This window comes from Ranitomeya imitator, chromosome 6, assembly GCF_032444005.1.
Source record: "Ranitomeya imitator isolate aRanImi1 chromosome 6, aRanImi1.pri, whole genome shotgun sequence".
In the NCBI taxonomy this organism is placed as follows: domain Eukaryota; kingdom Metazoa; phylum Chordata; class Amphibia; order Anura; family Dendrobatidae; genus Ranitomeya; species Ranitomeya imitator.
The window spans coordinates 27,989,221-28,111,225 of record NC_091287.1 but is presented as its reverse complement, the minus strand read 5'-3'; the positions used below and the strand labels follow the sequence as shown (position 1 = coordinate 28,111,225).

Below are 122,005 nucleotides of genomic sequence, written 5' to 3'. Positions count from 1 at the left end.
GATAGATAGATAGATAGATAGATAGATAGATAGATAGATAATAGATAGATAGATAATAGATAAATGATAGATAATAGATAGATAGATAATAGATAGATAATAGATAAATAGATAGATAATAGATAGATAGATAATAGATAGATAGATAATAGATAGATAATAGATAAATAATAGATAATAGATAGATAATAGATAGATAGATAATAGATAGATAATAGAGAGATAGATGATAGATAATAGATAGATAATAGATATATAGATAATAGATAGATAGATAGATAGATAATAGATAGATAGATAATAGATAGATAGATAATAGATAGATAATAGATAAATGATAGATAATAGATAGATAATAGAGAGATAGATGATAGATAATAGATAGATAATAGATATATAGATAATAGATAGATAGATAGATAATAGATAGATAATAGATATATAGATAATAGATAGATAATAGATAGATAGATAATAGATAGATAGATAATAGATAAATGATAGATAATAGATAGATAATAGAGAGATAGATGATAGATAATAGATAGATAATAGATATATAGATGAGAGATAGATAGATAATAGATAAATGATAGATAATAGATAGATAATAGATAGATAGATAATAGATAGATAATAGAGAGATAGATGATAGATAATAGATAGATAATAGATGAGAGATAGATAGATAGATAGATAGATAGATAGATAGATGAGAGATAGATGATAAATAGACAGATAGATAGATAACAGAGAGATGATAGATAATAAATAGATAATATCCAGCTCCTTATACGATACATTTATGCCCGATTTTGCCTAGATCTGGTCGCACTGACCATGCACAGGGCATTGTGTGGACACTTTTGGGATGGGGGTCATGCAGTGCTCCCATGTATACTGAGTTCTCCATCCATTGTGTCCCGGCAGCTGCAGTCCTGAATCCTCTTCTCCATTCTGTTATAATTTGCCTTAATTCTCAATTTTCGGTGCCCCCATCTCTGCAATTTGTATATGAATAACAGAATAATTTCCATCTTTTGTTTCCCTTTTTTCCTGTTCCTGTATCTAAATAAAGATGGCTTTTTAGTATTAAAAGTGGGAGAAAATTACAGGTAATTATCTTTGACGGTAAAAACGCTGTAATCAGCGGGCTACATGAAAAATTACTCTAATTATGGCTGCATTTAAGAGAATGGAGAGAGCGAGAGAAAAAAACCCCTGTTCTTGTGGATAAAACGTTAAATTGTCCCCAATGTGCGTTTCACAGTGGATGGGGACTGCAGCTGGAGGCTTTGTTCAGCCATGATCCTGGGGAGATGGAGACCCAGAGATGCACAGTGGGAAGGGGGGAAAGAAAAGCCACCACTTTACTATAATGTAACAATGCAAGACCTAGAAAATGACAAGACTGATCGGTCCTGCGCCATTCTGGGGACTGGGACTTCCAGCAGCAGCAGCAGCAGCAGCACTCACACAATGCAGCCCCCTGTATACGGGTAAGTAAGCTTTCCTTTGTGCTTAATTATAGTGACTGTCCTTTTCTTGCACTGCTGCCTGTAGCTGTCATTATATCGAACTCTCTATTGACTCTTGGTAAATGGCTCGGTGGTTTCAAGGTTCACAATTTGAAGGATGCCCAGGTCTGCGCCATTAATTCTCCCAGCATGTGGCTCCTTGCTACAATGACGAAAACTGCTTGTATTGACAATGCAGTTTACATTTCGAGGGAGAGAAAGATGAGAAAAAAAAGCAAGTGCTCACTACAAATACCAGCATAGGGTGCAATAGCGTGCGCCACATTGCGCATGACTGTGCGCCTTTGCTGTCATCCATGCGCATGGGGGTTATGTGAGCAGTCGCTGTGCATTGGGCAGAATGCACAACACAAAGCAACCAACACCTATAGTAAAGGTCACTAAGTGCTAATGGGAGCAACTAGTGCAACGCTCCATGCACTGCGCATGCGTGAGGGCAATTCTTGTCACCCCTCCCCCCACTCTGATATTGGAGAATCCTCCCAGTCCAATCACTGGTTGCCTATTTCTAATCTACTCATAGTGCAGAATAACCCTCATTATTGATCTTAGTAGATACTGCAGTATAAAAAAGTACAACACACTGCACCAATGCTGTAATAATTGATGTTGGAAAAATTGCTCCAAACTGGATATATTGCGCGTGAGTGCGCCCCACTCCAGCCCAGTGAATGCTCACTTGTATTTTTCCTTATTTAAAAAAAAAAACTACTAGAACCAGCAATTCTACAGGAAGCAAAATTAAGCAGGAAGCAAGTTTCACTTATAAGAATACATTTCTACATTGTATCACTGGTTGAGTGTAAAATTGCTCCAAACTGGATAAATTGCACATGAGTGCTCCCTACTCCAGCCCAACTTGCATTTTTCCGAACTAAAAAAAAACTACTAGAACCAGCAATTCTACAGGAAGTAAAATTAAGCAGGAAGCAAGTTTCCCTTATAAGAATACATTTCTACATTGAATCAATGGTTGAGTGTAAAATTGCTCCAAACTGGATAAATTGCGCATGAGTGTGCCCCACTCCAGCCCAATGAATGCTCACTTGTATTTTTCATTATTAGAAAAAGAACTACTAGAACCAGCAATTCTACAGGAAGTAACATTAAGCAGGAAGCAAGTTTCACTTATAAGAATACATTTCTACATTGTATCAATGGTTGACTGTAAAATTGCTCCAAACTGGATAAATTGCACATGAGTGTTCCCTACTCCAGCCCAATGAATGCTCACTTGTATTTCATATTATATTAATGAACGTCAACAACCATCAATACTAAAAAAAAGATATAGACTGCACTTATAAGAAAAATACTTTTCTATACCATCCCAATGATTTAGTGCAAATTTCTAAAAACTGGATAAATAGATAGTGCACGCTACTTCAGCCCAACTAATGCTCACTTTCATATTAGATTATTTCAAAGAACTACTACAACCAGCAATTATAACGAAAGAAAAATAATAAGCAGCCAATATGCTGCACCTATAACAATACATTTCTATAGTGTATCAATTGTTGAGTATAAAACTGCTTCAAACTGGATAAATTGCGCCTGAGTGCAGCTGCTCCAGCCCCAAACTACTTCTCACATGCATTGCACCTTATTTCAACGAACAGCAACAACCAAAGGGAAACTGCACCAATAGGAAAAAAATACATTTCTATAATTACCAATGACACAGTATAAAATTGCTCAAAGCATGATAAATTGGGCATGAGTGCGCCACTCCTGCCCAAATAATGCTCCCTTGCTTTTTACATTATTGCAAAGAACCATTACAACCATCAATTCTAAAGAAAGTAAAATGAAGCAGGTAACATATTGCACCTATAAGAATACAGTTCTATGATATATCAATAGTTGAGTGTAAAATATCTCAAAATTGGATAAATTGTGCATGAGAGGAGAGCACACTACTCCAGCCCAACAAATGCTCACTTGCATCTTAGATTATATTAAAGGACTACCACAACCAAAAGTTCTAAACAAAGTAAAATGAAGCAGGTAACATATTGCACCTATAACAATACAGTTCTATAAGATATCAATAGTTGAGTGTAAAATTGCTCAAAAGTGGATAAATTGCGCATGAGTGCACACTACTCCAGCCCAACTAATGCTCATGTGTATCATACATTTTTTTTTTAATGAACAACCACCAGAAAATATCCATAGGGATAGATGAGGCCGACAACATTCTGCACCTGGAAAAGAAGAATTTGATATTGTGCACCAATGGTTGAGTGCAAAGTGGCTCCAAACGAGATCATTTGCTCATGATTTTGCTCTATTCCTGCTTTCCTTTTGCACGGTACAATCTGTTCAAGAACAACAATGACCAGCAAACCTGCTCTACAATTATATACGAACTCAGCGCCTAGGGGGGTCTCTATATACAAATTCTTACAGCAGACCCTCTCCAGAATGATCCAGCATTGCATACAAACCCAAAGAGAGAGAATATAGAGCAACCTGCACCCATAACAAAGTAGCAGCTACATGTACCATCATATGGCTTCATTTTTTTCTGGCCGAAAACTGCCCATTTTGTGCCTGTGCGACATTTATGCGGAAATACTAATATGTTACTTATGACTATGAAGAGAGAAAAATAGCGAGTCATACGACTCGGACTGGACTGTGCCAATATATCCTCAGATTTAGCGCACATCCCTGCGCCTTTTCCCTGAGTCGCACATCCCTGCGCCTTTTCCCTGAGTCGCACATCCCTGCGCCTTTTCCCTGAGTCGCACATCTCTGCGCCTTTTCCCTGAGTCGCACATCCCTGCGCCTTTTCCCTGAGTCGCACATCCCTGCGCCTTTTCCCTGAGTCGCACATCCCTGCGCCTTTTCCCTGAGTCGCACATCCCTGCGCCTTTTCCCTGAGTCGCACATCCCTGCGCCTTTTCCCTGAGTCGCACATCCCTGCGCCTTTTCCCTGAGTCGCACATCCCTGCGCCTTTTTCCCCGAGTCGCACATCCCTGCGCCTTTTCCCTGAGTCGCACATCCCTGCGCCTTTTCCCTGAGTCGCACATCCCTGCGCCTTTTTCCCCGAGTCGCACATCCCTGCGCCTTTTCCCTGAGTCGCACATCCCTGCGCCTTTTCCCTGAGTCGCACATCCCTGCGCCTTTTCCCTGAGTCAATAAAGCAGCAGACAAGAGGCTCACAAGGATTCAGGAATGGATGTTGTTTCTTTTTTTTTTTTCTTTTCTTCTCCATTTATGAAAGACAATGACATATAAAGTATATACAACTAAAATTCAACAATATATACATACATTTCATCGTTATAAATGTCCCTGTAATTAACGAAGGAGTCCTGCCACTAGGCCTAGAACCTGCGCCATTTCACAGTCTACATAGAAAACAGTGGTTTGTCGCCTGCTGAAATGTCTCTGTGCCCACTCCTCCCCGTGCCGAGGAGGATGGCTGGAGGGGGCTGGCTGCTTGTGCGATGCGGCCCTGGCCTGCCAGTCCTAGGAAGAGTTTACATCCCTTTAAGTCCTGGGGAATTTTCCCCCCAAATAATTGGAGGATGTGTGGACTCCAGGATGAAGGTCTTCAAGTCTTGTGTGTCTGAGGTTTCTCATCAGTGGACTTTCCTCCCACAAGGTCTCCCAGATCCTCTCATTGAGCAAAACGAGAACAAAAAATAACCCCCCAAAAAATCTGGGAATCTCCTCCACAAGAGTTGATCCATTTGTCGCAAGGTTGGGAATGTCACATCATCTGCGACCTCTGCATTGTGTCCTGGTGTGGGGAGGAATACCAGTGGGAATACCCGGGCATGTAGCTGTTTGTGGCCATGTTCACACCTTTAGCAGAGCCCGAAACGTCCCAGACAGGGGGGATGGACGGGGACCGGGGGGAGAGGGCGGCGGACACGGGGATGGCCTCGCTCTCCAGGGGGTTGCCGCCTTGCTTCAGGAGCTTCTTGTACTTGGAGCGCTTGTTCTGGAACCAGATCTTCACCTGAAGCCACAAAAAACGAGAGAAGTATAAGGGCAAATGGTGGAGAGAGGACAGGTACAACTGTGTGACCACAGGAAATCATAATAATAATAATAATATAAAATATACATTTTAATAATATCTCCCCACAATGACAATTTAAGTTCGACTAGCTATTATTACACGATTTGTATTAATATTAGTATATTCTACTATTACAATAATATATTTGTTGTAATATTTGGCTCATAAAAATAAATGTATAAGAAATAAATAGAATAGAATAAATAAAGGCATTTTACTGTATGAGACTCGTAGTCCTGATATCAAAATGAACAATGGTCTATTATATATATAGTTATCAATTTAACTATCTCAAATATCTATCTATTATCTATCTATCTATCTATCTATCATCTATCTATCTATTATCTATCTATCTATCTATCTATCTATCTATCTATCTATCTATCTATCTATCTATCTATCTATCATCTATCTATCTATTATCTATCTATCTATCTATCTATCTATCTATCTATCATCTATCTATCTATCTATCTATTATCTATCTATCTATCTATCTATCTATCATCTATTATCTATCTATTATCTATCTATTATCTATCTATCTTCTATCTATCTATCTATCATCTATCTATCTATCTATCCATTATCTATCTATTATCTATCTATCTATTATCTATCTATCTATCTATCTATCTATCATCTATCTATCTATCTATTATCTATCTATCTATCTATCTATCTATCTATCTATCTATCTATCTATCTATCTATTATCTATCATCTATCTATTATCCATCTATTATCTATCTATGTATCTATCTATTATCTATTATCCATCATCTATCTATTATCTATCAATTATCTATCTATTACCAATCTATTATCTATCTATCTATCTAATATCTATCTATTTATCTATCTATTATCTATTTATCCATCCATCTATGTATATATCCCATATTTATCAACTATCAGGAGTCAATCTATCTATCCAATCTATCTGCTATATATTATCTATCTATTTTTTCAATTTTATCTGTGTATGTTGTAGGATAACACAAGAACATGACATCGCTATTCCTATGAAGTCATCTGGATGCCTTATGTTAACTCTGGATACACAAAAGACACAGTTGATAGTCTGAACTCTGCTACATCTTTAGCGCCTTCTGTAACAATGTGTGATATAAGGTATAATGTAGCTGCAGATGATTCCCTGACTGTCAGGAATGAGAAGGCTAACAGCATCTGATATTGTAAAGTGTATGAGGTCTAGTTATTAGCATCCTCTCATTTGTAGTCCACATTGTTTTTGTGGCAGCTCATTGTGCAAATGTTTTTATAATGATCAAAGCTCTTTGTAAATGATTGGTCTCCACAATCCAAAATCTGCTTTATAGCAAAGGAGCTGCAGAGCAGGAGCAGAGATCTAGTGTACTGCATCCATTATCTATTATCTACCTATTATCTATCTATTATCTATCTATCTATCTATCTATCTATCTATCTATCTATCTATCTATCTATCTATTATCTATCTATTATTTGTCTATCTATCTATCTATCTATCTATCTATCTATCTATCTGTCTGTCTGTTTATCTCCTATTCATAATCTTTCATTTTTTCCTTTCAACCTACCCCCCCAAAAAAAATTAGGCTTATGATAACGATGATGATGATGATGATTGTTACCTGTGTCTGTGTTAGGCCCAAAACAGCAGCCAGCTCTGCCCTCTCTGGAAGTGCCAGGTATTGTGTTTGCTGGAATCGATGATTTAGAGCCTGAAGCTGAACACTGGAGTATATTGTCCGAGGTTTCCTTATCTTTTTTCCTTTGCCATTAAACCTGATTTCCCCATTTTCAATGACTGTTGTTTTCTGTTGATCAACTAGACGATGAATAATAACATATAACATATATTATATTAATAGGCTATAGTGGAAATTAATATAATTCTGATTACAGTGATAATGTTAAATAATTAACAATGCATGTGTATATATATATATATATATATATATATATAAACACCGTACATTATATATATATATATATATATATATATATATATATATATATATATATATATATATATATATATACAATGTACGATGTTCATAAATAATCGAATTTTGGATTAATACTACCACTAATAATAACAACATAGCACTAATGTACAACATACACAAGAAATGCTCCAACAGCTGCCACTACTGCTATTTTATATGGGATGCAATCACACTAATACACTGTATCATGATAACATTAAGATAATACAGCATGATGCATATATATATATATATATATATATATATATATATATATATATATACTACATACGTATGTATATATACATGGATGGCAATTACAATATAATAATATTAAATACTAATAAATTATTAACAATTATAATTGACAATGGAACATGTCACATACTCATCATCATGATAATCACATCTACCATAAATCAGGATCAGCACTGGCAACACAAAAATAACAAAAATACATAGAAAATCCCAACGCAGATAAGGATCATTGCCTCGAGATATGATGTTTGGTGCAATTTATACAGTGGAACCACAAGTACCAGCACACAGGACACTCCCACGCCCGTGTTGCCAGCTCCCTCTTTATCTTGGCACTGTTATTTATTTATTTTGTTGTTGTCTTATATCAGATTCTCTTAAATCTGTGCAGCCAACAGAGTTTTTACACGGATAATTGACTTTATGTCACCAATTTACTGCCCACAGAGGGGGAACAATCCCTGATTCCACTTGGTTCTTTTCAGGCATACAATCACTTCACAAAATGGAGGTGCCAGGCCTGAGCACCCCGAATATATATATATATATATCCCCCCAAAAAGAAAGCAGCATATCCAAAATGGTGAAAAAGTAGGGATCCTCTATTCACCAACACCAGCTACGGTTCAGCTCTCTATGGAGCCTTTCTTCAGCAGTGCTGCTATTTTTCTGGATTATATGTATATATTTCTATCACATTAGATAAGCCAGTCCTGTGCACAATATGGTGGACAAGGGGAGTAAATAGTTTAATTGATACAATACGTGTTAATATAATATATAACATAATTAATAAAATACGTATGAATGTAATACAGAAAGAAACAGCAAAAAATGAAGAAAATAACAAAAACACACAGTATTATTTATTATATAAATATATATGGGCATATAGAAGCATGAATACATAACTGTAAATGATAATAAAATACATCTGTTGAGACTATAAGTGCTGATACTGTATATATTGTAATGCAGCGTTGTAAAGTAACTGGCATATTTATTTATCTATCTATCTATCTATCTATCTATCATATATCTAATAGTTAATCTGTAAACAGAGATAGATAATAGATAGCTAGATAAATAGATAATAGTTAATAGATGTCAGATAATAGATTAGAGATAATAGATAGATAATAGATAGATAGATAGACGATAGATAACAGATAATTGATACATAATGGATGATAGATAATAGATGATAAATAGATAATAGATGATAGATACTGTAGATAAATAGATAGATAATAGATAGAAAGATAAAAGATAGATAATAGATAGATAGATATATAATAGATGATAGATAACAGATAATAGATATATAATAGATAGATGATAGGTAACAGATCATAGATACATAATAGATGATAGATAATAGATAGATGATAGATAATAGATGATAAATAGATAATAGATGATAGATAGATAGATGGATAGATAGATAGATAGATACATGGATAGATAGATAGATAATAGATAGATAATTATTACCCATGGATATATGTATGTATGGTGCAGAGCACAGATATGACTGGCGGCCAGTCTTTAGTTTCTGTAATGCTGCGGATGTCAGATCGCCAGTGGCGATAAATAACATCAGTCCATTAGAGATGACATTACAGCACACAATGCCGGAGAGGCCCTTTCTCCTCCAAGATTCAGGGATGAGCCATAAATCATCATTCTACATTTGTCACTTATTCTCTGTAGTCTAAGCGCTGATATCCTGTGCGGCGCTAATATTGACGGCCATAATATCCGCAGAGAATCCGCAGAATATCCGCAGAGAATCCGCAGAATATCCGCAGAGCGCTCCTCGGCCAGGTGTCAATTCCAGATCACTGATACAAATTAACTCATAAATATTTACTATAAAAGCAAAAAAAAAAAGCATAAATAAAAGCTGCAGAAGAAACCACCGCATCCGGGGAATATATGCACAGGAGGAGATGTAATAACACAGAATATTCACAGACAAGGAGCGAGGACAATGGCAGCAGATCTGCGCCTGTGTGCGGGATGGGGATCTACCAGATGATGTATATATATATATATATATATATATATATATGTATTATACACATGGATCACACGCTGGCACGGAGGGTTCAGGGTGATTTACAATATATGTGCCAGCTATGAGTTGTGCCAAGCATTGTAATTTATTAATGAATTAATGAGCAATCTTGGCGGGTAGTGAGAGGGCATGGAGAATGGCGCAGGAATGATGCATTGTGCCAAGAGGTGCTTGGCATGGAGGAATGTGGCGCATTGTGGTAGCATTCATGAGCGGTGCATGGTGGCATGGCTGGTGTGTGATGTTGCACAGTTGCATGGTGGCATGGCTGGTGTGTGATGTTGCATGGTGGCATGGCTGATGTGTGAGATGCATGGTGGCATGGCTGGTGTGTGATGTTGCATGGTGGCATGGCTGGTGTGTGAGATGCATGGTGGCATGGCTGGTGTGTGATGTTGCATGGTGGCATGGCTGGTGTGTGATGTTGCACAGATGCATGGTGGCATGGTTGGTGTATGATGTTACATGGTGGCATGGCTGGTGTGTGATGTTGCACAGATGCATGGTGGCATGGCTAGTGTGTGATGTTGCATGGTGGCATGGCTGGTGTGTGATGTTGCACAGATGCATGGTGGCATGGTTGGTGTATGATGTTACATGGTGGCATGGTTGGTGTGTGATGTTGTATGGCTGGTGTGTGATGTTGCACAGATGCATGGTGGCATGGTTGGTGTGTGATGGTGCATGGCACAGCTGTTTCTCGCTGGTGCAGGTGGCAGGGTGCCTGGCATGCGGGGTGGCTGGCTGGAGGGGGCTGGCTTCTGGCCTCACCTGGTTCCTCGCTGCGGTTCTGGGTGGCGGTGCTGCTGGAGTTGCTGCTGCTGTTGTTGTAGGACTGCAGGTAGGGGCTGTGCTGGCCCATGTACGGGTAGGCTGCTGCCGCCGCCGCCGCCAGGGAGCGGTTGTACTGCGAGTTGCCGCCCGGGTAGGACGAGCTGTCGTGCTGGTGGTGGTGGTGGTGGTGCGGGTGGGCGCCGGAGTGCAGGCAGTGCAGGGGGTAGTGGCCGGCAGCCATGCCCGGGGAGCTCTGCTGGGAGTGGGCGCTCTGCTGCTGACCGAACTCCATAAAGGCAGACTTGGAGGAGTCCTGAGCTTCCAAGCCTTCAGCCATCGTAGTCATGGTCATCATCAAACTTTGTGATTGAAGGCAACCTACCCCCTCCCACCCAGAGAGGCCACCTACCCTATACTTAGTGCAATCCCCCTTCCTGCAGCACTGACAGCCGGGCCTGCGGGATGGAGGATGGGAGGATGGAGGAGCAGAGTCGTGCGGCAGCTTCTCCCCGGGCTGATGATGATGATGATGTTATCCCCCCCTATTTCCCATTGTTTGGGGTGTGCGGCGGGTGCGCGGATTTAAGGTGGATTCTGCTAAAGTTCAGCTGCTGCTTTTACACTTACACAAGTAGAATGGTTGTCTCCAAAGGGCAGCGCCTCCCGATTGGTCAGTCAACCCCTGACGTCACAATCCCTCTGCTCCTACTGGCTTTTTTTTGTGCCTGAGCCTGAGCCTGAGCCTGAGCCCACCTCACCGAGCCTGAGCCCACCTTACCGAGCCTGAGCCCACCCTACCGAGCCTGAGCCCACCTCACCGAGCCTGAGCCCACCTTACCGAGCCTGAGCCCACCCTACCGAGCCTGAGCCCACCTCACCGAGCCTGAGCCCACCTCACCGAGCCTGAGCCCACCTTACCGAGCCTGAGCCCACCTTACCGAGCCTGAGCCCACCTCACCGAGCCTGAGCCCACCTTACCGAGCCTGAGCCCACCCTACCGAGCCTGAGCCCACCTTACCGAGCCTGAGCCCACCTCACCGAGCCTGAGCCCACCCTACCGAGCCTGAGCCCACCTTACCGAGCCTGAGCCCACCTCACCGAGCCTGGGCCCACCCAACCGAGCCTGAGCCCACCCTACCGAGCCTGAGCCCACCTCACCGAGCCTGAGCCCACCTTACCGAGCCTGAGCCCACCTTACCGAGCCTGAGCCCACCTCACCGAGCCTGAGCCCACCCAACCGAGCCTGAGCCCACCCTACCGAGCCTGAGCCCACCTCACCGAGCCTGAGCCCACCTCACCGAGCCTGGGCCCACCTCACCGAACCTGAGCCCACCTCACCGAGCCTGAGCCCACCTCACCGAGCCTGAGCCCACCTTACCGAGCCTGAGCCCACCTTACCGAGCCTGAGCCCACCTTACCGAGCCTGAGCCCACCTTACCGAGCCTGAGCCCACCTCACCGAGCCTGAGCCCACCTTACCGAGCCTGAGCCCACCTCACCGAGCCTGAGCCCACCTTACCGAGCCTGAGCCCACCTTACCGAGCCTGAGCCCACCTTACCGAGCCTGAGCCCACCTTACCGAGCCTGAGCCCACCTCACCGAGCCTGAGCCCACCTTACCGAGCCTGAGCCCACCCCACCGAGCCTGAGCCCACCTTACCGAGCCTGAGCCCACCTTACCGAGCCTGAGCCCACCTCACCGAGCCTGAGCCCACCTTACCGAGCCTGAGCTCACCTTACCGAGCCTGAGCCCACCTTACCGAGCCTGAGCCCACCTCACCGAGCCTGAGCCCACCTTACCGAGCCTGAGCCCACCTCACCGAGCCTGAGCCCACCTCACCGAGCCTGAGCCCACCTTACCGAGCCTGAGCCCACCTTACCGAGCCTGAGCCCACCTCACCGAGCCTGAGCCCACCTTACCGAGCCTGAGCCCACCTTACCGAGCCTGAGCCCACCTTACCGAGCCTGAGCCCACCTCACCGAGCCTGAGCCCACCTCACCGAGCCTGAGCCCACCTTACCGAGCCTGAGTCCACCTTACCGAGCCTGAGACCACCTTACCGAGCCTGAGACCACCTTACCGAGCCTGAGCCCACCTCACCGAGCCTGAGCCCACCTTACCGAGCCTGAGCCCACCTTATCGAGCCTGAGCCCACCTCACCGAGCCTGAGCCCACCTTACCGAGCCTGAGACCACCTTACCGAGCCTGAGCCCACCTCACCGAGCCTGAGCCCACCTTACCGAGCCTGAGCCCACCTTACCGAGCCTGAGCCCACCTCACCGAGCCTGAGCCCACCTTACCGAGCCTGAGCTCACCTTACCGAGCCTGAGCCCACCTTACCGAGCCTGAGCCCACCTTACCGAGCCTGAGCCCACCTTACCGAGCCTGAGCCCACCTCACCGAGCCTGAGCCCACCTTACCGAGCCTGAGCCCACCTTACCGAGCCTGAGCCCACCTCACCGAGCCTGAGCCCACCTAACCGAGCCTGAGCCCACCTTACCGAGCCTGAGCCCACCTTACTGAGCCTGAGCCCACCTTACCGAGCCTGAGCCCACCTCACCGAGCCTGAGCCCACCTCACCGAGCCTGAGCCCACCTTACCGAGCCTGAGCCCACCTTACCGAGCCTGAGCCCACCTTACTGAGCCTGAGCCCACCTTACCGAGCCTGAGCCCACCTCACCGAGCCTGAGCCCACCTCACCGAGCCTGAACCCACCTTACCGAGCCTGAGCCCACCTTACCGAGCCTGAGCCCACCTCACCGAGCCTGAGCCCACCTTACCGAGCCTGAGCCCACCTTACCGAGCCTGTGCCCACCTTACCGAGCCTGAGCCCACCTTACGGAGCCTGAGCCCACCTTACCGAGCCTGAGCCCACCTCACCGAGCCTGAGCCCACCTCACCGAGCCTGAGCCCACCTTACCGAGCCTGAGCCCACCTTACCGAGCCTGAGCCCACCTTACCGAGCCTGAGCCCACCTCACCGAGCCTGAGCCCACCTCACCGAGCCTGAGCCCACCTCACCGAGCCTGAGCCCACCTTACCGAGCCTGAGCCCACCTCACCGAGCCTGAGCCCACCTCACCGAGCCTGAGCCCACCTTACCGAGCCTGAGCCCACCTTACCGAGCCTGAGCCCACCTCACCGAGCCTGAGCCCACCTTACCGAGCCTGAGCCCACCTTACTGAGCCTGAGCCCACCTTACCGAGCCTGAGCCCACTTTACTGAGCCTCGGCTCCCCTCACACATCCTGCAGGAGGGTTGCACAGCACCGAGTCACACACAGGCAGGGAGCGTGCATACTGTACAGCACCGAGTCATATACTGGAGGGAGCGTGCATACTGTACAGCACCGAGTCATATACTGGGGGGAGCGTGCATACTGTACAGCACCGAGTCATATACTGGGGGGAGCGTGCATACTGTACAGCACCGAGTCATATACTGGGGGGAGCGTGCATACTGTACAGCACCGAGTCATAAACTGGGGGGAGCGTGCATACTGTACAGCACCGAGTCATATACTGGGGGGAGCGTGCATACTGTACAGCACCGAGTCATATACTGAGGGGGAGCGTGCATACTGTACAGCATCGAGTCATATACTGGGGGGAGCGTGCATACTGTACAGCACCGAGTCATATACTGAGGGGGAGCGTGCGTACTGTACAGCACCGAGTCATATACTGGGGGGAGCGTGCATACTGCACAGCACCGAGTCACACACAGGCAGGGAGCGTGCATACTGTACAGCACCGAGTCATATACTGGGGGGAGCGTGCATACTGTACAGCACCGAGTCATAAACTGGGGGGAGCGTGCATACTGTACAGCACCGAGTCATATACTGGGGGGAGCGTGCATACTGTACAGCACCGAGTCATATACTGGGGGGAGCGTGCATACTGTAGAGCACCGAGTCATAAACTGGGGGGAGCGTGCATACTGTACAGCACCGAGTCATAAACTGGGGGGAGCGTGCATACTGTACAGCACCGAGTCATAAACTGGGGGGAGCGTGCATACTGTACAGCACCGAGTCATATACTGGGGGGAGCGTGCATACTGTACAGCACCGAGTCATATACTGAGGGGGAGCGTGCATACTGTACAGCACCGAGTCATAAACTGGGGGGAGCGTGCATACTGTACAGCATCGAGTCATATACTGGAGGGAGCGTGCATACTGTACAGCATCGAGTCATATACTGGGGGGAGCGTGCGTACTGTACAGCACCGAGTCATATACTGGGGGGGAGCGTGCATACTGTACAGCACCGAGTCATATACTGGAGGGAGCGTGCATACTGTACAGCATCGAGTCATATACTGGGGGGAGCGTGCGTACTGTACAGCACCGAGTCATATACTGGAGGGAGCGTGCATACTGTACAGCACCGAGTCATAAACTGGGGGGAGCGTGCATACTGTACAGCATCGAGTCATATACTGGGGGGAGCGTGCATACTGTACAGCACCGAGTCATATACTGGGGGGAGCGTGCATACTGTACAGCACCGAGTCATATACTGGGGGGAGCGTGCATACTGTACAGCACCGAGTCATATACTGGGGGGAGCGTGCATACTGTACAGCACCGAGTCATAAACTGGGGGGAGCGTGCATACTGTACAGCACCGAGTCATAAACTGGGGGGAGCGTGCATACTGTACAGCACCGAGTCATAAACTGGGGGGAGCGTGCATACTGTACAGCACCGAGTCATACACTGGGGGGGAGCGTGCGTACTGTACAGCACCGAGTCATATACTGGGGGGAGCGTGCATACTGTACAGCACCGAGTCATATACTGGGGGGAGCGTGCATACTGTACAGCACCGAGTCATATACTGGCTGCAGCATCTTCCTATATAGGGATAGGGGGACGTATACTTTTTGCATTTTGCAGAGACAAGCGTACAGCACTGAGTCACAAATAGCAGCCTCTATATAGGAGGAGGGGGCACATACTTATCAGGGGAAGGCGCTATCTATTATCTATCTATTTATCTATTATTATCTATCTATCTATCTATCTATTATCTATCTATTATCTATCTATCTATCTATTATCTATCTATCTATTATCTATCTATATATCTATTATCTATCTATCTATCTATCTATTATCTATCTATTTATCTATATATCTAGTATCTAACTATCTATCTTTCTATCTAGGTCTTATTTCAATTTTATATCTACCTGAAAGAATCTAAAAATTAACTATTAAATTAATAGGTGACAGAAGTATCTAAAGAGAAATATGATGTATGTATATATGTTTTTTTTATAAACGCTGACTGCTCCATCTTCTTATATCATGATGGGGGCACATATATACTGTACTGTACATTGTGGGGGAATATATACTGCAGTCTCCAGTCTACATACATCCCAGAGTCACCTACATATATTTCAGATTACGGTGGAAGTAATTTCCATTGCATTGTGGTCCAAAGCAGCCATAGCACATCCCTCTATCTATCCATCTATTATCTCTCTCTATCTACCTATTATCTATCTATCTATCTATCTATCTATCTATCTAATCTATTATCTATCTATCTATCTATTATCTATCTATCTATCTATCTATCTATTATCTATCTATCTATCTGTCTATCTATCTATCTATCTATCTATCTATCTATTATCTACCTATTATCTATCTATCTATCTATTATCTATCTATTATCTACCTATCTATTATCTATCTATCTATCTATCTATCTATTATCTATCTATTATCTATCTATCTATTATCTATCTATCTATCTATCTATCTATCTATCTATCTATTATCTACCTATTATCTATCTATCTATCTATCTATCTATTATCTATCCATTATCTACCTATCTATCATCTATCATCTATCTATCTATCTATTATCTATTTATCATCTATCTGTCTATTATCTATTTCTTTCATCATCATCACCATCATCATCATCATCATCATCATACTTAACCCTTTGTCTACTGCCTCCCTGACTCCTTTGTAAAGTTCTCTGCTGCATTCACCCTGGAGCACCTTACAATGATGCAGCTGACCATTAACCCATTGTTTCCAGCTTTGGTAGCTTTTTTTTATCCATGTTCCTCTTTCGTTGCAGTCTTTCATGCTTTGGGCGTGAAGGATTTTGCGCCGTTTTATCCCTTTGATAACTGTTTACACCGCTCCCAGGTTATTAATGCATCTGCATCTCTCGATTATCCATATTTGATGTGCCTCTTGTCTTTTCACAATTGCACGCTCCCTCTTATTAACAATCAGCCATCAGAGACGTTTGCAGTTATTTTTTTTAAATCATTTTGCAAATGTATTCACCCCCATGCATTATTTTGGGGCATTTAATGGCTTGGATCCGATATTGATCTAGATCACAGGGTGGAGAGACCAGGATGGAGGGGGGCAGTGATCTCTCCCTTAAAGGGACAGTTCTGCACTCAGGAGCTGCAATCCACGCTCAGAAATGTCATCAAATCTATGCAAATTGAACATGTGGTTAGTGGTTTTGGCAGATCCTGATTACTGTAAAAAAAAGGGAAAGCAGATCCTGAATCCTCCATGAAGGTCTCTGGGCCTTGTAATTCCAGCACATTTTATGTAATTGTCAGCATTGTTAATGATAAAAATAGAATATGTCGCACAGGTATGTTGTTTTTTTTTTATGGGGGGGGGGGGGGGTGGTAATGGCGCAATTAGAGCTGTAATCAGCGATACAGGGAGATCTGCGGTGATTAACTGCGCTGCTTTCTTCACATGGCTGCTAGAAAATTGAGAACAATTTGCTGCGTGTAATGATTATGGACTGGGTTTATTTTGGGAGGTGGAATAAAAAGTGGATATAGCATAAATTATCCTCTAATTATACACCAGTGTCGCCTCAATTATCCTCTTATCACAAGCCTTGTCTCACTGCTGCAGTTTGTTTCACTTTTTTTTTATATAAAGAGAGAACTCCATACCTTATTATTATTAATCCATTTATTATTTGCAAGAGGATTTATAGGGAACATCCAGCTGCTTAGTTCTCTTTCTGCTCCAAAGATGGACTGAACAAAGACAGCAACAAACTTCCAGCAGCAGCACCAGCACCAGCAGCACCAGTACCAGCAGCACCAGCAACAGCTTCAGCACCAGGAACACAGCAGCACCAGCAGCACCAGCAGCACCAGCAGCACTCTGCTCCATGGGATTTGTTTGGTGTATATTTTCCATAATTTCATCCTGGTTTGGTCTGTTGGATCACGTATAGAAAGGTAGGCACTTGAGTTCACATAATTTGTAAAGCGCTGCGGAATATGTTGGCGCTATATAAATAAAATTATTATTATTATTATTATACGTTTTATCTGCATAGGTCTATCTGTTATCTATATATTATATATTATCTATCGATCTATTATCTATCTATTTATCTATCTAATCAATCTATTATCTATCTAGCATCTATTATCTATCTATTTATCTATCTAATCAATCTATTATCTATCTAATCAATCTATTATCTATCTATCTATCATCTATCTATCTATCTATCTATCTATCTATCTATCTATCTATCTATCTATCTATTATCTAACTATCTATCTTTCTATCTAGGTCTTATTTCAATTTTATATCTACCTGCAAGAATCTAAAAATTAACTATCAAATTAATAGGTGACAGAAGTATCTAAAGAGAAATATGATGTATACATATATAGTATGTAAAGAGACTGATCATATAAAGAAAACATGGATTGTTACATTGTATATGAATATAAATGTGCTGCAAATATGGAGATATTGAGGTTAAAATAATATAGATAAAGAAAGGGGATAGAGATAATAAATCACAAAATGTATTGTAAATGTATAGAGTGATTATTGAGATGGATAGATAGATAGATAGATAGATAGATAGATAGATAGATAGATAGATGGATGGATGGATGGATGGATGGATGGATGGATGGATGGATGGATGGATAGATAGATAGATAGATAGATAGATAGATAGATAGATAGATAGATAGATAGATAGATAGATAGATAGATAGATAGATATGAAATAGATTGCCATAATAGATAAGTAGACCATGATAATATAGAAACATAAATGACTAGGGAGAAAGAAAGAGAAGTAAAATGAGATAGATAGATAGATAGATAGATAGATAGATAGATAGATAGATAGATAGATAAATAAAAAAAGGAATATCAGTGCATCACCAGCACAAAGGAAAAAGGGGTGCAAAGCCCAAATTTCAGAAAGGACAGATGGATGAAATCACTTCTGTAATAAAATAGTGTGACCTCTCCGTAGGATCAGCACTGATCATCCTATTTCCAGCCCAGATTTCCTTTCTCCCATATAACATGTTTTGGCCATCCCATCTTCCTTGGAATAATCACCTTCCCAAAAGACCATTTCCCTTTTAAATGTAATTTCAGAAGGTCTCAGCGCATTTTTTATATTTCTGTTCAATTTGTTGGTGAGTGGTTCTTTCAATTTATCATCAGAAATATCTAGAAGTAAATGACAATGTGTATACAAAGATATAAACAGATGCATCTGGGACATATGGATAGATACATAAATAGATGGCTAGATAGATCATAGGTAGATAATAAATATATATACAATATACTGCTAATTGTCTATGAAGAAAGAAATAGATAATAGATTACAATTAATACAAAAGAGAAATTGTACAGAGAAAGAAATACGATAAATATGGTAGAGATAGGTGGATAAGTCATCGGATTCTGTCCTCTAGATAAGGAGAGCCATTATTATATCTTGGTTTCTTGCTTCATCCTCTCTTCGCTATTTCCTTCTCTCTCTGTTATCAGACCTATTACAGATGAACGATCTTCTTCCTATTATTGATACATCAGTATTTTCTCCTCTGTTGTTGTTTGTTGCATTTCTATGATACATCGGAGCTGTGCTTGCTGTATAGGAAGGAATCTGTAACAATGTGACATCTTTGGGTTACAGACGTCTCCTGTACAGAATTGTCGCCGGATAAGTGCACACATAGCGGATAATGACGCGGTACCGCAGCCTGTGGCCGGGTCAGGTCACAGGATCCTCTGCCGGCCACAGGCTCCATTTACCCTGCAGGGTTTTCCTTAAATTTGCATTTGCATCAGTCATCGCTACAGGTGTAAATAGCTACATAGCATCAATGCTAAGAAAGTGATTTATCGCAAGGAGGGAGATCCTCGTATAATCCTGGGGGCTGTAATATTATAATATTACAGGGGTCATCATGCTTATAACATGTCAGGCAGGATATGGGAGGATTATAGATACGTTGTATATACAGGAGAGCAGATCTATGCATCCAGAACAGAAGGCTGGGAAGTATCTCTATGTGGCAGCTATACACTCAGCTAATAGCTCTGTAGCTTCATTTGTTTTCTATAGTATAAACAAGATATAGTAAAAGGGATACATTATCTTTATATATCTATTATCTATCTATATATTATCTATCTATCATTTATCCATTATCTATTTATCTGTCATCTATCTTCCTACCTCTATGTATTCATCCCATATTTATCTATCAAAACATCTATATATCCATCTATATATGTCTAATAGATTAGATTCCATTATATCTCTTGATATATATATATAATTTAAAACAGTAAATAGCTTACAATGATATATATATACATCAGTGATATCATCAAATAATAAGGAGGTAGATGTTATTACATACTACACATCTATCTATCATCTATCTATCTATCTATCTATCTATCTATCTATCTATCTATCTATCTATTATCTATCTGTCTAGTATCTATTATCTATATTATCTATCTGTCTATCTATCTATCGATCTATCTATTATCTATCTATCATCTATTATCTATCTATTTATCTATCTTTCTATCTTTCTATCTATCTATCTATTTATTATCTATTATCTATGTATCTATTATCTATCTGTCTATTATCTATCTATCTATTTATTATCTATTATCTATGTATCTATGTATCTATTATCTATCTGTCTATTATCTATCTATCTATCTATCTTTCTATCTATCTATTATCTATCTATCTATCTATCTATCTATCTATCTTTCTATCTATTTATTATCTATGTATCTATTATCTATCTATCTATCTATTTATTATCTATTATCTATGTATCTATTATCTATCTGTCTATTATCTTTCTATCTATCTATCTATCTATCTATCTATCTATCTATCTATCTATCTATCTATCTATTTATTATCTATTATCTATGTATCTATTATCTATCTGTCTATCTATCTATCTATCTTTCTATCTATCTATTATCTATCTATCTATCTATCTATCTATCTATCTATCTATTATCTATCTATCTATCTATCTATCTATCTATCTATCTATCTATCTTTCTATCTATTATCTATCTATCTATCTATCTATCTATTATCTATTATCTATGTATCTATGTATCTATTATCTATCTGTCTATTATCTATTATCTATTATCTATCTTTCTATCTATTTCTCATGGCAAAGGATAACGTTGCCTCCCCGTCCCGCTCTGCCCCGTGTGCACACTGCGGCGGTAATGCGGGGGATGCGCTCTCGGCGCTGATTGGCTGCAGTTAATGACTCTGTCTTGACTGAATGAAGAGCAGTTTTGTTGTAAATATTTATTGTTTGTCTCTTTGTCTGTATTTTGTCTTCTTAAGATCTCCCAGAGGTGCAGGGACCACACCTAGACCCCTGTACAGCCCCGATACCTGCAGCCTGGGATTACTCTTTGGTGGCTGCAGAATGGAGCGCGGGGCTGGTGGCTGCGTCCTATGGCCGGAGGGTCAGGGCCCCCACCCCAGCCTCTTCCCTCCCGGGGTAATTACTGCTCATCCCCGGGAGCTGACGGGTGACCATGAATAGGACCCATTGTCCGGGGCTTGTCTGGTGTTTTTCCCCCGCTGTGAGGGTGGATTCCTTAGGAGTGGACCCTCCATAGACTATTATCATTCAGGAGCGCTTGGGGCATAAGCTGATGAGGCAGGTGGGGGGCTGTGGGGTCAGATAACCTGAGGACAGGGAGCAGCATAATACTGAGGACCTCATAGCTAATATCTATCTATTATCCATCCATCCATCCATCCATCCATCTATCCATCCATCCATCCATCTATATATCTATCTATAATCTATTATCTATCTATCTATCTATCTATCTATCTATCTATCTATCTATCTATCTATCATCTATTATCCATCCATCCATCCATCCATCCATCTATCCATCCATCCATCCATCCATTAATATTGTTATTTCTTTATATTACAGGCCACATAATAACACATATTAGGCCATCTTCACATTTTCAGTATTTGGTCAGTATTTTAATTTACATCAGTATTTGTAAGCTAAAACCAGGAATGGGTGATAATACAGAAGTGGTGCATATGTTTCTATTATACTTTTCCTGTGATTGTTCCACTCCCTGTTTTGGATTACAGGTACTGATGTAAAATACTGACCCAATACTGATCGTGTGACCGCAGCCTTAGGTTTTCTGCCCGTTCCTCTATGCCTGTGTCCGCTATATCCCGGTGCCGGCTGTTTGTGCTGCTGGGGCCTTGGAGGACGATGTTTCTGTTCCATCAGCATCTTGTGTGACCTGTGTCCATGGCTGATACCTGTCGGCATTGTGCCCCCCGTCCCCTCCGCTCTGTAGCCCTGGGGCAGTGCAGGGTGTGGGGGGACGGTGATTTGGGGCCTGACTCAGCGTGTGTCTGGGGCACCTCGTACACACATGCTCCCTGCACCAGAAGGGGTTATTTTGGGAAATCTCAGCATCCAGAAGGAAAACGGGGCAAAATGTAGGAGCAGCCCCCCACAGCCCTGCGCCCCTCTAGTAGCCTCTACCATAGAAGACATGTTATTTCTTTTGATTTGTGAGTCTCCGCATTATTACACAGGTCCTCCTCCTCCCTCTTCCCTGTTGGTGAAGGCCTTCTACTTTCACACATCAGGTTTTTTGCATCAGGCACAATCCGGCGAATGTTGGAAAAACCGGATCCGGCGCAGATTGTGAAAAACTGATGCGAGGGATCCATTTTTTCAACGGATTCGGCTAGCATATCTAGATTATTGGATAAAAAAAATTTAGGTGCATGCTTAGTTTAAAAAACGGAAACCAGCGCCGGAATCGGTCATTTTCTGGATCCGGCACCTTCCGGCTCCCATAGGCTTCCATTCTAGCAAACAGCCGGAAGCGCCAGATCTGGCGCTTCCGGCTTTTTTGCCAGAGACAAAAAACGTTGCTATGGACGTTTTTTCCAGAAACCGGAAACAACAGATTTGACGGATCCGGCGAAAACCGGACGAAACGCAGTGTCATCCGGCGCATTCCGGCACTAATGCAAGTCTATGGGAAAAAAATTGGATCCGGCGGCAACATTCGCCGGATCCGGTTTTTGGAAATTTAGCCGGATTTAGCCTGACAGCAAAAACCAGATGTGTGAAAGTAGCCTTAATGTTTCCTGGGGTTCAGCTGCAGACAGGACCCCCAGCCCCCGCGCTACCCAGGCGCTACCCAGGGAATTGCTCTCATTTCTTTGTGTCTCAGTGTAACAGCGGAAAGTCCAGTGAGGGTCCGAGAAGTCAGATCCCACTAATACCTGCAGCCCCCCTCACCTCTCCCTCCCCACTCTCCCCATTTATTTCCCCCTCCACCTCTCTCTTTCCCCCTCTCTCACTCACTCTATCTCCCCACCCCTTCTCAATATAATTCCCCCCTCCATCTTCTCCTTCTCCATCTTTCTCTCTCTACCCCCACCTCTCGCTCTCCGACTCTCTCCCCACCTCTTTCCCTCTCTCTCCCTTTCTCTACTCTTTCTCCCCCTCTATCTCCACCCTCTCTCCCCCTTTCTCTACTGTTTTCCCTTCTATACTCTCTCTACTCTCCCCCTTCCTTTCTCTCTCTCACTCTCTCTACCCCATCTCATCCTCCCTCTCTCTATCCTCTCACCCTCTATCTCACTCTCTTGATCCCTCTGTCTCTCTACCCTCTCCTCTCCCGCTCTCTCCACCTTCTCTCTCTCTACTCTCCTTCTCTCACTCTCTCTACACCTCCCATCTCTCTCTCTATCCCTCTCCCACTCTCTGTACCCCTCTATCTCTCTACCCTCTCTGCCTCTATCTACTCTTTCTCCCCCTCTGTCTCACTCTCCACCGTCTCTCTCCCTTTCTCTACTGTTTTCCCCTCTCCTCACTCTTTCTCTCTTTCTACTATTCCCTCTCTCCACCCTCTCTTAACTCTCCCCTTCCCCTTCTCTCTCTCACTCTCTCTACCCTCTCTATCTCCTCCTCCCTCTCCCTACCCTCTCTCCCCTCTCTCACTCTCTCTACCCCTCTCTATCTCCTCCCTCTACCCTCTCTCCCCTTTCTCTCACTCTCTCTACCCCTCAATCTCTTTACCCTCTACCCCTCTCTCTCCCTCTCTCTCCCTCTCTATCCTCTCCACTCCCCCTCTCTCTCTCTACTGTCCCTATCTCTCTCAATCTATCTACGCCTCCCATCTCTCTCTAACCCTCTCCCACTCTCTCTACCCCTCTTTCTTTATCTACCCCTTTCTCTCTGTCTACTTCCTCCCCTCCCTCTTTCTTTCTCTTATTCTCACCCCTCCCCCTCTGTCTCTCTATCCCTCTCTCTACCCTTTTCTCCTCCCCCTATCGCTCTCACTCTTTTGCTCTCCCACTGTCTACTTTCTCCCCGTCTCTTTCTATTACTCTCTCTCCACCCTCCCCCACTCTTGACCCTTTCCCCCTCCCCCACTCTCTTGCTCACACTCTCTCTCCCTCTGTCTACTTTCTCCCCTCTCTATTTCTCTCTCTACCCTTCCTCTCTCTCTACCCTTTCCCCCTCCCCCACTCTCTTGCTCACACTCTCTCTCCCACTGTCTACTTTCTCCCCTCTCTATTTCTCTACCCCTCTCTGCCCCAGTGGTGTCATGCACATAGGCACAGTCAAAAAAAGGCTTTAAATGTCCAAAGATTTGGTTGTCCCATAAGTAGAACTTCTCTCTGCTTATTGACCTCCTCATCCACTTGGGTCCTGGTTTACAGAACTGTGTGGGACAGGGTTCCCCTACTCAGGGGCCGTCTCTTAATCTAACCTTAGGATATCTATAACCATTAATCCCGCAGCGCTTTACAGTCATCATCCCTGTCCCCATTGGGGCTCACAATCTAATTTCCTATCAGAATGTTTTTGGAGGAAATCCACGCAAACACGGGGAGAACATACAGACTCCTAGCTGCTGTTGTCCTTGGTGGGGTTTAAACCCAGGACCCCAGCGCTCTAAGGCTATAGTACTAACCACTGAGCCACTGTATGGTGCTGCTAACCACTGATCCACCGTGCGGTGCTAACCACTGATCCACTGTACGGTGCTAACCACTGATCCACCGTGCGGTGCTAACCACTGATCCACCGTGCGGTGCTAACCACTGATCCACTGTACGGTGCTAACCACTGATCCACCGTGCGGTGCTAACCACTGATCCACTGTACGGTGCTAACCACTGATCCACCATACAGTGCTAACCACTGATCCACCGTGCGGTGCTAACCAGTGATCCACTGTACGGTGCTAACCACTGATCCACCGTGCGGTGCTAACCAGTGATCCACTGTACGGTGCTAACCACTGATCCACCATGCGGTGCTAACCACTGATCCACCATGCGGTGCTAACCACTGATCCACCATACAGTGCTAACTACTGATCCACTGTACGGTGCTAACCACTGATCCACCATACAGTGCTAACCACTGATCCACCATACAGTGCTAACCACTGATCCACCGTGCGGTGCTAACCAGTGATCCACTGTACGGTGCTAACCACTGATCCACCGTGCGGTGCTAACCAGTGATCCACTGTACGGTGCTAACCACTGATCCACCATGCGGTGCTAACCACTGATCCACCATGCGGTGCTAACCACTGATCCACCATACAGTGCTAACCACTGATCCACCGTGCGGTGCTAACCACTGATCCACCGTGCGGTGCTAACCACTGATCCACCGTGCGGTGCTAACCACTGATCCACCGTGCGGTGCTAACCAGTGATCCACTGTACGGTGCTAACCACTGATCCACCATGCGGTGCTAACCACTGATCCACTGTACGGTGCTAACCACTGATCCACCATACAGTGCTAACCACTGATCCACCGTGCGGTGCTAACCACTGATCCACCGTGCGGTGCTAACCACTGATCCACCGTGCGGTGCTAACCACTGATCCACCGTGCGGTGCTAACCACTGAGCCACCGTGCGGTGCTAACCACTGAGCCACCGTGCGGTGCTAACCACTGAGCCACCGTGCGGTGCTAACCACTGATCCACCGTGCGGTGCTAACCACTGAGCCACCGTGCGGTGCTAACCACTGAGCCACCGTGCGGTGCTAACCACTGATCCACCGTGCTGCTATCATTTTATTTAAGGCCTATGTGGATATCTGTCAACTTTATTCACTTAATTCTAATCCCCCCGTATGTGGAAAATGGGGCTACGATGATGGTATCACCATGAGCTCTGCCAAATGACAAACTCAGCTCTGCTACATCTGTTTTTTTTTGTATCTATTATATTATATTTATGATATTTATGTCATCAACATCTATTTCGGCTGCTGGACTACAAGTCCCAGCATGTCTCCCCTGCTTCCTTCTACCTCTCCTCTCCAATATAGGAGCCTGGAGAGCTGTAATTACCAGCGACGGATCATATCACCCTGTTATTAGTCCGTCTGTGGAACATGAGTAAGGGTGTAGTGCGGAGTTTGTTAGCGACGGTGCACAGGACACGGCACCTATACCTGGTGCATGGCCACGTAACAGACAGGCAGGCGTCAGTGGCCCCGCACGGGTCTATTGTGGGCGCAGCACATGATAGGGGGAACGCCATGATTAGAGACGCCGACGGTAACCGAAGGTTCTGCACAATGGAGAAATGTGTCGTCAACTGACATAGTCCAATGGCGGAATCATGGCCGGTAATGCAGGAGAGTGTGCGGGCGGAGGAGGGGATCACACGTTACCCATTGTCATTACTTTCGCCATTTAGTATAAAAAAAAAGAGAAAAAAAATAATAAAAATGGAAAAGTAAAAAAAAAAGTCAACATTTATTGAAAATAAATAAATAAATATTTTTTTTTTCCCCCCATTTTTGTTGTGTCCCACCATACATGAATGAGGTTTAGGTTAAAAAAAAAATTGGAGCAGGAAAAAAAATTACAAAAATGTATACATTGTAACAAACCTGAATTTCAATTTCACAATCATTGAGCCTGACGTGGGCTGGATGGTAGTTTTTTTTTTTCTTGTTAAAATTTTGGCATTATTGGAATATTTTTAAGTTATCCCCCCCCCCCAACTGAGAAATGGCCATTATTAAAAAAAAAAAAAAAAAAAAAAAAAAGGCTTTCTCCATATTTAAAGTGGTGGAACTGGAGGATTATAGCAAAATCACCAACAAACCCCCAACTATCAATAGTGCTGATCTACCCATAGGGGCCGAAGGGGCTTTAGGGGCCCATCTAGGCTCTGGGGGCCCATGTGTGACTGTGGCCCCTGCCCCCATTATAGCTGTGCCCCAGCCAGTTTCCTCTTCATATACAGGTCCTTCTCAAAAAATTAGCATATAGTGTTAAATTTCATTATTTACCATAATGTAATGATTACAATTAAACTTTCATATATTATAGATTCATTATCCACCAACTGAAATTTGTCAGGTCTTTTATTGTTTTAATACTGATGATTTTGGCATACAACTCCTGATAACCCAAAAAACCTGTCTCAATAAATTAGCATATTTCACCCATCCAATCAAATAAAAGTGTTTTTTAATAACAAACAAAAAAACCATCAAATAATAATGTTCAGTTATGCACTCAATACTTGGTCGGGAATCCTTTGGCAGAAATGACTGCTTCAATGCGGCGTGGCATGGAGGCAATCAGCCTGTGACACTGCTGAGATGTTTTGGAGGCCCAGGATGCTTCAATAGCGGCCTTAAGCTCATCCAGAGTGTTGGGTCTTGCATCTCTCAACTTTCTCTTCACAATATCCCACAGATTCTCTATGGGGTTCAGGTCAGGAGAGTTGGCAGGCCAATTGAGCACAGTAATACCATGGTCAGTAAACCATTTACCAGTGGTTTTGGTACTGTGAGCAGGTGCCAGGTCGTGCTGAAAAATGAAATCTTCATCTCCATAAAGCATTTCAGCCGATGGAAGCATGAAGTGCTCCAAAATCTCCTGATAGCTAGCTGCATTGACCCTGCCCTTGATGAAACACAGTGGACCAACACCAGCAGCTGACATGGCACCCCACACCATCACTGACTGTGGGTACTTGACACTGGACTTCAGGCATTTTGGCATTTCCTTCTCCCCAGTCTTCCTCCAGACTCTGGCACCTTGATTTCCGAATGACATGCAAAATTTGCTTTCATCAGAAAAAAGTACTTGGGACCACTTAGCAACAGTCCAGTGCTGCTTCTCTGTAGCCCAGGTCAGGCGCCTCTGCCGCTGTTTATGGTTCAAAAGTGGCTTTACCTGGGGAATGCGGCACCTGTAGCCCATTTCCTGCACACGCCTGTGCACGGTGGCTCTGGATGTTTCCACACCAGACTCAGTCCACTGCTTCCTCAGGTTCCCCAAGGTCTGGAATCGGTCCTTCTCCACAATCTTCCTCAGGGTCCGGTCTCCTCTTCTCGTTGTACAGCGTTTTCTGCCACATTGTTTCCTTCCAACAGACTTACCATTGAGGTGCCTTGATACAGCACTCTGGGAACAGCCTATTTGTTGAGAAATTTCTTTCTGGGTCTTACCCTCTTGCTTGAGGGTGTCAATGATGGCCTTCTTGACATCTGTCAGGTCGCTAGTCTTACCCATGATGGGGGTTTTGAGTAATGAACCAGGCAGGGTGTTTATAAAAGCCTCAGGTATCTTTTGCATGTGTTTAGAGTTAATTAGTTGATTCAGAAGATTAGGGTAATAGGTCGTTTAGAGAACCTTTTCTTGATATGCTAATTTATTGAGACAGGTTATTTGGGTTATCAGGAGTTGTATGCCAAAATCATCAGTATTAAAACAATAAAAGACCCGACAAATTTCAGTTGGTGGATAATGAATCTATAATATATGAAAGTTTAATTGTAATCATTACATTATGGTAAATAATGAAATTTAACACTATATGCTAATTTTTTGAGAAGGACCTGTATACCTTCAACAAATATATATATATTTTTTTTAGAAATGTGATGATTGCTTTAGTTTTTGGTATTTCCAAACAAAAAGCTCAAAACCCCCCAAACCCATCGCTTTACACTGGGATTAGAGACTGAGCACAGAACCCGCAATGAAGATTTTATATAGTCTCGTGATGGTGATACAAAGTGACACCAAGAGAAAAAATACTAAGAAAATTCCTCATCAAAAGACATTTTTTTTTTTTTTACTCGTGACCCCCAGAGTCTGACAGACGCCTTAATTGCAGTAAATGCAGGCGATGCCCCTTCTCTTGTTATTTATTCCGGGTTTATTTTTAGCTCCTTCAGATTTCCTCAAGTTTCCTTGGAGCAATTATTTGCTTTACCTTTAGGCTCCATATTTTTAGCAACCGCTATGCAAAACCAGAAACTGCCCCCGGACTGAGGCGGAGAGACGAGCACGGGGGGCAACGCTTCATTGAGACTTGTAAACTCTTCTTTCTCTTTCTTTCTTTCTTTCTTTCTTTCTTTCTTTCTTTCTTTCTTTCTTTCTTTCTTTCTTTCTTTCTTTCTTTCTTTCTTTCTTTCTTTCTTTCTTTCTTTCTTTCTTTCTTTCTTTCTTTCTTTCTTTCTTTCTTTCTTTCTTTCTTTCTTTCTTTCTTTCTTCCCCTTTACATTTTTCACTCTTTGTTTCATTGCAGCCATTTGGTAAATTCAAAAAAGTTCATTTTTTCTCATTAATGTACACTGCACCCCGTCTTAACTGAAAAAAAAAAACAGAAATGTAGAATTTTTTGCAAATTTATTAAAAAAGTAAAACTGAAATATCCCATGGTCATAAGTCTTCAGACCCTTTGCTCAGTATTGGGTAGAAGCACCTTTTGATCTAGTACAGCCATGAGTCTTCTTGGGAAAGATGCAACAAGTTTTTCACCCCTGGATTTGGGGATCCTCGACCATTCTTCCCTGCAGATCCTCTCCAGTTCCGTCAGGTTGGATGGTGAACGTTGGTGGACGCCATTTTCAGGTCTCTCCAGAGATGCTCAGTTGGGTTTAGGTCAGGGCTCTGGCTGGGCCGGTCAGGAATGGTCACAGAGTTGTTCTGAAGCCGCTCCTTTGTTATTTTAGCTGTGTGCTTAGGGTCATTGTGTTGCTGGAAGGTGAACCTCTGGCCAAGTCTGAGGTCCAGAGCACTCTGGAAGAGGTCTTCATCTAGGATATCTCTGCACTTGGCCGCATTCATGTTTCCTTCAATGACAACCAGTCATCCTGTCCCTACAACTGAAAAACACCCCATAGCATAATGCTGCCACCACCATGTTTCACTGTTGGGATTGTATTGGGCAGGTGATGAGCAGTGTCTGGTTTTCTCCACACATACCGCTTAGAATTATCACCAAAAAGGTCTATCATCGTCTCATCAGACCAGAGAATCTTATTTCCCATAGTCTAGGACTCCTTCATGTGTTTTTTTTAGCAAACTCTATGTGGGCTTTCATATGTCTTGCACTGAGGAGAGGCTTCCGTCAGGCCACTCTGACATAAAGGCCCGACTGGTGGAGGCTGCAGTGATAGTTGACTTTGTGGAACTTTCTCCCTTCTCCATCTCTGGGCTCAGCCACAGTGATCTTGGGGTTCTTCTTTACCTCTCTCACCAAGGCTCTTCTCCCACGATTGCTCAGTTTGGCTGCCTGGCAAGGACTAGGAAGACTTCTGGTGGTCCCAAACTTCTTCTATTTAAGGATTATGGAGACCACTGTGCTCTTATGAACCTTGAGTACTGCAGAAATTCTGTTCTAACCTTGGCCAGATCTGTGCCTTGCCACAATTCTGTCTCTGAGCTCCTTGGCCAGTTCCTTTGACCTCATGACTCTCATTTGGTCTGACATGCACTGTGAGCTGTGAGGTCTTATATAGACAGGTGTGCGCCTTTCCAAATCAAGTCCTATCAGTTTAATTAAACACAGCTGGACTCCAATGAAGGAGTAGAACTAAGTCGCCCGCCAGGACCATGGAGTACTCGGTACCGGGTCCGGTACTTAAAGGGATGTGTCATGGCAGCGGCGACCCGGTCCGTTTCCCTGGGTGCCCACGTTAAGGGAAAAGTCTTTCAAGGGGTTTTGAATAAAGTTTATGTTTGTGAAGCCACCTGTGGTTCTTGGTCAGTGATGACCATCGCTGCTAAAAGGGGTCCTCTGTGGTGATGTTATGGCAGCTAAGATGGTATGGCTTCCCACAGGTGAAGCTGGGTCCCCAGGGCTCCCGGTGTATGGATGAAGATGCTGGGTAGTGTAGTAAGAAGAGGAAGACACAGGTTTGCAGTCTCTTTACCTGGTTTACTGATGAATTCAGGCAGCCACTGTCCGGGGCACCAGATCACAGGAACAGGTAGCGTCCGGACGGCTTGGAAGCGAGTTGGGAGTCCCATTTACCAGGTGGAGTTCGAAGCCTTCCCTCTAGCGCTGTGGTGTAGTTCCTTGCTGCCCTAGGCTTCTGTCAAGGTCCTCACTGTTCTCTCTGTCCTCTTTGTAGGTAGGACACTAACCCGTGTGACAGGTGTCTCGAGCCATTTTATAGGGTCTCTGTCACGACCCGGGCTTTATGCGCCACTGTGTCTCCAGGTGTCCGGGCGGACAGGTGACTTGTAATCCAGCTGTCCTGTCGGTTTCTGCTGTGAGCCGTGGAGTCCCTCACAGCCTCGGCCTTCCGGCTACCGGTGTCTGCGCCCTGTAGGGAGGTAGCCCAGTCGCAGCTGGCCTCCACAGTTCTCACTCTCCTGTGCGTCACTGCTCCTACTGGCTCTCTACAAATTGTTCGGCTTTCTCCTTCTCTCTTTCTTTCTAGGAGCTGCAGCATTTTCTCATGGCTGCACGGCCCCTCTGCTTCCTTCTCCTCTGTCTCTGACAGGAACTCACTGCCCTCACTTTCCCTCCAGATCAGAATATATATATAGGGGAGCCACTCACAAGCTGGACCAGAGCTCCCCCTTCTGGTGCGGAGTGTGAGGAAAGCAATGCCGCTGTAACGTCCAGGAACCTGGGGTGTCCCAGAACCATCTCAGTGAGGATCACAAGGAAATGGGCAGCATCTGACTTAAATATGAGTGTCTGAGAAAAGGGGCTGAAGGCTTATGACCATGTGATATTTCAGTTTGTCTTTTGTAATAAATTTGCAAAAATTTCAACATTTCTGTTTTTTTCAGTCAAGATGGGGTGCAGAGTGTATATTAATGAGAAAAAAAAAAGAACTTTCTTGAATTTACCAAATGGCTGCAATGAAACAAAGAGTGAAAAATTTAAAGGGGTCTGAATATTTTCCGTACCCACTGTATGTTCTATGTGGGACTCATTGCAGGGTCATTATGGCTGGACAATAGTATTTGTTGTAGAAATGTTGTCACAGAATTAAAACATTGGACGCTTCTAAGATTTGTTCATGGTTGTGCATAAGGGACGATGACTGGATGCACGTTACTGGTCAGGGCGACATATTAAATGCAAATTTCTGGTATATTGGGGCGACGTTTCATATACAAATTACTGGTATATTGGGGCGATATATGGATATAAATTATTGGTATATTGGGGTGATATCTGGATATAAATTATTGGTATATTGGGGTGATATCTGGATATAAATTATTGGTATATTGGGGCCATATATGGATATAAATTATTGGAATATTGGGGCGATATCTGGATACAAATTATTGGTATATTGGGGCGATATATGGATATAAATTATTGGTATATTGGGGCGATATCTGGATATAAATTATTGGTATATTGGGGTGATATCTGGATATAAATTATTGGTATATTGGGGCCATATATGGATATAAATTATTGGTATATTGGGGCGATATTTGGATATAAATTATTGGTATATTGGGGCGATATCTGGATTAAACTTATTGGTATATTGGGGTGATATCTGGATATAAATTATTGGTATATTGGGGCGATATATGGATATAAATTATTGGTATATTGGGGCGATATCTGGATATAAATTATTGGTATATTGGGGTGATATTTGGATATAAATTATTGGTATATTGGGGTGATATATGGATATAAATTATTGGTATATTGGGGTGATATCTGGATATAAATTATTGGTATATTGGGGTGATATCTGGATATAAATTATTGGTATATTGGGGCGATATTTGGATATAAATTATTGGTATATTGGGGTGACATATGGATATAAATTATTGGTATATTGGGGCGATATTTGGATATAAATTATTGGTATATTGGGGTGATATCTGGATATAAATTATTGGTATATTGGGGCGATATATGGATATAAATTATTGGTATATTGGGGCGATATATGGATATAAATTATTGGTATATTGGGGTGATATCTGGATATAAATTATTGGTATATTGGGGCGATATTTGGATATAAATTATTGGTATATTGGGGCGATATCTGGATATAAATTATTGGTATATTGGGGTGATATCTGGATATAAATTATTGGTATATTGGGGCGATATCTGGATATAAATTATTGGTCTATTGGGGCGATATCTGGATATAAATTATTGGTCTATTGGGGCGATATCTGGATATAAATTATTGGTATATTGGGGTGATATATGGATATAAATTATTGGTCTATTGGGGCGATATTTGGATATAAATTATTGGTATATTGGGGCGATATCTGGCTATAAATTATTGGTATATTGGGGCGATATTTGGATATCAATTATTGGTATATTGGGGCGATATCTGGATATAAATTATTGGTATATTGGGGCGATATTTGGATATAAATTATTGGTATATTGGGGTGATATATGGATATAAATTATTGGTATATTGGGGTGATATTTGGATATAAATTATTGGTATATTGGGGTGACATATGGATATAAATTATTGGTATATTGGGGCGATATCTGGATATAAATTATTGGTATATTGGGGTGATATTTGGATATAAATTATTGGTATATTGGGGTGACATATGGATATAAATTATTGGTATATTGGGGCGATATCTGGATATAAATTATTGGTCTATTGGGGCGATATCTGGATATAAATTATTGGTCTATTGGGGTGATATATGGATATAAATTATTGGTATATTGGGGTGATATTTGGATATAAATTATTGGTATATTGGGGTGATATATGGATATAAATTATTGGTATATTGGGGTGATATTTGGATATAAATTATTGGTATATTGGGGCGATATCTGGATATAAATTATTGGTATATTGGGGCGATATCTGGATATAAATTATTGGTATATTGGGGTGATATTTGGATATAAATTATTGGTATATTGGGGTGACATATGGATATAAATTATTGGTATATTGGGGCGATATCTGGATATAAATTATTGGTCTATTGGGGCGATATCTGGATATAAATTATTGGTCTATTGGGGCGATATCTGGATATAAATTATTGGTATATTGGGGTGATATATGGATATAAATTATTGGTCTATTGGGGCGATATTTGGATATAAATTATTGGTATTTTGGGGCGATATTTGGATATAAATTATTGGTATATTGGGGCGATATTTGGATATAAATTATTGGTATATTGGGGTGATATATGGATATAAATTATTGGTATATTGGGGTGATATCTGGATATAAATTATTGGTATATTGGGGCGATATCTGGATATAAATTATTGGTCTATTGGGGCGATATTTGGATATAAATTATTGGTCTATTGGGGTGATATATGGATATAAATTATTGGTATATTGGGGTGATATCTGGATATAAATTATTGGTATATTGGGGCGATATCTGGCTATAAATTATTGGTATATTGGGGCGATATTTGGATATAAATTATTGGTATATTGGGGCGATATCTGGATATAAATTATTGGTATATTGGGGCGATATTTGGATATAAATTATTGGTATATTGGGGTGATATATGGATATAAATTATTGGTATATTGGGGTGATATCTGGATATAAATTATTGGTATATTGGGGCGATATCTGGATATAAATTATTGGTCTATTGGGGCGATATTTGGATATAAATTATTGGTATATTGGGGCGATATCTGGATATAAATTATTGGTATATTGGGGTGATATATGGATATAAATTATTGGTCTATTGGGGCGATATCTGGATATAAATTATTGGTATATTGGGGCGATATCTGGCTATAAATTATTGGTATATTGGGGTGATATATGGATATAAATTATTGGTCTATTGGGGCGATATTTGGATATAAATTATTGGTATATTGGGGCGATATCTGGCTATAAATTATTGGTATATTGGGGCGATATTTGGATATAAATTATTGGTATATTGGGGCGATATCTGGATATAAATTATTGGTATATTGGGGCGATATTTGGATATAAATTATTGGTATATTGGGGTGATATATGGATATAAATTATTGGTATATTGGGGTGATATCTGGATATAAATTATTGGTATATTGGGGCGATATCTGGATATAAATTATTGGTCTATTGGGGCGATATTTGGATATAAATTATTGGTATATTGGGGTGATATATGGATATAAATTATTGGTATATTGGGGTGATATCTGGATATAAATTATTGGTCTATTGGGGCGATATTTGGATATAAATTATTGGTATATTGGGGTGATATATGGATATAAATTATTGGTATATTGGGGTGATATCTGGATATAAATTATTGGTATATTGGGGTGATATCTGGATATAAATTATTGGTCTATTGGGGCGATATTTGGATATAAATTATTGGTATATTGGGGCCATATCTGGATATAAATTATTGGTATATTGGGGCGATATATGGATATAAATTATTGGTATATTGGGGCGATATATGGATATAAATTATTGGTATATTGGGGCGATATATGGAAATAAATTATTGGTATATTAGGGCGATATATGGATATAAATTATTGGTATATTGGGGCCATATCTGGATATAAATTATTGGTATATTGGGGCGATATATGGATATAAATTATTGGTATATTGGGGCGATATATGGATATAAATTATTGGTATATTGGGGTGATATCTGGATATAAATTATTGGTCTATTGGGGCGATATATGGATATAAATTATTGGTATATTGGGGCGATATATGGATATAAATTATTGGTATATTGGGGCGATATATGGATATAAATTATTGGTATATTGGGGCCATATCTGGATATAAATTATTGGAATATTGGGGCGATATCTGGATATAAATTATTGGTCTATTGGGGCGATATCTGGATATAAATTATTGGTATATTGGGGCGATATATGGATATAAATTATTGGTATATTGGGGCGATATCTGGATATAAATTATTGGTATATTGGGGCGATATATGGATATAAATTATTTGGTATATTGGGGCGATATCTGGATATAAATTATTGGTATATTGGAGGGATATTTGGATATAAATTATTGGTCTATTGGGGTGATATTTGGATATAAATTATTGGTATATTGGGGCGATATCTGGATATAAATTATTGGTATATTGGGGTGATATCTGGATATAAATTATTGGTATATTGGGGCGATATATGGATATAAATTATTGGTCTATTGGGGCGATATCTGGATATAAATTATTGGTATATTGGGGCGATATATGGATTTAAGTTATTGGTCTATTGGGGCGACATATGGATATAAATTATTGGTATATTGGGGTGATATCTGGATATAAATTATTGGTATATTGGGGCGATATATGGATATAAATTATTGGTCTATTGGGGCGATATCTGGATATAAATTATTGGTATATTGGGGCGATATCTGGATATAAATTATTGGTATATTGGGGCGATATCTGGATATAAATTATTGGTCTATTGGGGCGATATTTGGATATAAATTATTGGTATATTGGGGCGATATCTGGATATAAATTATTGGTATATTGGGGCGATATCTGGATATAAATTATTGGTCTATTGGGGCGATATTTGGATATAAATTATTGGTATATTGGGGCGATATCTGGATATAAATTATTGGTATATTGCGGCGATATCTGGATATAAATTATTGGTATATTGGGGCGATATATGGATATAAATTATTGGTCTATTGGGGCGATATCTGGATATAAATTATTGGTATATTGGGGCGATATCTGGATATAAATTATTGGTATATTGGGGCGATATATGGATATAAATTATTGGTCTATTGGGGCGATATATGGATATAAATTATTGGTATATTGGGGCGATATATGGATATAAATTATTGGTCTATTGGGGTGATATCTGGATATAAATTATTGGTATATTGGGGCGATATTTGGATATAAATTATTTGGTATATTGGGGCGATATATGGATATAAATTATTGGTATATTGGGGTGATATCTGGATACAAATTATTGGTATATTGGAGGGATATTTGGATATAAATTATTGGTATATTGGGGCGATATATGGATATAAATTATTGGTCTATTGGGGCGATATATGGATATAAATTATTGGTATATTGGGGAGATATATGAATTTAAGTTATTGGTATATTGAGGCGATATATGGCTATAAATTATTGGTATATTGAGGCGATATATGGATATAAATTATTGGTATATTGGGGCGATATCTGGATATAAATTATTGGTATATTGGGGCGATATATGGATATAAATTATTGGTATATTGGGGCGATATCTGGATACAAATTATTGGTATATTGGGGCGATATCTGGATATAAATTATTGGTATATTGGGGCGATATCTGGATATAAATTATTGGTATATTGGGGCGATATCTGGATATAAATTATTGGTATATTGGGGCGATATATGGATATAAATTATTGGTATATTGGGGCGATATCTGGATATAAATTATTGGTATATTGGGGCGATATCTGGATACAAATTATTGGTATATTGGGGTGATATCTGGATATAAATTATTGGTCTATTGGGGCGATATTTGGATATAAATTATTGGTATATTGGGGCGATATCTGGATATAAATTATTGGTATATTGCGGCGATATCTGGATATAAATTATTGGTATATTGGGGCGATATATGGATATAAATTATTGGTCTATTGGGGCGATATTTGGATATAAATTATTGGTATATTGGGGCGATATCTGGATATAAATTATTGGTATATTGGGGCGATATCTGGATATAAATTATTGGTCTATTGGGGCGATATTTGGATATAAATTATTGGTATATTGGGGCGATATCTGGATATAAATTATTGGTATATTGCGGCGATATCTGGATATAAATTATTGGTATATTGGGGCGATATATGGATATAAATTATTGGTCTATTGGGGCGATATCTGGATATAAATTATTGGTATATTGGGGCGATATCTGGATATAAATTATTGGTATATTGGGGCGATATATGGATATAAATTATTGGTCTATTGGGGCGATATATGGATATAAATTATTGGTATATTGGGGCGATATCTGGATATAAATTATTGGTATATTGGGGTGATATCTGGATATAAATTATTGGTCTATTGGGGCGATATTTGGATATAAATTATTGGTATATTGGGGCGATATCTGGATATAAATTATTGGTATATTGGGGCGATATCTGGATATAAATTATTGGTATATTGGGGTGATATCTGGATATAAATTATTGGTATATTGGGGCGATATTTGGATATAAATTATTTGGTATATTGGGGCGATATCTGGATATAAATTATTGGTATATTGGGGTGATATCTGGATATAAATTATTGGTCTATTGGGGCGATATTTGGATATAAATTATTGGTATATTGGGGCGATATCTGGATATAAATTATTGGTATATTGGGGTGATATCTGGATATAAATTATTGGTATATTGGGGCGATATATGGATATAAATTATTGGTATATTGGGGTGATATCTGGATACAAATTATTGGTATATTGGGGTGATATATGGATATAAATTATTGGTATATTGGGGTGATATATGGATATAAATTATTGGTATATTGGGGCGATATCTGGATATAAATTATTGGTATATTGGGGCGATATCTGGATATAAATTATTGGTCTATTGGGGCGATATTTGGATATAAATTATTGGTATATTGGGGCGATATCTGGATATAAATTATTGGTATATTGCGGCGATATCTGGATATAAATTATTGGTATATTGGGGCGATATATGGATATAAATTATTGGTCTATTGGGGCGATATCTGGATATAAATTATTGGTATATTGGGGCGATATCTGGATATAAATTATTGGTATATTGGGGCGATATATGGATATAAATTATTGGTCTATTGGGGTGATATCTGGATATAAATTATTGGTATATTGGGGCGATATTTGGATATAAATTATTTGGTATATTGGGGCGATATATGGATATAAATTATTGGTATATTGGGGTGATATCTGGATACAAATTATTGGTATATTGGAGGGATATTTGGATATAAATTATTGGTATATTGGGGCGATATATGGATATAAATTATTGGTCTATTGGGGCGATATATGGATATAAATTATTGGTATATTGGGGAGATATATGAATTTAAGTTATTGGTATATTGAGGCGATATATGGCTATAAATTATTGGTATATTGAGGCGATATATGGATATAAATTAATGGTATATTGGGGCGATATCTGGATATAAATTATTGGTATATTGGGGCGATATATGGATATAAATTATTGGTATATTGGGGCGATATCTGGATACAAATTATTGGTATATTGGGGCGATATCTGGATATAAATTATTGGTATATTGGGGCGATATCTGGATATAAATTATTGGTATATTGGGGCGATATCTGGATATAAATTATTGGTATATTGGGGCGATATATGGATATAAATTATTGGTATATTGGGGCGATATCTGGATACAAATTATTGGTATATTGGGGCGATATCTGGATATAAATTATTGGTATATTGGGGCGATATCTGGATATAAATTATTGGTATATTGGGGCGATATATGGATATAAATTATTGGTATATTGGGGCGATATCTGGATACAAATTATTGGTATATTGGGGCGATATCTGGATATAAATTATTGGTATATTGGGGCGATATCTGGATATAAATTATTGGTATATTGGGGCGATATCTGGATATAAATTATTGGTATATTGGGGCGATATATGGATATAAATTATTGGTATATTGGGGCGATATCTGGATATAAATTATTGGTATATTGGGGCGATATCTGGATATAAATTATTGGTATATTGGGGCGATATCTGGATATAAATTATTGGTATATTGGGGCGATATCTGGATATAAATTATTGGTATATTGGGGCGATATATGGATATAAATTATTGGTATATTGGGGCGATATCTGGATACAAATTATTGGTATATTGGGGCGATATCTGGATATAAATTATTGGTATATTGGGGCGATATCTGGATATAAATTATTGGTATATTGGGGCGATATCTGGATATAAATTATTGGTATATTGGGGCGATATATGGATATAAATTATTGGTATATTGGGGCGATATCTGGATATAAATTATTGGTATATTGGGGCGATATCTGGATACAAATTATTGGTATATTGGAGGGATATTTGGATACAAATTATTGGTATATTGGGGAGATATCTGGATATAAATTATTGGTATATTGGGGCGATATCTGGATATAAATGACTGGTATATTGGGGCGATATATGGATATAAATTATTGGTATATTGGGGCGATATATGGATATAAATTATTGGTATATTGGGGTGATATATGGATATAAATTATTGGGATATTGGGGCGACATATGGATATAAATTATTGGTATATTGGGGCGATATCTGGATATAAATGACTGGTATATTGGGGCGATATATGGATATAAATTATTGGTATATTGGGGCAATATTTGGATATAAATTATTGGTATATTGGAGCGATATATGGATTTAAGTTATTGGTATATTGGGGCGATGTCTGGACATAAATGACTGGTATATTGGGGTGACACCTATACATTGTGCTCTTCCAACATCTTAGTAGCGCCACCTTCGCAGTCAGTGCAGCAGTTTCGGTTGCGCCCCATCCCCCTCGATGTTCCCAGCACAGGTGCAGTCAGGTGGAAGCGACACTATAATAAGACGATTCATTTACCTGTAAACAGCGGTGGAAACAGCAGAAAATGGGCGCAATTTACCGCTCTACCCGGGGCAGTGTCATGTAATAGGGCAGATGGGATCTGGAGAGAGGATCATTGATAGTATTATGTCCAGCTGCTGGAATAGTGATGTTCCACCTCTCAGGGGACGGCAGGACATGCTGGTACTTGTAGTTGACTGGACACGGCACACAGTATATTCCAATGTTCTTGGTGTGGAGGGGGCATAGTAGCTTCTGCATCTGGACATTAGTGGGGGGTTGTGGATATATCAGTTATATAAAGTGCAGCGTATATGATACTGTATGGAGTTATACACTATATATTATATACTGTGCTGCTATACGACATCATTATCCTATATTATTATATGGTGTCTGCTTTATCCAATGACAATATATATATGTATATATATATATATATGTATCACTATAAACAATACTATATTATAACAATTCTACTTAACATATTATATGTATATATATATATATATATTTGCATTTTACATATATATATATATATATATATAAACCTATCCCTATACACACATATACTATATATATTTATCTTACTACCTTATAAAGTCTATTAAATCTGCTAAGAAATAATACACAATACTATTGTAATTCATGCTATTAAATCCCATTTATAGCTTGCTATGGAATTTTCTATTACATCATTTGTCATTTTCTACAATTATGTGGAACACTTTACCAAGTAGTGATATGAAGATATATTACATATCCATACATATATATCTAACAGTATGGATGTATATTTTGATAACTGGTACTATATGTAGGTGACATAACTTTGTATAATATCCTGTATTTTATTCTACTATATATTCTATTCCTTGTTATACTATTCTGTGCAGGACGTTATTATATCTATAATACTAATCTACATTACACCTGTTATTATACCATATACCGGACTACTCTATATTATACCTACTATATATTGCTATATTATAATATATATATATATATATATATATATATATATATTGCTCTCCAGACTGGGCTGGATTCACACGTGACACATTTTTCCACCATTCTGCCACAAACTCTGCATGTGTTATGTGCTGATATCTAAGTAGATACGGATGTGGACTTTATAGTGACTTTTACACCTATTGAATATTATACTGTTTCATGCAATTATAAGATACTTTCCATATATCACACTTACACTGCACTGTATTATATACTTCACTATTCGCATATTATTATTATATTAGGCAATATCACACATATTACACTACATCATTTTTATTTTTTATTATTTTATATATTTGCTCTCTTATATAGCGCCATCATATTCCGCAGCACTTTACAGACTTCATCATCCCTGTCCCCATTGGGGCTCACAATCTGTATTCCCGATCACTATGTCTCTGGAGTAGTAGAGCAGACTGAGATAATACCATGTCACATTGCGCTATAACACCAGACTATATGGCTATCACACTTATTACCTGTATTATATAACGCCAACTTACCCTTAGACTATACGTACCATTCTGTATTATACCTATCACACTATAGGATATTACACCATCATCTACAATATCAGCCATATTACATGATAAGATACTAGATTCCACTTATTACACTACAGTGCACTATCATACATGTATACCTTTATTCTACCTATTATATTATACTATCTCATGTCTTTTTTTCAGCCATATGACTCCTATCGTATCACATTACACTATAACACTAAACTATACCTGTTATTCTTTATTATAGTATAAATTTATATTATATCATACTATATTGCATTTATTATAATACGTGATATTATATCTATGGTACTATCCTATATTCATTATTCTTTATTATACCGTATATCTTACATTTATGCGACAGTGTAATTATATAATACTATCTTACCCTTTTTATTAAATTTATTATACTATATCTATGGTACATTTACTTATCTATCGCACTTTATTATATTTATTATATCATACTATACTGTATAATACTATATAACCCTCTGTATTATACCTTTTTATGACATTTATTATGGTATATCTATTGTACCTTTCTTTAAATATTATACCTATTATATTATACTATATCATACTAATACTATACCATCTTACCCTCCTTATTATACCTATTACACTCTATGATATTACACCTCTATATCACATTTATTATGTTATATTATATCTATGGTACTTTTCTTTATCTATTGTACTTTATTACACCTATTACATTATACTATATTATACTATACTATATAATACCATATAATACTATCTTACCCTCTTTGTTACATTTATTATGGCATATCTATGATACTTTTCTTTATTATACCTATTATACTATACTATGTAATATCATCTTACCCTCCTTATTGTACCTCTAACACTATATGATATTACACCTCTATATCACATTTATTATGTTATATTACATCTATTGTACTCTTCTGTATCTCTTACACTTTATTATACCTATTATATCATACTCATTATACTATATCACACTATATTACACTTATACGACAGCGTACTATAATACCGTACTATACCTATCATTCTTTATAATATCTATCACACTATATCACTTCATACAATATCTTTTATATTACACTATAGCAGTCTATGATAATACAATATTACACTCACCTATACCTGTTGTACTTTATTATACCTATTATATTATACTATATCATTCTTACACTATATTACATAATACCATATTAGGCTATGTTAACACATTGCGTTTTTGCTGTATTTTGTTTTTTTTTTTTTCAGATTTTTTAATACAAAGTTTTAGCTGCGCTTCAATGAGTCAATGAGATTTCCGAGATCTCGCGCACACAGCTTGTTTTTCTTTTCCTGACTGGTTTGTCATACGAGCTTGGTCTTTACAAAATGCAGCATGTCGCTTGTTTCAGCGGTTTTTTTTCAGCGTTTTTCACCCACTGAAAGCAACGGGTAGTGCAAAAACGCTGCAAAAAAAAAAATGCTGCTAACCCTAACCCTAAGCAACTACACAGTGACAACAAAGCAAAAAAAAGCTGCAAAAAATGAAGCAAAAATACAGCAAAAACAAAGCAAAAAACGCTGCAAAAATGAAGCTATAACACAGCAAAAACTAAGCAAAAAAAGCAGCAAAAACTAAGCAAAAAACGCTGCAAAAATGAAGCTAAAACACAGCAAAAACTAAGCAAAAAAAGCAGCAAAAACTAAGCAAAAAACGCTGCAAAAATGAAGCTAAAACACAGCAAAATCTAAGCAAAAAAAGCAGCAAAAACTAAGCAAAGCATGTTTTTTTGTAAGCAGCTTAAATGCAAAGTGTGAACATAGCCTTACCCTAATATTTTAGCATAATTCAATAATATTATCTTATCCTTATACTGCAGCATATAACAATACTACCTATTATTCTGTATTATACACCATATGATATTATACCTCTATATTACATTTATTATGTTATTTTATATCTGTGGTCCCATGCTATATCCGTTGTACTTTCTTACACCTACTATATTAGATATGATGCATATTATATAACACTGTGCTATAATACCGCACTACACTTGTTATTCTTTATTACACCTATTATATTAGACAGTATGTTATACTATATTGTTCTATAATACTACATCACACTTGTTATTCTTTATTAGGCCTATTAGACTGTATAATATCGCACCGTATTGCACATTGTATGAGCCTATAATACGATATTACTGTTATTATACAGCACTGTGATACAAGTATATTCCTACACTCCACGTGCACTTTATTATCCTTTTTGTGCTATATTTTACACGGTTATAATGTATCTTCGCTGATCTCTCTCATTTCTGGGATGATTTATTGCATTTTGCAGATTTTTTTTTTTCAGATTCATGATATCATTTCCAATGACCATACAGTAATAATAGTAAGCGTTTTTTTTTTTTTCTCCTGGCCATTCCTATACGACTGGAATTAGAGTTTGGCTCGGGCCTGACCCTAGAGATGATTCCCGTCGATAATTTCATTACTCCAGTCCTTGTAACAACACGGCCAATTATTTGTCTTGCAAATCGTGAAAAAATAAAATAAAATAAAATATGGTTCTCAGCGATCTTCGGAGCTTTATTAATTACACGCGGTTAATTAGTTGACTGTTTCCTATTATTTCCTCCAGCCTTTAACTCTTCGTTTACCCCAGAGGATGGAAGAAGCGGAAGGGAGGAGGGGGGGAGGGTAATTATTATAAGGAGCCACCTTGTAGATCTAAGCTGTGGGGAGGTGGGGGACACAAGGAGTCTGGTTTATGTCAGAGGGAAAAGTTGGAGCCTGGTTCTTGTCAAGCGTCCCGATGATTGTAATTATTAATTGGCTGCACCCAGTGTTTGAAAATACTAATGTGAGATCATTAATCTTCTATGGTGAGCTGGAATGTGAGGTGGATACAACGAATCATATATATCGATGGAAAACACACGCACAATGACGCAACGTCCCGGGATGGATGCACCGATGGCCGTCCTCCCATCCCCAGTGCCCCAAACTGTCCTGTCTCCATATAATAAGTACAATGTTCGTGACTATGGACGGGGACATGTAGGATCAGGAGCGTCACAGAAGCCCCCCGTCTATACCCCCCGTGGGGCAGGTTTACCAGGACCTCCATGGACCCTATCAATGGACGCTTCGGTTTGCCGGTGGTGGCACAGGTGGCGTCTACATAAATAAAAGTGGCAAAATATTATTATGTCATTACGTTGTAGGGAAGGGAAGAGGGAATTCACTTTTGACCTGATTTGTTGACACACATGCGAACATAATATATACCTATATGTATACATGTAGACAAATATACAGACATATCGACACATGCGCACAGAGAGAGATGAACACATACAAACATGCAAATACATAAAAACACATATACACAGAAATATATATAACACATACATATAGTGTACACATACAGCATATACAAAGACAGATACATATATATATATATATATATATATATACACTAGATGGAGGCCAATGCTATCTCATCCGGAGGGCAGATGCGGGGGGCGGCGTGTTCGTGACGGTGTTCCGCTGCGTACGGCATATACAGTGTGTGTGTGTGGTGCGTACGGTGTATACAGTGTGTGTTTGTGAGAGTGTGTGTAGTGTGTATGGCATATACAGTGTGTGTGTGGTGTGTACGGCGTATGCAGTGTGTGTGTGGTGTGTACGGCGTATACAGTGTGTGTGTGTGGTGCATATGGCGTATACAGTGTGCGTGTGTTGCGTATGGCGTATACAGTGTGCGTGTGTGGTGCGTACGGCGTATACAGTGTGCGTGTGTGGTGCGTACGGCGTATACAGTGTGCGTGTGGTGCGACGGTGTTCCGCTGGTGATACCGCGCAAGAGTATGGTACCACCAGCCATTTCCATATTGAGACACCCATCACTCGGGTGTTCCAATATGGAGGTCGGTGAACTTCCGCCGCTTGGAATTCTGGGATCCGGACACATCTGGACGGAACAGGATGTGAAGACATTACAAGGTCAGTATATATTAAGATATGAACATGTAAACATATACAGAGACAAATAAACATACAGTATATACAATCATGCAAACACGTCTAAACACATACACACTATATACACACACATTCAAATATAGTGTAAGTATACAACATATACAAATAAATATACATATATATATAAATACAGGCAAACATATACAGAGAAAAATAAACATACAGTACATACAAACACAAAACTATATACAGTATATATGTATATATATATACATACATACATACACATATACATACAGTATATATTGTAAATATACAGCATATGCAAAAGTGAATACATATATATATACTGTATATACATATGTACTGTACATATGGACACATAAACATATATGGAGACATATAAACATACAGTACATGCAAACATACAAATATATCTAAACACAAACATATACAGTATATATACATATACACACATACGTATGGCATACATTGTAAATGTACAGCATAAGCAAAAATATATATATACATATGTACTATATAATTGTCTAAGGGTCACTTCCGTCTGTCTGTCCTTCTGTCTGTCCTTCTTTCTGTCATGGATATTCATTGGTCGAGGCCTCTGTCGGTCATGGAATCGAAGTCGCTGATTGGTCGCGCCAGCTGCCTGTCATGGCTGCCGCGACCAATCAGCGACGGCCATAGTCTGGAAGAAAATGGCCGCTCCTTCCTCCCTGCAGTCAGTGCCTGGCGCCCGCTCCATACTCCCCTCCACTCACCGCTCACACAGGGTTACTGGCAGCGTTGACCGCGGTGTAACGCACTCGGTTAACGCTGCTATTAACCCTGTGTGACCAACTTTTTATTACTCATGCTGCCTATGCAGCATGAATAGTAAAAAGATCTAATGTTAAAAATAAGAAAAAAAATATAGTTACATGCTCACCCTCCGTTAGCCCCCGGATCAAAGCGGTTACCGATGCTCCTCGCGACGCCCCGGTGACCGCTCCATGCATTGCGGTCTCGCGAGATGATGACGTGCGGTCTCGCGAGACCGCTACATCATCATCTCGCGAGACTGCAATGCACTTTTCAGACCGGAGCGCGCGAGGAGCATCGGTAACCGCTTCGATCTGGGTTCGGAGGGTGAGTATGTAACTATTTTTTATTTTAATTCTTTTTTTTAAACAGGGATATGGTGCCCACATTGCTATAGACTGCGTGGGCTGTGTTATATACTGCGTGGCTGTGCAATATACCACATGACTGGGCAATATACTATGTGGGCTGTGCAATATATTACGTGGGCTGTGCAATATACTACGTGGGCTGCGCAATATACTACTTGTGCGTTAAACTAGAAGAAGAGGGGACGGGAAGAAAAACATTAGACTCGAACAAAGACGACCCAGGAAAACATACTCAGAAGGGAGGTAAGAACATTTCTAAAACAATCCACAGTGAGGAGATTGGAACAAAACAAAATCCTCTAAACTGCATGCTCGCAAACGCCAGAAGCCTGACAAACAAGATGGAAGAACTAGAAGCAGAAATATCTACAGGTAACTTTGACATAGTGGGAATAACCGAGACATGGTTAGATGAAAGCTATGACTGGGCAGTTAACTTACAGGGTTACAGTCTGTTTAGAAAGGATCGTAAAAATCGGAGAGGAGGAGGGGTTTGTCTCTATGTAAAGTCTTGTCTAAAGTCCACTTTAAGGGAGGATATTAGCGAAGGGAATGAGGATGTCGAGTCCATATGGGTTGAAATTCATGGAGGGAAAAATGGTAACAAAATTCTCATTGGGGTCTGTTACAAACCCCCAAATATAACAGAAAGCATGGAAAGTCTACTTCTAAAGCAGATAGATGAAGCTGCAACCCATAATGAGGTCCTGGTTAGGGGGGACTTTAACTACCCGGATATTAACTGGGAAACAGAAACCTGTGAAACCCATAAAGGCAACAGGTTTCTGCTAATAACCAAGAAAAATTATCTTTCACAATTGGTGCAGAATCCAACCAGAGGAGCAGCACTTTTAGACCTAATACTATCTAATAGACCTGACAGAATAACAAATCTGCAGGTGGTCGGGCATTTAGGAAATAGCGACCACAATATTGTACAGTTTCACCTGTCTTTCACTAGGGGGACTTGTCAGGGAGTCACAAAAACACTGAACTTTAGGAAGGCAAAGTTTGAACAGCTTAGAGATGCCCTTAATCTGGTAGACTGGGACAATATCCTCAGAAATGAGAATACAGATAATAAATGGGAAATGTTTAAGAACATCCTAAATAGGCAGTGTAAGCGGTTTATACCTTGTGGGAATAAAAGGACTAGAAATAGGAAAAACCCAATGTGGCTAAACAAAGAAGTAAGACAGGCAATTAACAGTAAAAAGAAAGCATTTGCACTACTAAAGCAGGATGGCACCATTGAAGCTCTAAAAAACTATAGGGAGAAAAATACTTTATCTAAAAAACTAATTAAAGCTGCCAAAAAGGAAACAGAGAAGCACATTGCTAAGGAGAGTAAAACTAATCCCAAACTGTTCTTCAACTATATCAATAGTAAAAGAATAAAAACTAAAAATGTAGGCCCCTTAAAAAATAGTGAGGAAAGAATGGTTGTAGATGACGAGGAAAAAGCTAACATATTAAACACCTTCTTCTCCACGGTATTCACGGTGGAAAATGAAATGCTAGGTGAAATCCCAAGAAACAATGAAAACCCTATATTAAGGGTCACCAATCTAACCCAAGAAGAGGTGCGAAACCGGCTAAATAAGATTAAAATAGATAAATCTCCAGGTCCGGATGGCATACACCCACGAGTACTAAGAGAACTAAGTAATGTAATAGATAAACCATTATTTCTTATTTTTAGGGACTCTATAGCGACAGGGTCTGTTCCGCAGGACTGGCGCATAGCAAATATGGTGCCAATATTCAAAAAGGGCTCTAAAAGTGAACCTGGAAATTATAGGCCAGTAAGTCTAACCTCTATTGTTGGTAAAATATTTGAAGGGTTTCTGAGGGATGTTATTCTGGATTATCTCAATGAGAATAACTGTTTAACTCCATATCAGCATGGGTTTATGAGAAATCGCTCCTGTCAAACCAATCTAATCAGTTTTTATGAAGAGGAAAGCTATAGGCTGGACCACGGTGAGTCATTGGACGTGGTATATCTCGATTTTTCCAAAGCGTTTGATACCGTGCCGCACAAGAGGTTGGTACACAAAATGAGAATGCTTGGTCTGGGGGAAAATGTGTGTAAATGGGTTAGTAACTGGCTTAGTGATAGAAAGCAGAGGGTGGTTATAAATGGTATAGTCTCTAACTGGGTCGCTGTGACCAGTGGGGTACCGCAGGGGTCAGTATTGGGACCTGTTCTCTTCAACATATTCATTAATGATCTGGTAGAAGGTTTACACAGTAAAATATCGATATTTGCAGATGATACAAAACTATGTAAAGCAGTTAATACAAGAGAAGATAGTATTCTGCTACAGATGGATCTGGATAAGTTGGAAACTTGGGCTGAAAGGTGGCAGATGAGGTTTAACAATGATAAATATAAGGTTATACACATGGGAAGAAGGAATCAATATCACCATTACACACTGAACGGGAAACCACTGGGTAAATCTGACAGGGAGAAGGACTTGGGGATCCTAGTTAATGATAAACTTACCTGGAGCAGCCAGTGCCAGGCAGCAGCTGCCAAGGCAAACAGGATCATGGGGTGCATTAAAAGAGGTCTGGATACACATGATGAGAGCATTATACTGCCTCTGTACAAATCCCTAGTTAGACCGCACATGGAGTACTGTGTCCAGTTTTGGGCACCGGTGCTCAGGAAGGATATAATGGAACTAGAGAGAGTACAAAGGAGGGCAACAAAATTAATAAAGGGGATGGGAGAACTACAATACCCAGATAGATTAGCGAAATTAGGATTATTTAGTCTAGAAAAAAGACGACTGAGGGGCGATCTAATAACCATGTATAAGTATATAAGGGGACAATACAAATATCTCGCTGAGGATCTGTTTATACCAAGGAAGGTGACGGGCACAAGGGGGCATTCTTTGCGTCTGGAGGAGAGAAGGTTTTTCCACCAACATAGAAGAGGATTCTTTACTGTTAGGGCAGTGAGAATCTGGAATTGCTTGCCTGAGGAGGTGGTGATGGCGAACTCAGTCGAGGGGTTCAAGAGAGGCCTGGATGTCTTCCTGGAGCAGAACAATATTGTATCATACAATTATTAGGTTCTGTAGAAGGACGTAGATCTGGGTATTTATTATGATGGAATATAGGCTGAACTGGATGGACAAATGTCTTTTTTCGGCCTTACTAACTATGTTACTATGTTACTATGTGCGGCGCAATATACTACGTGGACTGTGCAAAATACTACGTGGGCTGTGCAATATACTGCGTGGGCTGCGCAATATACAACATGGGCTGCGCAATATAGAACATGGGCTGCGCAATATACTACTTGGGCTGCGCAATATACTACTTGGGCTGCACAATATACAACGTGGGCTGGGCAATATACTACGTGGGCTGCGCAATATACAACGTGTATTGCGTGGGCTGCGCAATGTACTGCGTGGGCTGTGCTATACACTACGCATACATATTCTAGAATACCCGATGCATTAGAATCGGGCTACCATCTAGTGTACACATAAACATATACAGAGCCATATAAACATACAGTACATACAAAGATAAATACTTATAAAACATACATGTACACATACATACATATAAATAAATAGCATATATACAAAGATAAATGCTTATATATATGGTCTGGGATCACATGAAGAGACAGAAGGATCCACACAAGTCTCAAGCACAGAAGATCAGGAGTCAGGTCTCCAAGATGTTTGGAACAACCTCCTGCTCAGTTCCTTCAAAACCTGTATGCAAGTGGTAAGTGTAGCTAGAACAAGTAATGAAGGCAAAGATTAATGATTTTATTTATTCACTTTGTATTTTCTTAATTGATAAAAATAAACTAGTGTATAAACACATCTTCAACTCATATATCCATATCCATGTATACAGCACACACTAACATATACAGTACATATATATACACATACCGTATATACTCGAGTATAAGCCGAGATTTTCAGCCCAAATTTTTGGGCTGAAAGTGCCCCTCTCGGCTTATACTCGAGTCACGGTCGGCGGGTGAGGGGAAGAGGGCGCTGAGGCATACTTACCTGCTTCCGGGGCTCCTGGCGCTGTCCCTGCCGTCCCACGGTCTTCGGTGCCGCAGCTCTTCCCCTGTTCAGCGGTCACGTGGGACCGCTTATTAAAGTAATGAATATGGACTCCACTCCCATAGGGGTGGAGCCGCATATTCATTTCTCTAATGAGCGGTAACGGTGACCGCTGATAGAGGAAGAGGCTGCGGCACCCGAAGACCAGCTGTCCGGGGGAAGGAGCGGGACGCCGGGACCAGGTAAGTATTACATATTCACCTGTCCACGTTCCACACGCCGGGCGCCGCTCTGTCTTCACGTCCTCTTGCTCTGACTGTGCAGGTCAGAGGGCGCGATGACGTATAGTGTGATCAGTCAGTGCGGAGAGACACCGAGACGGGACGCTGAGGAGCTGCAAGCAGCAAGAGGTGAGTATGGCATTTTTTTTTAAATTGCAGCAGCAGCAATGGCACAGCTTTATATGGAGCAGCTATGGGGCAATAATGAACAGTATGGAGCATCTATTTTTATTTTTGAAATTCACTGGTAGCTGCTGCATTTCCTACCCTAGGCTTATACTCGAGTCAATAAGTTTTCCCAGTTTTTTGTGGCAAAATTAGGGGGGGTCGGCTTATACTCGAGTATATACGGTATATAATATTATACAGGTCTGTGTGCAGTGTGTTCTGGGGTTCTCTTATGATTTCCTATAGATGCAGGTTGGTCACAGTCATCTATCATCTATTATCTATCTATCTATTATCTACTATCTATTATCTATCTATCTATCTATCTATCTATCTATCTATCATCTATCTATTATCTATCTATCTATCTATCTATCTATCATCTATCTATCTATCTCTCTATCTATTATCTATCTATCTATATATCTATCTATTATCTATCTATTATCTATCTATCTATCTATCTATCTATCATCTATCTATTATCTATCTATCTATTATCTATCTATCTATATATCTATCTATTATCTATCTATCTATCTATCTATCTATCTATCTATCTATCTATCTATCTATCTATCTATCATCTATCTATTATCTATCTATCTATATATCTATCTATTATCTATCTATCTATTATCTATCTATCTATCTATCTATCTATCTATATATCTATCTATTATCTATCTGTCTATCTATTATCTATCTATCTATCTATCCATCTATCTATTAATTATCTATCTATCTATTATCTATCTATCTATCTATCTATCTATTATCTATCTGTCTATCTATTATCTATCTATTATCTATCTATTATGTATCTATTATCTATGTATCTATCTATTATCTATCTATCTATCTATCTATTATCTATCTGTCTATCTATCATCTATCTATTATCTATCTATTATCTATGTATCTATCTATTATCTATCTATCTATTATCTATCTATCTATCTATTATCTATCTATTATCTATCTATCTATCTATCTATCTATCTATCTATCTATCTATCTATTATCTATCTATCTATCTATCTATCTATCTATCTATCTATTATCTATCTATCTATCTATCTATCATCTAACTATCTATCTATTATCTATCTATCTATTATCTATCTATTATCTATCTATCTATGATCTATCTATCTATCTATCTATCTATCTATTTATATATCTATCTATTTAGTTAGACCGCACATGGAGTACTGTGTCCAGTTTTGGGCACCGGTGCTCAGGAAGGATATAATGGAACTAGAGAGAGTACAAAGGAGGGCAACAAAATTAATAAAGGGGATGGGAGAACTACAATACCCAGATAGATTAGCGAAATTAGGTTTATTTAGTCTAGAAAAAAGACGACTGAGGGGCGATCTAATAACCATGTATAAGTATATAAGGGGACAATACAAATATCTCGCTGAGGATCTGTTTATACTAAGGAAGGTGACGGGCACAAGGGGGCATTCTTTGCGTCTGGAGGAGAGAAGGTTTTTCCACCAACATAGAAGAGGATTCTTTACTGTTAGGGCGGTGAGAATCTGGAATTGCTTGCCTGAGGAGGTGGTGATGGCGAACTCAGTCGAGGGGTTCAAGAGAGGCCTGGATGTCTTCCTGGAGCAGAACAATATTGTATCATACAATTATTAGGTTCTGTAGAAGGACGTAAATCTGGAGATTTATTATGATGGAATATAGGCTGAACTGGATGGACAAATGTCTTTTTTCGGCCTTACTAACTATGTTACTATGTTACTATGTATTTATCTATTATCTATCTATCTATCTATCTATCTATCTATCTATCTATTATCTATCTATCTATCTATTATCTATCTATCTATCTATCTATCTATTATCTATCTATCTATCTATCTATCTATCTATCTATCTATTATCTATCTATCTATCTATCTATCTATCTATCTATCTATCTATCTATTATCTATCTATTATCTATCTATCTATCTATTATCTATCTATCTATCTATCTATCTATCTATCTAGCTAGCTAGCTAGCTAGCTATCTATCTATTATCTATCTATCTATCTATTATCTATCTATTATCTATCTATCTATCTATCTATCTATCTATCTATCTATCTATCTATCTATCATCTATCTATTCCTAGTATTAGCATTTTTGATAATGACATTATGTGACTCCTTCCATCTGGCTGGTAATTCCTGTAGTAATACCCCAGGCTTGTCCACACTGTAGAAGTGAGGTGAGTGTGTAATAGTAATAATAATGGGGGCATTGTGCGGCGCCCGCAGCCCCCCGCTCTGTATGTGCAGAGGAGACAGGATTATTACTGGTGACAGCCGCAGCTCAGGTTGTGCAGGGGAGGAGGATTTGGTGAAGGGATGACAGGCAGGGAGGGCAGCGGCAGCAATCAGGGGCTCTGGGCTGAGGCTCTTTCTTCCCTTTCTCTCCTTTTTATCAGAATGTTCTGTTCAGGCCATTTATCCCTGATGATAGAAAATTGTTCTGTTGCCAGGACGCTGCTCTGCAGAAATAGAGGGCAGGGGCTCCGCATTCCCATCAGCCGGCCCTGAAAGCTACTCGAATGATCAGCACACCCAGCCTGGGGGAAGCGTGTACACGAACCATATATATCTATACAGTATGTGTGTGGGTATATACACTACCGTTCAAAAGTTTAGGGTCACTTAGAAATGTCCTTATTTTTGAAAGAAAAGCACAGTTTTTTCCAGTGAAGCTAACATTAAATGATTCAGAAATGCACTCTATACATTATTAATGTGGTAAATGATTATTCTAGCTGCAAGCGTCTGGTTTGTAATGCAATATCTTCATAGGTGTATAGAGACCCATTTCCAACAACCATCACTCCAGTGCTCTTATGGTACTTTATGTTTGCTAACTGTGTAAGAAGGCTAATGGATGGTTAGAATACCCTTGAAAAGCCTTGTGCAAGTATGTTAGCACACCTGAAAACAGTTTGGCTGATTAGAGAACCTATAAACCTGACCTTCCTTTGAGCTAGTTGAGAATCTGGAGCATTACATTTGTTGGTTCCATTAAACTCTCAAAATGGCCAGAAAAAAAGAACTTTCATGTGAAACTCGACAGTCTATTCTTGTTCTTAGAAATGAAGGCTATTCCAATGCGAGAGATTGCCAAGAAACTGAAGATTTCCTACAACAGTGTGTCCTACTCCCTTCAGAGGAGAGCACAAACAGGCTCTAACCAGAGTAGAAAGAGAAGTGGGAGGCCCCGCTGCACAACTGAGCAACAAGACAATTACATTAGAGTCTGCAGTCTGAGAAATCAACGCCTCACAGGTCCTCAACTGGCAGCTTCATTAAATAGTACACGCAAAATGCCAGTGTCAACATCTACAGTGAAGAGGCAACTCCGAGATGCTGGCCTTCAGGGCAGAGTGGCAAAGAAAAAGCCATATCTGAGACTGGCTAATAAATGGAAAAGATTAATATGGGAAAAAGAACACAGACATTGGACAGAGGAAGATTGGAAAAAAGTGTTATGGACAGACGAATCCAAGTTTGCGGTGTTTGGATCAAACAGAAGAACATTTGTGGGATGCAGAGCAACTGAAAAGATGCTGGAAGAGTGCACGCCATCTGTCAAGCATGGTGGAGGTAATGTGATGGTCTGGGGTTGCTTTGGTGCTGGTAAAGTGGGAGATTTGTACAAGGTAAAAGGGATATTGAATAAGGAAGGCTATCACTCCATTTTGCAGCGCCATGCCATATCCTGTGGACAGCGCTTGATTGGGGCCAATTTCATGTGACCCCCTCTAACAGTACATTAACGCTGAATATTGCATTCCACAACCGTGGACCATGATATGGTGTTGGTTCCTCTCGTTGCCTCCAATCTTCTAAGAAAGTTTCTACTAAATTTTGTAAGAATTTGCCACCCGGCAACTATAAGATCATTGTAGAGGTGTTCCAGTTGGGTTCAATGGTTGCGATCCCAGCCGTTCACCAGGACAGTGGACCTGTGTTCTCCTTTCATCTCACCTGGACTGCAACCAGGACATGGTGACCAGAGCGACTGAGCTTACACATGCGAGGGATGCGTAATTCTAAGTCAATGGTACCGATGAACACACAGATATCTTCATCCATGCTATAGATTTTGACTGGAGCCGTAGTGAGACCAGATGTTTTATCCAACTCCTCTTGGTGGTGGTCTTCTTGCTGGATGGTATGGGAGAAACGTTTCTTGCGTTTTCGGCTACCGACGAAGGTCAAACATGGATCTAAAAATTACCATCTTTAAAGTATTCTGGTGATAATATTTGGACGATGGAATATGTATTTAATATAGTTGGGCATTAATATTGGATGTCAATGCCGATTGCTATAAAGTACGGCATATACCTCGGTTGAGCTCCGCACTTGGCTCATTCATGCCTGGCCAATAGCATAGTATACAGGGGATAATTTTTGGAGACAGGAATACGCCTTTAATATAGCTGGGCACTATTGTTGGGTGACAATGCCGATTGCTATAAAGTACGGCATATGGCTCGATTGAGCTCCGCACTTGGCTTATTCATGCCCGAACAGCTGCTCAATTCACCTGTTTGTGGTCTTGCCACTGGGGATAGCCAAAGAAAAGAGTCTCCCACTGGTGGGGGTCCCACACCAATTTATTATCACACACCAAGTAGAAATTGGTGAATTGTTTTGAGAACCCTTTAATAAGATGGACACATTTCCTTTGCTCTAATGGTGATGTCTTTACACCACTCTAGTCAACCCCAAAATGAAGTTTTTGTGCTTCCACAGTGTAAGATTTCCTTTGTGGCCGCTGCAGTAATAAAAGACAATGGAGGTCCCATTTTTTGAGATTATAAGGGTCACCACCCCATGAAATTTCTTTGACATTTAACTTCTTCGCAGCAAAAGCGCTTGAAAGTTAGCCATAATAGCTTTAGAAATAAATAAATATGAATCACTGACTCTCATGACCGTACCCCTTTAAATGTCGATGATTTCTTATAGTCAACGTTCCCATTTTAGAGATCCATCTTTATGGTGGTCAGAACTTTGTTTTTCTGACACAAGCAGCAAATATTCTGCATAGACATAAAGTCAAACCTTAGGATTCTCTCTGCTGGCAGTCACCACTAGGGGGAGCTCACTGCATGCTGTTTTATTATATTTAGAGTCGAGTATATATATATAAACTGCCTGCCCTCTAGTGGTGGCTGCAGGAAGACAACATTTTATTATTTATCTGTCAATGCAGGGTATTTGGAGCTCTGTAATGGAAAAAATGGAGGTCTGTTTGCTATAAAGATATAATAATGAATCAGCACAGATTTGGATCTATTCAGATGTTCCCCCTTTAAGGAGATTATTGGTTTAAATGGCCGGTTCACATAATTTTTTGTCACATTTGTGTGGCTATGCTTCTACAATCATGTGTGTACTCACCTATACAAACATTGACTCTAGTCAATCCTCTAGTTCTCTAGTCGATCCTCCAGCTCTCTAGTCAATCCTCTAGCTCTCTAGTCAATCCTCTAGTTCTCTAGTCAATCCTCTAGCTCTCTAGTCAATCCTCTAGCTCTCTAGTCGATCCTCTAGCTCTCTAGTCGATCCTCTAGCTTTCTAGTTGATCATCTAGCTCTCTAGTCAATCCTCTAGCTCTCTAGTCAATCCTCTAGCTCTCTAGTCGATCCTCTAGCTCTCTAGTCGATCCTCTAGCTCTCTAGTCGATCCTCTAGCTCTCTAGTTAATCCTCTAGCTCTCTACTCGATCTTCTAGCTCTCTAGTCAATCCTCTAGCTCTCTTGTCATTCCTCTAGCTCTCTAGTCGATCCTCTAGCTCCCTAGACGACTGTCTAGCTCTCTAGTCAATCCTCTAGCTCTCTAGTCAATCCTCTAGATCTCTAGTCAATCCTCTAGCTCTCTAGTCAATCCTATAGATTTCTAGTCAATCCTCTAGCTCTCTAGTCGATCTTCTAGCTCTCTAGTCAATCCTCTAGCTCTCTAGTCAATCCTCTAGCTCTCTAGTCAATCCTCTAGCTCTCTAGTCGATCCTCTAGCTCTCTAGTCAATCCTCTAGCTCTCTAGTTGATCATCTAGCTCTTTAGTCGATCCTCTAGCTCTCTAGTCAATCCTCTAGCTCTCTAGTCGATCCTCTAGCTCTCTAGTCAATCCTCTAGCTCTCTAGTTTTTTGTCACATTTGTGTGGCTATGCATCTACAATCATGTGTGTACTCACCTCTACAAACATTGACGCTAGTCAATCCTCTAGTTCTCTAGTCGATCCTCCAGCTCTCTAGTCGATCCTCTAGCTCTCTAGTCAATCCTCTAGCTCTCTAGTCGATCCTCTAGCTCTCTAGTCGATCCTCTAGCTCTCTAGTCGATCCTCTAGCTTTCTAGTTGATCGTCTAGCTCTCTAGTCAATCCTCTAGCTCTCTAGTCAATCCTCTAGCTCTCTAGTCAATCCTCTAGCTCTCTAGTCGATCCTCTAGCTCTCTAGTCAATCCTCTAGCTCTCTAGTTTTTTGTCACATTTGTGTGGCTATGCATCTACAATCATGTGTGTACTCACCTCTACAAACATTGACGCTAGTCAATCCTCTAGTTCTCTAGTCGATCCTCCAGCTCTCTAGTCGATCCTCTAGCTCTCTAGTCAATCCTCTAGCTCTCTAGTCGATCCTCTAGCTCTCTAGTCGATCCTCTAGCTCTCTAGTCGATCCTCTAGCTCTCTAGTTAATCCTCTAGCTCTCTACTCGATCTTCTAGCTCTCTAGTCAATCCTCTAGCTCTCTTGTCATTCCTCCAGCTCTCTAGTCGATCCTCTAGCTCTCTAGTCAATCCTCTAGCTCTCTAGTCAATCCTCTAGATCTCTAGTCAATCCTCTAGCTCTCTAGTCAATCCTCTAGATTTCTAGTCAATCCTCTAGCTCTCTAGTCGATCTTCTAGCTCTCTAGTCAATCCTCTAGCTCTCTAGTCGATCCTCTAGCTCTCTAGTCAATCCTCTAGCTCTCTAGTCGATCCTCTAGCTCTCTAGTCAATCCTCTAGCTCTCTAGTTGATCATCTAGCTCTTTAGTCGATCCTCTAGCTCTCTAGTCAATCCTCTAGCTCTCTAGTCGATCCTCTAGCTCTCTAGTCAATCCTCTAGCTCTCTAGTCGATCCTCTAGCTCTCTAGTCGATCCTCTAGCTCTTTAGTCAATCCTCTAGCTCTCTAGTCGATCCTCTAGCTCTCTAGTCAATCCTCTAGCTCTCTAGTCGATCCTCTAGCTCTCTAGTCAATCCTCTAGCTCTCTAGTTGATCATCTAGCTCTCTAGTCGATCCTCTAGCTCTCTAGTCAATCCTCTAGCTCTCTAGTTGATCATCTAGCTCTCTAGTCGATCCTCTAGCTCTCTAGTCAATCCTCTAGCTCTCTTAGTCAATCCTCTAGCTCCCTAGTCGACTGTCTAGCTCTCTAGTCAATCCTCTAGATCTCTATTCAATCCTCTAGCTCTCTAGTCAATCCTCTAGCTCTCTAGTCGATCCTCTAGCTCTCTAGTCGATCCTCTAGCTCTCTAGTCAATCCTCTAGCTCTCTAGTTGATCATCTAGCTCTCTAGTCGATCCTCTAGCTCTCTAGTCAATCCTCTAGCTCTCTAGTCGATCCTCTAGCTCTCTAGTCGATCCTCTAGCTCTCTAGTCGACCCTCTAGCTCACCAGTCAATCCTCTAGATCTCTAGTCGATCCTCTAGCTCTCTAGTCAATCCTCTAGCTTTCAGGCTCATCAGCATGCGGCCTCGGCGCGGCATCACTAGTCAGTGTCAGGGAGTCTCTGGTTATTCCTTGTCAGTCTAAGCAGAGAAAATCTCATAAAAATCAATAAGACCTAAATCAATTTTACTTTTCCGTGGCTCCTCTATGAGGGATCGTTGATGGCCGCAGGCAGGAATATGAGATGTGTGTTTTGCCTGATGGCGGAGGAGAAGCTGGGAAACATGGGATCATGCTTGGGTGGGTTTTATCTAATTCCAGACTATGGGTAGACCCTTTCATTTGCACGTGATACTTTTATATGAGCTATAAAATGGGGGGGGGGGGGGGGCAAGCAGTCAAAGTTTGCAAGATCCTGGATTAAAGGGGTTGCCCAGGCTCGAATATTGATGAAATATGCTTAATATCAGATCAGTAAGGGTCTCACTTTTGGCACCCCCATAGTAAATGGAGCCAGGGCTGCACAGCACCAAACTCTGTGCAGTGGTCACTTTTGGGTACTGCAACCCAGATCATATCCACTTTACTGTAAAGGCAGTCTATCAGCTGGATTTCACTTCCCAAGCTATTTATATGTACACGTGGCTCTTTCAAAGAAAAGTCCAGCAATTACTTTACGTGGCCAGTACGTTCCTTCCGTTCCTGAGAAATCGGCATTTGAATTGATATTCAAATTAGGATATAGATCTGAACATGTTTGTCATCTCCCTTATATATAGTATACACCTGTATGTCATCTCCTGTATATAGTATATACCTGTATGTCATCTTTCCTGTATATAGTATATACCTGTATGTTATCTCCTCCTATGTAGTATATACCTGTATGTCATCTCCTCCTGTATATAGTATATACCTGTGTGTCATCTCCCATGTATATAATATATACCTGTAAGTCATCTCCTCCTGTATATAGTATATACCTGTAGGTCATCTGCTCCTTTATATAGTATATACCTGTGTATCTCCTCCTGTATATAGTATATACTTGTATGTCATCTCCTCCTGTATATAGTATGTACCTGTATGTCATCTCCTCCTCTATATAGTATATACCTGTGTCATCTCTCCTGTATATAGTATATACCTGTGTGTTATCTCCCCTGTACATAGTATATATCTGTATGTCATCTCCTCCTGTATTAGACCTCATTCACACGTTATTTGGTCAGTATTTTTACCTCAGTATTTGTAAGCTAAATTGGCAGCCTGATAAATCCCCAGCCAACAGGAAGCCCTCCCCTTGGCAGTATATATTAGCTCACACATACACATAATAGACAGGTCATGTGACTGACAGCTGGCGTATTTCCTATATGGTATATTTGTTGCTCTTGTAGTTTGTCTGCTGATTAATCAGATTTTTATTTTTGAAGGATAATACCAGACTTGTGTGTGCTCTAGGGCGAGTTTCGTGTGTCAAGTTGTGTGTGTTGAGTTGCGTGTGGCGACATGCATGTAGCGACTTTTGTGAGATGAGTTTTGTGTGGCGACATGCGTGTAGCAACTTTTTGTGTGTCGAGTTGCATGTGACAGGTTAGTGTAGTAAGTTGTATGCAGCAAGTTTTGCGCATGGCAAGTTTTGCGTGTGGCGAGTTTTATGTGTGGTGCCTTTTGAGTATGTGCAAGTTTTGTGTGAGGCAACTTTTGCATGTGTTGCAACTTTTGTGCATGTGGCAATTTTTCCGCGTGTGCAAGTTTTGCGTGTGTCGAGTTTTCCCATGAGGTGAGTTTTGCACGTGTGGCGAGTTTTGCGTGAGCCTAGTTTTGCATGTGGCGAGTTTTGAGTGGCGACTTTTGTGTTTCGACTTTTATGTGGCGAGGTTGGTGTATGTGTGGTGAAATGTGTGCTGAGGGTGGTATATGTGTTCAAGCACGTGGTAGTGTGTGGCGCATTTTGTGTGCGTGTTCATATCCCCGTGTGTGGTGAGTATCCCATGTCGGGGCCCCACCTTAGCAACTGTACGGTATATACTCTTTGGCGCCATCACTCTCATTCTTTAAGTCCCCCTTGTTCACATCTGGCAGCTGTCAATTTGCCTCCAACACTTTTCCTTTCACTTTTTCCCCATTATGTAGATAGGGGCAAAATTGTTTGGTGAATTGGAAAGCGCGGGGTTAAAATTTCACCTCACAACATAGCCTATGACGCTCTCAGGGTCCAGACGTGTGACTGTGCAAAATTTTGTGGCTGTAGCTGCGATGCCTCCAATACTTTTCCTTTCACTTTTTCCCCATTATGTAGATAGGGGCAACATTTTTTGGTGAATTGGAAAGCGCGGGGTTAAAATTTCACCTCACAACATAGCCTATGACGCTCTCGGGGTCCAGACGTGTGACTGTGCAAAATTTTGTGGCTGTAGATGCGACCGTTCAGATGCCAATCCCGGACATACACACATACACACACACACACACACACACACACACATTCAGCTTTATATATTAGACTAGCTGAAGAGCCCGGCGTTGCCTGGGCATAGTAAATATCTGTGGTTAGTTATAGCACCTCACTTCTCTTATTTTCCCATCACACCTCTCATTTTCCCAATCACATCTTTCATTTTCCCCCTCACATCTCTCATTTTCTCCCTCACACCTCTCATTTTCTCCCTCACTCCTCTCATTCCCCCCTAACACTTGTCATTTCGACCTCACATCTGTCATTTTCCGATCACTTCACTATTTTCCCTCGCTCCTCTCATTTTGCACTCAGATCTTTTCATTTTCACCTCACACCCCTCATTTTCACCTCAGTATATACATGTTTGCATCTCCCTTATATATAGTATACACCTGTATGTCATCTCCTGTATATAGTATATACCTGTATGTCATCTCCCCTGTATATAGTATATACCTGCTGTGTGTCATCTCCCCTGTATATAGCATATACCTGTATGTCATCTTCTATATATAGTATATACCTGTATGTCATCTCCTTCTATATATAGTATATACCTGTATGTCATCTCCTCCTGTATATAGTATATATCTGTGTCATCTCCTCCTGTATATAGTATATACCTGTATGTCATCTTATATATATAGCATATACCTGTATGTCATCTCCTCCTGTATATAGTACATACTTGTAGGTCATCTGCTCCTGTATATAGTATATACCTGTGTGTCATCTCCTCCTGTATATAGTTTATACCTGTATGTCATCTCCTCCTGTATATAGTATGTACCTGTATGTCATCTCCTCCTGTATATAGTATATACCTGTGTGTCATCTCCTCCTGTATATAGTATATACCTGTGTGTCATCTCCTCCTGTATATAGTATATACCTGTGTGTCATCTCCTCCTGTATTAGACCTCGTTCACACGTTATTTGGTCAGTATTTTTACCTCAGTATTTGTAAGCTAAATTGGCAGCCTGATAAATCCCCAGCCAACAGGAAGCCCTCCCCCTGGCAGTATATATTAGCTCACACATACACATAATAGACAGGTCATATGACTGACAGCTGTCGTATTTCCTATATGGTACATTTGTTGCTCTTGTAGTTTGTCTGCTTATTAATCAGATTTTTATTTTTGAAGGATAATACCAGACTTGTGTGTGTTTTAGGGCGAGTTTCGTGTGTCAAGTTGTGTGTGTTGAGTTGCGTGTGGCGACATGCATGTAGCGACTTTTGTGAGATGAGTTTTGTGTGGCAACATGCGTGTAGCAACTTTTTGTGTGTTGAGTTGCATGTGACAGGTTAGTGTAGCAAGTTGTGTGCAGCAAGTTTTGCGCATGGCGAGTTTTGCGCGTGGTGAGTTTTATGTCTGGTGCCCTTTGAGTATGTGCAAGTTTTGTGTGAGGCAACTTTTGCATGTGTTGCAAATTTTGTGCATGTGGCAATTTTTCCGCGTGTGCAAGTTTTGCGTGTGGCGAGTTTTCCATGAGGTGAGTTTTGCACTTGTGGCGAGTTTTGCGTGAGCCTAGTTTTTGCATGTGGTGAGTTTTGCGCGTGGCGAGTTTTGAGCGGCGACTTTTGTGTTTCGACTTTTATGTGGCGAGGTTGGTGTATGTGTGGTGAAATGTGTGCTGAGGGTGGTATATGTGTTCAAGCACGTGGTAGTGTGTGGCGCATTTTGTGTGTGTGTTCATATCCCCATGTGTGGTGCGTATCTCATGTCGAGGCCCCACCTTAGCAACTGATCGGTATATACTGTTTTGCGCCATCGCTCTCATTCTTTAAGTCCCCCTTGTTCAGATCTGGCAGCTGTCAATTTGCCTCCAACACTTTTCATTTCACTTTTCCCCATTATGTAGATAGGGGAAAAATAGTTTGGTGAATTGGAAAGCGCAGAGTTAAAATTTCACCTCACAACATAGCCTATGACGCTCTCAGTGTCCAGACGTGTGACTGTGCAAAATTTTGTTTCTGCAGCTGCGACGCCTCCAACACTTTTCCTTTCACTTTTTTCCCCATTATGTAGATAGGGGCAAAATTGTTTGGCGAATTGGAACGCGTGGGGTTAAAATTTCACCTCACAATATAGCCTATGACGCTCTCGGGGTCCAGACGTGTGACTGTGCAAAATTTTTGTGGCTGTAGCTGCGACGGTGCAGATGCCAATCCCGGACATACACACATACACACACACACACACACATTTAGCTTTATATAGTAGATAAACTAATTAATTTTTAAATGAGTTTACAAGATAAAAAGAAAATATTTTTGACCGTGACTAAAACAGGAAATAACAGAACCTACAATATACTTCAATTATCCAAGGTGGAGCGAACTTTATCTATCTCCTCTGATTCTGGGGTTGGGAGCGCCATTTCCAGCTTGTGTTTGACACAGGTGATGGCAATTGGACAGTAGCTGTGTGTCAAGGGGGCTGGCTGACTGCTTCATTTTAATAACTAAGCCAGCCCCTTTTCTGTATCTATGCATTGGCTATGACAAAGAAGGGGGCTGAGCAGTTACTTATTCACCTTCACCTACGGCTGTGATCACATTTTCACCAGGAAACACTCACAAAATTTGGGTGGAAATGCTAAACAGGGATTTCTGCCTTGGATTAATGGAGCATGTTAGAAAGTTGGATAAGTTACTATTTTTAAAATCATTAAAGGGTATAATATAGAAAAAAAAGTATAACCCCTTTAAATATGCTTTATCAGCGGAAACAACTTTGGGGACCCCAAGTCTACGTATTTCCAGACAATTTACTATTTTTATGTAAATGAAGCTTAATTATCTTATAATTAACTTTCTAATATATAAGCCCTCACCTTTGTCAAAAGTTAAATGGAAATATTCTAATTTCCACACTGGCATAATAATCATCATTATTGAAGATGATATCTTTCTTTTTTATTGTATCAAATCTAGACAATCGAGAACAGTCAGAACTCTCAGGTTGATACATTTTTCCTGCGCTGAAACATTGTGACAAACTATCAGGACAAATCGGTGCAGCTGCCTATGTGCAGTTAGGGTACAATGGTAACAATCCCTCATCTGTGAGAAGTAAATACGTACAGATTTTTTCAGCCAAGAATGTTTTGAAAATGGTGAGAAACTGACGTATATGGGGGCCGATTCATTAAGATGGTCGATTTTCTCACCGGACTTAATGAGGGGGGCATGTAGGAGTCATCAGCTGCTCATTCATGAAGAGTTGCAAAAGTTGGCGACTTTTCAAAACTTTTATGAAACTTTTTTTAAGCATAAAAGCTTAGATGAATCGGGCCCCGAATTTGCATTGGAAAGTTGAATAATATTTTTTTATTAATATATTTATTAATGTGTATCAAATCTCCGAATATAAAGACATTAGTGGGAGTCTATGTTCTCTATAGTGGTCCCTGGATAATTTAACAGTAATTTAACAGAAGGGACTGGTCAGCTCTACAGGTCACGGTTCATCTTTATTTTGACAAGGGAACTGCTTACTATATTGATTTTCGAATGATATATGAAGGAATTGCTTCTTAAAGGGAACTGGATGGGGTGATTTTGAGACATAAACTAGCAGCATGGCTGTGTAGGTCTTGGTAAAACGATACACATGATACATGTCTTGTAATAATGCGATGTGCCAGTGCTGAGAAATCCAGCTTTGAACTCATATGCAAATCAGCCTAGAAGTGCATGGTGGGTCGGTGCAGTTGGAGTTCTATGACACGCCCCCACTGCACTTCCAGTTGACTTTGCATGTGGCATCAAAGCTTGATTCCTCAGCGCTGGCACATCGGATTACTACACGAAAGGTATCGTTTTTATTGTTGCACTAAGACGTACACAGCCGTATCACTAGTTCCAGTAGTAAAATCATCCCTTTAAGCAGTTTCCTACTAATACGTAGAGACTTCCCTTTAAACCCTTAGCATATTATCACCCATTTATGTTCTTGCTGCAAGCGAATTCCACAAATAACTTGGATGTAAGGGCTGAGTGTAGGAACGCTGCCCCGCGCTGAGGTTCTGATCTTCCAGAGTAAATAATCTGTACGGCACCGGCGGCGTCTTGGCCCGTACAAAGGCCTGAGCCCCGCTCCGTATATTTATCAAGCACTTGCAGAATATTTTCTTTTTTATTATCACTACATTGGTCTGGGAAGATCATAAATCATCCCTCATGGAGAATATTAGGAATGCGATGAATGACACTTTGTATGTTCAGAGCCGTAACCGCCAGATGATATTAAATAAATGCAAACAGCAGCGGTTTGGAGGGAGCAGCGCTGGCAAAGCAGCGCCGGCAGAGGAGCCTCATCCCGGGCAGGAAGATGCCAAGCATCCTGGAAATGGAAGGAGCCGGGAACATCAGCTTCAGGCTTCTCGTTCCGTCCTACCATTGTATCTGCGCTGATGAAATACGGCGCAAGAAATCACGCCTGGACATTATAACTTATATTTGATGAGAATGTATCTTATTAGCGAAGTTGTTCCTATACAGAATCACTTCTATTGGACTGCACATGTGATGTCATTGTTTTATTTTCTCACCTCTGATGTCATCGATGATGTCACTCTTCCGTATACCGTACTTTATAGTCACAGAGACTCCTGTACTTTAGAACTTTTATGTGATCCGACCCATGCAATATCATCAGTGATGTCACTTATTGTTCTCGTCACTGCTGATGTCATCGGTGATGTCACAACATTATATCAAGTAAGGAGAACTACAGGTAATGATCTCACTCCTGCACATATACTAGTAAGAGACATGCCCCCTGTAGAATATCGCTTATATTTTGGTAGCAGGGATCTTCTCAGCAATCTCATTTTTTAATTTTTTTTTTGTCTTCGTTGATGTCATCAGTGATGTCACTGCTACATATTCAGAAAGGAGAACTGTTAATAATGATGTTACTCCTAAACATGATAAAATGGACAGGGAGCAGAGATGCCGCCTGCGGAATGTAACTTACAGTTAGGTCCATATATATTTGGACAGAGACAACATTTTTCTAATTTTGGTTATAGACATTACCACAATGAATTTTAAACAAAACAATTCAGATGCAGTTGAAGTTCAGACTTTCAGCTTTCATTTGAGGGTATCCACATTAAAATTGGATGAAGGGTTTAGGAGTTTCAGCTCCTTAATATGTGCCACCCTGTTTTTAAAGGGACCAAAAGTAATTGGACAGATTAAATAATTTTAAATAAAATGTTCATTTTTAGTACTTGGTTGAAAACCCTTTGTGGGCAATGACTGCCTGAAGTCTTGAACTCATGGACATCACCAGACGCCGTGTTTCCTCCTTTTTGATGCTCTGCCAGGCCTTCACTGCGGTGGTTTTCAGTTGCTGGTTGTTTGTGGCCTTTCTGTCTGAAGTTTACTCTTTAATAAGTGAAATGCTGCTCAATTGGGTGGAGATCAGGTGACTGACTTGGCCATTCCAGAATATTCCACTTCTTTGCTTTGATAAACTCCTGGGTTGCTTTGGCTTTATGTTTTGGGTCATTGTCCGTCTGTAGTATGAAACGACGACCAATCCGTTTGGCTGCATTTGGCTGGATCTGAGCACACAGTATGTCTCTGAAGACCTCAGAATTCATTTGGCTGCTTCTGTCCTGTGTCACATCATCAATAAACACTAGTGACCCAGTGCCACTGGCAGCCACGCATGCCCGCGCCATCACACTGCCTCCGCCGTGTTTTACAGATGATGCGGTATGCTTTGGATCATGAGCTGTACCACGCCTTCACCATACTTTTATCTTTCCATCATTCTGGTAGAGGTTGATCTTGGTTTCATCTGTCCAAAGAATGTTCTTCCAGAACTGTGCGGCTTTTTTAGATGTTTTTAGCCTTTTTCTTCTTGATGCTTATGAGCGGCTGCACCGTGCAGTGAACCCTCTGTAGTTACTTTCATGCAGTCTTCTCTTTATGGTAGATTTGGATATTGATACGCCGACCTCCTGGAGAGTGTTGGTCACTTGGTTGGCTGTTGTGAAGGGGTTTCTCTTCACCATGGAGATTATTCTGTGATCATCCACCACTGTTGTCTTCCGTGGGCGCCCAGGTCTTTTTGCATTGATGAGTTCACCAGTGCTTTCTTTCTTTCTCGGGATGTACCAAACTGTAGATTTTGCCACTCCTAATATTGTAGCAATTTCTCGGATGGTTTTTTTCTGTTTTCGCAGCTTAAGGATGGCTTGTTTCACCTGCATGGAGAGCTCTTTTGACCACATGTTTACTTCACAGCAAAACCTTCCAAATGCAGCACCACACCTCAAATCAACTCCAGGCCTTTTATCTGCTTAATTGAGAATGACATAACGAAGGGATTGCCCACACCTGTCCATGAAATAGCCTTGGAGTCAATTGTCCAATTACTTTTGGTCCCTTTAGAAACAGGGTGGCTCATGTTAAGGAGCTGAAACTCCTAAACCCTTCATCCAATTTTAATGTGGATACCCTCAAATGAAAGCTGAAAGTCTGAACTTCAACTGCATCTGAATTGTTTTGTTTAAAATTCATTGTGGTAATATCTATAACCAAAATTAGAAAAATGTTGTCTCTGTCCAAATATATATGGACCTAACTGTATATTTGGGCAGCGGGTTTTCTTCTTAGTGAAGTCATTATTGTACACTGTAACTCATTTTTGTCATCGTTGATGTTATCTGCGATGTCACTGCTTTCTATGTAGAGAAGATAATTCTTAATAATGATGTTATTCTTGTACATGATACAATGTATTAGTTTGAGAGATCGGCCCTGTACAATATAGCTTATATGTGAGCATCAGTGATGTCATTAGTTCACATTGGGATGCAGTGATGTCATCAGTGATGTCATTAGTTCACATTGGGATGCAGTGATGTCATCAGTGATGTCATTAGTTCACATTGTGATGCAGTGATGTCATCAGTGATGTGATTAGTTCACATTGTGATGCAGTGATGTCATCAGTGATGTCATTAGTTCACATTGTGATGCAGTGATGTCATCAGTGATGTGATTAGTTCACATTATGATGCAGTGATGTCATCAGTGATGTGATTAGTTCACATTGTGATGCAGTGATGTCATCAGTGATGTGATTAGTTCACATTGTGATGCAGTGATGTCATCAGTGATGTCATTAGTTCACATTGTGATGCAGTGATGTCATCAGTGATGTGATTAGTTCACATTGTGATGCAGTGATGTCATCAGTGAAGTCATTAGTTCACATTGTGATGCAGTGATGTCATCAGTGATGTCATTAGTTCACATTGTGATGCAGTGATGTCATCAGTGATGTGATTAGTTCACATTGTGATGCAGTGATGTCATCAGTGATGTCATTAGTTCACATTGTGATGCAGTGATGTCATCAGTGATGTGATTAGTTCACATTATGATGCAGTGATGTCATCAGTGATGTGATTAGTTCACATTGTGATGCAGTGATGTCATCAGTGATGTCATTAGTTCACATTGTGATGCAGTGATGTCATCAGTGATGTCATTAGTTCACATTGTGATGCAGTGATGTCATCAGTGATGTCATTAGTTCACATTATGATGCAGTGATGTCATCAGTGATGTCATTAGTTCACATTATGATGCAGTGATGTCATCAGTGATGTCATTAGTTCACATTGTGATGCAGTGATGTCACTCCTGTGCGTTACAGCTTGAATTTGGTGAGTACTGATCTTACCTGTGCTGTAATTTCTTGTAATTTTAACTTGTCATCATTATAACTTTTATTTTGTCACCGCTGACGTCATCAGTGATGTCACTTCATTACATACTTTATATTCGGAGAGCAGAACTCTTATCAGTGATTATTCTCCTAACCATTATAGTTTTTATAAATAAGTGAGATCCTTCCTGCACAATAAAACTTATATTGGGATTGCAGCATTTGTCATTCTTTTACATTGAGACTTATCTGTTGTCAGCAGTGATGTCATCGGTAACTTATGTTTAGAGAGCATGGATGTAATCAGTGATGTCACACTCTGTCTCTACACCTGACAATTGAATAACATTTATCAGTGATGCCGCCTCTGACATTATAATATCAGCATTGAGGTCACTCGCGGACTTATCGATTAGTCAGCAGTGATACAATTGTCGATGTCACTCTTCTAAGTTCTAAGTTCTATTTTGTTAAGTGGTGATGTCACCAGTGATGTCACTCCTGTATATCATGCCTTGTATGGTGTTAGCGGTGATGTCACCAGTGATGTCACTCCTGGATATCATGCCTTGTATGGTGTTAGCGGTGATGTCACCAGTGATGTCACTCCTGGATATCATGCCTTATATGGTGTTAGCGGTGATGTCACCAGTGATGTCACTCCTGGATATCATGCCCTATATGGTGCTATGGGCTCAGAGATCGGCCCCTGGGGTTTCGCCCAATCACTTCATCAGAGGTGCAGCTTGAAGCTTCTGGGTCCCAATACAGAACCTGTAACAAGGTTTCCGCCTACTAGTTGCCATTCATAATATTGGTGGCCGAAGGGTTGCTTTGGCGACCTGTTCAAACTCTCGTGGCTCTGCCGCTGGCTTCCCCTCGTGGTTACTACTTTTCTTTTGAAGCCATGGAAAGGAAGATGGGATCATTTGTAATCAAGGTAAAAAAAACAAAAAACAAAACCCAAAACAAGACCCCTTACCATAATAGGAGATACTTGCCATTTCAGGACCACAAATATAATCAACCTTAATACCCCGAGTACACATGGATGCTGATTAGAATGGAATTGCCCTTTAATCATGATGATAGAATAATCCCCACTGATTTATTATATCCCCTGTGAGCTGCAACCATCAGTCTCCGGTCATGGTCTGGAAAGAGAGCAATATCAGGAGCTGTCAATCAGCGTCCGTCCCACCAGTCCGGGTCAGGAAGCGTCTTGGCCATCGTGAGCCGGTGACATCATCTGAGAACCATTTGGTGAGACATGATGCGCTGTACTTCTCTTGTAACGAGCATTCGTCATATCCCCGCAGACGGGGTTTAGGCAGGAGATCCTTTGATCTAGAAGTTTCTGCAATGTTCCGGCTTCTTTCTGCGATTTCATAGAGCTCAGGCTCCATGTCAGGGATGAAAAGCATCTTGTCAATGCGACGACCCCCAAAAATAGTAGAGCCGGAGATTGACCTATAACACCCATCATAGGACTAGTATATTGCCAATGTACTAGTATATGCATCCGATTTTCATGGGTGAATATCTATAACCCCTTAAAAGCAAAACCCATTTTTTTCACGAAAGGAAATGAACACTCAGAAAATTACATCATGTAAAAAACATATTATTAAAAGTAGCGATGATTTATTATTTAAATGTTACTGTTAAATTATTGTTTTTTTAATTAAATGACCACTAATATGCACACAATAATCTGTCAATTCCTATTTTCTACAGTGAACTTGTCAGCTTTGCTGTATAGACTAGGACAGAATGAGTAGAGTAGCCTCATTATCATTAGAAGATGGCCGAATTCATGACCATAGTGTTGTACTGCTTGAGGCTTAATAATAATGCAGGACAGTAAAACTAGACAGAGATATTACTTTGCATGAAGCCCCCTTGTCACTTTTTGGTCTCCAGGGGAGGGGCTGTACTTCAATACTTGCTAGAACTGTATGTTTCTCTATTTATTTATTTTTTCTATCTATCTATCTATCTATCTATCTATCATCTATTTATCTTATCTATCTATCTATTATCTATCTATTATCTATCTATCTATCATCAATCTATTATCTATTATCTATCTATCTATCATCTATTTATCTTATCTATCTATCTATTATCTATCTATTATCTATCTATCTATCATCAATCTATTATCTATTATCTATCTATTATCTATTTATCTTATCTATCTATCTATTATCTATCTATTATCTATCTATCTATTATCTATCTATTATCTATCTATCTATTATTTATCTATCTATCTATCTATCTATCTATCTATCTATCTATCAATCTATCTATCTATCTATCTATTATCTATCTATCTATCTATCTATCAATCATCAATCTATTTATCTATCTATTATCTATTATCTATCTATCAATCATCAATCTATTTATCTATCTATTATCTATCTCTCTCTCTATCTATCTATCTATCTATCTATCTATCTATCTATCTATCTATCTATCTATCTATCTATCTATTATCTATATATTATCTATCTATCTATCTATCTATCTATCTATCTATCTATCTATATATCTACCATCTATCTATTATCTATCTATTTATCTATCTATTATCTATCTATCTATTTTATATCTATCTATTATCTATCTATCTATCTATTATCTATCTATCATCTATCTATTTTATATCTATCTATTATCTATCTATCTATCTATCTATCTATCTATCTATCTATCTATCTATCTATCTATCTATCATCTATCTATTTTATATCTATCTATTATCTATCTATCTATCTATCTATCTATCTATTATCTATCTATCTATCTATCTATCTATCTATCTATCTATCTATCTATCTATCTATCATCTATCTATTTTATATCTATCTATTATCTATCTATCTATTATCTATCTATCTATCTATCTATCTATCTATCTATCTATCTATCTATCTATCTATCTATCTATCTATCTATCTATCTATCATCTATCTATTTTATATCTATCTATTATCTATCTATCTATCTATTATCTACCTATCTATCTATTATCTATGTATTATATATCTATCATCTAACTGTTATCTATCTATCTGTTATCTATTATATATCTATCTATCTATCTATCTATCTATCTATCTATCTATCTATCTATCTATCTATCTATCTATCATCTATCTATCTATCTATCTATCTATCTATCTATCTACTATCTATCTATCTATCTATCTATCTATCTATCTATCATCTATCTATCTATCTATCTATCTATCTATCTATCTATCTATTTTATATCTACCTTCCTACAATCTCTTCTCTCCTGTTCTGACAATATCACAGATAGTTGTTTTCTCCCTCGGATGCCGCTTTGCAGCTGAGCTTTTTGGATCTGATGCCTCAGAGGGAGTAATTCAATCTGCTTCCAGGCCGTAGCGCTGCCTTTCATGTCATCCTGGGAATTGAGCCCTGTCAATAAGAGACGCCGCTGAGGACTGTGAGGATGAGCAGATTGCAATCATATGTATCAAAAGAGGCCATAATTGTTTTTATGTAGAAATGATGTCAGTGGTGTTTGTCCGATCCCTCGTCCTTTATCGGTCTCCGTGAGTCACTCGGCAGCGTGTCATCGGGTCGGCCCTGCACACAGAGCACAGGTCGCCCCGAGGAAGAATCCTGGTCAGCCGGCGCGATGATTCATAAAGGTGTAAAACTGATCATTTACATATTGATTTACAGGGATGGGAGAGGAATGGAAATCTTCCATCTTTTATGTGCTGCCCCCATCCTGTCTGGGAATGCACCGACACTGTCTGGAAACGCTCGTTTACGTGGAAACCGTCACGCGTCCGCCGCTCTGTGGATCCATCAGCAGAGAATGTTCTGCGGAAAGCGGCATTGAGAGGTATAAGCAAAGATCGCTGTAAACAGGGGGAGTCGATCCCTTTGCCCCATAAAGAAATTCCAAACTTTTGGGAAGTCTTTCCACAAGATTCTGGAGGAGTCTGCTGGAATTTTTACCCCTTCATCCAGAAGATCATTAGTGGTGCAGATTGTAATGTTGGGGGGCGGCCGGGGTCACAATCTCCATTATAGGATGTGGCTGGGGTTCGGGCTCTGTGCGGCCGCTCATGTCCTCCTCCGTGTCTGTATGGAGCTTGTGCGCTGGGCACAGTCATGGGGGGCAGATAAGGGTCTTCCCCAAACTGTTCCCACAAAGCTGAAGATACAATTGTCCACAATGTCTTGTGCAGAAGATGAAGATTTCCCATCACTGGAGCTGAGGGTCCGAGGCCGCCCCCTGATAATATCCCCATAGCATTATCCTCCTCCACCATCTGTACAGGGGGCACAATGCAGTCAGGGGGGAACGTCCTCCTGGAATCACCAAACCCAGACTCCCCCACAGATAGAGAAGTGCGATCCGTCACTGCACAGAACACGTCTCCTCCAGAGTCCAGTGGTGGCGGCTTTACACCACTCCATCCAATGCTCGGCATTGTGCTTGGTGATGTACGGCTGCATGCAGCTGCTCGGCCATGAAGCTCCCGGTGGGGTGCAGTGTTTGTGCTGATGTTATACCAGAGGTATGGGGTGGGCAGATCGGTGGTGACTTTTCTGTCCTCTGCTCCTCAGCACTCGGCCACCCCACTCTTTAACATTATGGGGTCTCCACTTCATGGCTGAGTTCCTTTCAGTTCTCAATAATATCATTCACAGGGGATAGGGGAAGATTCAGGAGGAAGAAATGTCATGACCGGACTTGCTACCCCGGTGGCTCCTATTACGGGACCGTGCTGGACCACCGGCCGTTCTTCTACATGTTAGTAATGGCAGATGGCATGTGGGGGACCGGGGGTTATACAATGGGGGCCAGACACTATACACCCGGGGGCCGGATGTTATACCCCAAGAGTAATAAGGCCGCATGTTATACACCGGGGGCAACGGGGCTGGATGTTATACCCCTGAAGCAATGGGATCGGATGTTATACACTGGGGGGACGAGGGGATGAATATTATACACCAGGGGGCTGGATTTTATACACTGAGGGATGATGATGATGATGTTATACCACGGGGGGAAATACAATCAGATGTTCTAATCGTTTTCGAAAATGTTCCCGCCTGATATTAAAATGAGCATTTAATGAGTCCGAGCTGTAGCTGAGAGCCGGACAATCGTTTATAATGAAGTTTATGATTTATTGTAATATGTACATATTTATGTGACTTTTTCTCTTGGAACAAATGTGAAATCTAAAATTAAATTTTTAAATTTAATGAAAAATTACAAAAGTGCATCAAATGTTTTTTTTTGTTTTTTTTGTTTCTTTTTTAACTATTTAAATCGATGAAGCTACGTAATAATAACACTTTTAAATTTTTGGTTTTGTGGAGAAAAATAAAGTATCCGGGAGAAGTGTACAGTTCATTTTCTCCAGTCCTTCAGTTTGTTAAAGGTTTTATAAGAGCAAACATTTGAGTGAAATATTCACTGACTGGTTAATGACTTCCAATCCCACAATACATTCCTTGTAATAACCACAGCAAAAAAACAAACATGGAGAAAATATGAACAACGGAAACTGGTTAAAGGGAAATTTCCCACTGCTTTTCCATCACTGGTAGAGATTTGTAAATTATTTTTTTTAAATAAAAGAACATTATTTAATGCATGGTTTTACAATAAACATCTTTTCCAAAAACCAATTTATGTAACTATAATTTTCACACACTTCTAGACATAACATTTGACATATGTGATGCTTATTTTAGTTTTACTGTACAGACTGTGACAAAGTCAGCAGAGTCATCTCATCATCATTAGAGCATAGCATCATTAAAGTAATCTCATTAATGTTATAGGACTGGGTAAGTTAAATAATCTCATTATCATATGATAGTTGGATTGACATTGAGTTATTTACCTTTGTTTGATGACAGCGTCTGTATAATCTTATTATCATTATTCAAGAAGTATTGTTTTTCCTTGCGGAGATTTGCATAATTAACTTATTATCATTAGACATTCTTTTAAAATATTTTTCTGCTTTTCCTATTTTTATATAATTATACCTAGAAAAATGTCAATATCTTTCATTAAGAGCGCATACAATAGACTGCCATTTTCTGAGCTTACTTTAGCTTTACTGTGTGGACTATGACAAAGTAAGAAGAGTCATCTCATTACTATTAGAGAATAGCTTCAGTAGAGTCATTTCATTATTGTCATCTTATTATTATCAGAGGGTGGAGTCAACAGAGTCATTAACATTGGAAGACAGGGTCAATTTACGGTAGGAGTAATTTCAATATTATTACATGAAAAAGTCCGTATTATCAGATCATTACTGATCATTACAGAGGTAAAAAAAATCAACAAATATCCCTTTAAAAATCCTCAAATCTTTCACTAGAGCACACACAATAGACTGATATTCTGAGGTAAGTTCAGCTTTACTGTGTAGACTGGGATAATGGCAGCAGAGTCATTTCATTACCATTGAAGGAAAACATCAGTAGAATCTTCTCATTTTCATGAAAGGGTGTTGTCAGCCAAGTCATCTTTGTAAAATTTGAGGATGGGGTGTGTAAAATAAGGTTGCTTTCACACATCAGTTTTTTGCTATCAGTCACAATCTGTCGAATTTTGAAAAAAACAGATCCGTCGCAGATTGTGAAAAACTGATGCGACGGATCCGTTTCTTTGTCGGATCCGACTAGCTGATCCAGCTAATCGGATCCTTAAAAAAAACGGAGCAAGCTCAGTTAAAAAAAAAAACAGATTCCATCGCCTGATTTTGTCATTTGATGGATCCGGCCCCATAGACTTCCATTCTAGCAAGCAACGGACGGCGACAAATCCGTCGCCATCCTTTTTTTCAACGGAAATGAAAAACGTTACTTTTCCCGTTTTCTCCAGCCGATGGATAAACAATTTTCGACGGATCTGGCGAAAAATGGATGAAACGTGAGGCCATCCATCGCCAATACAAGTCTATGAGAAAAATAAAACGGATCTGGTGGCAAGTTTCGCCGGATCCATTTTTTTCAAAATTCGCCGGATTGTGACTGACGGCAAAAAACTGATGTGTGAAAGAAGCCTAAGGTCATCATTTGAAAATAGCATTGACAAAGTCATGTAACTTTTGTTAGATAGCAGGATCTGTCTCTTTTTTTTTTTATCATTAATGATTTTCAAAAATAATTAGCCGTTTTTCCTATTTTTATGTAACTTTCTCTATAAAAGGTTCTGAAATCTTCCAAATTTGACACATTCCTCTAGTGCACACACAACAGGCTGATATTTTTTCTGTGAGTTCAATTCAGCTTTACTGTGTAGACTGTGACATAGTTATCGGATTCATCAAATTGCCATTAGAAGATTGTATAATTATATTATATCTATTCATCTTATTTTCATTAATGCGAGTTGTCAAAAACATGTTATATGAGCTAGTAAAATAATCGAATAATTTGACAGTAGGGTCCTTTAGTTTTCATCAGATGGAAGAGTCTGTATCAGCTCATTATCATTAGAGGACAGGAACATTAGAATTACCTTATCATTAATGGGCAAGGTTGACAGATTTATCTCACGTTTATTATTCATTTCTTTATTATTAGATGTAAAGGATTTAACAACAGTTGCAGGAGGCCAATATAAGACAGAAAATAAGCCCTAGCATGATTTCACAGGATGCATGTATGTGTAGTGTGTGTTTATATTCATGTGCAGTGAGTGTGTATATACATGTGTATGTGCAGTGTTTGTGTGTATATATGTGCAGTGTGTGGTATATATACATGTGTATGTATGTGTAGTGTGTGTGTATTCATGTGTAGTGAGTGTGTATATATATGTTAATGTGAAGTGTGTGTGTATACATGTGTATGTGCAGTGTGTGTGTGCGTATATACATGTGTATGTACAGCTGTGTGAAACAGTGTTTGCCCCCTTCTTGATTTCCTATTTTTTGCATGTTTTGTCACATTTAAATGTTTCAGATCACCAAACAAATGTAAATATTAGACAACTATAACAAAAGTAATCACAAAATGCAGTTTTAAATGTGAGTCTTTATTATTAAGTGAAAAAGAAATCCAAACCTACAGGGCCCTGTGTGAAAAAGTGATCCCCCCCTCCCTTAAAACATAAATTAACTTTGGTTTATCACATCTTTGGGAAGCTGAGTTCAAAGTGCCTAGCCACATCCAGACCTGATTACTGCCAAACCTGTTCTCAATCAAGAAATCACTTAAATAGGACATGCCTAACAAAGTGACATAGACAAAAAGATCCTCAAAAAGCTAGACATCATGTCGCGATCCATAGAAAATCTGGACAAATGACAAACAAAGTAATTGAGATCTACTAGAATGGAAAAGGTTCTAAAGCAATTTCTAAAGCTTTGGGACTAAAGCAAACCACAGTGAGAGCCATTATCCACAAATGGCGAAAACATGGAAGAGTGGTGAACCTTCCCAGGAGTGGTCGGCTGACCAAAATTACCCCAAGAGCACAACAACGACTGAGGTAACAAAAGACCCCACAACAGCTAAAGAACTGCAGGCCTCACTTGCCTCAGTTAAGGTCAGTGTTCATGACTCCGCCATAAAAAAGAGTCTGGGCAAAAACGACCTGCATGGCAGAGTACCAAGATGAAAACCATTGCTGAGCAATAAGACCATAAAGACTCATCTCTTTTTGTCAGGAAACATCTTCTTGATGATCCCCAAGACTTTTGGTGGACTACTTTGTGGACTGACGAGACAAAAGTTGAATTTTTTGGAAGGTGTATGTCCCACTACATCTGGTGTAGAAGTAACACAGCATTTCAAAAAAAGGAACATCATACCAACATCAAAATATGGTGGTGGTAGTGTGATGGTTTGGGGCTGTTTTGCTGCTGCAGGACTGGAAGACTTGCTGTGGTAAATGGAACCATGAATTCTGCTGTCTACCAAAAAATCCTGAAGGAAAATATGTGGCCATCTATTCGTGACCTCAAGCTGAAGCGCACGTGGGTTATGCATCAGGACAATGATCCAAAACAAACCAGCAAGTCCACCTCTGAATGGCTTAGGAAAAGCAAAATTAAGACTTTGGAGGGGCCTAGTCAAAGTCCTAACCTTAATCTGATTAAAATTCTGTGGCATGACCTTAAAAAGGCAGTTTATGCTAAGAAACCCTTCAATGTGGCTGAATTACAACAATTCTGCAAAGATGAGTGACCAAAATTCATCTAGAGTGTTGTAAAAGACTCATTGCCACTTATCACCAACGCTTGATTGCAGTTATTGATGCTAAGGGTGGCCCAACCAGTTATTAGGTTTAGAGACGATCACTTTTTCACGCAGGGTCCTGTAGGTTTGGATTACTTTTGCCCTTAATTAAAAAGACCTTAATTTAAAAACGGCATTTTGTGATTACTTGTGTTATCATTGTCTAACATTTACATTTGTTTGGTGATCTGAAAGACATAAGTGTGACAAGCATGCAAAAAAATAGGAAATCAGGAAGGGGGCAAACACTTTTTCACACAACTGTAGGTGCAGTGTGTGTCCTGTATGTATCCGCAGTGTGTATATATATATATATGTGTATGTGCAGTGTGTGTATACATGTGTATATGTGTGTATGTGTAATGTGTATATATATGTGTATGAGAAATATGTATGTGCCGTGTGTGTGTATATGTGCATGTATGTGCAGTGTGTGTGTGTATATATATATATATATACACATTTCTATGTACAGTGTGTATATATATATATATGTGTATGTATGTGCAGTGTGTGTATATATGTGCATGTATGTGCAGAATGTGTAATATTTGAATCAGGGGCGGACACAGACAGCTTGGGGCCCCTGTGCAGAAAATGTGTCTGGGCCCCCTTCCTTTTAAGGCGACAAATATATATATATATAAATATATATATATATATATATACATATATATATATATATATACAAACACGCACACTAAGGGACTGTGCTATACATAGGTGAGTACACTTTATACTAAGGGACTGGGTTAGGCATAATAATCGACAAAAACGTCTTCCTCCACCTTCCCCTGTTCCTAAATCCATTATAAATCCCCCTTCCTCCCATCCCAATCCCCCACATCCCTCATTGTCCTCCTCCCCCTCGCACACCATTATTACCCTCTCCCCCACCCCCATTATTGCTTTCTCCTCACCACCCCATTATTGCCCATTCCACCACCTCCATCATTGCCTCCTCCCCATCACCCCATCATTGTCCTTTCTACTGCCACCATCATTGCCTTCTCCCCCACCACGCCATCATTACCCATTCCACCACCTCCATAATTTCGTCCTCCCCCACCACTCCCATTATTGCCCATTCACAACCTCCATCATTTCCTCCTCCCCCACCACCCCCATTATTGCCCATTCACAACCTCCATCATTTCCTCCTCTCCCACCACCCCCATTATTGCCCATTCACAACCTCCATCATTTCCTCCTCCCTCACCAACCCTATCATTGCCCTCTCTGTCAACCCAATCATTGTCTTCTGCCCCATCATTGCCCTCAACCCAATCACTGCCTTCTGCCCCATCACCCCCATCATTGCCCTCTCCTCCACCTACACACAGACACACACACCACCATTCACCTCTCAGCACACACACACACACACACACAGCACCAGTCACCTCTCTGCATACACACACCTCACCACACGGTATCCCAAATTGCACCATCGCCGGCAGCTCCCTGTCTTGCACAGCCGCAGTGCTGAATGATGATGCCATTCAGCCGCTGCTGTGTGAGTCATAACAGCTCCAGATCCAACCTGGCGGGCATGCTTTGACTTCTGCTCCCTTGGGTATATGGCGCCAGCTTGTGCTCTGTCCCCCAGTTATACAGCAGACGTCTCGTCCTCATTGCTTCATATCCGTACACCCCCCACCTCGGAGACGGATGCTGCTCCTCACCTGCACCGGACTGTGCGGCTGGCCCCTGGGGGCCCCAGTTGTGCTTGTGGTTGCCATGGTGTCGGGAGCAGTCACGCAAACGGGCCTATGAATTTCCAGGGATCTTGTGGCCCCACCCCCCACAACGTGCAGAGGATTGTGGGAGGATCGTTCAGTCAGCACTCGCACTGCCGCAAGAAAGGCAGGAAGTGAGAGTGAAATGGATCAATTCCCTGCAGCTCTGCTCCCATTTTCTGTTGCAGGGATTGCTCCCTAGCCGCTGCACATGAGAGCAATCTGGCCAGGGGCCCCTCAGGGCCGGATAAACTGGCCAGATTGCCCTCATTATTAGCTGCCCTGCAGGGGCCCTTTGGAGCCTCTGGGGCCCGGTGCAGCCGCACCGGTTGAACAGGCAATATGTCCGCCCATGATTTGAATAAATGTTGATTTTTTTGTTCATGAAAAAAAATAAGACATCCTCTGTAAATATGCCCTATTCCAGCCCTATGTCTTACTTTCTGGGAAGCAGGGAATATAATAAACACAGCTCCGCTGCCAGTCTCTGGGTGCTATCTGGGGAAGGGGTTGTAATACATTGCCCAGGACACTATATATAAGTCTATGACACATTTCTGTCCATTGTGTCCCGTTGTTTCCAGCAGACATCCGTGTAGACAATACAGGACAGAAGTGTGTGCCTCCAATTTAAACCCTTCTATAGAAAGTTTTAATTTTTGATAAAAAAAAAAATGCTAAACACATTATACAAAGAGAAGGCCGCATTCTATTAACACAGTTCAGACAGAATTCAGATTTTGCAGTTTTCCCTCTTTTCATTCATCACTCTCTTTATTATAATACCATCAAATATAATATGTGGTTAGAGACGGAAGAAACGATCCATAAGCACAGCGCGATGTTTTAGAGCTCCTGCAGTTTTGCTATTAGCAGCCGGCATATATTATAGTCTATATTATTTTTTCTAGCGAGTCCCAAAATCCGTGATAGGCGCAATGCGAACCCTGTGCAATTACGCTAATCCGGCTTTGATCTCAGAATGATGCTCGCTGCAGATATCAGGTCGCCGCATTGATAGGCAGCGCTGTCTTTTGTGCCAGGTGGCAGGCCGGACCCAGCAATGGGAAGAAATACATGAGGGTAATTTATAGCTTTCTTTGATTTCCGTCCTGCATGTAATGACCTTCTACTTCACCCCGTATTACTTGGCATGAGCTGCTATTAAAATGTCTACCCACGGCAGAATGCTGACTTTAATTCATAGGCTTGTGCCCGGCGTTTGGGAATTGTCATGTGCGCTTGTCTTATATAAGGCTGGTTTCTGGACGCATTATAAGGCACTTATTAATATATAAGGACCCTTAAATGGAACTAGGTGGTCTGCAATATTTGGCCAATATCGTGTCATGTTTGTGTCTAAATTGTGCCCTCGACAAAAGCTTAACAAAATACTAAATTCAAGAAAATAAAAAAATAAAAAATATTCCAGCACTTCCTCCTGTAATTGCCTCCTTTTCCTTGATCCTATTTAATATCATAATTAAACTAAGAAATATCTATAAAAAAAATTCTTCTCTATGTGTCTCAGCCATGCCCCTGTTCCTTCTCCTCACTGCCCTATATGTGATTGTAAGATAGATGTCTGCAGCAGGAGCCTCTCCCCATTGCCCTGGGACAAAAGATGGAACTGATTAACGTCTTTGTTCTCCGCGAGATTTCTGAGCGTTACCGGATTGCGATCGGCACCTCCTCAGTCTGGGCAAATACCGCCTCTTCCATCCTCATGGAAGTGAATGACATCTCCTACATCATCCATGCAGTGCTCGACGTCTCGCGCCGCCCAGTTGTATAACACAGGTTATATACAGATGATCAGGTTTTTAAATACATCAGATAGGGATTGCATACATTAGTTAGGACTGCTCTGATAAGGGTATACCGTGAAGATTGGTAGAGCAGCTTAGTATACATTTTTTGCAAAAAACGTATCAACCAAATACCCTGTTTTTTACATCTTTTACTAGCACTTGCGGATTACTGCAACATTTTTTCAAACTGAGTGTTTTTGGTTTTACTACTCTCTTTTGTGTCTTCAGGTTTCTTGGTGGTGTGTGAACATGATCATACAGACTTGTTCACTGTGCAAGTAGCCCATGTGTTCCTGTTTCCAGTTGTATAACAGTTGCGCTTTAGGGAGCTGATGATGTCGAAGTGAATAATACAGGACTTTGGTCTGCCCTAGGGTAGAGCGAGGTGCGCCTGTGAAAGTCTCTGATTCAACTGCGCATCGGAGATGTCATCATCAACTCCACCAAGACAGAAAAGTCGCCGTTTGCCGGGGTTGAATACGTGCTGAGCGCGATCCAGAGAAACCCTGCACTTTGCATTCAACAGGGGACAAGATCAGGAGAATAAAATCATTTTTTCGGAGTTATGCAGAGATACTTACGAGGGTATAAAAGGTTGTAGGAACCCTACCTACATGCTTTAGAAGATGATGAGCAGGGTTATAAGGTATACAACTGGTGAAAAATGCAGCACGTACCCAAATATATGGGAAGAACAGATCAGGGTGAGACCGAGCAGGGTGCTAATAGTCCGTATTGGACAGGATACAAGCTGCAAAGTCTAAAGATGGAGATTAATTACCATCAGGTCAACTGCTATAGTGGTGGAGTGTTGTGAATTCTGTTGTCGGGCTCCCTCCTGTGGTCATGAATGGTACTTCGGCTGGTTCTGTCCATGGACTTCCTCTGGTGGGTGTTTCTGAGTTTCACAGGTGACGAGGTTAATTCGTTAGCTGCTGCTCTATTTACTCCACTTAGATCTTTGCTCCATGCCACCTGTCAATGTTCCAGTATTGGTCTGTTCACTCCTGGATCGTTCTTGTGACCTGTCTTCCCATCAGAAGCTAAGTTCCAGCTTGTATTTCTTTGGTTTGCTATTTTTCTGTCCAGCTTGCTATTTAATTTGTTGTCTTGCTTGCTGGAAGCTCTGGGACGCAGAGGGAGCGCCTCCGCACCGTGAGTCGGTGCGGAGGGTCTTTTTGCGCCCTCTGCGTGGTCTTTTTGTAGGTTTTTGTGCTGACCGCAAAGTAACCTTTCCTATCCTCGGTCTGTTCAGTAAGTCGGGCCACACTTTGCTAAATCTATTTCATCTCTGTGTTTGTATTTTCATCTTTCTCACAGTCATTATATGTGGGGGGCTGCCTTTTTCTTTGGGGAATTTCTCTGAGGCAAGGTAGGCTTTATTTTTCTATCTTCAGGGCTAGCTAGTTTCTTAGGCTGTGCCGAGTTGCATAGGGAGCGTTAGGCGCAATCCACGGCTATTTCTAGTGTGTTTGATAGGTTTAGGGATTGCGGTCAGCAGAGTTCCCACGTCCCAGAGCTCGTCCTTATTATCAGTAACTATCAGGTCATTCCGTGTGCTCTTAACCACCAGGTCCATTATTGTCCTGACCACCAGGTCATAACAGGGGAGTATTTGTAACCACTGAACATCTGTGCCTAAATTATAGCTGCCGAAACCCAAGAAGAAAAAACACAAAAAAATAAAATGAGCATATACCCTACAGCAAATAAATAAGGAAATAGTAATAGTGCATGTAAATAACATAAGGGACTTAGTTAACACTATTTCCCTTCAAAAAGCAAAAAAGCCATTCCACCGTGACAAGGTGACTCATCGGGATGGTCCTAACCTGTCCTTAGTATTCAATTACATCGGATCTTAAGTGGAGTCTTTACATTTTGGTTTATTCAAAGTCAAGTTGTGCTTTTTCACCAGCTTGTTTGTGTTCATGAGTTACTGAACCATCCCTATGTTGGGGCCACCATCATTGCTCCATAATCCTTGCCACCGCTACTGGTACATGTACACTACTACAGTCTGAGAAATGAATTTCAACCTCGTTGATAATAATGGGCTTTTAATGACCGCAAAACAAGACTAAATCTAGCGCATCTATTTCCAACATTTTATGATCATCTGTATTCCTTCATAGACAGACATTGTAGAACTGACCCATAAGAGTCACGGCAACCTTGTCCAGCGACCATGCCAAGGGTCACACCGCAACGATGACGTCACAACATGTTTACTAATCTGAAAATGCGCCAGGGATACCAGCAGGTTGGACAAGGTTTATAGCGAATCAGGTCCGGAGGCCTTGGACTACCAACATACCTGCAAGGGTACTGCGAATATTTTTGATCAACTCTACAACATTGGCTTTGGAATATGGACTATAATATGGACTTGTATGTGTGGTTGATGATATAAGGAAAAATTGTGGCTTGACTGTAAAAAATTTAACTTATTAATGATTATACCCCAGTAAAAAAAAAGATAAACTACCCCTAAAAAAGACAAAATACAACCTCTCTAAAAACACTTAGTGTGACTACTCTTCCTTCATTTTACGGAGGGCGGAAGTAACTTGAACCAGAGCCTTAGTGCGTAAGGGTTCCCAATGACTTTTTGATACATGAAAGATCCTGGCACATGGCAAGTAGGGGCCCTGTTGTGAATTCTGTGGCAGAGCTCCCTCCTGTGGTCACAAGTGGTACTTCGGCTGATTCTCTCTGGGAGCTTCCGTTTGTGGAGGAAAGTGGTACTGCGGCTTCTGAGTTTCCTCCCTCAGGTGATCTGGTGAGGTCGTTAGGTGCTTCTCTACTTAACTCCACCTAATGCTTTGATCCATGCTTCCTGTCAATGTTCCAGTGTTGGACTTGTTTTTCCCTGGATCATTCCTGTGGCCTGCTGCTCTGCATAGCTAAGTTCTTCTTTGCTATTTGTTTGCTATTTTTTCTGTCCAGCTTGTCTAATTGTTTTGCTGGAAGCTCTGGGACGCAAAGGGTGTACCTCCGTGCCGTTAGTTCGGTACGGAGGGTCTTTTTGCCCCCTTTGCGTGGTTTTCTTTAGGGTTTTGTGTAGACCGCAAAGTTATCTTTCCTATCCTCGCTCTGTTAAGAAAGTCGGGCCTCACTTTGCTGAATCTATTTCATCCCTACGTTTGTCTTTTCATCTTAACTCACAGTCATTATATGTGGGGGGCTGCCTTTTCCTTTGGGGTATTTCTCTGAGGCAAGGTAGGCTTATTTTCTATCTTCAGGCTAGTTAGTTTCTCAGGCTGTGCCGAGTTGCATAGGCAGAGTTAGGCGCAATCCTCGGCTGCCTTTAGTGTTGTTTGGAGAGGATTAGGGATTGCGGTCTGCAGAGTTCCCACGTCTCAGAGCTCGTTCTATTATTTTGGGTTATTGTCAGATCACTGTATGTGCTCTGACCGCTATGTCCATTGTGATACTGAATTGTCTATCACAACAGTACAGGAAGCCAAAAGTGCTAATGATTCTCAATAGAGGGAAAAAAGAAGTTCTGAGACCATTTTTTTTTCTTTGCACTGTGTTTTGCCTTTTTTTCCCCCTAGACATTTGGGTGGTTCAGGACACAGGTGTAGCAATGGACATTAAAGGTCTGTCTTCATGTGTGGATCAGCTCACGGCAAGAGTTCAAAATATTCAAGATTTTGTGGTTCAGAATTCTTTGTTAGAACCGAGAATTCCTATTCCAGATTTGTTTTTTGGAGATAGAACTAAATTTCTGAGTTTCAAAAATAATTGTAAACTATTTCTGGCTTTGAAACCTTGCTCCTCTGGTGACCCAGTTCAACAGGTTAGGATCGTCATTTCTTTTTTGCGTGGCGACCCTCAGGACTGGGCATTTTCTCTTGCGTCAGGAGATCCTGCATTAAGTAATATCGATGCGTTTTTACTGGCGCTCGGATTGCTGTACGATGAGCCTAATTCAGTGGATCAGGCAGAAAAAAATTTGCTGGCTCTTTGTCAGGCTCAGGATGAGATAGAGGTATATTGTCAGAAATTTAGAAAGTGGTCCGTTCTCACTCAATGGAATGAATCTGCGCTGGCAGCTATATTCAGAAAGGGTCTCTCTGAAGCCCTTAAGGATGTCATGGTGGGATTTCCTATGCCTGCTGGTTTGAATGAGTCTATGTCTTTGGCCATTCAGATCGGTCGACGCTTGCGTGAGCGTAAATCTGTGCACCATTTGGCGGTATTACCTGAGCTTAAACCTGAGCCTATGCAGTGCAATAGGACTATGACCAGAGTTGAACGGCAAGAACACAGACGTCTGAATGGGCTGTGTTTCTACTGTGGTGATTCCACTCATGCTATCTCTGATTGTCCTAAGCGCACTAAGCGGTTCGCTAGGTCTGCCATCATTGGTACAGTACAGTCAAAATTTCTTCTGTCCGTTACCTTGATCTGCTCTTTGTCATCGTATTCTGTCATGGCGTTTGTGGATTCAGGCGCTGCCCTGAATTTGATGGACTTGGAATATGCTAAGCGTTGTGGGTTTTTCTTGGAGCCCTTGCAGTGTCCTATTCCATTGAGAGGAATTGATGCTACGCCTTTGGCCAAGAATAAGCCTCAATACTGGACCCAGCTGACCATGTGCATGGCTCCTGCACATCAGGAGGTTATTCGCTTTCTGGTGTTGCATAATCTGCATGATGTGGTCGTGTTGGGGTTGCCATGGCTACAAGTCCATAATCCAGTATTAGATTGGAAATCCATGTCTGTGTCCAGCTGGGGTTGTCAGGGGGTACATGGTGATGTTCCATTTCTGTCAATTTCGTCATCCACCCCTTCTAAGGTTCCAGAGTTCTTGTCTGATTACCGGGATGTATTTGATGAGCCCAAGTCCGATGCCCTACCTCCGCATAGGGATCGTGATTGTGCTATCAATTTGATTCCTGGTAGTAAATTCCCAAAAGGTCGACTGTTTAATTTATCCGTGCCTGAGCACGCCGCTATGCGCAGTTATGTGAAGGAGAAGGGGCATATTCGCCCGTCATCGTCGCCATTAGGAGCAGGGTTCTTTTTTGTAGCCAAGAAGGATAGTTCGCTGAGACCTTGTATAGATTACCGCCTTCTTAATAAGATCACTGTTAAATTTCAGTACCCCTTGCCATTGTTATCTGATTTGTTTGCTCGGATCAAGGGGGCTAGTTGGTTCACCAAGATAGATCTTCGTGGTGCGTATAATCTGGTGCGAATCAGGCGAGGCGATGAATGGAAAACTGCATTTAATACGCCCGAGGGTCATTTTGAGTATCTAGTGATGCCATTCGGACTTGCCAATGCTCCATCAGTGTTTCAGTCCTTTATGCATGACATCTTCCGAGAGTACCTGGATAAATTCCTGATTGTGTACTTGGATGACATTTTGATCTTCTCGGATGATTGGGAGTCTCATGTGAAGCAGGTCAGAACGGTTTTTCAGGTCCTGCGTGCTAATTCTTTGTTTGTGAAGGGATCAAAGTGTCTCTTTGGTGTGCAGAAGGTTTCATTTTTGGGGTTCATCTTTTCCCCTTCTACTATCGAGATGGATCCTGTTAAGGTCCAAGCCATCCATGATTGGACTCAGCCGACATCTCTGAAAAGTCTGCAAAAGTTCCTGGGCTTTGCTAATTTTTATAGTCGCTTCATCTGCAATTTTTCTAGTATTGCCAAACCATTGACTGATTTGACCAAGAAGGGTGCTGATTTGGTCAATTGGTCTTCTGCTGCTGTGGAAGCTTTTCAAGAGTTGAAGCGTCGTTTTTCTTCTGCCCCTGTGTTGTGTCAACCAGATGTTTCTCTTCCGTTCCAGGTCGAGGTTGATGCTTCTGAGATTGGAGCAGGGGCTGTTTTGTCGCAGAGAGGTTCTGATTGCTCAGTGATGAAACCATGCGCTTTTTTTTCCAGGAAGTTTTCGCCTGCTGAGCGAAATTATGATGTGGGCAACCGAGAGTTGCTGGCCATGAAGTGGGCATTCGAGGAGTGGCGTCATTGGCTTGAAGGAGCTAAGCATCGCGTGGTGGTATTGACTGATCATAAGAACTTGACTTATCTCGAGTCTGCTAAGCGTTTGAATCCTAGACAGGCTCGTTGGTCGCTGTTTTTTGCCCGTTTTGACTTTGTGATTTCGTACCTTCCGGGCTCTAAAAATGTGAAGGCGGATGCTCTGTCTAGGAGTTTTGTGCCCGACTCTCCGGGTTTATCTGAGCCGGCGGGTATCCTCAAGGAAGGAGTAATTGTGTCTGCCATCTCCCCTGATTTGCGGCGGGTGCTGCAAAAATTTCAGGCTAATAAACCTGATCGTTGTCCAGCGGAGAAACTGTTTGTCCCTGATAGGTGGACGAATAAAGTTATCTCTGAGGTTCATTGTTCGGTGTTGGCTGGTCATCCTGGAATCTTTGGTACCAGAGAGTTAGTGGCTAGATCCTTTTGGTGGCCATCTCTGTCGCGGGATGTGCGTACTTTTGTGCAGTCCTGTGGGATTTGTGCTCGGGCTAAGCCCTGCTGTTCTCGTGCCAGTGGGTTGCTTTTGCCCTTGCCGGTCCCGAAGAGGCCTTGGACACATATCTCTATGGATTTTATTTCAGATCTTCCCGTTTCTCAAAAGATGTCAGTCATTTGGGTGGTCTGTGATCGCTTTTCTAAGATGGTCCATCTGGTACCCTTGTCTAAATTGCCTTCCTCCTCTGATTTGGTGCCATTGTTCTTCCAGCATGTGGTTCGTTTGCATGGCATTCCAGAGAATATCGTTTCTGACAGAGGTTCCCAGTTTGTGTCGAGGTTTTGGCGAGCCTTTTGTGGTAGGATGGGCATTGACTTGTCTTTTTCCTCGGCTTTCCATCCTCAGACTAATGGCCAGACCGAACGAACCAATCAGACCTTGGAAACCTATCTGAGATGCTTTGTTTCTGCCGATCAGGATGACTGGGTGTCCTTTTTGCCTTTGGCTGAGTTCGCCCTTAATAATCGGGCCAGCTCGGCTACCTTGGTTTCGCCATTTTTCTGCAATTCTGGGTTCCATCCTCGTTTCTCTTCAGGACAGGTTGAGTCTTCGGACTGTCCTGGTGTGGATACTGTGGTGGACAGGTTGCAGCAGATTTGGACTCATGTAGTGGACAATTTGACCTTGTCCCAGGAGAAGGCTCAACGTTTCGCTAATCGCAGACGCCGTGTGGGTCCCCGACTTCGTGTTGGGGATCTGGTTTGGTTATCTTCTCGTCATATTCCTATGAAGGTTTCCTCTCCTAAGTTTAAACCTCGTTTCATTGGTCCGTATAGGATTTCTGAGGTTATTAATCCTGTGTCTTTTCGTCTGACCCTCCCAGATTCTTTTTCCATACATAACGTATTCCATAGGTCATTGTTGCGGAGATACGTGGCACCTATGGTTCCATCTGTTGACCCTCCTGCCCCGGTTTCGGTGGAGGGGGAATTGGAGTATATTGTGGAGAAGATTTTGGATTCTCGTGTTTCAAGACGGAAACTCCAGTATCTGGTTAAATGGAAGGGTTATGCTCAGGAAGATAATTCCTGGGTTTTTGCCTCTGATGTCCATGCTCCCGATCTTGTTCGTGCCTTTCATGTGGCTCATCCTGGTCGGCCTGGGGGCTCTGGTGAGGGTTCGGTGACCCCTCCTCAAGGGGGGGGGTACTGTTGTGAATTCTGTGGCAGAGCTCCCTCCTGTGGTCACAAGTGGTACTTCGGCTGATTCTCTCTGGGAGCTTCCGTTTGTGGAGGAAAGTGGTACTGCGGCTTCTGAGTTTCCTCCCTCAGGTGATCTGGTGAGGTCGTTAGGTGCTTCTCTACTTAACTCCACCTAATGCTTTGATCCATGCTTCCTGTCAATGTTCCAGTGTTGGACTTGTTTTTTCCTGGATCATTCCTGTGGCCTGCTGCTCTGCATAGCTAAGTTCTTCTTTGCTATTTGTTTGCTATTTTTTCTGTCCAGCTTGTCTAATTGTTTTGCTGGAAGCTCTGGGACGCAAAGGGTGTACCTCCGTGCCGTTAGTTCGGTACGGAGGGTCTTTTTGCCCCCTTTGCGTGGTTTTCTTTAGGGTTTTGTGTAGACCGCAAAGTTATCTTTCCTATCCTCGCTCTGTTAAGAAAGTCGGGCCTCACTTTGCTGAATCTATTTCATCCCTACGTTTGTCTTTTCATCTTAACTCACAGTCATTATATGTGGGGGGCTGCCTTTTCCTTTGGGGTATTTCTCTGAGGCAAGGTAGGCTTATTTTCTATCTTCAGGCTAGTTAGTTTCTCAGGCTGTGCCGAGTTGCATAGGCAGAGTTAGGCGCAATCCACGGCTGCCTCTAGTGTTGTTTGGAGAGGATTAGGGATTGCGGTCTGCAGAGTTCCCACGTCTCAGAGCTCGTTCTATTATTTTGGGTTATTGTCAGATCACTGTATGTGCTCTGACCGCTATGTCCATTGTGATACTGAATTGCCTATCACAACAGGGCCCTAGAACACGAGGTAAATCCATTCCCACAAAAATCTATACCTGTGATGGAGGATCAGTGTGGCCGAATTTGCTCCTGCTGAAAAGTAGAAGCAGCAGAAGCACAGGAGTATTTGCTCAAGGGCTGAATCACCTCAGTGACTGTTCTACATGGGTTCAGAAGTGGATGCTGCCAGGGTAAGCCATGGAAGCAGTCATATGGGTAAATCAGATAACTGAGACATCTAAAGTCTTATGGACGTGGTGGTGACCACCACTCGCTTATCCTTCCTTGCCCCATGCTTGATGTGAGCTGGAGTAAGGTATAAGGATATAAAAGATAGACAATAATGAAGTCGAACATTCAAGGTGGCTACATCAAGACATAAAGGTGAACAGCTCCAATGGAGAAGTCATTCTTATATTGGCATTCTAGTGGATCATAGGTGGGGATCTGTAGCAGGGGATGCTCTCTATGATGTCAATATGCCCTAATGTGACAGATGGGTTATGGTTGTCCCCATGAAATAACCATTTTAAAACAATATTATGGATGAGCTTGAACGTTGTTAAACTTTGATGTTGGTGAAGTCTTTATGGAAGTCGTAGACCTCAAAGATGACCAAACCAAGCTGAAATTTCTACTTCAAGCAACGGAGACTGGGCTTAATAGGATTGATTTATTTTCAACAAATCATGAGAAGGCTTTGTTCATTGCAACCAACAAGACTCGTCAAGAGTTGAAGTGTAAAAATGATGAGGACAACCAATGATGTACAGAGAGTTAAGGTGCAGCCTTATCTAGAAGTGAACACCACCACCACACCCTTTGTTATCTAAGACTGGTGGATCCCAGATCTCCACAGGATAGGTGATAAATGTGTCATAAATGGGCACCCAATGAGTCATTGGCGATGACTAGAATCCTTGTGCTCTTGTCTCCTTAGCTTGCAGTCCAGGATGTTCATTGTGACTCCATTCAAAGTCTATATGATTAACGATCTGCCACTTTATGCAAGTGCCCACTCTTTGCAGCCAAGCTTTGAACAGGAACAAGAGGCTTGAGTTTCTCATTCTAAAGATTACGGGGTTCCCAAGTTAATTGTCTATTATGCAATTTTTTAGGGTCTTTGAAGAGCAAATTCCTGGGCAGGTGCTGACCACCCATCAAAAAGGAGTACATCAACCCTCTTGGTTAGCTGAGTGGGCTGCAAACAATATAAGACATTCTAAAGAAGCATCAATAATGGTGGTCACCAATTGGTCAAATCCAAACTAACATATCATTGTATAATTTTTCAATTACCGTTCACAGTTCGGTAAGGGTAAAATTGAAAAGTAAGGTGATTTTTATATACTTTCAACCTCTGATCACAAAAATATCTAAAGCATTCCATTCCGTAGTTTTTTCACAAACACGAACGCCGTATGGTTTTTCTTGCACCATGCTTTGACCTTTTTGCATGACCTTTGGTAGATGATTTCAATTCACCCGACAACTTTGGCAATTTGTGGTTATTTGGTTTTAGTGAAGAAACAATGAAGGAACATTACGGACTTTGCTAGAAACGTGTATAATGCTTAATTTGGTGGAAAACTTGGTGATCAAGACAAGTCATAGGCTCCACATATAGTGTGTTCTGTTTGTGTATAAGAACTACGACAGTGTTCTAAAGGGAAGAAAGCGATCTTTCGTTTTGGCGTGCCTATGATCTGAAGAGAGTCACAAAATCATATTGAGGACTGCTACTTTTGTACATGCAACGTGGAGGGATTCAACCTTAAAATTAAGAAAGAAATTATAAATCTGGACCTCCCGTCAGTGATTCGCCCTGATCCTCATGGTCCAGGAATACCTGTTCTTTCACCTCCGGAGAAACTTGAAAATACACCTGATTCAGAAGATTCAAAGCATGAAGAGCAGGATTCTGATGAAGACTTTCGCGCTATTCCTAACGAGCTGCAGCTTTTTTCACTGCTCGAATTAAATGATTTAGTCAGAGACTTGGACTTTCCTAAACATTCTGCAGAACTTTTAGGCTCTAGACTAAAGGAAAAAAACCTGCTAGCTCCTGGTATCTGTTTTCATAGTAGAGAAGCAGAGAAAAGGAATTCCTTCCATACTTTTCTCAAGATGGTGCTCTAGTGTATTGCAGTGATGTTCCTGGGCTGATGGAAAAATGTAACATTGAGAACAACGTGAATGAGTGGAGAATACTGATTCATCCCAAAAAATGTCTGAAAGCTGTGCTACTGCACAATGGCAGCAAGTATGCTTCAGAGCCTGTAGGCCATTCTGTGCACTTGAAGGAAAGCTATGAGAATTTAGACTTTATTCTCAAGAAACTTAATTATGAGGAACAAGGATGGTCAATATGTGGTGATCTTAAAGTTCAAGGAAGATACATAAAGTACCCTTGCTTGTTGTGTGAATGAGACAGACAGGAATGGACTCATCACTGGAGCCAAAAAAGTTGGCCAATGAGAACATCTTTGCAACCTTGACTCAAGAACATAGTTGCAGAAAGTTTAGTTGATCCCACTAAAGTTCTCGTGTCACCACTCCACATTAAGTTTGAACTGATGAAGCAGTTTGTAAAAGCTCTACTGAAAGAAGGAGACACTTTTAAGTATGTGTATACCTAGTTTCAGGGACTGTCCGAAGAAAAATGAATTAAGACATTTTTGTGAATCCAGATATTCGGAAAACTCATGAAGAATGACGTGTTCGAAATAAAAATGAAATCTGTTGAGAAAAGGGCTAGGAATTCTTTTAAAGAAGTTGTGAAGAAATTTCTATGTAACGAAAAAGATCCAAAATTTAAGTCCATCGTGGAGAACATGCTGAAAGGTTTCAAAGCCTTGGGTTGTCTGATGAATTTGAAGTTACATTTATTACATTTCCATTTGGACTCCTTTCCTGAAAACCTTGGTGCTGATTGTGAGGAGCAAGAAGAAAGATCTCATCATGATATCAATGACGATACCAAGGTAGATGGAACATGAACATGATGGGGGACAACTGCTTGATGCTTCACGTAGAAGATCCTCAGGACTTGTATAAGAGAAAAGGTCTCGAGAAGCTTTGAAGAGAAAAGGAAAAGGCGCAAGAATTAATTTCTAGTAAAGTTGCATAATGAATGTTCAATAAATTCTTATATATAATATTGTGTACATTTTTGTCTGCAATAAAGATTTTTCTTGTTCATCTCGCTTGTACGTAATTTCACAAGCGTTTTGAGCAAAATCTATATGTGATGGATAAAGATAGAAATGTTTTTTTTTTTAAACATAAGAGTCAGTGATTGGATTTGAAACAATTTTCATAAACCCAAATTTTGTACAATACTGGAAGACTATTTCCAATGCCGATTACTCTATTAGTAGAATAGAGTTGGTCTTCTGGTCAGGAACGTTGGACTGGACAACTCTAAAGTAGGAGATTCAGCAACGTTTCCTCTTGGGTTCAGACTTGCAACCATCTGTTTATTACTCTTGCATATTTCATGGTTCGTTACTTTCAGATTTCCATCAAGGTTTTTTTTCTACTTCCACGTACAACTGTAGTTCCGGTAATGTGATATGTGTCCAACAAAACATGCTCATTTCTGGAGCAGCGCTGGCTGACCATCATACCATTGTGTGTAATACATACTTTTCCCGGTGTCTGCTAACTGAGGCTGTAATTGTCTGAAAGTATACGTTATTATTACTGTGATACATGACTCGCCCTGTGCCTGTGCCAAGCGGCTATGAGAAAACTAGGTCAGGTTCATACAAGTTCAGTGGCTCATAGCTGGAAAATGTGCTCAGGTATGATTGCGAGGAAAATCAAGTGGATAAATGTGACATTAGCCATTATTTGCTACGAGAAGACTCACTGAGGATGACACGAGATTGATGTCCGTCTTGTGGATCTTGTAAAATGAGCCCTGGAGGAATCTATAAATATTCATGGTCGTATAGGGAAGACGCAAGAGAAATTAATGGCACAATTAATGGAGTCATCCACCTCTAAGGACATTTTTTTTTACTTAAATGCATGTATTTGGGGCTTAAAATATTTCTGTTAACATTTTTGCAAATGTTTTGCGTTTGGAGCTCAAAATAAAGACAGATAATAAGTTACAAACTCTCCAGTCAGCATGATCTCATTGATTCTCAGGTAGCTCATTCTGCAGCCAGCAAGAGCAGTGAAATTTTCTCTTAGGACTTGAGCGCATGCCCAGTTTTCTCATACGAGCTCTATTCATGGTTTTCACACATAGTACTTCTACTTACGATCATCTATGGGGCTGTAGACACGTCCGATTTTTTTTTTCCTCCGACCGAGTGGTCTTCGGAAAGAATCGAAGACGTGACCAATTTTGATGAAAGTGTCAGACTGCACTTGGGTGATGTGTGTGGTCTGATCTTTATGTACAGACAGGATGGAGCGGGTGAAAAAATTGTATTTTTTTTCTCTCGGGAGGACAACTGATGCCGCTATGGTCAAAATAATCGGAGCGTTTTTCTCGGATGTGGAGACATCGGTGGTGTGATCCTGCCCTAATAGTGATGATCTCTCCTATAGAAAATGTCAATCATATTGTTCAAATTTGAAATATTAACTCTTGCTTCCATTTTGTTTTGCAGGTGACCCATGGGATCTGAACGGCCGTAGCACCGCAACCTCCAGAATCTGTGGTTCTTCACCAGTTGTTTCGTAATCCAGTAGCTTCTTTCTTCTGGAAAACCAATGATCCCTTATCCACAGTCATACCATTCATTATAAAAAGCCAGACTTGTATTAAATGTACAACATGGTAGAATTATACAGCCAGGAATTGATAGAAAGAATAAGTAGAAATAGCGCCTGTCGACACCCAGGGCTACAGGGAATGTTGTGTTCTGAGATGTCAAGATCCCAAAGCATAATAATTGGATGGAATGGGAAAGGTTTAAAAAACATTAAACTATTATACTCACCCAGCCTCACCCAGCCTCCTACCTGTCCTGGCCACCACAGCTCCCCACTTGTCCTCCGCTGGTCCTGCTGAGATACCCGCCGTGCTCCAGTGCCGGTGTTTTCTTCCATCCATGCCGGTGCTTTCACGCTCATCATACCGTCATGACGTCATGTAACATAGATAGAACGTACATAAAATACTAGTCGGCGCTGGAAGAGTAGAGTGGAAATGCGGCAACAGGGACAGGTGAGGCGCTAGGTGACTATGATAATTTATTTTTTTTCCACCTCTTTCCAGCAGCTCTTTTATTGGAGTTTCACAAATAAAATTTTCAAAACGTTCAGATTTCCTAGAATCCCCAAATTTTGAGAAATTCTAAATTAATTTGATTAGTTTAGAATCAATCCGATCATCTCTAAAATCCAGTCCTTGATGTTGTCATTAACAATACGTAATGGAAGGGCATATTGGGGGGAAACAGAATGCATGAGTATGCAAGAAATTAAATAGTTTCCAAACATAAAAATGTGAAAATTATTATACATAAAAAGTGTAAATTTTCAGTTTTTACATATAACGTTCATCTTAAATTAATAACATAGTAATTAATATTGAGTTGTGAACCAAAAGAGCAAATTGTCCTGAGATCTAAATAGGGTGGTGGGACTAGGCACTGTCAGGAGGATGGATACGAGTATGGGTTCAGCAGGACGGAATGGAACAGGTGCAGACAAGGCAGACAGGATCAGGAGGCACGGGTATGGGGACCTAACAACTAGCTAGCAGGATATACACTGATTAACTAAAGTTGCTAAGGCACCTCCCAATAGGGGAGGATGCCTTATATACCTAATTCCTCCCAGCTATTGCCTGGGGATGTTTTTAGCAGCACACACGCTGGCCCTTTTGAGAGGCAGGGAGCACGAGTGCACGCCCTAAGCACACTCCCAGGAGACCTATGTGCCGTGCGCAGGTTCTGGGAAGAAGACACTGGGGGAGCACGGATAGGTAAGTTAACACACCGACGTCCCTGCGGGGTGGAAGAAGGGGACCCATGCAGGGGTGCCGGTTCAGTTGTAACACTCATCCAAAGCAACAGCTGTACAGAATTTGCATATTCTCCTTGTCCCAGTATTGGTTTCTCTTAAGTTTTATTTATTTATCAAAGATTTAAAAAAATATTATTTAGCCCATTTTCCTTCCATTAGTTTGAAAGAAAGTCACATTTAGACAGGGTGGAGGGGGCGTGGAATGCCTGGAAATGTGAAAAGCTAAAAATGCTCACCGCAATGTATAACCTTACAGACAAAGCTACTGAATTCTCAAAATTCTTGACATTGCTGGATCTCCACATTAGAATAAAGACTTTTTTTTTTAATGTATGTCTGATTACATCATAAGAAGTTCGCTTTGGTGTTTTTCAATAAAATACTATATTTATTATCATATTAAATATTTTTTCCTAAATGTTTTTTTGTGTGATTCATTATTTACGTGTGGCCTCAAATTGAAGTTTTACAGATGATGAAAGCAGGAGGTGCTATGCAGGGTGACACCATGGATCATCGGCAGAATTAAGAAACCCATTCACATTAGATAAAGGTTTCCCAAACCCGCTGATTTTGGCCAACCGTCCATCTCCTGACTCTCCATCTATAGATGATATCTGTGAAGGGAATAATCCAATAGTTGGAGTTTGAGTGGTCGATCCTTCTTATGTTGGGCAGATAAGCCACTGCCAGAGGAGTTTCGAAGTGGCTCTGCCATTGAGAACACTGGAGCGCTCCCGTGTATCGGCCAGTTGGGAGAGATAGCTATCAGCTCAACTATTGTGTACGGTCAGGTACAATGTCCCCGTAGACTAACAGGATCCCAGGGTGGACACAGACTTTAAAACAGGTCCCCACCCTTGCAATGACTATACATTTGTCATGTCCCCGGCAGAGGAGGCATGGTTCAGACTTCACATGGGGTGAACATGCCATTGTGGAGGCCATCATGTATGCAGGAAAGCCGTCATGCCAGTTTCAGCAAAGGAGGCAAATAAAATACAACCCTGTGAGAAATGTATAATGACCTTTCTATAGCAAGGGAGAGTTGTTTTAACAAAATATTGGGCCTCAAAGGTTATTAGACAACCCCCATTTGAAGGTGACAGTTACTTCAAGTAATGTCTACTTTTAAAGGCGAATAAAAAATAACCTCCTAGACTTTATTGTGTCCTTCTGCTTCTGTGCGTGGAGAATATATTATAAGAAAATAATGTATTGTTAAAATCAGAAATGTATAATTTTTTGTTGAAGCGCACTTTTAAAAAGCTTCATTTTCCAAAGAGGCCACTAGACCATAGACAATATGCGGACACTGTCAGTTTTCTGCAGCTAAGGCTAGGTTCCCATTGCGTTAATGGGAACGCGCTAACGGACAGCGTTGCATGGCGAAATTAACGCCGTGCAACGCGTCCGTTAGTGCGCCCATTCACGGCAATGGGAACGCGCAGCACTAGCGCGTGTCATGTTCGGCACGCGCTAGCGACGCGCCGGTGTTTTGTGGCGCGCCGCGGACGCTGCTTGCAGCGTCCGAGGCGCGCCCGCGGTCCGTTCCCCGCTCTTGCAGATCGGGGATCTGTGAGAGCGGGGACGTTATCGCGACCCCGGTAAAAACATTGCGCAATCTGCTAGCGCTAGCGCTAAATGGATTGCACTAACGCAATGTGACCCTAGCCTAACTTGTCAGCTATAATGTGGAGACTAGGACAGAATGAACAGAGTCATTTCATTATTATTAGAAGATTGGCAAGTAAGAACTCTATTGTATTGCTGGAGGCCTAAATGATAAGTCTTCAGTCACTCTGTGTGACTACATTATAGGAACAACACCGTATGCACTACCCGAAGAGGTGCCAAAGTAGGGTCCAACACAATATATCAAGAGAAAATAAACTTAGGCACTCAACTTTGCGGAATTTTATGATTTAATGTGGTCATCAAATTAAACGTTTCGGCCACAATAGACGGCCTTCTTCAGTAACAATGTGCAGGATTAGAGATATGCGTGAATGACCGCATGTAAAAGTGTCCCACATCAGCACTGTAGCAGAGTGAATCTGCAGGGAAGCGAAATGTCCAAAGACCGGGTAACCGGTAATGCATGGAAGCCCAGGTGGGCGGCGTGCCGGCGTGGCAGTCAGAGACGCAGTATCCACTGCTAGTCAAAGCTTTGAGTTACTGAAGAAGGCCGTCTATTGTGGCCGAAACGTTTAATTTGATGACTGCATTAAATCATAAAATTCCGCAAAGTTGAGTGCCTAAGTTTATTTTCCCCCAGTGCATGCACTGTGCGCTGCGGTGAATCACCGGTTTCTTAGCCAGGACTGATGGGTACGTATGTGTTATGCATACTTCCAGGCAGAGCAGGTATAGTGGGCGTGGCCTCACTCCATACACCTGTGGTGAGGGAGGCCACGCCTTTTTTAGTGATGTGGCCGTCCTGTTGGAGTGGGCGACTTATGGATTCATAAGTTTGCAGTCAGACAGAGTGACTGCAGACTTATCATTTTGCGTGAAGGATAAGAAAGTGCAAAACAATGGGAAGAGGGGAGTGGAGACCCCTAGGCGGATCTAAAATGCCCTAAATGTCCGTATATAGGTTCTCAACCTATCACTGGGCAGGAACCTAAGCCTGCCTGACCTTTGCAATAGGCCCTACATAGGGAGGGGATGAGGTGAGCGTTAGTCAGTCACCACTAAAGCTAAAGACAGAGAGGGTAGAAGGATGGAGGAAACTCTTAAGGTACCGTCACACAAAACGATATCGTTAACGATATCGTTGCTTTTTGTGACGTAGCAATGATATCGTTAACTAAATCGTTATGCACGACAGCGACCAACGATCAGGCCCCTGCTGGGAGATCGCTGGTCGCTGGGGAAAGTCCAGCACTTTATTTCGTTGCTGGATCACCCGCTGACATCGCTGAATCGGCGTGTGTGACGCCGATTCAGCGATGTCTTCACTGGTAACCAGGGTAAATATCGGGTTGCTAAGCGCAGGACCGCGCTTAGTAACCCGATGTTTACCCTGGTTACCATTGTAAAAGTAAAAAAAAAAAACACTACATACTTACATTCCTGTCACGTTCCTCAGCGTCAGCTTCCCTGCGTCCCCCAGTGTCAGCGCCGGCCGGCCGTAAAGCAGAGCACAGCAGTGACGTCACCGCTCTGCTTTCCAGCCAGTGCTTACACAGTGCAGGGAAGCTGACGCTGGGGGACGCGACAGGAATGTAAGTATGTAGTGTTTTTTTTTTTTACTTTTACAATGGTAACCAGGGTAAACATCGGGTTACTAAGCGCGGCCCTGCGCTTAGTAACCCGATGTTTACCCTGGTTACCCGGGGACTTCGGGCTCGTTGGTCGCTGGAGAGCTGTCTGTGTGACAGCTCTCCAGTGACCAAACAGCGACACTGCAGCGATCGGCATCATTGTCTAGATCGCTGCAGCGTCGCTTAATGTGACGGTACCTTTAACTTGAGTGGACAACGTTGACATCACGCCAGCAATCCTCCAAGGGTCCTCAGAGAAGACACTAACCAACTGCTAGAACTTCCAACAAGAGTGAGGCAAGTAGAGCTAACACCCACACCATGCTCCAGCAATTGAATGTATTTAAATCTTCAGCATAGGTGCGTGATTAGCACAAGGTGAAGGTAACTAATGGGTCATAGAGGGAGAAGGATATCGCTCCATAACAGAAATGCAAAAATCAAGAAGGTGCTTGAGCTAAACACAAAGACCATCTACAGCCGGATCCATGATGACTGTCTGTCACACCTGACACACCCATAACATGACCCCTTTAAATTTTCTCTAATGGGTAGTAAACTTTACCTCACTACAGACTCTAAAACATTAGCAAAATAGAAAGCAAAACCAGATGAGACTGTTACCAGAAATATCTGCGTGAACAAGCATAGGTAAAGGTGAAACAGTACAAATATGGTATTTGATGTCACAATGATCAGAGAAACAGAGTGCATCTCCAGTATTAGAACAGATAGACAGAGTGGACAGCAGTGTGAGCAGCCTCTTCTTAGCTCAGCGCCCCTGGTATGCCCAGTATTAAATCAGATAGACATGATGGACAGCAGTGTGAGCAGCCTCTTGTTACATCATCATTCTTGATATCTCCAGTATTAGATAAGTTAGACAGGGTGGACAGCAGTGTGAGCAACCACTTTTTTTTCCTTAGCACCCCTAGAATGTCCTGTATTAGATCAGATAGACAGAGTGAACAGCAGTGTGAGCAGCCTCTTCTTTCCTCAGCAAACCAGGACTCTCCAGTATAAGATCAGATAGACAGGGTGGAAAGCAGTATGAGGAGCCACTTCTTTCCTCAGCCGCATTCCTGGTTTGTAGAGTATGCGATCATATAGACAGGGTTGACAGCAGTGTGAGCAGCCTCTTATTTCTTCAGTACCCTTGGTATCTCTAATTTTAGATAAGAAAGACAGGATGGACAGCAGTGTGAGCAGCCTCTTCTTACTTCAGCACCCTTGGTATCTCTAATTTTAGATAAGAAAGACAAGATCGACAGCAGTGTGGGCAGCCTCTTCTTACTTCAGCGCTCCTGGTATCCCCAGTAGTAGATCAGTTAGACAGGGTAGACAGTTGTGTGAGGAGCCTTTTCTTTCCTCGGCACTTCTGGTATCTCCAGTATTAGATCAGAAAGACAGGATAGACAGTAGTGTGATTAGTCTCTTTTTACCTCAGCGCCCCTGATAACTCCAGTATTAGAACAGACAGACAAGATAATAAGCAGTGTAAGCAGCTTCTTTTTTCCTCAGCATTCCTGGTATCTCTACTATTAGATCAGATAGAAAGGGTGAACATCAGTGTGAGAGGCCTATTCTTACCTCATCACCCCTGATATCTCGAATGTTAGATCAGACAGACAGTGTATACAGCAATATAAGCAGCCTCTTTTTACCTCAGCACTCCTGAAAACTCTAATTTTAAATCAGATAGGCATGGTGCACAGCAGTGTGAGCAGCCTTTTCTTTCCTCAGCATCCTTGGTATCTCTAGTATTAGATCAGAAAGGGTGGATAGCAGTGTGAGCAGCCTCTCATTTCCTCAGCACACTTGGGATCCCCAGTATAAGATCAGAAAGGGTAACAGCAGTGAGCAGCCTCTTCTTTCCTCAGTACCCTTGGTATCCGCAGTATAAGATCAGAAAGGGTAACAGCAGTGTGAGCAGCCTCTTCTTTCCTCAGCACCCTTGGTATCTCCAGTATAACATCAGAAAGGGTAACAGCAGTGTGAGCAGCCTCTTCTTTCCTCAGCACCCTTGGTATCTCCAGTATAAGATCAGAAAGGGTAACAGCAGTGTGAGCAGCCTCTTCTTTCCTCAGCACCCTTGGTATCTCCAGTATAAGATCAGAAAGGGTAACAGCAGTGTGAGCAGCCTCTTCTTTCCTCAGCACCCTTGGTATCTCCAGTATAAGATCAGAAAGGGTAACAGCAGTGTGAGCAGCCTCTTCTTTCCTCAGCACCCTTGGTATCTCCAGTATAACATCAGAAAGGGTAACAGCAGTGTGAGCAACCTCTTCTTTCCTCAGCACCCTTGGTATCTCCAGTATAAGATCACATAGGGTAACAGCAGTGTGCACAGTCTCTTCTTACCTCAGCACTCCTGGTATCTCCAGTATTAGATCAAATAGACTGAGTAGACAGCAGTATGAGTGGCCTCTTCTTACAAAAGGAGGAGCAGAGTTTTATACTGCATGTGCTCACAGCCATTTTCCCTAATAACAATTTAAGTCAGGTTTCTGTCTTGTATTATATGCAATTACCAAAATCATAGTTTCTTTTCCCTGCTTGCAAGTTGTCTATAATATTGTCATGTCCTAAGGCACTACGAAGCTGATTTTCTGTAATATAGCAATGAGATAGAGGAGATGAGCCGTAGAAAAAAGGAGGGGGATGTTGGTGCAGCTTCTGTGTAAGATATGCTGTGATAGGGATGGGGGAGCCATTTGCTCAGCTCAGAGGATGTAACACAGCTCTGATATCATGCCAGGAAGAGTTCACCCACTCGGCTAGGTGATAGAGAGAACATGTATATTTACAGCAGTGGAAAGAAGAGCAAAAGGACCCCAATAATGGATATTGGCAATTTTGTATCTTGATTGATATATCAGCTCTTGAATCTCGCTGCTCAGTACTGCTGAATAATGTCCTCCATGCTGCAGCTGCTTCGGTCTATGTGCTTCATAGAGACAGGAGAGCAGGATTCCCTCATGTCTGTGTGTGCTGCATATGGGAGACATCATAGCAGCTAGTCTTCTCCCACTAGCTCAGAGACAACTGAACATTAGAAATGAAATCTGTAGAAGGGAAAACTAGTGAAAATGGATCCAAGAATATAAGTCATATAATGGTCAGAAATTGGGTTATTGCTCTTGTAAACACATGACAGGTGATTCTGAAAAGTTTAGGCATGATTTCAACCCTTAACAACTCTTTATGCACATTTTTGTAATAGTTCGTTCAGTGCCCTACAGAGGGGACTCAGGAGCTGAGGCAGCTGTGTTACAGAGGGAGCATATGTCTCTGACAACGGCTGTCTGAACTATCTCCAATCCCTGCTGTTAACCATTTACCTGCTGCTGTCAATTACTGACAGATGTATTTAATTGGTGTGATTCATTGGCTCCCATTGGCATTTCACATCATAATTGTGGGGAGATGTGTTACCCTCTGCTGATGGAGGCCCCCATGGCTGCCATTTTAGTCCTTGTAAGAAGCCTAGCCACAAGAGGAGCATCACAGGAGAATCTCAATAATCCCATTATATACTGCAATTCAGTGTAATGATCAAGTTTTTAGTATAAGCAATCACTGGTTTAAGTTTCGTAAGGAGAACAAAAAATAAAGTAAAAATGAAAAAAAGTTTTCTAAAAAATATAAAAAAGTTGAAATCACCCCCAATTCCTCCTTTTCCCCTGTTCAAAACAAAGAAATTAAAATAGGGAAAAAAAAATTATATTTGGTATGTGAAAAAGTCCAAAGTATCTAAAAATAAAAAGATTTTAACAGTACATTGAACACCGAAAAGTAAAAAATTAAGTACCAGCATTGTCAATTTTTGGTCGCCACACTTCCTAAAATAAAATAGAATAAAAAAAGCAAAAAAAAACCCCTCTCAAAATAGCATATGTCCCCAAAAAATAGCACTAATTAAAACGGCAGCTTAGTGCACAAAAACAAGTCTTCACACAGATCTACCGAAAAATAAAAAAGTTACAAATCTCAGAATATGGTGACAAAAACAGATTTTGTTTACAAGGTCCAGACATTTTTTAACCACCAAAGCATACAAAAAACCCTTTATAATCTTGTATAAAAATGCCACAATTGTACTAAATCAAATTTCGGTGTGATTTTTATTGCCAACAAAAGCCGTAAAAACAAACCCCAAAAACTATGACGGAATTGTGTTTTTTCTTTTCAACAATTCACCCCACTTGGTATTTTCTTCCTGTTTTTCTGTACGCTATAAATTAAAATGAATGGTGTCAATCAAAACTACGACTCATCCCGGAAACAAGCCTTCATGTGTCTGCACTGATGGAAAAACTGAATTAGAAGTGCAAAAATGATCAATCAATGTGCTATGAAAAGCTCACAAGCTTCTTGATCATTTTTGCTTCAGTTTGAGATCTGAGCTTATTTTCAATTAAACATTTCTGCATATTTTTTCAAAAGCCGAAAATGGATATGGAGCGCCCCCAGACACAGGGCCACAGGTTCTCGGTACCAGTCCTCTCTGTCTCGGTTCTAGGGTTGTCACGGTGGCTGGACCCGGTCCGTGACCCTGCTAAGGGGCGTCCAATGAAAGGGTGATTAAGTTTTTCAAGGATTCGTGACGCCACCTGTGGTATTCGGTCAGGGTGACCGACGCTGCTTGGGGTCCACTGGGGTGATGTGATGGCAGCTAGATGGTATACCTTCCCACAGGTGAAGTGTGTCCCCAGGGCTTCCCAGTAATGTAGGTGGCGATGGTGTGAGGCGCAGGTAAATAACAAGGACACAGGGTTGCAGTCTCTTTACCTTTTACTGAAGACTTCGGGATCCTCAATCCAGAGCACAGTTAACAGGGCTATCAGAGACCGGCCGGTCCGAAGGCACATCCAGAGTTCCCTTTACAGGTGGAAATCAGTGCCTACCACTAGCGCCTGTGTGTTGTAGTTCTTCCCTGCCGAGCATTCGGGATAGTCCTCACAACTTCTGTTCTCGTTCTTTCTCTTTCTCTCTCTCTCTCCGTCCCCCAAGTTATCTGGATAGGACGCACCCGTTTGACGGGAAGGCTCGGAGCTATTCTGGGACCCTAAAGACGCCCCTCTCCACGCTTTCCCCCTATGTCTGCTTAGGTGATGTATGGTAGACAGCCAACCTATAATTAACTGTCTTGCGGTATTTGAAGTAAGGCATAGAGTCAGTTACTTCCTCGGTGTTCCGGTCACCGGCTACGCGCCTCAGTAGGAAGTTGCCGTTCTCGAGGCACGACTCCTACTGGCTCTCCTTTGTGCTTGATCTCATTTCTCACTTTCCACAATATCCTTCTCTTCGTGTCCCTTCTTAGGATACCGCCGCAAGGTAGTGCAGGCGCAGTTCCATTGCTTTCTATTCGTTCTGCTTGGCCCCTGTCAGGAACCCACCCCTGACAGGTCCTCCCTGGACTCTCCCAGGCTGCGTTCTGTCCTAACTTCTTATCCGACCCCTAGTTTTATCAGTGTGAGGAGTGGCTTAGTACATAGTGCCTTTTGCTCCCCCTAGTGGCCGGAGTGTGAAGTGTAATGTGTGCTGTGATGCCTGGTCAGGTGAACTCCTTTAGTGCAATCAGACATAACATCACTCCCCTTAGCGGCAGAGCGACATTACTGCAATGACCAGAACTCTGGGGTGCTGCAGATATGAAGGTAGCATTTCTCACAGGTGAGGCTTTGCTACAATCGTATCCAGCCTAAGCAATCCTTTGATTGATATGATGAATATTATGGACCCCAGACTGATACGTTTCTGCTTAGACCTCATGCACATGGCACTTAGACTATGCTGCATCATGTACTTCTATGGTTTTTCAATTACAACTCCATAGTTTCCAACTCCATACCTCAGTTCCTTGTTCCGAATTCCACTCACTCTCTTCTCGCCAATGTTTTTATCACTCTGTAGCTCCTCTTCTTGGGGCCAGAGCTGGCTGGCATCTCTACACAAACTCATATTAATAAAAATAAGCAATTCTCTTCTGATTTGGTCTCCTGGGAATTAAACCCATAACCTCTATCATTGCAGGCAGCAGCTAATGCTATGAGCCACAACTTGCACTGACAAAGATGGGAGAACATTGTATATTTGAAGCTGCATTGCAGGCAGTGATCCCACAGGCAGATTATACAGGTACATAGAGATACAACTGTACATAGCAGTGTATTTCTATGTACCTGTATTCTAGAGGGAAAATTAAGGTCAGATTTTTTACTTCCTTTAAAATTGCTACAGAATAATGAAAAACAATTACAAAAGTGTAATTTTGTTTTCTTGTGATCCATTCTCCCAGGAAATCAAACTCACAACCTCTATCATTGCAGTCAGCAGCACTGAATTACATTGGAAAACGTTGTATACTTGAAACTCCATTGCAGCCTCTGACAAGCAGTTTATACTTCATAGTGGATGTGATTTCATGAAAACTGAGCACACTTTTCATTTAAAGGGAACCTGTCACCTGATTTTGGTGGGACAGGTTTGCGGTCATATGGGCGGGGTATTCGGGTGCTTGATTCACCCTTTCTTACCCGCTGGCTGCATGCTGGCCGCAATATTGGGTTGAAGTTCATGCTGTGTCCTCTGAAGAACACGCCTTCGCAAGGCAATCTTGCCTTGCGCACGCGCAGTATGCTTTGCCCAACTGTGGGTAAAGCCTAAAAACATTAGTGCGCATGCGCCGGCGCACTATGTCCCGGAACACAGCGAAATACTTCTGGCACATAGTTCCAGCGCATGCGCACTAATGCTTTTCGGCTTTGCCCGCAGTTGGGCAAAGCATACTGCGCGTGCGCAAGGCAGGATTGCCTTTCGCAAGGCAGGAATGCCTTGCGCAGGCGTGTACTTCAGAGGACACAGCATGAACTTCAACCCAATATTTCGGCCAGCATGCAGCCAGCGGGTACGGAAAGGGTGAATCAAACACCCGAAAACCCCGCCCATATGACCGCAAACCTGTCCTGCCAAATTCAGGTGACAGGTTCCCTTTAAAGATGACGCTGAACTGTGCAATTTTGTTGCTTTTTTTCTCTCTAGAAACTTCTATGTGGAACCTGAAAAAAAAACATGTAAAATCAATATTTGTTGCATTTTTAAGAGCAGAATCAAAGCTTTTCTGTCCTAATCTGCACCAAAAAATGCATCAAATAAGGGGGAAAACACATAAAAGAAAAGCAGCAAATGCGTAATAACCAGAGAAGATTGTTATTGCTTCATGTGGTGCGGACGCCTGCAGAACATGCAGCATTTACTCTGACACAATAAAGCAAAGTACCAGGGCAGGCGACAGATTTGTGCTGTTGATGCCTAGTATTGCTTGATTGGGGTACAATTGCTGCAAACTCTCAGCTGTGAGAAGCATTAGGTCTGTATAGGATTTTAAACTCTCGATTCAAGAAAAATTGTTCCCATTCACTGATGGCAAGCAGGTGTTAAAATAAGTAATTGAAATAAAAAGTTGCAAAAGTTTAGATTTTACAGAGATTAAACTTTTTTTTTTTTTTTTACTGTAAACTAGTTATAATCCTAAAAGACAAAATGACAAATGCTTATGGTGGTAATGATTTTGCAATCTCCGAAGCTCTCCTCCCTCCGACCATAAGAGCCTGGAACGATTAGCTTCGGAAGACCCTATTCCGTACACATTTCCCCCCACATAACTCATGCTCTAAGTGGCTTGTGGTCCTCCTTTTACAATCCCTAATTAATTCCGGTCAACGAGTTTGTTACAATTTCATCAAAAGTTTATAAAAAAAGGCAAAACTTTTCTGGGTATTATGGGGCTTTCCTGAGCGGGGTCCGTTAATGAGGTGATGTCATATTCTCCCAAAAAAAAAATCCTCAAAAAATAAACAGGGAAATCACCGGCTTGGCTGATTACATTCGCTCTGGATGTTTGGTTATTTATTGTATATATTATAACCCTGAATGAAGAAGTGAAATTTCAGGTTTGGAAAATGATAAAGTGTTTTTTTTGTGGGGGGCGGGGGTGGTTAAGGGGGGCGGACAGGAAAAGGCCGTGAGCTACGGGGATATATAACTACATCAATGTCTCGGGAGCGGAGTCAATAGTTTTATACAGAACGTTACCGTCTATTTATTGAAAAAGTGCTGGATGTAACAGCAAACAGATGTATGGGAAATGGACGATATTTATATGTTTTTTACTGGATTCTTTGAAGCTATTCCAGTTTAAATATTACTATAGATGATGTGTTTCTGACTGGTTGAGGTTTCAGACTGGATGGAGGTAAGTTTTTTTTTTAATTTTTATTTTTTTGTACATGTGTGTGCAGAGGATACGGAAACAGCATTTATGATATTTTTTTTTTTTGCAGGGGTGATAATAAGATGCAGGTTTATTGCATTTAATGGGCACTTGTTTGAGTTTTAAGGAGATGCACTCTAACAACAACATTTTTTAAACAAAGTAACAAAAATAAAAAATAAAAATCATTGAGAAAAATTCAAATTTGGATGTGTAAAGGTCAACTAAACTTCCCAGCAACTTTTCAGAATAATCTGTCATATACATGAAGGATAACACAGTTTCTAGCAACTATGGGACTTGCATTTTCAGCAGTTTTTCCCTCTGCAGGTTCTATCTTTAATTTTCACTTCACTCTGAGCTAGTGGAGAAAAACTAGCTGGTATGATATTTCCCACACAGAGCACAGCACACAGAGAGGGATTCCTGTTCTTTATTGATTAGTTAGCACACAGACAGAAGTATGGAGGAGATAATAATAAGCTGCCTAGATCAAAAGGTGAGGTAAAAGACTTGTTAGAAAGCTCAGCATAATCTATCTGTGTCTGACATTTTGCTTGATTCTAGCCGTTATGTGATTTATATCCTGCATTTTCGCAAGTTTTTCCTCTGCAGGCTCTCTGATTAATTTTCACTTCTCTCTGAGCTAGTGGGTGAAGACTATATGCTACGATGTGACCCACACAGAGCACAGCACACAGAGAGAGATTCCTGTTCTTCATTCATTAGTTGGCACACGGACAGAAGCAGCAGAAGTATGGAGGCGATAATAAAGCAGTACCAAGCTGCCTAACTCAGGGGTGAAATAAAAGACTTGTTAGAAACTCAACATAATCTTTCTGTGTCTGACATTTTGTCTCCTGCCCGACACTGCTTATCCTCTGCTCCTGTGTAAGGGGGTCATAAAAATGGTCTTGTGCCCCCAAACATGTCCCGGTTAACTGTATGTATTTTGCTGCCTTGTAATGTCACTAAACCGTAATTAATATGCCGTATCTAGTGCTGCTATGTACATATATTTATATGTTGTGTAGATAGGGAAAGCACAGTAAAACAGGATGGACACTAGATGGGGTACAACAGTCTATGTAGTTTACAGAGGAGGAGCCAACCATGGATAAGATAGAGGGTTTTCCTGTTCCTAGTCAGTAGGGGCCCTAGAGCCGAGTCAGGGCGGTCAGCTCCGTAAAGTTATAAGCAAAGAACCAAGCCGTACAGGGCTAGTGGGCCAGAAGTGCAGCAGAATAAGTGAGCAGGTTGCTCCAAGATGTGGCAGCTTTCTACACAGTGTGATGCAGTGACCCTTGTTACAGGTAGGGAGCGCTGCATGGTCTCCTCAGGATGCGCATGGTAAATGGCCAGTATGTGTTGCAGAGGGAGTCTGCGCTGTAATCCTAAAGTAAGTTTGTGCTGGGACTTGTAGTTTCATGAGTATTTGCTTAGTTTTAAAGGGAGGCTTGCAGGGTTGGTTGGAGAGCTGGGCGGGTCTGACTAACCACATACACCTCCCACCCAGGGGGTGGGGTTACAGGTTTATAATGTGACCATGGTGTGGGTCACATGTTGAAGAGTGTTTGGACCTGAATGGTTCTTGGCTGTAAGGTCCTGTGAGAGGAAAGGCCTGGGTGTTGGGAGGTCCAGAGTGTGGACCGGATGCCTGGAGAGCACCTGGTGAGGCCGTGATCCTGAGTGGCCTCTGTGTTGGGAGGTCCAGAGAGTGGACCTGATCACTGAAGAGCACGAGGTGAGTACGTGATCCTGAGTGGCCTCTGTGTTGGGAGGTCCAGAGTGTGGACCGGATCACTGAAGAGCACGAGGTGAGGCCAGGGATCTGCAGAGCCGGTGACGGCTACTGTGTTTGGGAAGCTACCGTCCTTCGGTGGGTCTGGAACTAACAGATGTGTGTCTGCCAGGCAAGTTGGTGATCCCCGTAAGGCAGCTTCTCCTGAGGATAGAGAGAACTGACAAGGAGTCAGCGGGTGAAGCAGCAACTCCCGTAAGGTACCTCCACTGACTGTTGGTGCTTATTTTGTTGCATGAACTAATGAACTGTGCAGCATGCGGTCACCCATGGCAACTGGACAAAGTAAAGTCCAGCATGTTTAGTGTCTGTGAGATGAAGCCGTATATGAAGTGATATAATGAACTATATGTGGTTGCGGTTTATGATATCTGAATAAACCGGATAGACTGTTTTGTGATAAAAACCGTGCCCATGTGCATTTATCCCGTTGCCAAGCGAGTTTCCCCCAACACATGCAGTGAGCGCTATCTCACAATGGGCAGATACCCTCATATCTGTAGCGAAACGGACAAGGGAACATCTGAATGTAGTGAACCTGAACAGGGAGGATGCTACAGTACCGGACGAGACGGTACAACTCGGGTACCAACTAAAGGACAGGGTGAAGAGTACAAGGAAAGCGAAGGGAGTGAACTGTGCAGATGCTGCAACTGCTGTGGATGTGCTGCGATTGAAAACGAGTAAAATTCTACATTTAAAGCTGGAATTGGACTCTGTCTCTTTATGTGCCAGATCGAAGGAAGGAGTGTCTCTATGTCCAAGGGAGACGTCGGAGAACCAGGCAAGTCAGACAGTGGGACTGTATATATGTGATGCGGGTGGTCAGGGTGCGGGCCATGACAACGGCCCTGGCTGCCACTCACACCTGTGCACCGGCCGTCACTGTGCTGAATGTCTGCGGCCAGAGGAAGATGGTGGGAGGCTGTAGATGTTCAGCTATGGCACTTTTTTTCCCCTCATGTGCGCCCCCCTCGCCCTAGGCGGGTGCCTACCCTGCCTACACCTTGTCCCAGCCCGGACCGTACTAATAGTATCCTAAAATAGGGGTGGGCAGCCCTTTCAGAATATGTAACTATCATTGCTTTACAGTGGAGAGCAAGTATGTAAATGCTAAATGAATATTCAGCCCTTCCCCCGCCGATAATCTCGCCTACCCCTCTGTGCCGGCATCAGTGATTGGGTGCAGTCAGACTGCTGCATAACTCGCACGAGGATCACATCGCAATTCTCGGACTGGCTGTCTGCTCTCTGGACCTGACAACGGGATTAATTTCTATACAGCTGTCACGTTCAGGTCAGGCGAGCAGACGGCCAGTCCGACGATGGCAAAATAATCATTTTTGCAATTGGGTTTTATTACAAAATGTTACCTTGTTGGTGTTCTATAGAATCTGCGTTGCGTTGTACATTGCTGGCTGCAGAAGGAGTCACCAGAGAACCTGTCAGTGAGCTTGTTCTGATGGGAAAGTTTATAATTCGTATCTTCCCTTTGTCATAGCTGCTCTATGGTGAAATTGTGACCACGACAAGGGTCCGTTCAACTTTCATGTGATCATAGATCAGCTGAGGAGCCCAGAAAAACAAGGAAAGTTGTAATCTCTCACGTTAGAACAAGCTCTCTGACCGAATCTCAGTTAACTCAATCATTCTACAGCCAGTCTGAGATTTCAGGCCAGGAATACCTGAGAAGGTGACTATTTAAATTACGATTTGCTTTTCTTAACGTTTTAGGGGATTTAACATTTAAAAAATAAATAAAAAAAATTGTAAAATATAATAAATAAAAGAACATCATCGCGCAGGAGTGTAAAAGTTACTAAAAGTGTGATGGATAAAGTTTATAGTTTTCTAAGACATGTTTGTATTTTGACCTCAAACGGGGGAATAATTGGGCAATTTCTTAATCAGTGCCCTTCCAGAGATGATGAAGACATTAAAGTGACGCAATTTGCATAAGAAAATTTACATAATTTTAATTTGCTTCTATTTATGAAATGTGATTTCATCAGATTTCCGAAATCTCCTGCCCATTACTTTACACAATTAATATTGAGAGCTGGAAATTTACAGTAAAAAAAAAAAGCGGGAAAAAAGTAAGTATAACTCCCGCGGGAATTAAATGCAAAATTATTCAAGTCATAGATGTACAGGTAATTTATGTATCAATTCTGAGCAATAATCTACATGTCTGTGTAAAAAGACGAGAATCAACCAATTGAAATTTAGCTCGAAGTTTTATCTTTTTTTTAAAATTCTGTGAAGTTTTAAAATATTTGCGAAAAATGTAGCACATTATTTTATTAACTCACTCCTCTCCCGGACTTCCTCCAGGACTCTGACCATTGCAACGGACTTTTATTGGCATTTAACACTGGACGCTCACTGTCCGGTACGAACCCCAAACTTTTAAGTTCGGCGTTTGCTCATCTCTAGTACCGGACAGTTAGTGTCCGGTGCTAATCGTTGAACACAGACCTCTCCCGGAAGTCTGTTGCAATGTTCGGAGTTCCGGGGGAAGTCCTTCGCAGAGAGAGAGAGATCAAAATTTGGGGTCCCTATTGTGTTCAATGGGGTTTGGCTCTGGTTGACGTTTAACACTGGATGCTAACTGTCCGGTACAAACCCCAAACTTTTAAGTTCGGGGTTCGCTCATCTCTAGTACCGGACAGTTAGTGTCCGGTGCTAATCGTTGAACACAGACTTCTCCCGGAAGTCTGTTGCAATGTGTGGAGTTCTGGGGGAAGTCCTTTGCAGAGAGAGAGAGATCCAAATTTGGACTCCCCATTGTGTTCAATGGGGTTTGGCTCTGGTTGACGTTTAACACTGGATGCTAACTGTCCGGTACGAACCCCAAACTTTTAAGTTCGGGGTTCGCTCATCTCTAGTACCGGACAGTTAGTGTCCGGTGCTAATTGTTGAACACAGACCTCTCCCGGAAGTCTGTTGCAATGTTCAGAGTTCCGGGGGAAGTCCTTCGCAGAGAGAGAGAGATCAAAATTTGGAGTCCCCATTGTGTTCAATGGGGTTTGGGCTCTGGTTAAATTACAGGGAGTAAAAACTTTGGAATAAAGTTCAGGTCAGATACCAGAAACCGAATTTTCATGGGTCCACTCATCTCTAAGCACGAGGATTTTTTTTTGTATCAGGGTAAGTTTTAACCTCCAATTATAGTGATTATTTATTTGTTTGGGTGGGAAAGAGAAAGCAGTGAATTTTAGAGATAAATATTTACATTTATCATTTGACCTTTATTCTTGTCAGTGATCCCAAAAATATTACTGTGAGCAGCCTGCGTGGCCTAAACCTGCTCCCAAACCTGCAGCGTCTCTGTACTTGTCTCCCATCAAGCACATCGGAGGACATCATTGGTCAGTGATTACACCGGAGCTGCCAGCAGAGGATCTTGATGATTTGCCCCAGTTCATTCAGCTAGGAAGAACATTAATAACCTCATTGATAGCAGCCATGGCTGTAAGTGCTGGGATTTTTGTGCATGGTGTTCAATCTCGATCCTGAGTAAATTAGGATAATTTGAAAATTTTATTTCCTTTTTTTCTCGTGATCACAGGGAATAAGATGATCTACGGATTACTGTTATAATTTTTTAAGGGGGGTTATTAGTGTTTATTTAGGATCCCAAAAAGTGAGTCTTAAACACGGCAAATCAATTCACTAGTGAAAGGGTAGCCCAATAATCCTCCACTCCACTTGACTAATACAGTTTTCAATAAAAATGGGTTTTCTTTAAAGATGAGCGGATCATTTCGCGGAACCCCGGTTCACGGTTAAGGTCAGTGCTCTCCGGCCGTAGACAAGAGCCATGCAAGTCTTCTGAGCTTCCAGGGACTCCGGCGAGGCATTGTATTCGCCAGCCTAGTTTGATGTCACCTGGGCAGGGTGCGGTGACTTTTTGACAGCGCCACTAATCATAAGCTGAGCCTGGATACTTGAGGGAAAGGAAATTTGGGCACCTCCATTGTTATAATCACAAGTCAACTGTCAATTAAAACCTAAATATTTTAGGATTTTACTGAACCTGGCAAATTCAAACAAGTTGCGATTGGCTTCGCCCAATTTATCTACAATAGCTGCCACCATGTTATACATTGCAGAAGATTGCATCCGGCAGAAAAGGCTTACTGGTAAGTGATGGTGCATCCTGGTGGACTTCCCAATAACTCCTTTCAGCTATTTCATTACATGGCATAGCACAGCCAATCAAAAGGGATTATCATAGCCTGTACAAAAGCAAAGGTAGGGAATGCAGCAGCCATTTTGTGGTGAATCTGGATACTGAAATGACATCACAGCTCGCAGTTTAACCATAGCGCTAAGGAGAGAAAACCATAAAACATTGAACAAACTATACAGACAGATACAGAGTATGAACAACAGAGTATAAGACATAGATTTAATTGATAGGGAGACAAGGAGAGAGATAGCAGAGCTGTCAAGGGCTACTTGCTTAATCAGGCTGGTTATAGTGCTGCTGTATATTAATAGCACTTTTTTGTATTTATGCAGAAGCAAGCCACAAATATTGCTGAAAGAAAAAAAAACATTTAACATTGACTTCATCACAAAGTGTGAGTGTCACAAGCTACTGATATTTTTGCAGACATGTCATATTAGTGCTAATTTGACGTAAATTGACACACAACTATAACCTGTTGCAGCTATTATTTATTTGGCTGCACTTAGCTGTCACGTTTTTGGCCTGTTCCTTTAGGGAAGGGGGAATTGTATAAAAAAAATGCAAACTGTGTGACTGTCTGCCTCACAATGTGTATGTGACACAAACTACTGATTATCTGCACACCGGGTATACTATAATATGACGCATGTAAAAGCTACTTCAATACTGTGGCCTTTTGTTGCTGTTGCTCTTTGGGTGCATGCATACCTAACACTTTTTGGTCGGTCGTTTTTTTGGATGTGGTTCAAAAACATAAAAGGTAATTCTAGTGTGGTAAAAAATGTATGGTAGAAGAAAAAAGTGGCAATGACATTTATTTCTATGTTTTGACTGATCTCCTAAACCACTGCACATCCCGGGGGTGTGAATACTTTTCTATGTTGTCAGATGACCCATCTATTGCAGCCTGGAGGCTCTGCCATTATAAAATAAGCCATAGACGTCCTGGTACAAATCGACTAGAAACTACAGCAATCAGCAGATGAAGCGATAACACCTGCTCATGTAGCGAAAACAAACTGGTCGGCAACATGAGCAAAGCTCAAACTATCCTTCTACTTCTCATGACTGATTTTCTTGTAGCCAGGCCTAATAGTTAGTTACTGGTTATTGCCATCATCCTTATCATCATAAAATGCATTGTGTCCTCTTCCTCCTCTTTCTTTGTTGCATCATCAAGTTAGATATATGGGTGGCCAGGCATTATTTGGGTGGAAATTTAACTTCCACATGGCTAAGTTCACCAAAGTTGCCGCCATAACATGTAGACTCAACTGACTTTTCTGGTATAAATGAGTGTGCTCAGCATCGATGGAGGACACCTAGCCACCATGAACCATTCCTTGGAAATGATATTGTGCTGCAGTCTATTCAGTGGCATAACTCCGATGGGCTGCCCTTCATGTTGGCCAGAATTATGGGCCCTTGTAGCATTCTGAATCCTATAAAGGTATATGTGTTTACATAGTCCCCTTCATTATGAAATTATCCTTGGTCTTGTTCAGGTATGTATGTTCCAAATCCTAAGCCTCTTTCAGGTATACATGTCCCCTCTCCTGGGTCCGTTCCTAGTATATTTCCCAAATCCAGGGCCCCTTCTTGGTATATATGTCCCCCATCCTAGTATATACTGTATGTCCCCCTTCCTGGTATATATGTGCCCCATCCTGGGACTCTTCCAGGTATATATGTCCCTTCACTGGAATACACTTCAGCTGGATGTGCATCTTCAGACGTACATCCTGGTGAAGTAGGCGCTGGTGTCAGCAGATCCTCCTCCCGCACATGCCCAGTCATAGCCGCACCCGACAACAGCAATTATGGCCAGGGACAGTGCATGTCCTTGATGGCCCACTAGGTCATTTTGGAGATGCTGCATTACAGCAAGTAGGCCAAGTGGTGATGCCTTCATGGTTGTGCACTGAATCTGGTTCCAACACCAGGCAGCACTTATGCACCTCCATCACCTCCTCCACATCCTCTTCAATAGACATCTTGACAGCATTAGGACAAAATGAATCAAATGTCACATTGGATGGTTCATCGTCATCTAGGTAACTTTGTAAACACTGTGGCTGCCGTGGTGTGTTTGGCCAACGTTACTCATGCTTCCTACATGACCCCTTTCTCAATTTGATTGTGCAACATTTCTGAAACAGAGACACCCCTTGAACAAGCTTGTGTTCACTGCCAGGAGAGTATGGGGGCACTTCAATCGCCCTCCAGGATTTACAGTAACTGAGCCACTGTGGGTTTGTTTGGGTCCCCATGGTGTTTCCCATTGCATTTTCATGGGCCAAAGCATATTGTCCTACTCCTGCTGCTTCATATTGTTTTAGAAACCTTCTTAATACTGTATTAAGGTTTTCTTTGGTGGGTCAGAAAATGTAACATTTTAAAAATTAAATAAAAAATATTGCTTAGATGATTTTGACCATCATCCTCATTTTTGGCCTTTTTGGGCATTGGTTGGTGTGAATTCCCTCGGTAGACCCCTACAGAGCATTGGCCCCACATATAAGATGAGGCAGTGTTATTTTTCATCTGTATCAGGTCAGACAGGGTAATCAATGCAAGAATTAAACCCTGAGTCTACATTAGCTGTTGTTTGGTCACCATGGTAGACACTGAAAGCAACATATAACGTTGATAGGACCAGCAGTGACACCTAAATTGATGGTCGCTAATATTGAGACCCCTGCCCTATGGTCTTCTTTTATAAAATAAACTGCCCAAAACATGTTTGACCTAGAAGCAGAGGCGTAGCTAGGGTTTTGGTTCAGGGGGGTGGAGCTTCTGAGTGGGCCCCTAACCAGGTAACCTTGATTATAACTGGGTGACGTGCTCTAATAGTGGGGGGGGAACCTCAGCAGATGACCGCGCTGTTACTGAAGATAATCTCTATATAAAGACCAACATGGATATTACCGCCATATGGTCAGTGGTAGATATCAGCCCTGCAGAACATCTAAGAGAACACTGCACAGTTTCTCACAGTTTCTGATGGAATCGTTCACTTTTCCCGTCTTTTCCATCTGGCCCAGACAACTTATCCCAGCCAGGACTCGTCTGCTGAGAATACAACAAAGACACATTTCACTTCTCATATTCCAGCCCCATCACCATATATTCCCAACCTGCACAAACCCCTCATCCTGCTGATACCCCAATACTGAGCCGCTGCTGCCGTATGTGTCCCTATTACTGCACCTGATACCCCAATACTGAGCCGCTGCTGCCGTATGTGTCCCCATTACTGCACCTGATACCCCAATACTGAGCCACTGCTGCTGTATGTGTCCCTATTACTGCACCTGATACCCCAATACTGAGCCACTGCTGCCGTATGTGTCCCTATTACTGCACCTGATACCCCAATACTGAGCCGCTGCTGCCGTATGTGTCCCTATTACTGCACCTGATTCCCCAATACTGAGCCACTGCTGCTGTATGTGTCCCTATTACTGCACCTGATACCCCAATACTGAGCCACTGCTGCCGTATGTGTCCCTATTACTGCACCTGATACCCCAATACTGAGCTGCTGCTGCCGTATGTGTCCCTATTACTGCACCTGATACCCCAATACTGAGCCGCTGCTGCCGTATGTGTCCCTATTACTGCACCTGATACCCCAATACTGAGCCGCTGCCGTATGTGTCCCTATTACTGCACCTGATACCCCAATACTGAACCTCTGATGCCGTATGTGACCCTATTACTGCACCTGATACTCCAATACTGAGCCGCCGCTGCCGTGTGTGTCCCTATTACTGCACCTGATACCCCAATACTGAGCCACTGCTGCCGTATGTGTCCCTATTACTGCACCTGATACCCCAATACTGAACCTCTGATGCCGTATGTGTCCCTATTACTGCCCCTGATACCCCAATACTGAGCCGCTGCTGCCGTGTGTGGCCCTATTACTGCACCTGATAACCCAATAATGAGCCGCTGCCGTATGTGTCCCTATTACTGCACCTGATACCCCAATACTGAGCCGCTGCTGCCGTATGTGTCCCTATTACTGCACCTGCTGTGTGGTTCTCTGCACCCTCTAAAGTACAAGTGCCCTAGGAAACAGTGCCCACATTTTGCCCCCTAAAAAGTAATATTGCCCTGTGTGCCCCTTTGATAGTCACAGTAACCTGAGTTCCCCACGTTACATTTAATAATGTCCTCAGTCTCCCCCTGTACAGCTCCCCTATACAGTTTAATGCCCCCTCACTGTATAGTACCATCCACACAGTATACTGACCCCTTATTAGCCTCCAAACTGTTTGATGGCTCCAACACTGTATGATGGCCCCTTCACTGTAATCCCCACACTGTATGATGGCCCCATAGATAACCTCCATATAGTATAATGTGCCAGATAGTCCTCAATATAGTACAAGGCAGCACCCCCATAGGCAGACCCCATAGTATAAGGCAGCACCCCCATAGGCAGACCCTGTAGTATAAAGCAGCACCCCCATAGGCAGACCCTGTAGTATAAGACAGCACCACCCAATAGGCAGATCCTATAGTATATAAGGCAGCACCCCCCCCCGAATAGGCAGATCCTGTATATAAGGCAGCACCCCCCAATAGGCAGATCCTGTATATAAGACAGCACCCCCCAAAGGCAGATCCTGTATATAAGGCAGCACCTCCCATAGGCAGATCCTGTATATAAGGCAGCACCCCCACCGCCAAAGGAAGATCCTGTATATAAGGCAGCATCCCCCAAAGGCTGATCATGTATATAAGGCGGCACCCCCCCAATAGCCAGATCCTGTATATAAGGCAGTGCAGCGCCCCAGAGTCCTGGTCGTTGCAGTAATGTCGTTCTTCCACCAGGGGGAGTGATGTTACGTCTGATGGCACCAAAGGAGTTCACCCTGCCAGGTATCACAAGACCCACAGCACACTTTACACTCCACGTCACCATGCAAGGGTTCTATCTATTAGGCCACTCCTCACATTAGGTAAAACTGATGGGATGGATAGAAAGTTAGGAGAAGAAGGGGGAGAAGGAGTAGGAGAAGCTGACAGAAGGAGTAAGAAGGGAGAAGCTGACTGGGCTCGGCCCAGGAGATACCTGTCAGGCAGACAGAGGAAAAAGGGAAGAACATCAGACTCAGCAAGATAGAAAGACACGGAGCTGCGCCTGCAACCCATGCGGCAGCATCCTAAGAAAGGACACAAAGGAATTGTGTTGTAGGGAGTGAGACACGAAGTCACGGCAAAGGAGAATAGAAAACCAGAAGGAGTCCTGTCCTGTGAGAGGCTGCCTCTTTCTGGAGCGCGGGCCAGTGGCCGGAACACCGAGGGAGTAAGAGACTCTACGCTTTACTTCAGAGACTGGCAGGGCAGTCAATTTCAAGTTGGCTGTCCGATCTAAGAACCTAAGCAGACAAGGTGGCAACGCGGAGGAGGGGCGACACTAGGGTCCCTATAATATAGCCTCAGGCCACCACCGTCATATGGGTTTGTCCTATCCATCTGGGGACAGAGAGAACAGATAACATCCACAAAAGTTGTGAGGACCTTACCGAGTTGCTCAGCAGGGAGGTACTACAACGCCCGAGCGCTGGTAGGAAGGCTACTGATTTCCACCTGGATAAGGGGACTCTGGAAGTGTCATCAGACCGGCTGGACTCTGCCTACCCTGTAATCCTGCACTCTGGACTGCGGATGCTGAAGCCTTCAGTAAAGGTAAAGAGACTGCACCCATTGTGTGCTCGTTATTAATTGTGCCTCACACCATCACCATCTACACCTCTGGGAACCCCTGGGGACATACTTCACCTGTGGGAAGGTATACCATCTAGCTGCCATTACATCACCCCAGCGGACCCCTAAGCAACATCGGTCACCCTGACCGAATACCACAGGTGGCATCACGAACACTACCGTTATCTACGAACTCTGCCTATGATTGGGCGCCCCTCATAGGGCCATGGTCCGGGTCGGGCCACCGTGACTTCCTCGCTGAAGGAACTGAAGGACCCGGTACCGAGTACCCTATTGCCCTTACGTGGGGGCGCCGCAGCAGCACCCCCCCATAGCCAGATCCTGTATATAAGGCAGCACCCCCCCAATAGGCTGATCCTGAATGTAAGGCAGCACCCCCCTCGAATAGGCAGATCCTGTATATAAGGCAGCACCCCCCAATAGGCAGATCCTGTATGTAAGGCAGCACCCCCCCAAAGGCAGATCCTGTATATAAGGCAGCACCCCCCAATAGGCAGATCCTGTATATAAGGCAGCACCCCCCTAAAGGCAGATCCTGTATATAAGGCAGCACCACCCAATAGGCAGATCCTGTATATAAGGCAGCACCCCCCCAATAGGCAGATCCTGTATAAAAGGCAGCACCCAACCATAGCCAGATCCTGTATATAAGGCAGCACCCCCCAATAAGCAGATCCTGTATATAAGGCAGCACCCCCCGATAGGCAGATCCTGTATATAAGGCAGCACCCACCAATAGGCAGATCCTGTATATAAGGCAGCACCACCCAATAGGCAGATCCTGTATATAAGGCAGCACCCCCAATAGGCAGATCCTGTATATAAGGCAGCACCCCCCGAATAGGCAGATCCTGTATATAAGGCAGCACCCCCCCAATAGGCAGATCCTGTATATAAGGCAGCACCCCCCAATAGGCAGATCCTGTATATAAGGCAGCACCCCCAATAGGCAGATCCTGTATGTAAGGCAGCACCCCCCAATAGGCAGATCCTGTATATAAGGCAGCACCCCCCTAAAGGCAGATCCTGTATAAAAGGCAGCACCACCCAATAGGCAGATCCTGTATATAAGGCAGCACCCCCCCAATAGGCAGATCCTGTATAAAAGGCAGCACCCAACCATAGCCAGATCCTGTATATAAGGCAGCACCACCCAATAGGCAGATCCTGTATATAAGGCAGCACCCCCCCCCCCCCCGAATAGGCAGATCCTGTATATAAGGCAGCACCCCCCAATAGGCAGATCCTGTATATAAGGAAGCACCACCCAATAGGCAGA

The 122,005-nt window shown here is 41.7% G+C and overlaps 1 protein-coding gene and 1 long non-coding RNA gene across 2 annotated transcripts; one reads left to right on the top strand and one right to left on the bottom strand.

The window, feature by feature from the left end:
- Window positions 1-1,266: 1,266 nt before the first annotated feature.
- Window positions 1,267-97,866, top strand: LOC138641735 (uncharacterized). Its single transcript, XR_011313939.1, has 3 exons — window positions 1,267-1,499; window positions 17,691-17,951; window positions 96,082-97,866. It is a non-coding gene; the product is annotated as an uncharacterized lncRNA (long non-coding RNA).
- On the bottom strand, window positions 4,719-11,330 carry DLX6 (distal-less homeobox 6). Its single transcript, XM_069729361.1, has 3 exons — window positions 10,688-11,330; window positions 7,222-7,418; window positions 4,719-5,518 (listed from the first exon to the last, which is right to left on the bottom strand). The coding sequence occupies exons 1-3, from the start codon at window positions 11,043-11,045 to the stop codon at window positions 5,267-5,269; spliced, it is 807 nt and encodes a 268-aa protein (XP_069585462.1). The 5' UTR covers window positions 11,046-11,330; the 3' UTR covers window positions 4,719-5,266.
- Window positions 97,867-122,005: the final 24,139 nt, after the last annotated feature.

What these genes read in the sequence shown, in the direction of transcription:
- DLX6 (XM_069729361.1), bottom strand. Translation starts at nt 11,045, where the DNA reads ATGATGACCATGACTACGATGGCTGAAGGCTTGGAAGCTCAGGACTCC. An exon ending in GAACCGCAGCGAGGAACCAG is followed by an intron (nt 7,419 to 10,687) that starts GTGAGGCCAGAA and finishes TTCATCGTCTAG; the next exon opens with TTGATCAACAGAAAACAACA. An exon ending in TGGGCCTAACACAGACACAG is followed by an intron (nt 5,519 to 7,221) that starts GTAACAATCATC and finishes TTGTGGCTTCAG; the next exon opens with GTGAAGATCTGGTTCCAGAA.